This window comes from Lagopus leucura, unplaced genomic scaffold (assembly GCF_019238085.1).
Source record: "Lagopus leucura isolate 7727_CA_CO unplaced genomic scaffold, USGS_WTPT01 Super-Scaffold_100002, whole genome shotgun sequence".
NCBI lineage: Eukaryota > Metazoa > Chordata > Aves > Galliformes > Phasianidae > Lagopus > Lagopus leucura.
The window spans coordinates 1,414,485-1,546,074 of NW_024962263.1; the positions used below are offsets into that span (position 1 = coordinate 1,414,485).

At 43.7% G+C, this 131,590-nt stretch overlaps 2 protein-coding genes across 6 annotated transcripts in view; one reads left to right on the forward strand and one right to left on the reverse strand.

The window, feature by feature from the left end:
* SLC66A2 (solute carrier family 66 member 2) overlaps positions 1-51,909 on the forward strand; it is a 58,564-nt gene extending 6,655 nt beyond the window's left edge. Inside the window, exons 2-5 of one of the 2 annotated variants that reach the window (XM_042869522.1) lie at positions 7,447-7,580; positions 14,215-14,268; positions 31,885-32,101; positions 48,887-51,909. In XM_042869522.1, coding sequence (XP_042725456.1) covers positions 7,447-7,580; positions 14,215-14,268; positions 31,885-32,101; positions 48,887-49,094 — 613 coding nt within the window. In that variant the 3' untranslated portion in view covers positions 49,095-51,909. The remainder of the gene's footprint in view (positions 1-7,446; positions 7,581-14,214; positions 14,269-31,884; positions 32,102-48,886) is intronic. The other variant, XM_042869523.1, reaches the window with a different exon arrangement.
* A 5,191-nt stretch (positions 51,910-57,100) lies between these two features.
* On the reverse strand, positions 57,101-120,923 carry KCNG2 (potassium voltage-gated channel modifier subfamily G member 2). 4 transcript variants are annotated; one of them, XM_042869469.1, is made up of 3 exons: positions 120,860-120,923; positions 83,110-83,927; positions 57,101-58,526 (listed from the first exon to the last, which is right to left on the reverse strand). In XM_042869469.1, the coding sequence occupies exons 2-3, from the start codon at positions 83,851-83,853 to the stop codon at positions 57,717-57,719; spliced, it is 1,554 nt and encodes a 517-aa protein (XP_042725403.1). In that variant the 5' UTR covers positions 83,854-83,927; positions 120,860-120,923; the 3' UTR covers positions 57,101-57,716. The 4 variants fall into 4 exon arrangements, with proteins under 4 accessions (XP_042725403.1, XP_042725401.1, XP_042725400.1 ...); XM_042869467.1 differs by lacking the exon at positions 120,860-120,923 and adding an exon at positions 120,447-120,470; XM_042869466.1 differs by lacking the exon at positions 120,860-120,923 and adding an exon at positions 120,253-120,328.
* Between the last annotated feature and the right edge of the window lie 10,667 nt (positions 120,924-131,590).

Below are 131,590 nucleotides of genomic sequence, written 5' to 3' on the forward strand. Positions count from 1 at the left end.
CCCTCCTGTTCTGGGGGCCCCAGGCTCGCACACAGTACTCCAGGTGGGGCCTTACAAAGGCAAAGCAGAGGGGAATAATCACTTCCCTCACACTGCTGGTCACCCTTCTTTTAACACAATGCAGGATACTACTGGTCATCTGAGCTGCAGGAGCACACTGCTGGCTCATTGAGTCTGCTACACGCCGCCCAACCGGGATGAAGAGGTAGACAAGGCACTTTATAGACAGGTGAAGTCTCGAGGTCTCTCCCCCTTGTTCTCATGGGAGACTTCAACTTCCCAGACATCTGCTGCATTTATAATACAGCAGAAAGAGAACAGTTCCAGAGGTTCCTGGAGTGTGGGAGATAACTTCCTGACACAGCTGGTGAAGGAGCCCACAAGGGGAAGCAAGACCCTGGACTTGCTGTTTGTTAACAGAGAAGGTCTTGTGGGGGGTGTAAAGCTTGGAGGCTGTCTGGAGCGTAGTGATCATGAGATGTCAGATCTCTCAGTCCTTGTGGAATCACGGAGGGGAGTCAGCAGAGCTGCCTACATGGGCTTCCGGAGGGTAGACTTTAGCATCTTTAGGGCCATGGATGAATGGCTCCCTTGGGAGGTAAGTTTCGGAGGGCATGGGAGCCTAGGAAGGCAGGGAATACTTTAAGAAGTTGTTTTAAAGGTGCAGGAACTGACCATCCCCAAGTCATGGAAGATGAGCCGATGGGCAGGGAGGCCGGACTGGCTGAACAGAGACCTTTGGCTGGAACTCAGGAACAGAAGGCAAGTTTATGGTCTCTGGAAGAGTGGGCAAGTGACTTATGGCAACTGCAATTGTGTAATGAAGCTGTGCAGGGAGAAAATTAGAAAAGCCAGAGCCCAGGTAGGACTGATCTTGTCCACTAAGGTAAGGGACAACAATAAACAGCAACAACAGGGCTAGGGAGAATCTCTGTCCCTTTTTGGATGCCAGAGGCAACTTGGTGACCAAGGATCAGAATAAAGCAGAGGTGCTTAATGCCTTCTTTGCCTCAGTCTTTAATAGAAGACTAGTTACTGCCTGGGTGCACGGCCCCCTGTGCTGGTAGATAGGGGTGGGGAACAGAGTAGGCCCTGCATAATCCGTGATGAGATCATTTTGGACCTGCTCTGAAAGCTGGATGGGTCTGGATGGATTGCACCCTAGAGTGCTGAGGGAGTTGGCAGACCTGGTTGCCAAGCCACTCTCCATCACCCTTCAGCAGTCCTGGCTAACCAGGGATGTCCTGGGGACTGGAGACTGGCAAATGTGACGCCCGTCTTCAAAAAGGCCAGAAAGATGATCCTGGAAGCTACAGACCTGTCAGTCTCACCTCGGTGCCAGGAAAGGTCATGGAATGGATAATCTTGGGAGCCATAATGAACCAGTTAAAGGTTAACCAGGGGATCAAGCCCAGTCAGCATGGGTTTACGAATGGTAGATCCTGTTTGACAAACCTGATCTCATTCTATGACAAGGTGACCTGCTTAGTGGATGACAGTAAGAGGCTGTTGAAGTGGTTGTTCTTCCTGGACTTCTGCCTGTCCAGGAATGGCCTTCCACCACATTCCTTATCCACCAAATCTGTCTCCCTCTTTTGGAGGGGATTTTGGATTTGGAGATAAGGATGTGGTGGGGAACTGTGTCAAAGGTCTTGTGCAAGTCTAGATTGCTGATGCTGTCACTCCATCATAGAAGGCCACCAGATTGGTGAGGCACAGTCTGCCCTTGGTGAAGCTGTGCTGGCTGCCCCTGATCACCTCTTATGTACCTTAACATCTTTTCCAGGAGGAACCACTCCAACATCTTCCCAGACACAGAGATGAGGCTCACTGGCCTGTAGTTCCCCAGGTCTTCCTTTCTCCCCTTCCTGAATATGGAATTGATGTTTCCCTTTTTCCAGGTACGGAGAACTTTGCCTGGCAGCTGTGATTTTTCAGATATGATGGAGTGTGGCTTCACAACTCAGTGAATGAGCTCAGGCACCTCCTGCACCAGAATTCTTTCCTCTCCTTTGACCTAAGTGGGCTTCATCAGGACAGATGCTGAGTAAACTCCCCATAGTTGAAAAAGCCAAAATTCTTGCCGTGACACCAGCCTCTCAGCCATATAGTTATCAGATAGGTTTTCCTGGTCCTCTTGGTATCCCTCCCTGCCACCTAAGGGATAGAGGAAAACATCATCTGTACCCCCATCAACTAACCATCGTGATCCCCTGAAGTCCTTTTTGATAGCCCTCAGGCTTCTCTGCCAGCTTGAACTGCCAGTAATGGTCAATAATCAGAGGGTTAAACCTGACTAGGGAGTCTTGTAGTAATGTTCCTGACCTTGGCCATAGAGAGGAGCATTCTTCCCTATGGGTAGGATGACTGATATTTGGAGCCCTTCATTCCCCTTGGAAAGGAGTGACCTAAGACAATTACTTCTCTTTCCCTCTTGGTGGAGGCAGTCTTGAGGTGTGGAGTCAATTTCCTTGAAAACCTCCTGGATGGACCTTCCTGTAATTGTCATTTACTTGTCCCTGGAGTTCTAGAGCCTCAAAGCAATTGCATAAGGCCATCTGGAAAGATGGGGTAGGTTGGGGAGGGGGTTACCTGCCAACCAAGTGGGGATCTGCTTCCAATCCTTCTCATCTCTTAGGTCCCCTCCCTTTGCCCAGTGGTGACAAGGCAGGGGGTCCAGCCCTGTTTGGGATGTATCACCATGGTGCCTTTCTCTTAGATATGACAGGGAGATTCTCTGCCAGCCTATCCCCCACTTAAATGCCTGAGGCTCCTTAAACTCTGCCACTGTGCTGTGTGGATAATCAACTTTCTCACACCTCACATAGATGGCATCTCTATCATCCTGCAAGGGCAGCAGCAGGCTTCGGCACTTCCTGCAGCCAAAGACCCAAATAGCTGCACTTTTGGGCAGGCACTTGGTCTGGGTAGCTGCATTCTTTTTTTTTTTTTTTTTTTTTGCAAGAGCTTTCTGCCATGTTTCCACGATCACGGAATCTTATGGACTGGAAGGCACCTGTGGTGGTCATCTAGTCCAACATTACTGCTAAAGCAAGATCCCTAGAGTAGGTTGCACAGAAAAGCATCCAGATGGGTTTGAATACCTCCAGAGAAGGAGGCTCTAGAACCTGCCTGGGAAGTTTGTTCCAGTGCTCTGTCACCCTCGCAGTGAGGAAGTTCTACCTCATATTTCTGTGGAACTTCCTGCGTTCCACTTTGTGCCCATTTCTCTTTGTCCTCTTGCTGGGCACTGCTGAAAAAATTGTGTCCCCATCCTTGTGATGCCTGAACTTCAGATATTTCCAAGTGTTGCCAAGATCCCTTCTCAGTCTGTTCTCCAGGCTGAGCAGTCTTGGGTCTCTCAGATTTTCCTTATAAAGAAAGTGCTCCAGGCCCCTGCTCATCTCTGTAGCCCTCCACTGGACGTTCTCCAGAAGTTCCCATCCTTGGACTGGGGAGCCAAGAACTGGAAACAGTACTCTGGTTGTGGCCTTACTGGGGCAGAATAGAGGAGAAGGATCACATCTCTTGATGTGCTGGCCATTCTCTTCTATTTAATGCACCCTAGGATACTGTTGGCCCTCTTGGTCATAGGCGCTCTACTGGCTCAATATCCACCAGGAGACTTGGGTCCTTTGCAGTACTCCTTTTGAGCAGGTCGTGCCCTAATATGTACTGATGCAAGTGTTGGTGAACCTGGTCAGGTTCTTCTCTGTCCAGGTCTTGCTGAATGGCAGCACAGCTGTCTAGTGTGTCAGCCACTCCTACTCTGTGTCATCAGGAAACTTGCTGAGGGTATGCTTCATCCTTTGGTGCAAGTCGCTAATGGGAAGGTTAAACAAGACCAGATACAGTAGCAATCTATGGGGAGCACTGCTAGCAACAGCCCTCCAAATAGACTGCACAGCTGATGGTGATTCTCTGAGCTCTTCGGTTTGCCTCACTGTCCACTCATCTATTCCACGCTTCCTTAGTTTACCTGTGAGGATTATATGGGAGACAGTGTCAGAAGCCTTGTTGAAGTCACGAATGTGATCCAGACATACAGAGTTGGCTCTGGAAAGCTAAGGTGCAGGTGGAACGTCATGGGGGATGTGAAAGATAGCAGGAAGGGATTCCACAGGTACGTTGATCAGAGAAGGGCCGAGGAGAGCACAACTCCTCTGATGTGTGAGGGGGGGAAAAACGTCAATGATGGACACAGAGAAGTTTGAGGTACTGAACAAGTTCTTTGCCTCAGTCTTCCCACACCTCTCAAGTCCCTGAACATCTTGGCTGAGGCTGTGGAAGTAAAAATCCCTCCTGCTGTAAGTGAAGAACAAGTTTGAGACCACCCAATTAGACTGAGCAGGTAAAGTGTGTGGGGAATGTTGCATGCATCCTGGGCTCCTGAAGGAGCTGGTTGATGTGATAGCCAGGATACTTGATCATATTTGCAAAGGCATGGCTGTCCAGTGAAGACCCTGGTGGGGAGTGGAGGGGGTAGGAAGGAAGGGGGTAAAAGAGAAACATCTCATATTTTTAAGAATGGTAGAAAGGAAGACTTAGGGAACTACAAGTGATGAACCTCACATCTGTGCCTGAGAAGGTCATTCATGGAATAGATCTTTGTGGAGGTTATGTTAAGGCATAGGCAAGATGAGCTGACAATCTCAGATGGCCTGCATGGCTTCACTAAGAGCAGATCATGCCTGACCAATCTGGTAACCTTCTATGATAGCGTGTTAGCAGCAGTGAACAAAGAAAGGTCATCTGCCTGGGTTTCTCCAAGGCCTCTGACGTAGTCCCACACCACATCCTTATCTCTAAACTTAAAAGAGATGGATTTGAAGGCCGGATTACTGGGTGCATAAAGAACTAGCCGGATTTTTGTGGCCAGAGAGCTGTGGTCAAAGGCTTAACATAGAGGTTGCTAGTGAGTAACATTTCCCAGGGATCCATCTAGAGACTGGGGCTCATCAACATTTTTATCAGTGACCTGAATAGTGGGATTGAGTGTGCATGCTCAGCATGCTTAGAGATGATACTAAGCTGAGTGTGCAGTCAGTACAATGAAAGGGATGCCATCCAAAGGGAGCTGAGCATCCTTGAAAAGAGGGCCTAATGATGTTTAACAAGGCCAAGTGGAAGTTGTTGCACTTGGGTCAAGACAGTCCCAGATATAAGTACAGACTGGGTGAAGAACTCATTGCCCTGTGGAGAAGGATTTGAGGGTCCTGATGGACAAAAAGTTGCAGCCCAGAACTGTATCTGGGCTGCATTAAAAGAAAGGTTGCCAAGAGGGTGACGAAAGTGTTCGTTCGTTTTTACTCTGCCCTTGTCAAGCCTCACCTGCAGTACTGTATCCAGGTCCAAGGATCCCAACACAAGAAAAACATGGAGCTGTTGCCTGAAGCACCTCTCCTATGATGACAGATCAAGAGAGCTGGGCTTATTCAGCCTGAAGAAGATTTAAAAAAAACAAACCAACAAAAAAAGCCTAGTGCAGTCTTTCCGTTCTTAAAGGAGAGCTTATAATCAGAAGGAGACCAGCTTTTTATGCGGGGAGATGGTGGTAGGAAAAAGGGAGATGGTTTTTAGCTAAAAGAGGGTAAATGCAGTTTGATGTTAGGAGGAAGTGTTTTACTCTGGGAGTGGTAGAGTACTGGTAGTCCAGAGGAGTTGCAAATGCCCCAGCCCTTAAGGTTTTCAACAGCAGGCTGCATGGAGCCCTAGGCAGCCTGATCTAGTAGGTGGAAACCTTGCCAACATCAGCGGGGTTGGAACTAGATGTTCTTTAAGGTCCCTTCCAACCTGGGCCATTCCAGAGTTCTGTGATACGTGCCTGTTACTCTTCCCAAAGCTAATGGCAGTGCTTACAGTGAGCAGTGTGGAGGCACAAGGCATCACGGTTTCCCTTAGCTGGGTGCCATGTGATAAGAAATAATGTTGGTAGTTTTTGTTGGTGTGGGCTGCTTGTGCTCTGCATGTGGAATTCTATGGAACATGGGTGAGGCTTTCTGATCTCTCTTGTCCCTTATTAGATGATCCTTAACGAGGAAGAATATCCCTGGTGAAATGGTGGTAGTGGAAATTGTGTAAGAGAATATGATGACAAACTTAGTTTTTACTAGCAGCTTTGTTATTGAAGTAGCATAAGAAGTTAGATTTTGCTAGGGTTCTGTAAAACAGGACCTGTCTAGAGGTAAGCCTTGAACATGGCTTCAGGTGGCAGCGCAGTTGAGGTCTCTTATAGCATGGTGTGCATAGAGAAAGGCTTTAGCAATGGTGCTGTGAGGGAATCAAGAAGGCTAGTGAGCTGTGTGGCACTGCCTGAAGGTGCTGGGGAGTGCAGCTGTGTATTTTTGCCACATGTTGTCCTCAGCATCTTTGTCTTCAAGGCAAAGAACAGTAATAAATGAGCAAAGAGAAGCTGTCCACTGGTGTGTCTGCAGGTTTCCCATTGTAAATCTGATATCCTTCAAGGACTCTTCAGGAAAAGCTTCCACCTGTTACTAAGCCATTCTAGTGAGTCCTGGTAGAGATGGCTAAAAATCCATCAAGTAATGTGGAAAGAGGAGTTTCAAAGGTCACCATTTTTCACTTGAATATCCCATTTTCATGTGGTAGAACCTGTTGCAATCATAAGAGAAAGCCCTTCAGCAGAGACTAGCCACAATCCAAGTTTCTTTTTCTGCAGTATTTGTGGGAGTGCTCAGTAGTCCCCACTGTACATCATCTGAGACTAAAGAGAAATTTTTTGCTTGGGGGGAAGGGGGGAGGGCAAGCATGCATGTTTGCTTCTAGTTTCTTTTGAGACTTCTTTCTGCTTCGAGCCTTGGTGCATACTGGAGACAAACTGATGACCTGTTTGCTATGTTCTGTTGACCTGGTCTTTCCTGCCGTATCTAGAAGCAGACAAGATATAAACCTTATCTTTGTCTCTTTCTTTCAGAAGATCTTATAGTAATCCTACAAAATCATTTTCATGACCTCACTTTAATTTTAAAATAAATAAATAAATAATAAAAAGAACAAAAAAAAAGGTAAGGTTTGCATGCGTGTCTTTGTAAGATCTACAGACTGTATGTGGAGAGAGCAGTAACCAGTGTAAAGCATGGCATAATTCTCTGGTATTGATTCAACTCCTCACTGAGCCTGCTTGTTTCAAAATAATACATTTGCCCCTGCCTTCAGAAACAGTTAAGATCTTGGCTTCAGAGTTTCTAGGGCCAGTCCATAGGGTTGTTTTATCTAATAATCATCTTACTCCAACAGGGGGATTGCAACTGCACTACGTGTGCATCTAGATTTAACTAGTGACTTTATCAGTCTTTCATAGCTGTTACAGAAGGGGTAGCTTAGGCTTTCCTTCTTTCAGGTGCTTAGGATGAAAGAATGAAAGTAATTGAATGCAACAATTGTTATCTTTGAGATGTTTTATATATTTTGTTTTTTGTTTTGTAGGTTTGGAAGGCGTTTTGAATCCCCTCTTTTGTGGCAAAGCATTATCATGATCATTACTATGTTACTGATGCTGAAACTGTGCACTGAAGTACGTGTGTCCAACGACCTGAACATAAAGCGCCGCTCTTTTTCAGGTTAGTGATGGGCTAGCTGTCACAGACTGAGTCTTTTGGAAAGCAAATGGCACTGTGTTTTGAATGAAAGCTCTGCCTGAACTGCAACCCAGCCTCCTTTCTTGATAAATCAGTGTTTTACTACTTTTTTGAAATCCCTCTCTTCCAGATGAATACTTAAAGCTGCAGTTTTATTTTAAATAGGTCTTGGTTTAATCTGGAAACTGAAGTTCTGATTAACATTTCATGTAATGCCCTAGGATATAGAGCTGAATTTAATATTGTTGCTAGCCTTGGATATCTTTTTAATTTTTTGAGATCCTGTTCTGTATAATAAACTACTTTTTCAACTGTACTTTCTGTCAAGTTCATAGGTTAGATCCTGATTGTGTGCTGTTACCTGAGATCTTATTTGGCAGTTACCAACACTTGGTTTTGCACAGGCTTTATTTTCTGCATATTAAATTACTGGCCATCAGCTGTCATGCTTGGCAAGGACCTGCTGGTCAGCCTGGAGGAAAAGAAGGGATTGTACTGGCTGTGGATACAAGGGCATGTAACCTAGGGAGAGTACAGGGATGCTGTCTGTACCTGCAGAGAGGGAATTAGGAAAGCCAAGGCACAGATGGAGCTGAATTTGGCAAGGGATGTTAAAAACAATGAGGAGGATTCTTGAGGTATGTTGGGCACAAGAGGCAGGCAAAAGAGAGCATACCTCCTTTGGTAAATGAGAAAGGAGAACTGACTACAGCAGATATGGGGAAGGCCAAAGTACTAAATGAGGTCTTTGTCTTGGTCTTCACTGGCAGCCAGGATTCTTTTATTTCTCATGTCCATAAAGCTCACATCCCTGAGTCCCTAGGTAGGAGCTGGGGGAGTGATTTCCCCCCCTCCCCCCTCCTCCTGTAAGGTCAGGGCAAATCTGAGACCTCCTCATGAGATTGAATGTATACAAGTCTATGGGGCGAGATGATGTGTGTCCCAGAGTCCTGAAAGAGCTGGCTGATGTGAGCTGTTGTCTGTCATATTTGAAGAGTCATGGCTGTCAGATGAAGTGCCCAGGGACTGGAAAAAAGAAAACGTCACTCCAATTTACAGAAAGGGAGGAAGGAGGACCTGGGGAACTACAGGTTGGTGAGCCTCACCTCTGTGCCTGGGAGGATGATGGAACAGATCCTTCTGGAAGACGTATTAAGGCACATGAGAGATGAGCAGGTGATCTGAGACAGCCAGCATGGCTTTACCAGGGGAAGGTCGTGTCTGACCAATCTGGTGGCCTTCTGTGATGGAGTGATGATGTCAGTAGGCAAAGGGAAGGCAAGCAGTGTCATCTATCGGGACTTGTGCAAGGCTTTTGGCACGGTCCCCCATCACATCCTTATCTCTTAATTGGAGATAGATGGATTTGAGAGATGGACTATTTGTTGGATAAGGAATTGGTTGGAAGGCCATAGACAGAGGGTTGTGGTGAATGGCACTGTGTCCAGGTGGAGGCTGGTGACAAGTGGTGTCCCCCGGAGTTCTGTCCTGGTACCAGTGCTTTTCAAAATCTTCATCAGTGACATCAGTGATGGGCTTGAATGCACCCTCAGCAAGTTTGCCAGTGACACCAAGCTGAGTGGTGTGGTTGCCATGTTAGAAGGAAGGGATGCCATCCAGAGGGATCTTGGCAGACTTGAAAGGTGGGCCCTTGTGAACCCAGTGAGGTTGAGCATAGCAAAGTGCAAGATTCTGCACTTGGGTCAGAGGAACCCCAGATATGCATACAGACTGGGAGAAGAACTCTTTGAGAGCAGCACTGTGGAGAAGGGCCTGGAGGTTCTGGTGGGTGGAAAACTGAACTTGAGCCAGCAGTGTGTTCTTGCTCAGAAGGCTGATGGTATCCTGGGCTCATCAGAAGGGGGGTGGCCAGCAGGGACTGCGGTGTGATTTCCCTTTCAGCTCTGCCCTTGTGAGGCCCCACCTGGAGTACTGTGTCCAGATCTGGGGCTCCCATTACAAGAAAGATGTGGAGCTGTTGGAGAGGGTCCAGAGGAGAGCCATAAACATGATCAGAAGGCTGGAGCACCTCCTCTATGAGGACAGGCTGAGGGAACTGAGATTGTTCAGCCTGGAGAAGAGAAGGCTGCAAGGAGATCTCATTGTACCCTTTCAGTATTTAAAAAGGGATTATAAAAAGGAGGGGAATTGACTTTTTACTATTAGGCAGTGATAGGACAAGGGGGAATGATTTTAAGTTCAAGGAAGGAAGGTTTAGATTAGATGTCAGGGGAAGAGAGGTTCCTCAGAGAGGTTGTGGATGCTCTGTCCCTGGAGGTGTTCAAGATCTGGTTGGATGGGGCCCTGGGCAAGCTGGTCTGCTATTAGATCTGGAGGTTGGTAGTGCTGCCTATGGCGAGGGGGTTGGAACTTCACAGTCCTTAAGATCCCTTCTAACCTGAGCCATTCTGTGGTCAAAACAGGAATTGCTGTCATACCATAGATAGAAGATTGTCCTGTTGTACACCATTTCCTTGCTTTTTTTTTTTAGTGTGGAATTTATAGGAATTGTCACTTTTCTGTATCTCATTGTATCCTCTACATCGTCAAGTATTCTTGCTCAGCAGAAGGCCTTTACTTTTTTTCCCTCCCAGATAAGAAACATCAGTAGTTTTTGTTTCTTACAGAAGGAAGATATGCAGTAGAACAGTATTTTGAGTTTGACTTACGGAATTTTGTATCACAGTTTATTACAAACAAGATCAGAATTATCAGTTTTTTGTTACTTGTTTTGCGATTATGAGTATATAACTTATTCTTGCCATCTTTTCTCTTTCCTTGCTCCCCAATAACTGAGGGTCTGATTGAGCTCCAGATATCCACAGCCTCTATTAGACTTCAGTAGATACTGGCTGTGCAGTAGAGCAATTTATCCAGTAGCTGAGGAAACTATTTCCATTCCTGCTTACTATGGAATATAGTGTGAAATTGTTAAGGTAAGTGAATTCATGTGGAACAGGGCCTGTAATACAGTTCTTGAACACCAGCTGCCATGTCTGCTAGCGTTAGTCAAGCAGGATGAATTACTTCACTTTTTTTTAGCCCAGATTTAGCAGCAATTAGAATTTAAAATCCAGAGAGCATTTAGGAGAGAGACATACGCTTTCTGCCTCTCAAAGCTAGCATTTCTTGAACTTGCTGCAGGGTTTCTCTGCCTTTTTATACACACACTTGCAGCTGCCATCAGTACCCTTTGGACATAAAGGGAGGCTATTCAGTTTTGCGTATAGCTCTCTTCAAACAACTCTCCCTCGAAGACTTACGGACTTCCAAAGGGTAATTAGTCTTTCCCTTACCTGCTAATAGAGACTCTTCAAGGTTGTGTTGTGTCATTTGATCCTTCCTGAAACTCAGCTTGTTACATTTAGTTTGCTAAAGTGAATACTTTTTGCCTGCTTGTGGACCTTAGTTGTTAGTCTTTAGAATGCTTGTGTCCTTTGAGACCAGCTAAAGTTGTTTTCCTAAGTGTAATTGATTTTGATGGAAAAATTATCTCAAGAATCATCAGGCGATGCAAAAGAGGCTCACTGAGGACTTTGACTCTGCCAGCTATGATGTGATGTCTCAAAGCAAACATTTGACTGGTTTCAACAATACGAAATTTCTTTCAAGAAGGGCAGAAAGTTGGGTTTGCATTTCAAACCCAGTGTAGGTAGGAGTGAGATCTGTGATTCTAATCCTACTCCTAATCTTATCTTGTGAGTTTTATGGTGGTTCAGACAAGCTGATAAATCTGTGTTCTTACTTTCTTTCCTCATAGTTTGCCAGGTCAGTGGGAAGCTTGAAGTTGGTGTTTGTCATGAACCTTACAGAATCCTGAGTGGAGGGAGGGTGCACAGTATCTCTGTGATAGTATCACTCTTCATGTGACTGAGCTGGAATTTAAATCTTCTTTGTTTCTGTCCTCTACCTTGATGTTTCTATTAGACAATCCAGGATATTTAGAAAGTGAAGTTTTTTCCCCTTTCTTGCATTACTAGTGAATGCTGTATTTCTTCCCTAGTCATGTTAGCATGTGTTTATCATTAATCTTGATTTATGTGGGACTTTTCCATGTTTTTCCATTTTTCTCACTTCATAATGGCTAGTTGAAGACATTTTAAGCACACTCTTTGTGAAGTGTTAGGGAGCAGGCTCCTTTCATCCTGACAAGCTTGTTCTGTGTTTTCTAGCCTGATTTGTGGTATCACTGTTTTAAAATATGTTTCAGTCATATTTCAGAACATAGACATAAAGCTGTTATTTACAGACTGACACAGCATGAAAAATACAATCTCCTGTGGACTCTTTTCTAGAACTGCTTGATTATTTCTTTTAACTACTTTATGAAGAGCTCATTAGGAAAACTCCTGTCAGCTATTGTTCTCTCAGTGAAGGAGACTGCTCTGAAAGTAATGCCTCCTATTTTATCGACTTGGCCCACAGTGTCAGAATTGGATGTTGGTGGTATGGCAGTACGTGTTGTACAGGCTTGCCAATATTCCATTATGCTGTTTCACTGTGTGATTTAATGGCAGCAGCAGGGCAGTCTGACAAAATGATGTCTGATGTGGAAGTGCGTGTGAGGTAGAGGTATAGAAATGAATTCCTCAGTGCTGAGAAGATTGTACCTATTGATGTTCATCTGTGCTTGCTCAATATTTCTGGAGACCAGACGATGGATATAAGCTCTGTGAGGTGCTGGGAGGTGTATTTCAGCAGTGGCAACAACAGCAGTAGCTCACCTTTGCTGTTGCAGATTTTTGAGCACTGAAAGCAGATCCTTGCATATTGCTGGCAAAAACTTGTAGCTAATAGTGACTGTTGAAAACTAGTGTTTTGTAACTGAGAATTTGCTCTATCATCTAGTGTTATTGTGCTCTTTGCATCTGTGGTAGTTTCCATGGAAATAAATAGAAGGCATTACTTTCAGAGTGACCTACCTACTTCTCAGTGACAAGATTCTCTTTTTTCACTTCTAGTCTTGCAAAGCAGGAGCAAGTTGTAAGTGTCAGAGCCCATCTTGTTCTGCTGCTGCCTTCTGTTTTTTTGCTTTGGTTGCGTAAACGTATGCTTCAATTACGTGACTTGCTCTCTCTTCAATCAGTGCCTCTTTATTTGTGCAACTGTTCTGTTACTTGTTAAACTTGACTGTGTAATCTGTTTTTAATTGTTCTGGTTTAGTTAGGGGAAAAAAAACACAATCCACAGCAAGAGAAGAATAAAATCTTTAAACCACCCCAGTGGAAGGACAGCATTGTCTTCTGTATAAGAATGCTGTGAAAGCTAGTGTTACCGTGAAGAAATCATCAGCTGAATTCAGTAGGCATGAATAATATCTTATTCTCTTTTATCCTTTATTTAACACCATTTTAATTCTAACTGGAATGTTGTACATGCAGATTTCCAGGCATTACCATTGTGATAACAGCTCTCCTTATTTGTTGCCTGTGTTGTATTAGTGTTGGTGCATTCGCACTGATGCTGTGTTGTTGACCCAGTACAGAAAGATGCAAGGTTCAGTGATGGTTTCTTCTGTTAAAATTGGTTTTGTTCAAAATTCTGTATTATTTCTGGGGCGTGATGGTTCTACCATGCTACGGCCACGTATTGAAAAACAAAATCTGTTAGTCTTGACTCCAGAACCAAGACCTTTTCAGGAGGCACAGTGCTCACAAATACAGATTGCTAAAAGCACCTAGTCACTCTCAAAAGCATTGGCAGACCAGGACAGAGACTTCACAGAGACTTTGAGTGAACCCAACCAAGTCTTTGTTTTCTTCCCCAAACTAAGCAAACCTTTGCTCTTTCTCTAACAAACATTCAATTCCAGTTATGTCCAAGGTGTTGTGGCAGGTATTTAGCACCGTGTGCTGAAAACCAGCAAACAGCTTTTATGAACAACAGGCTCTTCAACATCTTTTCACAGTGGAGCCAAGGCTCAAGTAGAACTGGTTTTCTGGTGTGGCATTAACATTTTTTTTTCTGATCACTTACCAGTTTTGCCTTCCTTCCAGCTGCTTGTTGTCCTAACCTGCTTTATAAATTGTATCTTATAATTGCATCTTGGATCTCCAGAAGACTGTTGATATTATCACAGAGAATCCCTCCTGCAGGATACATCGTTTTCCACTGAGGGAATTAAGGAGAGTGATAACATTTTAATATGGAGAATGATTGCAGTTGGGGTCTACTCCATCCTTGTTAACGTGATTAGCTTAAGCTGGGACTTTTTGAAATTAGAGCAGCATAACCCACAGGAAGTAATGCAACTGATACTGTCTCAACTAGTTAAATGGGTATTTATATACTTGATGTTACTGGGGTAACAACTTCTTTTCTCTGATAATGAAAAATAGATAAAGTAAGAGTTGACTGTTTCTCTCCCTAGGTGAATTGCTGTTGAGTTGTGCACAGAAACTCCTGAGCCTTCCTGCTCTTCAACCCTATCTTAATATCACTGAGTGAGAGAGCCTTACAGAAAGCATGGAGACTAAAACTTGTTTTGTTTTGGCTTTTATATAAGCAAAATGTATTGACTGTGCAAACTTGAACTAAAAGACTTGTTGCTTCATATAATCATACAAATCTATTTTGTCTTTCCTTTCTTTTTTTCCTCTCTCGACTTTTAATGTAGCTGCAGATAGTAAGGATGAAGAAATTAAAGCACCTCCCAAGAGATCTTACCTGGGTATGTACTGTACAAACCCACCTTGCATGAAGTCATCATTCCAACTGCATATTTTGTGCTTCACTACTTTTTTTTGTGACCGTTATTAGAAATGATTGTATGATCACTTCTATGGCAAATGTTTCTGTTTTTGTGACGTATTACAGCCTGGTGTGTGGTTTTGTTTTAATTTTCTCTTCCTCACTTCCAACTTTCATAGAGGAAAATATGCTTTTAGCTCTGTTTCATAAATCAGTTTTTGATGATCAGTTGAATTCATTCCATTGTCCATTTCTACAGTTATATCCTTCCCTTTCTCTCCAAATCATAAAGCAAAATTGATACAGGGATCGATGTCTTCAGGGTTGTATTTCTTCTCTTCCAGCCCTAACTCTTGAGGAAACAAAGAAAATCACAGGAATATCTTTCAGCATTGTTCAGAATGCTGGATGAGAAATTTCCTCTCTGATTTTTCAGCCTACATCGTTGTGATGATTTATGTAGTCTCTATTTCTGGTCTTATCAACAGACTGTTAAGGAATCTGGATCTCGTTCTGAGAAATTCAGAATAACCATTAATCTGTTTATAATCTGAGTACTTTCTTGAAAGCAAAAGACCAACCATGTGAAGATTAAATAGGCTGTCTTCTAATTTAGATTTTATTCATCTTCTTGATCTCTCCTTTCAGATTTAGTGCCAAAATGTACCATGGATTGGTTGGGTAGCAGTATTTTACAAGGCCTTTTTTTGTTTTCTGGACTTGGTATCGAACTTGTATTTTGCTGTTTGTCTTTGCTTGTAATAATTTTCACTGGCTTGCAACACTAACCAATGGAATGTAAGCTTTAAACAGTCCTGTCCTTTCTGTGTCTGTCTTGCTGTTGTCTTTTTACTAGTATTCAGCAGTTCTTTATTTACAGTAGCAGAGTTAGAAACAGCTGCCTATGATCCCAGATATGATTAAGCATTTTGAAACAATCCATTTGAAGTGGTTAAAATTAAACAGAGATTAAACTTAATGTGACCTTTTACTCATTTGTGTGGGTGTTTTTTTGTTTTTTTTAAGTTGTTTTAAAAAAAAAAAAAAAGAAGTACTTGGCGATTCAAATGCTTAAAAAGGTGAAGGAGAAGAAAACACCATAATTCTAACTAATTTAAATCTGAAGTGTTTGGTTAGTTTTATGCTCCTCAGTGAAGGGAAGGGATTGTTCTGTACTGGTGCAGCCTCACCTTGAGCACTGCGTTAAGTTTTGGGGCTGCAATGTGAGACACACAGAAGTGTTAGCGAGCATCCACAGGAGGGCAGTGAGGATGGTGAAGGGTCTAAAGGGCAGAGCTACATGAGGAGCAGCTGGCGTCCCTTCGTTTGTTCTGCCCGGAGAAGAAGAGACTGAGTGGAGGCCTCCTGGTGACCTACATCTTCCTCATGAGGAGAGCAGAGGGGCAGGTGCTGATCTCCTCTTCCTGGTGACCACTAATAGAGCTTCAGGGATGGCATGGAGGTGTGTTGGGGGGGGTCATATTGGATGTTAGGTAGAAGCTCTTCACTGAGGGGGTGTTGGGTACTGGAACAGGCTCCCTTTGGCAGTGGTCATGGAACCAAACCTGTCAGAGTTCAGTAATTATTTGGACTATATTCTCAGACATATGCTTGGATTTGTAGGTGGCCCATTGTGGATCCAGGAACTGAACTTGATAATCATTGTGGGTTTCTTCCTTCTCACAACAGTCAGTGATTTACTGCTTTGAGGATTAATGATGAGTTGGCAAATCTGTTCTCTATTTTAATGGGATAATTCTTACTGGAGCAAACAGTTGAGAAGTTTTGATATCTTTATATTTAATGTGCATTCAGGAGTATGTCCTGATGCTTTAACGAGTGCTTTACATCATAGTGCAAGTCATGCCTTTGGCTGAGGGTTTAACTGAGGGAGCGTTATCATAGAATTAGTACTGCACTGCCCTCTCCCTGTGTCCCAGTTTCAGCCCAGACAGTGCCAACTGCACGCTGGTATTTGTTTGTTCTGAGTGATGGGTGTGTGCACAGGGCTGGGCCAGGCCCCTGGGTGGGGAAAAGTCACTGCTGTGATGGTGCAGGGCAGGAAGCTGGCTGCAAGACGGTCTGGGCCGGGCCTCGTGTGGCCTACCAGCTGCAGGTTGGGTATGCTTGGACAAGAGGTATGGACAGATGTGTAGCTCAGCACCGTGTTCCTGGTGTCTTAACAGATCTGGCTGCCAATGCCTTTCATCTGGCCCTGCCGTAGTACCTGTGAAGTTTTGTGCAGCTCAGCTGTTTGTAGTCTTGTAGAAAGAAGACGACTTGAACAGATTCTGTTGAAAATACTGTGTGGCTATGAAAATACTGCTTCTGGCATGAGTACCGTGTCTAATCCTTGTTGTGGTGAAGAAGTTAAACCTGTGAATAAAGTCAGAATTTTGCTTGTGTTATGTGTATCTTAGCTTAGAGTAAGAAAAGCAACTTTTAGCCACATGAGGGTGCAGTTGGGTTTCTAAATCTTGAGCAAAGCCCCAAACTGGAACTTGTGAGAGAGACTATTCTTTCAGGGCTATTCTGCCATCTGTGAAAACAGTGAATAAACAAATTGTGAGAAATCGTTTTCCTCATGGTGGGAGCCAGACTAATTAGTTAAACACAGTGTCAGTGATCAAACATCTGAATGTTGAGATGCAATACTTGTCTCCTGATCATGCAGATCAGGGAATGTGTGCTGCAGAGGTCCTGCTTTGGAGTGTTAGAGAGACATGAAGTACTTCTCCAGTTGCTGAAGTTTTGAGCATGTCACTGCTCCTACATGCTTGATCAGATTTAGATCAGAGTGGTGAGATCTGCTCTTTAAACAGGATCAAGGGATAATTTGGCTTGAGAGGGATAGCTGTGGTTATGTGGTACAGCTCCTTACTTGAAGCAGGTCCAATTAGATGAGGTTGGTCAGAGTCTTGTCCAGGTGAATTAGGTCCAAAGAAATGGATTTCATAATCTCTCTGGCATCTGTGCCAGTGTCTGACTGTCCCTGTGGTGATCAAGCTTTTCATTGAATCATACAGTGCATTGAGTTGGAAAAGAAATAACAATAATAATTCTTAATGAATGAAACTACAAATTGTTGCACTCAGCCTAACTTTTTTCCATTACATTTTATATCCTATCTGTCTTATTAGCCTTCTGTCATTTAAAGTGTCCTTGGAATATGAAGTTACTAGTTTCTTCTAAGCAAGAAATAAGGAATGTATTTAGTAAGAAGACCTTAATTATAAATGAAGACTTTAATGTAGAATTTCCTCGTTGGATACTGAAAGGCATGTATTACTGAAGCACCAGTGCTTTGCTATTTTTATTACTCCATCAAGGGAAAATAAAATGTGATTTTTGACCTGAGTCATAGAATTGCTGGGATCGAAAGGGATTTCTAGAGATCATCAAGTCCAACCCCCTGCTAAAGCAGGTTCCCTACAATAGGTCACACAGGCAGGTGTCCAGGTGGATCTTGAATATTTCCAGAGAAGGAGACTGCACAGTCTCTGGGCAACCTGTTCCAATGCTCTGTCACACTTAACACAGAATCACAGATAATTACCTAGAGTTTATGCTGTGTTAGCATGAGAGTGGCTTCACCCACTATTTTAAATATTGTGCTTATACTTTTCATGGTCACAACTGTGCACATCAAAAGTAGTATGCTCCAGAAGTGTGCAATATTGTATAATCTGTGACTATGCAGATAATGAATAATTAGTTCATATCTGTTGAAAAGGATGGCTTCTGTGTGTAATGGATTTTACTGCAAAAGAAAGAGCATTTTAGATGTCGTGCTTTCAGCCTGTAATGCACTATACTGATGATTCCTGAATATAAACAATTAGGGATAGCTTTATTTTCTTGAAAGACTGTCACCTTCCACACTGTATGTTCCCAATTCGTAAACACTAATTCTCACCTAAGAGATACTTACTGGAAAAGGATTGTCAAGCTCCAGACTAATGTTTCAACTAAAAAATATATGTATACGTATCTACATTGCACTCCAAGTTAGCCAGTATCCTTGGGCTGTTGGCTTTTGCGACAAGATGAAGGAAATTGCATTTTCTGCCTGAGGTCTGTAACAGGAGAGCTAAGCAGCAGCTCATAGGTGGTGTGTATGCCATGTGAGTGGTAAGGAAGGATGAATTGGGGTAGGGGGCTGAGTTGCTTTGTCTTTCCTGTGTGTTTTTGACCTGTTGTTGGCATCAGAAAAATGTGTGCAGTCAGCTCTGTTTTGCTTTCAGCTTCATTTAGTCTGGGACTGCTTTTGTCACTCGGTGCTTTGGGCTCAACATGGAGAAATATCTTAAATTTCAGTTTTTCATGTGAAAGAAAAGGCTTTTGACTCCCATGTCATCTGCAGAAGGTGAAGACAGGCCTGTTTGTTTCTGCTGATTGCAAAGGGCCTGAATCGCTAGCTCAGACTCTTCAGTTGGACTTCATTCAGATTGTTCAGACTTGCTGGGATGAATACTGCAGGCTGTGGTGTTGAAGATCAGCTGTGCATCATGTAATGCTTCCCACTCTCCATTACAAAGTTTTGCTTGCTAATTTTCTGAGACCGTAAGTTCACAGTAGTCCTTATTAACATAGATTTTCTTTGAGTCTTTTTTTATGAACCTGCAGGCAGAAGGCATGCTGAAGGACAGAAGCCAAAAGAAACATCCCTCTGGTGCAATACCAAATTGTCACTTCTGATGTTGGTAAATTAACTGGTTGTCTGAAGAGCAATTTACAGATGCTGATGAGAATAAAATTGCCTATGAATTATTCCTAGGTACTATTCGTGAATATTGAAGAGAGAGGCATTGTGGAGAAAAGCATAGAGCTAGACATTCATTGCAAGGGCTCTTCTGTAAGGACGCTGCAATAGCAGAGGCTTGGTTATACTAATATATACTAATGACTAAACTCTTGGCTAGTTGTGCTTTCAGTAGTGTAAGAAATCTTTCTTCTGAATTTGGTCTTTTAAACATCTCTCTATGCCCACACTCTGTCTCACGCAACCTCTGAAGAAGTGCAGTACATCATCTCCCTTCCTTTCCTTTCTTCTTGGCATGGTACTTTGATAAATAAATTGCTGTAGAGGCGATGATTGCAGTAAATACTAGAACAAATAAATTTGTACCAATAAGAGGTGTGTTTAAAAGAAAAAAAGTCAAAGTTATTGTTAAAGCTGATCTATAGAAGCTAATAACAATGTAATTGTCTGGAAAGAAGAATGAGCCCATCTCTTTTATGATTAAATAGAAGGTTTTCCATCCCAGCCTGTGGTGTTCAGGTGACCATGCAGTGATGAGCAGTGCTGGCTTAAAAGCTGCTTGTTCCAGGTCACTGCCTGTACTCCTGTGGGACTGAGCAGGACATTGTGACAGTGGAGACAGGGGAGAAGGATTTCTTTGCAAGTTACGTATTGCTGAATACACCTTGGAGTCTTTATCCATTCAAACAGTTGTTTGTTTTTTAGTATGTTAGAAATACATTAGATGGTTGTACATTAGATTATTTTTATTTGCAGCTTTATCAAATTCCCTTTGTTTCAAAATCATTTCAAAGCAAAACATGGAATAACAAAAATAAAAACATAAACGAACTACAGCATACTGCACTTACATTTTGTAGAGATTTAAAAAAAAATAGTGGTTCTATTTTCAGATAACTTTTACTAAGCTTTACTTATTTTTCTGGCGATCTCACCCTTCTGTGCTCTGAGTCACTATTCAAAGACAGAGAGGAAAGTGGGTGTTCATTCACCTCCTGTTGTTTGAATAAATGAAACACTTATTCAGCTAAACTGAAAAAGTAAACAGTGGTTCTTGCAGAATGAAATGAAGCTTTCTAAGCTCTGCATCCAGTGAAGTAGCCAGTAAGCATTTGAATTTAGTATTTGACTCTTAAAGCCTATCAAAGTAGATGCAGAATGAGTTAATAGATTGGTGAACGTAGGCCTCAGTAAGTGTGCATAGTCATGTTTTAAATTTTTAACTAGTTCTGTTCTTCAGAGAAATGATTTTTAATGTTTAAATTTCATTTCATCTTGTTACTAAAATTATGTGTGTTGTGTGTAAGATGATAATACTGAGTGAGGTTGGAGGAGAAAAGGGTGTTCATGAAAAGGTGCTTCCTTGTATCCTCTTAAATCAGCAACAGATAAGGTTTGGGGTTTTTTTTTTTTTCTGCAAATCATGAATTTATAGCAAGGGTTAGAAGATATCCAGCCAGCTTCTTTGACTGCTTGTAATGAGCATGTTTCTTTCTTAAGAAAGAGAAACTATGTGACCAGCCTTCCTGATGTTCTGAATGCTTCCTTTCATATGCATTTATTACGTGCCGTGCTGTGCTCTGTGGTCAATATGTATTATACCTAATGCATCATCCTTCACAGGCAGGGGAAAAAATCCAAAACCCAGAATTTAGTTTTGACAGATTTGTTTTGACTTAAATGGCCTTGTTCAACTTACGTAATGCCATAGACATAGCTGGTGTTGAAAATCTTCAAGGGTTGGGGTAGATGATCTTTAAGGTCCCTACCCAACCCATTCTATAAATGATTCTCCACTCCCTCTCACCTGTTTGTTGTTTTTTTGGTTGTTGTTGTTGTTTTTTGTTTTTTTTCCTTAGTCTATTCATAATAACCACTGGAACTTGAAGTGACTCCTTGCTTATGTTGAAGTTTTATGTTGCTGCCTTTCTCTGATCTTTGCACTCTGTAGTTTGTTGTAATCAAAGGAGTTATTTTAAGGAAATTTCTTCTGCTTTAAAGAATTTAAAGCAAAATTTAATCGTGTCTACAGAGGCACTGTTTACTCCCTTAAACCGCTCTTCCTTCCCTGTTGGGAGTAGGATGCAGTAGAACATGCAACCATATACTCAGTGAACAGAGCAAAATGTCAGAATAATTTAAGATAGTCTTATACACAACTTTCTCATTCAATTTGCGTGCAGTAGATGTCAAAGATTGATGAGTTCCACTCTCAGCAAGTTTGCTGATGATACGAAGTTGGGAGGATTGGCTGACACACCTGAAGGCTATGCTGCCATTCAGCGAGACCTGGACAGGCTGGAGAGCTGGGTAGTAAGAAACCAGCTGAGGTTCAACAAAAGCAAGTGTAGAATCTTGCATCTGGGGAGGAATAATTGCATGCACCAGTACAGGTTGGGGGATGAGCTGCTGGAGGGGAGCTCTGCGGAGAGGGACCTGGGTGTCCTGGTGGACGACAGGTTGGCTGTCAAAGTAATAAGGACTTAATTATTGAGTCTCCTACTGTTACCTTTCTTTGCAGATCCTAAAGTGCCTTGAGTAATGGAGCATTAAACTGCAGACATAAGGTGTTCTGGTATTCAGAAATGCACCTGGCCAGTTCTCATATCAGAGTAGGGATTAACCTGTGGTCCAACAAGTGGGAGGTTGTAGGGGAAGTTCTGTTTCAGGGCAGCTCTGTTTCAGTTGGCTTCTCCACTTACAAGTGCTGTAATCAGTTAAACAGGCTGTAAGTACTCAAGTGAAACTGTGCAAGTCTCCTTCCCTACAAATTGTTCCTGCTAATGCATTGAAGTCATTTCTGGAAGTTCCTTTTTGGTCACTGTATGCAGTAATTTAGGTACATGCAGACATGATGTAAATAGAATATGTTTCAGCTTAAAGGTGTAAGAGAATACTGTAGACTGTGTAAGTTTTGGAAAACCTTCCACTATCAGTTGTCTTTTTTTTCCTTTCCTTAGAAAGCCATATGAAGGATAAGATTATTTCCTGCTTTATGTGTGTGGAAAACTTCTTTTTCTCCAAAGTGGACTGGTTCCACAGTCAGCTTTGCACATGTCAGGATGCTGACCTGGTGTTTATGCTAGCAAATAATAAATTGTATTTGAGATTTTTCTGCTAGTGTTGGCCAAAAATTGATGTATTTGATGTTGGAGATGAGCATCAGTGCTGATGGATGGTCATGTGTTAATGAATGCAGACATAGATGATTTCAATGAATGTTTGATCACAGTTGTTCATCTGTAAAGGGCAGGGTTTATGCTTAAGGGGACAGTGTTTCCTGACCTCATATGTCTTGTGGCTGGTCCAGGTGGTCCACTAGGTTGTAGAAAAACCATTGCTGAAGGTGCTTATTTTGAATCAGAGAAGGCAAAAAATTTGAGCCCATTTTCCAAGTCCCATGTGTATGTTTGCCTCTCTTCCTCCTCACCCAGGCTTTCCAAACTGTTGCTTTTGCTCCTGCGTAAACAAAAGTCCTGAAATATTCTTTTTTCAAAGTTGAATTCTTATTCACCAGTCTACCATTTTGTTCTTAATTACCATTGATACGTGAAAAGAAATCCTTGCGTGGTCATTTTGAGGTATGAGCACCTTTGTAAAGGAGTTTTGAGTATTAAAGAAAATGTCTGACGTTGTCATATATGAGTCAGGGTGTGAGAGAGGCAGATGAAAAAAGAGCAGAAAGCTCCCTGCGCTTCATGCATGCTTATGGTAATTGTAAACCAGAACTGTTAATATTGAAAACAGGTTGTCCTGAGGTTAACTTAAGCAATTGCTGAGACGTGTTTAGTAGGCCACGTGACATTTCAGTAAAGGAAGCAGCTGCACAGTGCATTACTGTTTGGATACTAAATTAGTAGGGTCCATTGGAGGGCTGGAATTTGTCTTGCCTTATGATGAGTTACCTAGGAAACAAGGAGGGATATTTGCTGTATTATCTGTGCAACCTGCTGTAATCCGTGGCATTGTGGTATCTGAGGCAGGCTATATCTGAACTAGTGCACGGCTTGGTTCTGTAGGATTTAGAATTATTTTTATTTATCTAATTGTAGTCTTTACATGGAGTATGATTGTGATGGGTGAACACTGTTTCCAGTATTATAATACTCTTGGTATCTTTGCAGACTTAGACTTCAAAGAATAAGCTGCAGTACTATTCAAAATGAACTGTTTTCATAGAGAGTTTGTAACCCCAGCTACAAGAATGTGGAGCCAGGGCAATCTGCTCTGCACTACTAGGTGATTCCTGTTTAAAAAAAAAGTCTTTTGTCTGGAGTCCATAGTGTACAGCCTGATAGGACTGTGGGTGATAGCTTAGATAAACCATGCTGAGGGGAGATAAAATACTGTTGGAATGATTGGAAAATTAGTATATTGCTGCTGTGTGTTCTTGCCATAGCATCCATATATCTCATCCCTGCTTAGCTTACTGTCTAAAAAAGGAGCTGGTTTATATAGTCAGTTAGTATCTATCCAAAAGAAGAGTGAGCATGGCAGTAATCTGCTGCCTTCATTGTTAGTGTAGTTGAGAGCAGGGGCCTGACCTCAGAGCGCCTGCAGGTGAAGGGTTGGGGGGAGGGTTAGTTTTTTTAGATTGAATTGCTGTGAATTTTTTGATGCTCTTGAGCAGGAGGTGGGCAGAATCAGGAATGTTTGCGGCCAGAGTTGTCAAAGCTCCTTCTGCTGAGGTGCTTCCTGTCTTCCTTCCCTTGCTGCTCCTTGAGACACTCTTTCTGAAGTCTGTGCTTTCACTCTCTGTGATTTATAAGGCTGTTCATGCCCCTTTCACTCCAACTTTCAAGTACATAGCTGGTTTTCCATAGCACTGATGGGTTCACTGCTACTGTATTTCAGTGGCTTTCCTAGCTATATGATTCATCTAATTGTTAAGCTGTCTTCCTCCATCAGTCATCTTGTAAGTCAGCTAATAGCTGCTTCTCCCAGCTTTTGAGGTGATTTCATGGAGACAGCGTGTGAAGGATGGTCAGTGCGTTGGAGTAGAAAGAGGAGAGTTGTCTTCTGTACTGAACGGAGCGCAGAAATAGCAGTGACACGGTAGGTAAATTCAGTACTGATGTGTTTGAGAAGGCTAATTTTTCTCACAGAGGAAATGCAGCCCTATACTTCGAGGTATGTTGTGCTGAGGAACAGTATGGAAAGGGAGTGAGAAGCTCTGAGGTGGGGCCAGTGCTGGAAGAAGATAAGGCAGATATTGCCCCACTCTCATGTAACTTTTTGAGGTGAGCTTGATACGACAAAATGGAGATCTGGTATAAGAGATGATAAAAGCTGGTGACACCACATAAAATGAGGTGAGGAGAAGTAAGTTGAGTAGGTGCTCTCAAAGGAATTAAAAAAGAGATTTCATCAAATGATTACGATTTGTTTTATGTAGGCTGGAATGTTATTTTCAGAAGATTTGAGACTCTGGGTTATTTCACTTCTGAAGAGGAAGAAGAGACAATGTTTGGGTACCAGTGTGAGGGCCAAATAAGAAGGGGATGTAGGACAGGAATGTTTTACGATTGACACGTGAAAAGATGCTTGAATACTGTGGTGTCAGGGCTGTGCACGTGCCAGGAAGTATGTAGGGATGCAGAAATTCCCAAATCACAGGCCTGAAGGAACGGAGACAAAAAGCGGTGATAGTAGTATCTTCATCTATGCAAGATGAAGGATTCCTTGATTTATTTATTTTTTTTTAAGAGGAGGGGTTTGAATTAGAGCCAGAGGTTCTTGGTGCTAAACTCTCATTTCCTCTCTTTTGAGGAGACACTTGGGTGAAAGATAGTAAGTTCCTCTTCAGTTCCAGTGAATGTAAAAGGCACGCTGTCTCCACACAGCATGTTGGAGATTTCTATCATTTCTTCAAAAAAATGAAGAAAGGAAATCTAAATGTATCAGTTTTAGCTCTCTAGTGCTAAATCTTTTTGTCTTTCTGAAAGAAAGGAAGAAAGTGCTAGCTGGATACAGAGCTGGTAGGAAGTTATGTATCACCCAGTAAGTCATTTGAAGCCTTCCAGTTCTTACAACACCAGTTATTTGCTGAGTGCCTTGTGAGGTATGCAGGAATTTCAGAAAGGAGGTGGGAGAAACTCACCAGCTGGCTGGGGGCTGTTGGGAATAGGCAAGGTGAGAGGTGCTAACCCATGGGCGTCCAACGTCTTGGCTTACCTGGACTGTATTGTGTGAAAAAGACTTGTTTAGAGCTGCATTTACAAAGATTGCTCTGAAAGTAATGTCTCCTAATTCCATGGAGGAAACTGCATCAGATACAAATATCACAGTAATGCTACTTAATAGAGCAAATTCTCAGCTACAAAGCATTCTTTTTCAACAGTCACCAATATTAGCTATGCATTTTCACCTGCCATGAACAAAGGCCTGCACGCCACGCTGGTGACAATCTGTTCCAGAAGAGAGAACCTGCTGTCACCACTGATGAAATGCACTGCCCACCACTGTACTGTGCTTACATCCACTGTTGGCCCTCCATAAGTGTTCAGTAAGCATCAGTGAATGTCAATGGGTGCAATTTTTTCAGCATAGAAGAATTCATTGCCATGCCTCTGCTTCATACACACCTCCATGTCAGATGCCATTTTGCCAGATCACCTCTCTGCTGCCATCTGTCACATAGGAACAAAATGTAATGGAATTTTGGCAGGAAGGTTGAACCTCTGTTGCCACACAGCTGACATCCATCTCTGACATCGTAGGCAAACATAATAAAGTAGGAGGCATTACTTTCAGATCAGTCCTTGTAAAATACATAAAATATAGCTAATGCATATACACAACAAAACTTATTTTAATTTTTAATGTTTTTTTTCATAAAACATATAAAAAAGAGAGCAACAAAAACATAAAACTAGTGGGATATGCGAACTTGTTTTAGTGCAACTAACGCATCAAGATGGTGCGATGGCAGTAGTTGCCATTCTTAGCTTTCAAGCTGTTCATCAGGTTTTTGATGCAATTTTATTCTTCCTGTTCTTCATCTTTGAAAACAGTTGTTCACAAATGTGCATACTTCCAAGAAGTGGTAACATGAGTGAGATGTGACAGTGAAGTGAGGGCGATTTCTCTCTGGTAAGATAAGCCTTGTAAAAGAACGATAAAGAGATCGGATCAAATTTTTGATTGCAAACCTATACATTCCATTTGAAATGTCATACATAATGTGTTTGTGTCAACTGAAAACTGAGTCTCAAATATACAAAAAAATGGATTTTTTTTGGCCGTCTTGAAACTTACTCTCAAATTCTTTTATCAAAAGGGAAAGCACAGCTGCATGTTTTTTTTCTGTTCACAGGACTGTGTTTAGCCAACGTATCAAAATGCATACAATTGTTTGCCATACTTGAGTGAGTACAGCACCCTCCCCGTACCCTGGTTTCAGCCCAGATAGGGGTAATAGCATACTGATGTTTGGCTGTCGGTGTGTGATGGGTGCATGCCCAGGGATGCACAGCGGAGCTGCCATGATGGTGTGGAGCAGGGGGCAGGCTGCACTGTGAGCAGTGCCAGGCAGTGTACAGCTCACAGGTTGGACATGCACTGCTAACCCACCTGCTTGTCTGCATCCTGCCGCAGCCCTGAAATTGGGATTGCTGGGAGGCGAGTGATGCTGGAGGCAGGAGGGATCTGGTACTGCTGTTGATTGCAGAGCATACCCTGGGGCAGTCAACCAACGTGTGTGGTCTGAGTTCGTTTCTCTTCTCAGCCAGGGATTGCAAGTCTGTTTTCCAGCTGGTCTGCCAGTTGGCCTTGTTGCTGAGCTGAGCTAAGGAGGGGCATCACATCTACCTGCTGCTCAGAGATGAACCCTTTCACAGTGGAGATCACAAGCTTCCCGAGGCAAAGAGCGTGTGAGAAGGAGCCTGTCTTATCATAGCCCAGTGGTTAAGATTGATAGAACAGCAAATTGTAAGTCTTAGCTCCTGCATCCTTGAACAGTGTGTGCATTTTACAGACCATGGATAATAACCTGAAATATTCCCTAGCTGCAATCTGTAACTGTTCCAGGTTGGCTGAATTAATGTCCCTTTCACAGTGCATAGGCCTTGAGGTCTTGTATTCCAGTGTTGTTAAGGTAGGGATTGGATATTTGACTGGAAACTCATCTACTTTGCAAGGATAGGCTATTTAAGGACCTAGGATAGATGTTGTTATAGGGTATTCAGCAATTAGGGTAAGGAATAAGGATTTTTAACTGAAACAAACTAGATTTAAATTACATTTTAGGATTAAACTTGCTACTGAGATAGAGGTGAGGTTCCATTTTTTGGATGTCAGTCTTTGCTTCGCTTTCCCAAAAGAACTAAAGTGGTAGCTGACATCATAAAATGCTTTTTAGCTAAATATGACTCAGCTGTTTGAGCCTCTGTGTCATCTTCAAGCGAGAGTCAACGTGCATCACTTAAGCATTAATTCTACACCAGAATCTTGAGTTTTCTACTTGCAGTTTGGCTTGATTAATGTTAACCACAACTGTTGGCAGTACTGTTTCTGTCTGCTTTATATTTTTCATATCTAACATGCAATATGCTTCTCAGAGGAGGTCTTTTAATTTCATCTTTCTTTACCCTCAATCTGTGTAGACTTTCCTCCACTTACTGCACAAAAGATCAGCTGAGCTGCTCCTTCCATGGCATCAATAGGATTTTCCAGCGTAAGTCTCTCATCTATAAATGGATCAAGATGTTTAAAATGCGGCTCCCTGTGTGGATTGAAGACCTCAAGCATGGGTAATAAGATTGTACCTTTCACTGCAGTAATGTCAGTTAGATCAATCCAGGGCCTTAGTGACTGGGAGTTACCATTTCAGCTGAATTGACTAGGTACGGCTACAAATTCATGTCATGGATTTTATTCTGGGCAGGACGAGGATCTTGTGAACAGTGGAGTGAACACTGCAAGCAGTGCCTGGCCATTTCAGAGAATAGAAAGAAATGCATCTGGTCTTGGTCAGATTTTGAGATGTTTGGTAGAAATATATGGTGGTGTGGTAGAGTTCCCTGTTTTACCTTTTTAGAGAAAAAGAGTGACATCTGCAGAGGAGACAAAACTGGGACCTACGTTAAAGGACAGATATGCTACTACTTTTTATTTTTTTTCCTTAGGTAAGCCATTCTTTTTTTTCCTGGAAGTAGTTGGTTATGTGCAGTGTCCTAAAATAGAATACAGCATGATTACATATTGGACTGTTTCTAATATAATTCAGATATTTTTCTGAAAGGCTAATACACATGTTCTGATTGTTCTTCTCTCTCTTTTTTCTGTTCTTTCAAGGAAAACATTATCAAGCAAGTTATAATAGAAACTAGAGTTGACTCAATCTAGTATAGTGAAAGAGACGCTGTAGCATCATTAGGGTTTTGAGCAAGAGACTGACTAAACAGAAGAGAATCTGTCTCTTTCCTTTTGGTAATTAACTATTGCTTCAGCTGGAGCCCTGTGTCACACACCAGTTCTCTCATCTAGGTATGTTATTATAACAGAACTAATGCTAAAGATTTTCAGGGCAAGGATGATGACTAAATGACCTAAACACCAGATTTCTTGTCTGCCCAGTACTAGGCTCAGAGATGTGAGTACTTAACATGAATGAACATGCACTTCAGTACAGCAGTACTGAATAAGCACATGTCAGTGTTCACACGGCTTCGGCGAGGTCAGCTACAAAATCCATGGCCTTATGCAAGTACTTAAACATGTGACTGCCTCCTGGATTTTGTAGCTGACTGCACAGAAGCCGTGCACTGAGCACTGACACAAACTTGTAATTTTGGCACCTGCATGTTGGTATGATTCATTCATTTCTGTTAATAAAATTAATTTGAGGAAATAAAGAATGGCTGTACTATGATAAATATCTTAAAAAGGATCCTTGAGCATGTGTAAAACAAAGGGAGAAACTCAATGTATGCAGGGCAACTCTGAGAGCTGCACTGAGGGTTTAGTAAGTGAGGGGCTGAGGGTCCTGCATGTAGAAGGTGCCACGCAAGCAAGTTTCAAGCTGAGCCTTAGGGTTATGATTCAAGATATAATGACTGTATAGGCAGCTTGAGAGCCAAGATGGTCTCTCCTACAGGTGGTACTGTCTGGAGCAGTAAGGTTTATGTGCCCTTGCCTATGGCTGCCGCTAGCTGCTGATTTTCTGATATTGGTCTGAATCAATGTTTTGAACACTACGTAATGTTGAATGACCCTTGCTGGAAAGTCAGTTCAGGTCTTCCTCCTAGTGTGCTTCAATGCAAGAGGCCTGAATTACAAAAAACGATTTTCTTTTTAAGGGCTAAATACCAGTGCTTGAAGTGTTTTTAAAAGGGCCTAAGATTCTTTGAGAAACAATCTGGTAAAAGTAAATATTGCATCTTACTTGAAAAGCATTAGTAGCTCTCCTCTTCTGGAGTGGACTTTGCTTTTCAAATGGCCAGATTTTTCTCTCACCTATTTTATTTCTGCTGTTAATTATTCTGTCCCCATAGTAAGCCCAAACACCTCTTTATCAGAGATTGTCTCTTGCTATTTTAAAGTTGGAATAGTGTCAAATCTGTTCTGTTAAGCCATTTGCTTGGTATTGCTCAAGAAACTGAGAATACTGTGGCAAAATTGAGTGAATTTCCTTTGTTCTCCCCCTCACTACTTTATGTTAGAATGAGGATAGAACAGAACAGTTCAGTTAGAATGGACCTTGCAAGATCACGAAGTCCAACTGCCTGACTTCTTCAGGGCTAACCAAAAGTTAAAACACATTTGTGAGGGTGTTGTTCAAACGTGTTTTGAACGCTGATAGGTTCGTGGAACATCAACCACCTCTCTAGGAATCCTCTCCCGTTGTCTGTCCGCCCTCATGGCACAAATACAGGTCAGCAAAGTGGAGAGAATAGAAAGTCTAGGCATTGTTTTCCGTGTCAGTTCTTGCTGACTCCTCCTATTCTCTCCAGAAAACGCATTAGGAATTAAGAAAAATAAGTAACATGCTTCCTGCTTTTGTTGTAGCATCTGTCTTATGTCTTACATTTTCTGCTTCGTTTTGTTTTGTTCTTCCTTTCCCTCCAGAAAGGAAAGCCTTCACAGAGCACGCAGTGCATGTGCGATGCTGTCATGCTGAAATGGCTATGCCAGCACTAGGTCTACTTTTTATTTAGTCATGCATCCCTGTCAGTGGATTCTGGGGCTGAGGAGCCACTGCCATAAGGTACTGGAGGTGTACATTACATTGACAGTGGCTCTGTCAGTGTGGTGATTGTTTTAGTTCTGGATAATGGCTGATACAATACTACAGAAAGTGCTATGCTATAGGTTGAATATGGCTTCTGGCTAGTTTTGCTTTCCTCTTGTATGGCAAAGTGAAATTATTTAACTGGATGCAGTAGTTGTCTTGAGGCGTGATTTTGCTGAGTACTGAAAAAGGGAAATTAAGTTCATAAAGAATGACTGCCACATACTGAAGTGTGAAAAGGTGCAGAAAATAAAGTGATTATTTGCAATATGTAAGTATCCTTAAGCACCTACCTGCCTGTGCAGATTCATTCTCATTTCACTGGGTTTGGTGTTAATGTAAGCCAGCAGATATCAGTATCTTTGTTGCCAGAATTAACAGCAGAAGTTCTTTTGTAGTGTTCTGTACTTCTGCTGAAGACGCAGTGACGTAAATTGGTGTGTATTATTATTTGCCAGTAAGATAGCTATGTATCTTCCAGTAGTATGTTAATGTAAGCAAGTGTCACCTTTGGTTTGTTCTTTGACTTATTCTCTATTGAGAGAAGTGTTGTGTTTAGTGAAATAGTGCTTTGTTTTGAGAGATGCAAAAAATGGATATAAACCCTGCACTTAGTTTTGCTGGCAAAGTGAAGTACAGATGTGAAAGTGCATTTTTGTCCCTAGAATGAAAAGTGTTGTCTGTGGGAAGTCTTGTTCCAGGCTGGATTCTCTTCACAGCCCCACACCTTCAGCAAAGCTGTGCTGCATGTGCACAGAAGCCTGCCCTTACCAAGGCAGCAGTAACACACCAGGAAGCAGACTTGTGGACTTGAGATGACCTTCTTCAGCGTGGACTGAAGCAGTTTGAAAGTGAAGACAATAGTCCTGAATAAGAGTGTGCTTGTACTGATGTGACTGGGACCTGTAGTTGGCAGTGTGAAGTTTTTTTGTGAGCCCTTCTTATGTCAGCTCTGTTAAATTCATGTCCAGACTTCTTTGTGTTTCATATCTGAAGACAAAAGCTTCATCTTTAAATCTCATTTTTGTAAATCATAGTATCATAGAATGGCCTGGGTTGAAAAGAACCACAATGCTTGTCTAGTTTCAGCCCCCTGCTACATGCAGGGTTGCCAGCCAGCAGACCAGGCTGCCCAGAGTGTGTCCAGTGTGCCCAGTGTGTTGCCAGTACCACATCCAGCCTGGCCTTCAATGCCTGCAGGGATGGGGCATCCACAGCCTCCTTGGGCAACCTGTGCCAGTGCCTCACTACCCTCTGGGTGAAAAACTTCCTCCTAATATCTAACCTAAACCTCCCTGACTTAGTTTAAAACCATTCCCCCTTGTCCTATCACTATCCACCCTAGTTTGTAATTCTTTGCATTATTGTTTCCATACTGAACACATCCCACAAAAAAATGTTTTCCAGATCAAGTCCTGTGGGGCTTTTTTGGTGGTGGTGAGCTGCCTGTTTTTTTTTTCCCCTGTAAATCCTTTTCCTCTTAATTTCTATTTTATCTGCTCCCAAAGACTGACTCTCATACTTACCAGTTCTCAATTCTACTCTGATAAGCTTTGAATCAGGTTGGGAAATTTTATTCTTCTTCCATTTCTATTCTGTTGCAGATTTTGACTTGAACTATTTTTGGCATTGGAGCAAGTTTACAGACTACGTGCAGTGTGTCCTGACCTTCACTGGTGTCACCGGTTACATCACTTACCTCTGGCTTGATTCATCTCTTTTTGTGGAAACCCTGGGCTTCCTTGCAGTTTTCACAGAGGCTATGTTAGGCGTTCCTCAGCTCTACCGTAACTACCAGAATAGGTCCACAGAAGGAATGAGGTATGGTGTTTGCCTTAAATAAAACAAGTACATGTGTGTGTGCTTAGGTAAATATTTTTGTAGTGTGAGAATGCTTTTCTGTCATCTTTCTACATTTTAATTGAAAATACAGCAGTTATTGGGGTAGAGCCTCTGTCAGCTTAAACTGGTGCAGCACTGCTGTAGGCAGTGGGAGCTCATTTATATCCCCAAGATCTGACCCATTGTTCAGACCTAGCTGGACAGTTTCAAGATGAAATATGTTTTATTACAATAATACGTAGAGCTGCTGCTGTTGCCATTAGAAATGGTCTGAAGAAGTCCTCTGTATCAAAAGTACTAAAGACAAAGTCTACAGCAGTAATTGTTGTAACTCACACTCACTGCTTGTTCTTACAGATTTACTTAGCTCTTTTCTGTAATATGTTACTAGTGTTAGTAGCAAATAACATCAGTGTTGTTGTGTAGAAACTTGTACCTGACATTTAAAAGAGCTCGAACCTAGGAAGAACACTCATGTAAACAGGTGTAGAACAGAAAACTTTAATCTTATGCTCACTGTTGAGACATTTGAACTGGATTATCGTTTCATACCATTTATTGTATTTGTCAGTATTAACACCAAGGTTTCCAAATTGCAAATACAACTTGTAGAGCTTCTGCAGAGAGAAAAACGTTCACCACACTGCATCAGTGCACCAGTTATAGAAAACAGTACAGCAACAAATTCAATTCAGGAAGTACTTTTGTCATTAGTGATTGTTTTCTTTCACTGCTTTGAAAGTTCCTCTTTCATTGACTTTAAACTTGCTGACATAATTTTTGCTTTGAAAACAAATAATCATCTCTACCTCCTTCACACCAAAGCAGTTACATCTGTTGACACTATTCCTTTTGCTTGTTTAGAAATCTGCTGTGATACTCAAAGCATTTTCTTATTGGAACACCCTTGATTAGAGTCAGGATTTCCTTCCAAAGTATTTGGGTATTTTGCCTGCACACACTGCTTTGGACAATTTTGTGTGATACCCAGTTTACCTACTAGATCTTACTTATACTCTGGTTTGACTTTACCTTTATGTTTTTTTATCTGTGGATTATAATGCCATATTAAGATAGCAGATCATTATCTGGAAGCAGCTTTTCCTTAGCTCCTGTCTGAAGATCTGAGCTGCTTTTTTTCTACTTTTTTGTATTTGCTACTTAGTAAAATGAGGACAGAAACTGTGTGCTTCGAATGAGTGGTTTAATTCTTTGCATGGAAACACAGAGTTGCATAATTCTTATGTAAAACTGCTTTGGTAAAGACCACTGTTCAGTTGACAGAAGATGCAGTAGAAGCTCTCATTCCCTTGCCATCAAACAGGGCTAGGTCTAAGGATAGCCACCCTCCTTGTCTGGTGTACCTACAGATTTTCCCCTTGGATTCCCAAAGCAGTACTTTGCATACTATTGGATACTGGGGGGTGTGAATACTGCTAAGATAGTACAGGGCTTGTACTGCTACTTTACTGCAGCTGGGGTGTGCTCATGTCTTTGTCCAGGTCACATTGTAGCTTTATATGTATTGCAAGAACCACATATACTTTCTAGCACTGTGTAGTCTTGAATTGATCTGATGGTCTATAAGCATTATCAAGCTCTTCCTGCTATGACAGTGATTTCTGCTAATGTTTTACTTTCTGTTGAAGGAGCTGTTGTTTCTTCTGATTTTCCCTTCCTGTGCCTGCTTCTCTATTTAAAAGCAGAGAGGAGACCTCAATCCTGGAAGTGCTGAAGTAAGCATCTAGCAGTCCAGCCATGCAGCTCATAGAATTGAATTAATGAACTTTGATAGGTATTTGCCAGGAGCTAGTTGATGCCCAGTGGGATATATTTACTACCCCATCGAGTTTGCGGATGATACCGAGCTGGTTGATGCATTGGAGGGAAGGGAAGCCATCCAGAGGGACCTGGGCAGGCTGGAGAAGTGGGCCCATGAAAACCTAATGAAGTTCAACAGGGCCAAGTGCAAGGTGCTGGGGCAACCCCAGGTATTGATACAGACTGGGGGCAGATCTCCTTGAGAGCAGCCCTGCGCAGAAGGACTTGGGGTCCTGGTGGACGAGAAGCTGGCCATGAGGCAGCAGTGTGCGCCTGCAGCCCGGAAGGCCAGCTGTGTTCTGGGCTGCATGAAAAAGGGGCGGCCAGCAGGGAGAGGGAGGTGATCGTCCCCCTCTGCTCGGCTCTTGTGAGGCCCCATCTGCAGCGCTGCGTCCAGGCCTGGGGCCCCCAGCACAGGAAGGACGTGGAGCTCTGGGAGCGGGGCCAGAGGAGGCACTGAGATGAGCAGAGGGCTGGAGCAGCTCTGCTGTGAGGAAAGGCTGAGGGAACTGGGCTTGTTGAGCTTGGAGAAGAGAAGGCTGTGGGAGACCTCATGGTGGCCTTCCAGTGCTTGGAGGGGGCGTAGAAACAGGAGGGGGAACAGTTTGTGAGGGTGGATGGTGATAGGACAAGGGGAATGGTTTTAAACTGAGACGGGAGGTTTAGGTTGGATATTAGGAGGAAGTTTTTCATCAGAGGGTGGTGAGGCACTGACACAGGTTGCCCAAGGAGGCTGTGGATGCCCCATCCCTGCAGGCATTCAAGGCCAGGCTGGATGTGGCTCTGGGCAGCCTGGTCTGCTGGTTGGTGACCTGCACACAGCAGGGGTTGGAACTGGGTGAGCATTGTAGTTCTTTCCAACCCAGGCCATTCTATGATTACATGCAGAAATGGTTTACACTGTTGGAAATGACTGAGCTGGTGATCCTTTGCCTGTCAACGGGGCCGTAATGGACAACTGCCAGATAGCCTCTTAGCTGGCCTCAGTGGCAAAGTGAAGTAATAAGTTTCAGGTATCTTTGTGACTTTAAGCTTAACAGGGAGAGAAGTAAGGATTAAGCTGCTTTAGCCTATTAAGCCTACTTAATGACCTTTTAGACTGTGGTAACTTCTTAAACCACAGTAGTGCATTCAGCTGTAGTGCATAACTGGAGCCCACGTATGATAAAAGCATCACAGTTTACTAGGGTCAGAGGAGAGGTTCTTTGAAGGTCCTCATTGCCTGACTAAGGAGAACATAAGCTATCTTCTGTCTCTGAAGTAGGACTGAATGGGATATAACGTCTCATATGTTAAGTCTGTTTCTGTTTTAGCAAAACAGTCAAAATAGGAATGGAAAGTAAAACTGCAGTATGTGGCCACATCTGAACAAGATGTCCTGCCAGACTTTGCAGATACGATCTTGTTTCTGAAAAAAAGGTGTCAGATAACCCTGTGGACTCCTCATCCCAATCACTTGTATCTGTTTAAAATAGAAGTTGAGGATATCTCATGCTTGGGGTAGTAATTGTTTTCAGATAAACGGACTTGGAGACAGAAAGCCAGAAGAGAGATGTAAATGGGACACATGGCTGTGGTGGACGGCAGAATACCCTTGGAACTGTTCTGAAAAGAGCCTGTGGTGGTTTAATATCCATGGATTAGCTCAGCACCACCACACCGCTCTGTCGCTCCTTCTCAGGACATGCAGAGAAACTAAGGTGAAAAGAGTTTGTGGGTTGTGATAAGGACAGGGAGATCTCTCGCCAGTTACCATCACCAGCAAAACAAGCTCAGCTTGAGGGAGATGAATGTGATGTACTGCCTATTACTGATGGACTAGACCAGTGAGAACTAAGAGCAAACTAAAGCCACCTTTACCCCATCTACCCATTTCTGCATCTTCTGGGTCTGCACAAAGGTAGGTTTGCTCTATGACAGTCTATTTTCCATTTCTGTCTGCTGCCCTGCCATACTCTGCTCTGGAACAATAATTGCCCTTCATTGAAAGATTTTCACAGAAGGTCATTGAAGTCATTTGTCAGTGCCCTCCTTTGACAGTCAACTGCTGCTCCATCTGTATGGAGCTGTTTCTTATCAGCCAGTGCTCAGAGTTTCACAGCCGCTGGATGGTAGAAACTCCCCAGGTCCAGGAAAGGGAGGACTGGCGGTAGGAGTGAACTGGACTGCATATCACAGAGTCCCAGGTACCACAGTACTGATGATAGCCAAATCTGTCCATCCATGGTTAGCTTGGAGGTTTGTGGTTCCAGTAAGGAAGGCCTTCTTTCAGTGGTTGATTAGTTCCTGGCTGTGCGCTTTTTGTCTCTTGCCAGCTGCTCCCCATGCAGGAGGCAGCATGTATGCCCATGGCTTAGGGCCATTCATGTAACTAGGGGGTTGGACAGGCAGAGCCAGCGGAGGGCTGTGGTCTCCCTCTTCTTGTTGTGATGTTTCAGTCTTCTTGAAAAGAACCTCCTCTCTTTGTATCCTTCATCAAGATTCGCTGATACTGGGTAGAAGGCTCAGCGCTTTGACACGCTGAGGCAGCCAACACAATCAATTAGACTGTCTTTCTGTTCATGTAAGTCTGTCTTGAGAAGACTGGCCTGGAAAGACTGAGTCAGATCATTGTGCTGTGTTGGTCACTGTGATTATCTTGTTTAAAAAAAAAAGTCACTAAAGGAGAAACAATTGGCCTTTATTGTCTCACAAGCAGATGGAGCCAAGAGTTGCAAATCTGAGTGCTTTTCCATTTGGAACTGTTGTATGAGACATGTTATGGCTGTAAGCTAGTTCCAAGCGTTTATCTGAAATGTGTCCAATAAAATAGATGCAGTGTGCAGGGAGATAAATTGTATGGAATGTATATCTTGTAATATTATTTCCTCTTCTCTGCTATTGATAATAAAAAATACTAGAAGACAATATTTCTTGGGGAGATAAGATTTTGTTGTAGGGTGCCTTCATTCAGTACTCCTCTATGACATAATTTTTCCTTTATGACATAATGCAGTTCTTTATATCATTTCTGTGAAGGAAGCTGTGAACTTCTGAGGACAGTGTTTGTCCCAGAAACAAATCCTTGCTTTATCCAAATTCTGCAAAGGTTAATGTCAGCCCATATTAGATTAGCAAGGTGCTGTGATGGACAGATGTTGAAAGCTGTACTCAGTACTGGCTAACCCAGTGTCTGGTCACTTGCTGTAATGAGATTTTGGATTTGAGCATACTGAGCAAGTGCTGTAAAAATGGCATTCTTGTGTTTTTTGTGGGGCTTTTTTTTTTTAGGTGGAAGGATTTTTTTGAATAGTGAGTAGATAACACAGCTCAAGTGTTAAACTACAAAGAATGAGCAAGAGTTCTGGGTGTTTCTGCTGGGGCACACACTTTTTATATTAGTCTCATAATGACTAATTTTAGTTTAATTGAAAAGAGATGATGGGTGCAATCAGCATCTGTTACAGCAATTTCGTTGCATACATGTACTTCGTGGAAGTTCAATAAAGGACAAAGGGGAAATAGCTGAAAATGACTTGTAAAAGTGCTAATAGGAAGGGAAGTGGAGGATATAAGCAATAGTGAAGACTGTATTTCTCTTAGCTCTTGTTTTTCCTTGTCAGAACTTGCATGGATCAAAATCAAAGAAATAAGAGTAGGAGTAAGAGATGCCTTCATGAGAATTTTGAAGTAGATGCTGTACAATGCAGAGGTGACCTGAGTTTAAGTGCTCTGTCCCATCCAGAACTTTTACAAAGGAAGGTGCTGAAGAGGGAACCATTCTAGAGAGTCTTTGGACCTGCAGCCCCCAGATGTCCATGTAGCATTGTGTCTACTCTTAAAGTAGTAATTTCATTATACGTTAAGTGGTCAAAACAAATAAGATGATGGAAGGGCTGCAAAAGGCTGCAGTCATTTACTTTAAAAAAAAAAAAAAAAAAAACCTCAGACAACTGCTAATTTTTTTCTAGGTGCTGTTACATCAGAAAAATAAACAGGCTTGGTCTCTCTTCAGCATGCTCAGAATGGAGACAGAGTCCTTTCCGCGTGCAAGCAGATGATTTGAAAACCATTTTGTTGTATCTCAGGAAGCAAACAGCTTGTCCTCTGTACTTCACCCATTCTTCTATTACAGGATCCTCTTCTCTGTACCATTAGTCCCATGTTCTTTTCCTTTCCCGTTCTGTACTCAATTTCTGCTGACTTTCTGTGGATGTACTGTTTGAAGTTGACTATACAGAGCTTCGCACCATGCTCACCTCCATGCTTGCCTGCCATGTTTCCTCAGCGTACTGTTCTCTCAAGATTTGCAGTAACACATTGTGGGGCTCCGAAGACTGTTCTGTGAGGCTTGTGTACTCAACACATGTAGGAATTTTAAGGAACTGAATGAAGAGAAGATGGGTTAAAAAAATCCCAGGAGGGAGTATGGAACCAACCTTCCCTTATGCTTCCGCCTCTTAACAACAGTGTGAGTGACAGCAAACACTTCCCTAGCATTGCCTAGTGTGTAGTATGGTGTGAATTGCTGAAGCTCTTGCACATATTCATGTGTCCCATCCTTTCTGCCTTCACACCTTTCTGCTTTCTCTTTCCCTTAGCACCTAATCCCATCAGTTCAAGAAGAAAATTAAAAGCAAAATACTTCAAACCAAATATGTTCTTTTACAGATAGTTCAAGGCTTCTTCATAGTGATAGGAATAAAACACTGCCAGTATGTTTAATCAGCACTCTCTTCAGTTGATGCTTTTCTTTTTACCCTGAAAATTTGAAATACAAGAGAAAATCAGTTGTACTTTTTTACTTATCTTTGTAAGTTTGCAGATGGCAACAAGTAGGGAGGAAGTGCTGATCTGGCTGAGGGTAGGAAGGCCCTACAGAGGGATCTGGACAGTCTGGATCGCTGGACTGAAGCCAATGGGATGAAGTTCAGCAAGACCAAGTGCCAGGACTTACGCTTTAGTGACAGCAATGCCATGCACAGGCTTGGGGCAGAATGGCTGGAAAACTGTGCAGAGGAAAAGGACTTGTGTTCTGGTTGATGCTCAGCTGTACATGATCCAGCAGTGTGTCCAGGTGGCCAAAAGGGTCAACAGCATCCTGGTTTGTATCAGAAATGGTGTTGCCAGCAGGAGCAGGGAGGTGGTTTTTCCCCGGAATCAGGGGGAAGCTCTTTACTGTGAGAGTGGTGAGGTGCTGGAACAGCTGCCCAGAGAGGCTGTGGATGCCCTGTCCGTGGAGGCGTTCAAGGCCAGGTTGAATGGGGCCCTGGGTTGGATGGGGCCCTGGGCAGCCTGGGCTGGTATTAAATGTGGAGGTTGGTGGCCCTGCATGTGGCAGGGGGGTTGGAGATTCATGATCCTTGAGGTCCCTTCCAAACCTGGCCATTCTGTGATCTGCTCTGGTAAATGCTACCCCTCAAGTACTGTGTTCACTTTCACTGCAAGAAAGACATTGGGGCCCTGAAGCATGTCCAGAGAAGGGCAACGAAGCTGCTGAGCAGTCTGGAAAACAAGATAGGGAGTGGCTGAGGGAACTGGGTTTGTTGGTCTGGAGAAGTGGAGGCTCAAGGGTGGTTTTATTGCTCTCTACAACTACCTGAAAGGACGTTGCAATGAGGTGGGGGGTCAGCCTCTTCTCCCTGGTAATCATCACTAAGATGAGAGGGAATGACCTCCAGTTGCACCAGAGCAGGTTGATGCTGGCTATTAGGAGAAACTTCACCCAAAGAATGGTCAGGCACTGGAATGGGCTGCTGTAGGAGGTGGTTGAGTCGCCATCCCTGAAGGTACTCAAGAAACGTAATGTTTCATGTGAGAACGTAGGTACTGACGTATTTTTGTGTACTTTTTGCAAGGGGTTACTTTCTTGTGACAGTGAAGCGTTTCTGAGAAGCATATACTGAATAGCTTATCTTAGTTCCAGTTATCATGCTGACTGGAAAGTAGCGACAGTCCTTTTTCCTAAGTAGTAACTCTTATTTGGGATTCCTATTTCTCCAGTGTTTTCTTAAAATTAGAGATACTGAAGAATTTGGTTATTTCGTAAAAAATGACTGTTACTAGGCTTTGTCCTTTTGGGTGTGCTGTCTTTGGAGACTGAATGCCAGGCATCTAGAACAGGGAGGGGAACTAGGCCTGATATTCTGTGTATGTTGAACCAAAGTAGGAACTGCAGCTTTAAATCACTGGAATGCTACAAGTATGCTTAGTCTGCATCCTTATGAAGATGGGGAAAGTGTGCTAAAAGTGCCTTAAGGTAAATGGGACTAGGAGTTTGATTATTTCTTCGTTGCCTAGGGCAGGAGGAAAGGAGGATTAAAGAGCTTTACGGTTTGAGCCTTGGGGTGTGCTGCTGTGCTGATGCAATACTCTTTTATCCCATCTTTTTATTCCTCTTTAAGTATGTTGGGACATAATCCACTTAAAGTTACAAAAAGAAGGACTCTGAATGGTGTCAGGCACAGGCACTATTTCCCTGTTTTGAGCGCTGGCCCTTGAGCAGCAGGGTCCCATGGCACAAGGCAGGCTGCAGCAGGCAGGTGCTGGGAAGGGAGGTGTGGGAGCACAGGCAGGCTCAGCTAGCTGTGCACAACTGCTGGAGGTGGGCATCAGGACAGTGTCTACAGCAGCATTAGCTAGCAGCTGGACTTGCAGCTCTGGTGATTAAAGTGCCTTGAGGGGAGGGAGAAGAGATTGAAGGGGAAAATGCTCAAGAAGAAATTAATGAGCGAGATCCTAAAGGATGGTGTGATTTAGGTGTGCTCTACACCATTTCCGTCCAACTGACACCACTGTGAAGGCATTATTCTGTTTTGGCAGCAGATGGTGCTGTGGACTGTACTATGAGCAGCACACGTGTGATTTGTTTCCCAAGCCTGTTTTCACCTGAGGAAAGCAGTTCCCCCTTGTGACAATTCTTGAAATTTCCAAATCCATCAGTAGCAGATCCCAGAGCCCTTCTGATATGTGCTTGTGTGGATGTATGGGTGGAATTAAGCTTAGGCATCTGGGCTGTGTCCATTTATCCATCTCCTGGAAAGACATTTGTGTGAATTGCAGTTCAAGTCTTTCCTTTGTTCTGCAGAAGAGATTTAACACCTGCTGTGCATAGCCTTAGGGTGTTCAAGGTTGTTAAGAGCTGCCACCCCCTCTTCATGCAGCACCATATGGTCTAACTTGCAGAGCTCTAGGAAATACTTTGTAGATGTCAAGTCTGTGGACACCTACAGACTAAACTTTGGGCGTAGTGCTTGAAATAGCTAGAGCAGTGATCATGAATAGTCTACCAGCCCCATCACCATGTCTTGTAGTTTTCTCTGTGACTCTCCTTTGGCAAGTATATCCTAGCAAATACTGGCTTCTGTGTGTAGATACTGAGCAGTGTCAAAATGCCTGAGATGCTCTTGCTCTTGGGAGTTTTGGAAACAGTTGTTCATGAGGAAAAGTAATTGATAAATATCTGTTTACCTTGTTTTTCCATAACGCTTTTTTGTGTTTCTGCACGAAATGCGAATATTAAAGACACTTCCAAGTCACATCAGACAGTGTTTTTATGAGTGTGTTTTTTTGTGCTCCAGAGTGAGATCCACGCATTTTATTTTTCCTCAGTGAAGTATACATACTTGCAAATTACAGGAACTTTCAGATAGCTCTTTAATGTAGACCTGTTGGTGTCCATTACCTACAGATGTGACTAGATCTCAGCTCCAGCAATCCAAAATAAATGCTGAATCTATCTGTATCCTGCCAGCAATGTGGGGCTGGACAACTGACTCTCTGGAGATTGTCAGTGCTGTTTCAGCCTTGAGGGAATTGTTGGAAAGTGAGGTAAGGGGCTCTCTCTGAGGGAGAGCATGTAGGATTGGTGGATAGTTTCATGCTTGAATTCCTAGCTGGCTGTGTGGTATTTAAAAACAAGATCTATGCTTGGTTGCTCAGGAGGTCCTGTCTTATGGTAGGCCTATTTAGTTCCCAGATTTTCAAACTTCAGACACTGGCCTTTGGGTATCTGATTTTTCTCACTTCCCCTCTTTTAAAAATAGCTTCTGGCATGCTTAACAATTTGTTCAACATTAGGAGAGCTCCTTTTATGTTAAGCCTTGTGGCTTTTTGCTAGGAATAAATGCTGTATTTTTGTTGTTCATTTGTGCAGTGTTAAAAATACAATGGCATCAGGGTTTTTGTGTTTTCTGGACTGCATTGCACTGGTGAAGGCATGCCACCCTGTGATTGAAGTGCAGTGTTAGGGATACTTGCTGTCTTATGAATTAACTTGTTTTGGAGCATCAAATGGGAGCTGAAAGTTCTCCAGAGTCAGGATATTTTAACTGAATTTGCTTTCTCTTCCATACATTCACATGGAAATATGCTGGGGGAGGTAGGTTGCTTTTCAAGAGGGATACTTTCCGTCCCTTCTTCCTCCTTTCCCAAAACCAAACACTTTTCAGAACATTCATTAAAAAGCTGTTTTGCTGTGGACCTTATTCCAGAAGGGGATGCTAGCTTCTCAGATCTTACATTGTTTTTCTGCTTTTATATCCCAAGACCTGTTGTCATTTTTTTAATGTATATGGAAGACATGTGCCAGTGTATGAATAAATGCCTGAAACTGTCAGTCTAAAAATCATACTGTGAATCCATCTTTGCCTTCGTCTTGGCCCTGATTTGGGGAAGCTGTGGTCACCTTTCACTGTACAAAAGGAATCCAAGCTGATTTTTTTTTCTTCCACTTGCCTAGGACAGAAGGAAAAAAGTAAACGAAACACTTGAAGTAGATGATTAATACATCACATTCATTTTTCTGTTATTGAAGATAATTGCTCAGATCTGCGTTCATTGACTGAGCACAAGCAGTACTAAGTTTATAGCTCTAGCAGGATGTAATTACATGAGGGCAACACGTAACTCCTGTTGCTATTTGTGCTGCTAGTATGTCTGGTCAGACCACTACAGAATTTCTCTGTAGAAGTCACTGTCTAACATCTGACTCTCTTTGTGTCTTCCAGCTTGCAGGATATTTTTGGGTTTGTGTATTAAGCTACAAACATGCAGAGTCATAACATTCATGGAAGAAAATCTACACAGCAAACAGGAAGCGAGTACTGCCATCTCTTCTTGTGTAGGCTGGTGCCAAGTATCAGCCCATGGTCTGCAAACTGCTACTCTCCAGCTCTGCTATGTGCTACTGTTATTTTGATGGATGGCTGCAACTAATCTTAAGACAGTGGTTTAGTGGGGAAGAGAGGAGGTGTATTCTTTCTGTCTTTTTTTTTTTCCAAGATCTCCTTTGTAGTTTTGCTCTTTCAGATGAAGGCAGAAAAAAAGATGTAGTGATCAGGAAATGGCTAATGTTGAGCAGTGCGTGCTCAATAATGCTCCAGCAGAAAATCAAAGATTTGTGATTGTGACAACCTTCTGCTTTTGAACAGAACAAACGAAGAAGCTGAAAAGCTTTGATTCCAGCAGAATTAGTCCTCTGTAATTTGTATATTGTGTATTTGAGCCTAAAAATCTTGCTAAGCTCATTGTTCTGTAAGTTGCACAGCCTTTAGAACAGTTAGAGGAGAAACACTTTTTTCTCTTGTTAGTGTACTTGGCTCTTTCTACACATGAATAATTTGATGAGCATTCTTTAAAAATCATCGTTCATTGTCTGACCATAGATACAATGTGCTCATAGAGATGATCTCTTTTGCTGTCTCCTCAGAATTGATGCACAAAATACAGAAAACCTAATTTAGACAAGTTGTTTCTTGAGAACAATGAATGCTATTTTTCAGCTTGCAATTTATTTAGTAAATGATGATTAGTACAGAGTCTTTATGAAATGTTCTGCCAGTGGCATAGAACAGCAGTGCTGTAGGACATTTTTATACTACTGTACTAAAAAACAGCATTTAGCAGCCCACCACTACTCAGTGTCTGATCAGAAATTATGGTGTTATTTTTGAGGTCTGATTCCACCAGCAGAACAATAAGTCCTTTTTCAGATTTCAAAAGCAGATGAAAAAGTGTGAGCTTTCCCTCTTTGTGGTCAGTTGTGGTTTACACAGACAGTGACTGTTGCCACATTAGCAACTCCTTGTAATGAGATTAACTGTGAGGAAGGTGCTTGTTTTCAGGAGATTTGTTGTCATTGGATACTGCAGTCTTGATTTACATTATTGGGAAGTGTTATTTTTCCTTCAAGTCTGTTTCAGCCTCTGGCAGTACCATCTATTTCTGCTCGGTTCCTGACTCTTGCCTCTCCCATTGGCATCGCTGTGATCACAGAACCAAACGCTGCTGTGTGTACTTTCTGACTCCCCAACTTGCTCGGTGGCACTGCTCACCCCACACCCAGTCACTCCTTTCTGCTAAGAGCAGAATGGCCACTGTGCTCTCCTAATGACTGTGTCCTTCATATCAAGAAGGTTAATCTTTCCTGCCAGCCATCTCTCTCCAGTGTGGCTTTGAGATATTACAGAAAGGGTGCCATTTTATTTGCTCTTGACTCCTGCTTTTTGCTCTGTAGGCCGTGTTGCACAGTGCACTGAAGCTGAGCTCACTCGCACAGCTTTGGAGATGTCAGGAAGATCAAGAATGAAGTTGGGCCCCGTGAGATAGGCTGGAAAGCCTTTGCTATGTGCAGCCTCTTCTGTGCACAGCCAGGCAGCGGTGATGGTGGGGCCTGCCTGCCCCTTGAAGCAATGCTCATCTGTGTTAGCAGCACAACAGCTCCTTGCACCATGGTGCTGAGGGTCAGATGAATGCAGATGAGCTGTTGTCTGGCAGCTGGTGGCACCCAGCATGGGCTGCTGCAGAGAAGCAGAGTCAAGCCATTGCTCACCATTGTTGGCAGCCTGCAGTAGGGCCACTGCTGCATAGTGCCTCCCTGGGAGAGGCTCTCGCTGTTGCTGTGATCCTGCATATCTTCTGTCATATTGCCTACAGAGTTCTGCAGGGAAAGGAATTTAAGAGACTCATCAGCTGCCTCAAATGGCATATCAATAGCTTGTTAAAAACGAGTCCCACACATCTTACAGAAAGGGATTGGAGCTCCGTTCAGCAAATGGAGGTTATAACAGAGCAGTGGAAGAAGGGCTGAGTTGTGCTCTCCTCTGTTTACTCTTTCTTCCATGCAACCAACTGGGGGAGGGAAAAAAAAAAACAAAAAAAAACAAACAAACTACTTCCTTGGGCAGTAAAACCCTCTGTTTATGCATAGGCACACTCTCCTTTCCTTCTCCAGTGCAGGTAGGATGACAGTTGCTCTGCCTAGGGTTGGTTGCTTTCTTTGTTTTCCATCAGAAAAGTAAGAATAAATGCAAGAATTGCCTCCATTTCCTAAGCAATTGGGCAGTGTTGAGAAGCTGCAGATAAAAAATAGCTGTGTGGCATCCTGAAGTGACAGGGTAGCTAGAAATATGTGAGCAGTGTATCTATTTGATCAGGCATGTGTAATCAGGCACGCACCACTGCATTACTGTGAGTTGTATCTGCATATGCAGCAAGAATAGCTGTGCACAGCCCAGATAGGGCGGGAGGAATGTTACTACTGCACTGTTCCTAAGGATCCTTATTCCAAGTTTGCATTTCTCTTCTATTTCCTGTCATTCCCTGCCCAGTTCCAGCCTCTATTTCACATTCTCTTTTCATCCAACCAAATTGTGGTGTTTCTTGACTTTCCTCCAAGGTTCTTCATCATCTCTTTTCCCTTCTTGTCTAGTGCAGTCCTTGTTTCCTTGCAAAGCCATTTTTGGTTACTCCACATACTTTCAGGTTTTTGCTCCTTTTGTCCAGCCCTGCTCTATCTTTAGAGAGGTGTAGAAGGGAGTAAGCAGCCAGCATTCCCAGTCACTGTTTTGCCTTCATCTTGGGTTCTGGTAGCTCCAATACTAAGCTTAAGCTCTTGTGGAGTACCTGGTGTTTCACGTTTTCATTGTTATGGTACTTCAATGATTTGCCTGTTTCCTCCAAACTGATAACACAGGAACAATACATGTATGTTTTGATGGCAATGTTAGATTTTTAAACTGAGTTACGTTTTTAAATTCATTTTTGCCGAGGACAAGTTGATGTTTTCCTGCATACAGAACACTGGGCCATGTCCTAGTAAGCACCCCAGGCATGTTGCTGCTTTCCACGAGTGTCTGATGGACCTACTGAAGAGGGGGGTGCTGGAACATGCAGAGGCATACACCATGTTACCCAGATGGGATTGCAAGCTGTAGAGATCCAGGGTGGCTTCCTAGCAAAACCCTGAGTTTGCTTTAGTAAGCTGTGGTGGTTTAACAGCAAGGGGTGACACAGCAGCACCATCTCTCACTTACCCTCCTCAAAGGGAGGGGGAGAAAGCACAACAAAAAAAAAAAGCTGGAGATAAGGGCAGGGAGATCATTGACCTACAGGCACCATCACAGGCAAAACAGACTCGGGTTGAAGCAGATTAATGCAATTTATTGCCTGTTAACGTATCTACAGTAGTGAGAAACTACAAATGCATCCTGCCATCCACACCGTCCTACCTCCCCCCATGCAGCACAGGGCAATGGGGGCAGCTGTCAGGCCATAGCACTTGTCTCTGCCACTGCTCTGCCCTGCTCCGTGTGGGGTCCCTCTCACAGGATGCTGTTCTTCCCAAACAGAGCCTGCATGGGCTTCCCACAGGCAGCAGCTCTCCTAAGAACTTCTCTGCTGTGGCTCTGTGCCACTGGGTCCATCTTTCAGGACTGCTGCTCCAACACAGAGCCCCACGGTTGGCAGCTCCCACAGCCTTCCTGCTCTACCACAGCCATGGGCTGCAGTGCTGGCCTGGACTGCACTACTGCAGGGGCTCTCTGTGAGCTGCATCTTTCTTCAGGCCTGCAGGGGGATGGCCTGCTCCTCTGTGGCCTCCCCGTGGGTTGGAGCTGGCTCTGATCTGATGTGGGGCAGCTTCTGGGCTCTGCTCACAGGGGCCACCCATGCAGCCCCTGGCTACCAAAACCTTGCCACATAAATCTAAATCAAACTCAGCACAACATGTGGTACTGCTAGAGGTTTGCATCTAGGGCTTGGTTCCTAAGGTGCTGTTGAACTACAGGTATCCATAAGGTTTCTCCTAGATGTTGTTCCTTATTTGGAATTTGAAACTGTTACATACTGTAAACCATCACACAGTGTGTATTTTGTCCACAGTTTCAGTGCCTGCTGGGGTCGTTTTAAAACCCCATTAGCTTTATATATATATATATATGGGATATGTGCTGAACACCCTGTGGGTAGTAAATCCTTGCTCAGGTCTTTCGTGGAGTGCATCAATTGCCCTTTTGGTGACAGCGTTTAATTTATCTGACCTGCCAAGGTTAGCATGTGCTGCTCTGTTAGTGCCCGTCCCCAACCACACTGGGGCAGGTTAACAATTAAATTGTGATTAGTTGCCCAGAAGCACTGATAAGCAAAAAATCAGAGGGGGAGGAACTTTGGCTGCCTGCAACAAAGTGTCAGTTTTACTACCCTCAGAGTTATCACCCTCCCTAATTGAAATCCTAATCAATCCCTTGTACCCCCTGCATGTGTGAGCCTCCTGTAAGTGGGACATAATGTTATCCATTGAGAGTCAGAATGTGTGCAGTGCAGGTGGTGCACAGGATTGTTGTGCAGAACAGCTGTTGTGGGTTCAGCAGTTGTTTTTCTTCTTTCCTGATTATTTAGTTGCATTTTTTGAATAACCTTGAGTGGGGAATGGTTGCTTACTCAACCCCATGCCCTTGCTTACACTTCCATGTGTAGCCTCTCTTTGGAGTGCTCATAACATCATGGACACCTTGTTTTATGTTGTCAGTGGTATAATGTGAGTTAAAAAGGCTTATGTTTCTATAGAGCTTTGGGTCAGTATAAACTGGTGCTCTTGGCCACCTTTCTTTTATGGAGGAGGAGTTGGCTGCAGCATCTGGCTTGCAGCAGCACTGTATACTTGTCTAAAATACAAATGTTGCTAGCTCCCTGCCTGAATATTTGGGAAATTAAGTCCTGCCCTGCTGCATATGCATGACTGTGTTTGATGAAGTCATTGCTGGCAAGATGTAATTATTCATAATTATGATAAATGATGCATAATGCTCATACTGTGAACTGCAAAGTTTTGTCCGCTGCAGCTTACCTGACTGCTTAGAAATCCCTTCAGTTAGAGTGCACAAAGATCAGAAACAGCCTTCAGGAATTGGCTGTTTGTGTCCTGTTGAAAATTGGTCTGTGTGAAGTCTGAGGAACTTGCTTCTGTTCCCCAGAGTTTCTCATGATGTGGAAGAGCAGGAGCTGGCTTGCAGGACAGGAGATGGCTTGGTGATACAGCAAATTAGAAGGAAGTCTGGGTGGGCAGCATTCTGTGTCCTTGAGGAAGATCCTTAGGGATACTCAGCCTTCTGGTAAACAAATGGAGACATGTCATTTTTCTTCCTTCTTTATTAGTGGACAACCTGACTTTCTAGACTCTTGGTCTTGTGTGTTCTACAATAAGAAAATACTTTCTGTACCTATCAGAGGTGTGTACTCGCATCTTGTGAGTAGAAAATGGCATGCATGAAGATGCAGCTATTGGTTTGTTTTTTTTCACATGTACTGGATTACCTTCTTTCCTGGTCATTGCTATCAGCATGTGGAAATCATGTTTACAGAGCACCCCTGAGTCAATTATCCTAGCTGGATAGTTTAAAATACTGGATGCCAACATAGCCGTGGGTATTTGTAGCTGTAATGGCTGAGGTCAGGTCTCTGGAGGCTGAGGGTGTGAATTTGACCCTGCCTTCCAAGCACTGTTTCCACACCTCGTGGCTATGCAAGTGTTCTGTCGTGGTGGAGAGGAGCCCTGACCCACTGCAGAGTATCAACCCTCGCTGGTGCAGGTGGATACTAGCACCCCCTGGAACAGCTCTAGTCACACACTATGCCGTACCAGCTTCCTTTCAATAAATGTTTTTCCCCTTCTGTTTTGTCTTTTAGTGTCAAGATGGTGCTGATGTGGACCAGTGGGGACACTTTCAAGACTGTTTACTTCATCTTGAATCAGGCCCCATTACAGTTCTCCATCTGTGGACTCCTGCAGGTTTTTGTGGACATGGCCATCCTGCTGCAGGTTTACCTGTACAGCTCCTACCCTCAGAAGCCCACATCCCACACCACACACCCTGCCAGCACCAAGGCTCTGTGAGACGTGCAGCAGGGTGGGCTGCAGGCCCATGGATGGCATTTGAGAGTCAGCCACGTACCTTCTTTTCCACTTCTAAGTACTTCTGCATTGCTGAGTTGAAGCAGAAATGAGAAGAGAATTGAAAATCTGGCTGCGCTTCCAGCTCTGGAGGTTTTATTTGAAATATCTTGCTCTCTCTGTTCTCAGACTTTGCTGTACAGAACTGTTTCCTGGTGGGAGGGGGGCACTATTTTTGCATATGTACCTATGAGCCTTATCAGTTCACATATGTTTGTATATTAATCACAAGGGCTAGGTGTTTTGTTTATAATGCTATTTAAAAAATGTTACCCCACAGAAGTTACAGGATATTTTGCCTGAATCCGTCACCTATTTATATAGTATAAAGTCTGTATACTGGTAGGAAGGTTGTGGCATATATTAGCATTCATTATCTCCACGATGTAGGAAGAAGTGTTGAAGAGCAAATGCAGCAGCTTTCTGTTTTTTTTTTCTTGAAGCAGGGTGTCGAGTAAGCAGAGAGGGGTAGGGAGAGAGGCACTGCAGAGAGGTGAGCAGCTGAGAACAAAGCTGTCGCATGGAGATCAGCATGCATTAAAGTGAGTGGTAGACACTGATGCTGCTCAGTGTGGCAGATACATGGGGGTGAGGAATGGGGTCTGCATGTGGATGATGCTGCACCACACGTAAAGCAGGCATGGCCAGTTGAGTGGTGAGCCATCAGGAGATGCGAACAGGAGATTGCAGGAGGGACTGTAACTCAGTTCTGCGTTGATGCAGCAAGATTTGCAGACAGGCCATGCTGTGCTCACAGTGCAGCACTGTCACAAACCCAGAGGCCAGTAGCCGTGCATTGCCAGTATTGCTAGGAGATAGCTCTAGTTGGCAAATGGGAGCCACCGAGTCTCTCCGCTTTCATTGCCTCAGGGCAGGCCGTGACAAAGTCTGAAAGAGTCCTATTCCTACGGTCTCTAGTGGAACAGGACTAGTATCTGACCACTTGATTTGTGGAGGCTGGAATTCACATTTGTGCTGCTTAGCACCAGTTTGTACGTTCGGTGTTCCTGGCATTGACCCATGGAAGGGGTCCGCATTTTCATTTTTCTGTTCTTAAGATCTTCCAATCTCTTAGCTTGGAAAACCCACAGTTAGAAAGAGGGACCGGGGCAGAGAGTTCATTTATAGTTCTTGTCTATGCTGGCTGTTTGCCAGCGTAGGTCACCATGCCCTTTCTGAGCACTGCATGCGTCTGGAAGCTGTGGGTGGTGTGTGACCTGCAGGGAACTGTGGCCAAGCCCCTGTGCTTCTGCCTATTGCTGTAAGGAAACTGCGGTCATTGGTGTGAGGCAGCTGCAGTGAGACCCCAGCCCAGCTGAGGTTTGCCTTCCTCCCAGCGAGACCCCCTCCCTGCTGCTGGCAAGCCCCGGGTGAGTGCAGGCACGGCAAGAGGGATGGGGCAGGTTCTTGACAATAGGTTTGTTTTTTTCTCTCCAAGATTAGTGTAAGAGCTTATGTTTTTTTTATCGATGGCACCAAGTCTGAGATTTAATACCTTCAGTGTATAAATTAGGTACTTTCCCTACACTATTTTATTTGGGACTCATGACCTGAGTCTGGACTGTCTTCAGGGGTGGCAAGCCATCCTCTGGGGCAGCAGTTTGACACTGGGTTGGAAATGCCCGTGGCGAGGCAGGGAGCAGTAGGCAGCCCTGCAGGCAGTGCCTCCTGGCAGAGCCGAGCCCGTCGCTCCCAGCTGCCCAGGCTGACGTCAGGGCTCCTGATGCGTGTGCCATCTTGGCATGGGCGCGCTGCTGGCAGAGAGCAGAGGTCGCGCTTGGAGGCTGAGCCACCCTTCCTTCAGTGGGGCGCTGTGGATGGGGGAGGAAAGGGGTCCCTCAGGAACCTGTTGTCCAACAGAAGTGGCTGAGCAGAGCTGTTCTGAGGGCTGGCCCAGCTGCTTTGCCTGGCTGCTGCCTCCGCACTCCCTGTTTGACACCCTACTCTTCTAGGCCTGAAGTGACCTTACAGTGACAATGTACCCTGGCATGGCAGACTATGAATGTTTTGTTTCCCCTTGCCCTCCAATGTTCTGATTGCATTTAAAGAACAGCTTGGCTTTTGTCTTTTTTAATCAAAAACATAATTAACAACTGGCGTCTCCGATATGCTGCTTTAATGACGATTGTATTTCTACTGTATGCAAACGAACACTTTCCTGTGTGTTTTAATGGTCTGGGTTTTGGTTGTTGGTTTTTTTTTTTTTTTTTTATTAAATGATTAAAATTTTTATATATCCTAGTCTTTTTCTAATCTATGAAATGGGGATATCAGAAATACGTTGGTATTAAGAAAAATGGTTCTGTATGTGATAGCTTCACTTGGGAGTGCATACTTTTGGCCACCTCTTTGAATTTGAACTGTAGGTATTACTGATAAAAGAACTTGTTCTTTTCTTATGGGACTCCTCCCTGGGCAGAGTCCTGAGTCTGTCGTCAGTACCCAGACCGGTCTCATTCACAGCAGAGCTGCAAATACTGGAAGAGAAGCCAGTGAAAACACATCTATCTTCTGTGTATGGCATTGAATAAGGTAGGACTTTTGGCCAGGAACTCCTGAGTATCACTTTGCAAGATACATTACAGGCAGAATGTTACAGAACTTTGTTCTTTGTTGGCTGGGAAGTATCTGTATCAGTGATCACCTCAGAGATTAAGAAATGAATTACTTTAAATACATCTCTTTGATTTTCACAGAGTTTGTTTGCTCTGTCAGTTACAATGTTTTTTTAAAATAAAAGTTATCTATTACACATAAATTGCAGTGTTGTTTTGTTTAGATATAAAATGCGTGCTTCTTAACTGTTACTGTAATTTATCTTGCATAAAGCATCCATAGGAATTAATTGGCATGCCCTGTTCCCCCTGGTGGGTAAGCACAAGGCGTAGTTTGTCCTAGGTCATGGTACAAGACATGGATTCTGGATTTCTGCCCCAAGCTCTTCATACATTTTGAAGTGAACTTAGCCTCATGATCTTTTTTCAAGTTACCTTCTCCTATGCCTGTAAAAACAAATTGCTAAGAGATGGTATATTTTGTGTAGCCTCAAAAAGTACTGTGCAAACTGTACAAGGAGATGGAATGTGGGACACAGTTGAGGTACGTGATTGTTCAGTCTCTACAAGGGAGATGAGGACAATGGGTGTAACCTCATGGCCGGGCAGTGCGTGGCTCCAGGCACTGTGGGGCTCCACTGGCTGCTCCAGAGGAGGGGAGGAGTTTGCTGCTGCTACCTATGGTGGCTGATGAGGCTGGAGAATGGGAATGAGTGAGGAGGGAGGGCTGGTGCAAAGGAAAGAGGCCCCCAGCACAGGAAGGACGTGGAGCTCTGGGAGCGGGTCCAGAGGAGGCACTGAGATGAGCAGAGGGCTGGAGCAGCTCTGCTGTGAGGAAAGGCTGAGGGAACTGGGCTTGTTGAGCTTGGAGAAGAGAAGGCTGTGGGAGACCTCATGGTGGCCTTCCAGTGCTTGGAGGGAGCGTAGAAACAGGAGGGGGAACGGCTGTGTGTGAGGGTGGACAGTGATAGGACAAGGGGAATGGTTTTAAACTGAGACAGGGGAGGTTTGGGTTGGATATGACGAGGAAGTTTTCCCCCCCAGAGGTGGTGAGGCACTGGCACAGGTTGCCCAAGGAGGCTGTGGATGCCCCATCCCTGCAGGCATTCAAGGCCAGGCTGGATGTGGCTCTGGGCAGCCTGGGCTGCTGGTTGGTGACCTGCACACAGCAGGGGTTGGAACTGGGTGAGCATTGTGCTCCTTTGCAACCCAGGCCATTCTGTGATTCTGTGACTCTTAGCTTAGGCCTAAGTTCCAAGGGTTGACAGCTTTAGCTTCATTGGTGGTTTCAGTGACAGAATCAAAATATATTGGTAAATAATTGTGCAGTCTGAATACCTGTAACAACAGTTGTTAATTAGATAAATTGATAAAATGTGAAGCACACCCAGAATCTGGACAGATATCGGCATATACAGCCTTGTAGAGCAGCCAGGGCCCAAGCTGCATCTGGAAATGTCCTGATGGAAAGCACAGGCTTGTGATTTCCCCATCTCTGTCCTTCCCCTTCTTTGGCCAGTAGAACCACACTGAATTTGTTTACCCACCAGCCTCTTCATCTGCCCCTTCCCTCTTCCGTGCCAATGCTTTGTACTCTTAAGGCTGTAGTTTGGAGGACCCTGATGCTGTGAGAGCAATAGGTATTCTTCCTCTGTAGGGCTACTGTGAGGCTGTCATAAACTCTGCTTATTCTGGCCCTGTTGATGTATGACAGTGAAAAATAGTCATTTTTCTCAGTTAAGGTTGCTAGGAAGTGGGAGTTGGCTGTGATGTGCCTTATGAGCAGCAGAAATTGTGCCACTCCAACGCTGTCCCTTTTCAAGTCTGTAACTGCATCTTAAGTCTTTCAAATGATTATTGTTGGAAGCTGCCAGAATTCACAGAATCACAGAATTGCAGGGATTGAAAGGAACTTCTAGAGATCAAGTTCACCCCTCTGCTAAAGCACAGGAAGGCATCCAGACGAGTCTGGAATATCTCCAGAGAAGGAGACTCTGCAGCCTCTCTGGGTGACCCGTTCCAATGCTCCGTCACCCTTACTGTAAAGAAGCTTTTCTGTATGTTTGTATAGAAGTTTCTGTGTTCAAGTTTTAGACCATTGCTCCTTGTCCTGTCACTGCACACCACTGAGAAGAGCCTGGCTCCCACCTCCCTTTAGATATTTATTAATGTTAACCAGATCCCCCCTCAATCCTTTTTTCCCCAGGCTGAACAGACCCAGTTTATTCAGCCTTTCCTCATGCTGGAGATACTCCCAGGCCCTTCATCACCCTTGTGGCCCTTTGCTGGACTTATTTTAGAAGATCCCTGTCTTTTTTGATCTGAGGAGCCAGAACTGGACACGGTGTTCTAAATATGGCCTCACCAGGGCAGAGTAGAGGGGGAGGATCACCTCCCTCAACCTGCTGGCCACACTCTTTTTAATGCACCCCAGGATTCTACTGGCCTTCTTGGCCACAGGGGCACACTGCTGGCTCATGGCCGACCTGTTGTCTACCGGAGCACCCAGGTCATTCTCTGCAGAGCTCCTCTCTAGGAAGCTATCTCCTTAATCTGTGCTGATGCATGCAGTTATTTCCCCAAGTGCAAGACCCTACGCTTGCTTTTATTAAACATCATCTGGTTTCTAGCTGCCCAGCTCTCCAGCCTGTCCAGGTCTTGCTGAGTGGCAGCACAGCCTTCAGGTGTGTCAGCCAATCCTCCCTGCTTTGTATCATCAGCAAACTTGCTGAAGCTGGACTCCATCCCTTCATTCAGGTAGTTAATGAAGATGCTGAACAAGACCAGACTCAGCATCAATGCCTGTGGAACATCACTAGTTAGAGGTCTCTAACCTGACTCCTGCTGACAGCTCTGAGCTCTGCCAGTCAGCCAGTTCTTAATCTACCTTGCCATCCACTCATCTATCCTACACTTCTGAAGTTTCGTAACAAGGATCTTGTGGGAGAATTCGTATACTAAATAAAGCACCTTCATGTAAGTATGCCTTTGCATTTTTGATCTGTCGTGACTTTGCATTCTGCGTTTCCATTCTTCAGACAGCATTTTACCCAGTCCTATTGGCCAGCACACGTGTAGCATTGCAGCTACTGTCTGATCTGGGAGCTCAGTCACAGTGCTCCATCCTACAGGACCATCCTTTCTGTTCCCCATGTCCCACCCCACGAGTACCATCACCAAGCGCTGGCTTTGCTCCGATGTGCAGTGAGTCCAGGTGCTGTACTAGACAGAGGACACTGATTTTCTTTGATGCAAAAAGAATGTGCGACACCATCAAGCACCACACTGTGCTTCACAAGAAACATGCAGCTACCTGGTGGCGCTGGCATGCGTTCAGACAACAGCACAGCATTTATTTTGCTTAGAGATAAATGGCCTTCAGCCATTTGTGTGCTGTGTCAAAGGAAAACCGACAGCCATGCACAAAGCCAACGATTCTCCAGCTGCTGATCAAAATAGTGAGCATCACTCGTGGTAGCAGCCATGCTGGAAGAACTCACGGTCCTCTGCTTATCTTTTATGCCTAGCAATGTCGTGCATGAGAACTTCATATGGCTTCCAAAAATAACTTGTTTAAACGGTTCCTGGTTTATATTTGTTTCCTCATCTGTCATCGATAAAATGAAACTTTATTAAAAGCCAGACCTGACTAACAGACATAATGCGTGGGTTCTGTCACTTTATTAAGACTCTGCGCATGCTGGAATTAATTATCTGCCTTTCAAAATTGCAAAGAACTCACTATTGTAGGGCTGTATCAACTTCATGAAGCACAGCAATAATATGATGTGTCATCTTCCACAAAGCTGCTGAGATGCAGTTAGGTGTCTCAGTGCAGGCTTTTTCATGCTGTAGGCTCAAAAAAGGCATTAATTAATTGTTATCTGTTAGCACTGCCTGCGTGAAACTCTTCATTCTGCAAGGATATCTGCTCTAAGATGGCTCTTTTAAGAGTAAGATAATACTGCTGTTGATTCATGGCCCTCACCAGCCCAAGGAGATGCATTCCGTGCCCTACAAAAGGCTCCTTGATCACTGCAGTCCATGAAATGCCTTCAGATGTGTGTTTGCCTGCTGAGTCTGTCAGGGCTCACCTGAAGATGGAGCATACAAATGCCCTCCCCACCACCATGCCATGCAATGCCCACACACACTCTTCACTTTGCTGGTGTGCACTTAGCCAGCCACAGTACTGTGTGTTGATGCCAAATCTTAATGCAAGAAATTCCTGTGTCAGGATTTAAAAAAATTAAAATCTGCAGTGAGTCACAGCAACGTAATTGCTGATTTTGATCTGCCAGGAGTCTGAGTCAGCCCCAGCAGCATCCTGCATCCCCTGGCCCTTCTGCTGGCACGAGCAGATGAGATCCCTGTGGGCAGGTCACAGATGGCAGCCCTGTGCAGGCAGCTGTGTTTGGTTTGCCGGAGGGGACTGGGGCTGAATGTTGGGTGCACGCCTTTACACCACCTCCCACGTCACCTGAATCGTAAGCACCACCAGATGCGCTTGTTCGACAACAAAGGTTCCAATTTGTATTAAAATAAAGTGTAACGTTTATTTTGCCTTGCTCCATTCCTATAAGGAATGGCTCAGTACAGAAGCCTGCTAGTGTAGGGTAGGCGTTATAATATAAGCTGATAAAACCCAACAAAACCCACCTTTAATACATCTCTTGCTCCCTTCCCTGGCAAGAGGCAAACAGGAAGGTGACACCATGGTTGGTTCCTACAGCTCTGCGAATACCAACAGAGGTGTAGGCACAGGAGGCAACTGTGCTCCACCTCCCGCTCCCTGAAAGTAGGAGTCCTCTGAAATGCACACAGTGTGCTGACATGCGTAGCTCAGCTGCACAGCTCCTCTGAGCATGAAACTGCACACTAGGGTACCTCAGAACCCTCGGGAACGGCAGCAGTAAGCAAACATGGGGGTGCTACCGTATGATTCATTTTCCCTTTCAAGTGACTGCATTTTTTTGGAAAATTGAGAGGAACAGCCAGAATAATGATTATAATTTTTAGACGAGAGGAATGTCTTTTTCTTAGTAGGAGGAAAGAACAACTACTGCAGGTCTCAGCTGCTGCACTGCAGCTCGGGCCGGAGCTCACTGGAGGAGTTACACTGACTTCTTGCAGCTTGGAGCAGCCCTGCTTGTACACGGCTGCAATCACTGACAGCACTGCCAGGGAAGATCATGCAGAGCTGGAAGCCACTGCTGACTTAATATTGCCCTCCCCTTCTTGGGCTGCATATATTTGAGGCTTATTCATCTGTTAAATATGTTTCTGAGATGGAAAGAATTAGAAGAAGGTGGAGAAACGTGATTTCTATTTGTTACATTCTACAGTGAGCAAAGAAAAAGAACCCAACAATTTAACATTCAGTGCCATAGTCAGGAAGATTGTCTATGTATATTTCTGTCATGGGCTAAGATACAAAGCTTACTGTGGTAAGTACGCGTATGTACTAAATAATGCACACTGAGCAGCAGCACGGGTTGGAGCTGGCGGCTGGCAGCCCAGACCATAGTGCTCATTTCTAAGACAGAGCAAACCAAGCCCCTTGGAAAGCTGAAGGGATCCTTCTGTCCTTCTCATCTCCTCATCCCTTTGGTTGTCTGAGCTTTGCGTTCCTCGGGTTCCATGGCAGGGCTGCTGGAACAGACTTTCATGGCACAGGGTGGTGGCACGCTCACTGCCCAGCAGCAGCACCCGGCCACACTGTGCCACTTCCTTATGGCCTCCTGGCTGGCTGCTCCCAGGGACTCACAAAAACAGGTGCTCAGGAGAAAAGAGCTTCCCTACAGTTAGCGATGGAGCAAAGCTGTACTTGATAGAGTTTCTAGGGACACTTTTCAGTGAGCCCCTAAGATTGAAAGTTGCTCTTAAGGGACAATCTCGTGTCTGTCTGTCCCTAATATATGCAGTTTGGGGGCTTCTGTTTGCAGATTGATCCTTCCCCTCACGTTCACTGCTTCTTGTGCTGCCAACTCACTTCTTTAGCCGTGGAGAGTCAACTTCTCTTGGCTTCCTGGTCCAGCACTGGCCGGCCGCCCTCCCTGGCAGCATCTGGAGGGGACGCAGCAGCGAGCCACTGGGAACGGCCGCCACCTGCGAGTTTCGTGCTTTCCTCCAGCTGGTGCATTTGCCTGCTTGCTGCTCGCTGCTGCTGCTCTTTCAGCTCACTGTAGGAACGGGAAAAGGTGTGGAAGATGGAAGTGACTGGGAAGGCCATCAATAAAATACCGCTCAAGATACTGCTCAGGGCTACCACCTGTCCGGGGATGCTACGAGGCACCATGTCCCCATAGCCAACGGTGGTCATGGAGATCACAGCCCACCAGTAGCTGGTAGGGATGCTTGTGAATTCTTGCTTGGCTCCCAGTTCGCTCTCAGCCAAATACACCAGCGGTGAGAAGAGGGCCATGGCAACGCAAAGGAAGAGCAGGAGGAGCCCAAACTCCCTGGTGCAGCGGCGCACAGTGAGCCCCAGAGTCTGCAGCCCCAGTGAGTGCCTGGCCAGTCTCATCACGTACAAGATGCGCAGCGCCCGCAGGAAGCGCAGCACCAGGCCCACTCGTTCCAGGTACTTGTTCCCTGCTCCCCCGCCAGGTTTGCTGCTGTTTTTTGTGGAAGCCACATCCACAATGAGAGAGATGTAGAAAGGCAAGATGGCCAGGATGTCGATGATGTTGAGCGGGGTTTTCAGGAAAGCACACTTGTTCTCTGCCTGGATGGACCGCAGGAGAAACTCAAATGAAAACCAAGCCACGCACACTGTCTCCAGCACAAAGATGTCATAGCACTTCTGTGAACATTCACCCTGGGGGGAAAAGGAGCAGGAGAAACAAAATAGGAAAAAAATTAGTTAGAGAACAAACCAAAGAAGCAGAGCTGTAGTTCTTAAAAGTACCAATACCAGGATACAAATTGCTAGCTACTAAGCTATAATCATCTCTACTAAGAGCAGTTGGAATTGATAACTGGAAAAACAGAGCAATTAGCCATGACTTTGGCTGCAGGACAGGTTAATGGAGGCTGCCATGAATTTGGTGTGATGGTTCAGCTGTCAGCCAGACAGCCTCCTGCTGAAAAGCTGGTGGCTCACACTTCATTTCCACATTTTTTAATGATTAGTACACAACTCAGAGATTTTGATAAATTTAAGATTCCACCTTTCCTTATCCAATAAATTGCATGCAAATGGCTCATAAACACCTACAGCATTTCTGTTGTGGCGCTCATAGAATATAGAATGTTTTTGAAACGACGGTGAGCAGTTATTAGCCCACTAGCCCTAAAGTAAAAAGCTTATACTGACAAATGTAGGTATTTCTCAAAGAACTTGACAGACCATTTTAATTTTGAAACCTGTAAGAAATAATAACAGAATCACAGAAGCATTTAAGTTGGAAAAGACTTCTCAGGTCATCCAGTCCAACCATTAACCTACCACTACACCACATCCTCAGCACCACCTCTACACATCTTTGCAATACTTCCAGAGATGGTGACTCAGCTGCTTCCCTGGACAACCTGTTCCAAAGCTTCACACCCCTTTCGGTGACGAAGTTTTTTCCTAATATCCTCTGGTGCAACTTCAGGTCATTCCCTCTTGTGTTGCTGTCACTTGCAACTTGCGAGAAAAGACCAACCTCTGACTTGGTATGACGTCCTTTAAGGCTCTCCTGAGCCTTCTTTTCTCTAGAGCAGATAACCCCAACTCCCAAAGCTGCTCCTCATTAAGACCTGCTCTCTACAGTCTTCTTTGGACCAAGATGACCTCTTCAAGCTTTCTGAGGTAGAAAAGTGTTGGAATAAAGTGCCACAAGCTCCGTTAGGGGAAAATAAACAGAGCCCCAGTTCTTTTGTTACAAACCCTGAAAGCAAGTTAGCTTTGGAGCATTTGAACAGTGATGATGGTGATGATGGCTGTTCTTTGACTGTTAATTCAGCAATGGAAATACTGTGGTAATTCTCTGCTACTTTGCTGCTAGTAACTCCCACCAAATAATAATCAGCTTCTCTAAATACATTTTTATATGCACAATTATAGGGCCAGTACCATTTTCTCTGTAAACGCTCACATGAAAGTGTTAATGTGCTGGTGGCTTTGAGAGGAAGGGAAGTGTGTACTTATCTAAGGGATGTGTGTATTTATTTGGTGAACTATTCTGACTTGGAACAGTTGATGAACACTCTTGTGACCCTGCAGGAGTTCATGCACAGGAGTGGGTATGTAACTCCCAGTGAATGCAGTGGGGATTAGATGCAAACATAAAACCTCATTCTGCCCGCTATGCTAAATTGCAGCAATGAAATCTTATTAAAGAGCAGTTAGGCTGCGTCAAGCTGTTCTCCAGTTCTCCACCAGACAATCCACGAATCTAGCAGAACTACAAACAGTTCTGCCCGCACACTGACCACAGGAGTCTTCTTTCTTGCTACACAGAGCTGAGGAAATTTGTACTGCACAGCAACACATCCTAATTTCAGTGCCCCTTAAGTGTTCATACACTGTTTTATCCTTGTTGTGAAACATAACAGCAAAGGAGAGGTGGGACTTTCTTCACTAGATACAGCATTTCTCCCAGCATGGGGGTGTGACTGGACGCCTGCTTCCAGGACTGTCAGCAGCAATAGTGCCATCACAAAGGTGTAACAGACTTGTTACCCCAAGACATATCCCAAAATGTTGAGGCGCTCTTCTCCGAGACAATGAATAGAGAGATGTCAATGTGAAAAGGAATCTTCAGAGCCTGCATGTACGGTCTTTGTAGTAAACACTATAAAGATTTACAAGCTAGAGGAAAGGGATGCCATCCAAAGGGACCTGGACAGGCTTATGAGATGGACCCATGCCAACCTCATGCAGTTCAACAAGGACAAGCGCAAGGTCCTGCACCTGGATTGCAGCAACCCAGTGAACACAGACACAAGTTGGGTGGAGAACAGCTTGAGAGCAGCTCTGAGGAGGAGGTGGGGGTGTCGGCTGACATCTCAATATACACCAGCAACGTGTCCTTACAGTCCAAAAAGCCAACCGTATCCCGGGATGCATCAAGAGAAGTGTGACCAGCAGGTTGAGGGATTCTGCCCCTCTGCTCTGCTCTTGTGAGACCCCACCTGGAGAACTGTGTCCAGTTCTAGGGCTCCCAACACAAGAAGGATGTCGAGTTGTTGGAGCAGGTCTAGAGAAGGGCCACTAAGATGATCAGAGGGCTGGAGTGCCTCCCCTGCAGGGTCAGGCTGAAAGAGCTGGGGCTCTTCAGGTAAGAGAAGGCTCCAGAGGACCTTACAGCAGCCTTCCAGTACCCGAAGGGGGCATACAGGAAACTGGGGAGAGACTTTTTATGAGGGCATGTAGTGACAGGACAAGGGGAAATGGCTTTAAGTTGGAAAAGGGTGGATTTATTAGACTAGATATTAGAAAGAAATTCTTTACTGTGAAGGTGGTGAGACACTGGGATGGGCTGCACAGACAGGTTGTGGATCCTCCCTCCCTGGAGGCACTCAAGGCCAGGCTGAATGGAGCTCTGAGCAACCTGGTCTAGAGGAGGTGTCCCTGCCTGTAGCAGGGGGTTGGAACTGGGTGAGCTTAAAGGTCCCTTCCAACCCAAACCTTTCTATGATTCCATGACTGTAGGGCTTTTTTAATTCCACTTTCTATTAGCATGATACACATTCCATTGTTTCCCAGGGGTCATGCTGTTATGGAAAGAAAAATTATTTGTCCCATTGAAAAAACTGCTGCCAAGATCTTCAGCATATTGCAGGCAGGAGAGAGAATCTTGTTGTACTAGAGTAGTAGCTCAGAGTTTTGAAGTTCCTCTCCAATTTTGATGGATGCAATGACTAGAATTTGTATCTGCCTCACTGAAAAAATCAAGAATCATAGAATTAGTTGATCCTATGTACTTTTCTTTTTAACAAATCTAACATATGGGACAAAACATGCTGCTCTTAGGGACTTCTCTGTCATCAATCATAACTATGCTGCAAGTCTTTCTCATTAGATAAGGAACTCAGATGCTTTCATACTGCTGCACAAATCTGGCTCTGTGGGCCAGAGCTAAAGCTTGCAAGGTCAGTGGAAGGGCTCCACCTGTTCTGTGGTAACACATTATCAGGAAACCAGACATTGCTGTCTCAGAGCCCTGCTGCCTAGGGATCCCTTATCAGAATATGCTTGATCTCACACCTGAGGGCAATGTTTGCAGCTGAATCACAGCTCCTGATACCATCCTTGCACTTGCAGAAAAGGATCAAGCTTAGACTTTCTGAAGAAAACCCACAGAATAATTTGGCTAGAGCAAAGCAGCAGAAGTGGCAAGAAGGAAAATCCGAAATGCACATCTACTTTCTCTGAAGGATACATCACTACCTGCACCACCAGGTACGGAGGCTAAAACGTAGCTTGCTTTAAGAGATCTAAGTGGTGCTCTTCATTCTGACGTGTGCAGCATACAGTTTTCTTGACATTCAACGATTAAGGTCAGAGAAGCCTATGTATAATTTAGGCATGGAATAGACCTACAAAGATGCAAAGATGTTTGATGGTTATTTCGGCATCTAGCTGGCCCCCACAGTCTCCACTTTGTGCAGAAAGAAAGGCAACCCTCTGGAGTCCTTCTGTATGAGTTTTGGTGGGGGAGCAAACAGGAGTGAAAATTGTTCCTCATTAATGGAATAACAGTGGAGACATCTTCCATAAGACTCTATCTGCCCTCCTACGTTGTGACACGTTTATCCTGGTCACAAACTGCAACTTTGTTATCCTCCTGTAGTCACTCACAGACACAAGCACAGGAGCAGCCTGGCAAGCTTCATCAGTGGAGCACGAAAGGCTTGGCTGCATCTGAGGTCTGGATCATCCAGCACAGTAGAACAAAACCAGTATCTTCACTCATCTCTGCAATAAAGAGCTGCAACATACTCCATCCAGAGCTGATGGTGGCCTATGGCTTTTTCCCACTCTCCCCACTTCCTGCAGCTGGCAGCAAACATTGTGGATGCTGTGATGTTCAGTCGCAGCAGAGCGGAGCGATACTGCTCTGCCACAGAGATGGTTTCAATCGATGGAACAATGCCCTCTTCTAGCTAATGTGCCAATACCTCCAGCAAAGTGCTACTCGCTCCCAATATCATTATTAACCTATTGCAATCTGAGCAGGGCAGGCTCTGTCTGATAGCTGTCCTGAGAATGAGAGGATCTCTGCAGGTCTTAGAAAGCAGACCTGTGTGTCAGTTAACTTGCCAGAGGCCTTTTTGTTTTTAATTAAACATCTCCTTCCCTGGACTGTGCTTCAATTGCATCTAGGTATGACTCAAACCAATCTTCACATGAAATCACAAACAGTAACAGCAAAAACACCTTTCATGCTTTTTGTGCTCTGCCACTTTTGCCTGAAGCTGCTTTTGCAGTTTTTTTTCCCTTCGATTACACCACTGGAAAAAAAGTAATTTTCCTTTCCAGAACTCCTATCTATGTATTCAGGAGTCCAGCCACTCTGCTTAGGTTTTTGAGTTCTTTTCCCACTCAAGAAAACAAAATTAAAAAGTGAAGAAACACACATACAGGAAGAACAGAAACCAATAATTAATTAGTGATGGGAACACAGAAAGAATGAGTCTGAAGAGAACTGGATAGCGCTCTGCCCAAAACAAATCTGTGTCAAAACTGCATGTTCTCAAAAAAATGTCAAGTCATACCACGGCAATAAGCATGCACATAAACCACAACATGCTGCTTTTTGCTTCTTCTGAGTGAAATTGCTTGCTCTCATTCCAACTGAGCAGATTTCTTTGCCTTGTCATCTGATACATTTTTTGGTTACACTTTTGTATCTAGCTTCATTAAAATGGGTCACAGAAAAAACTCATTTTCTTATAGTTTTTGTCCAGTTCTTTTTGTCTTTTAGATGTCTGAACAAGAAAACAAAAATCAACAACACACTGCAAGCACGGAAGATATTTCCATTACACCTTCCCCGCGTTAAGAGACCAACAATTTTTTACACATGTGTACAATATGTAATTCAACTGTGTTCTAGGTTTTTGATTACAAAACCCAATGGTATAGTAAAAACCTATCTGCAGTTGCACAGATTTTGGCACCATATGCTAACGTCAATTCAGGACACACACACAGAAAAAGAAAGGTTTTAGTGGGTAATTCTGTGCAGTTCAATTAAAGTGCCTCTTTCACAAGGATTTACAGAAATTTGCTGTCAGAAAGCCAACCACAGTCTTTCTTCTGGGGACACACTCTGTTTGCCAAAGGAACTACTGAGAAAATTACAAAAAGAAAGGCTGGTGTCACCAGAGTTCAAATCCAGCTGCACTCCTTGCTCTGCGTGGTGCTCATTGAAGCCTGTCTGCAGAAGTGCTGTGGTTTGGGTGCAGGGTCCCTGTCACTAGCACAGCCCTGGACTGTGCCTATGACAACTTCTGGACTTTGCTACATGACTTCTTGATCCTGGCTTTGTCCTCTGGTCTCTCCTGAGAACAAATGCTGACTTTTCTCTAGAATCTCCCCTGCTGTGACACCATCTCCCCCGCTCTGATATGAACAGATGTCAAATGTCAGATGACCTCTCTCCATCTCAGTTCTTGTGTAGTTTTGAACACATTTTTGTAGGGTCAGCAGCTCCATAGTACCTTCATGGAAGAAGTCTCAGTCCCATTCTCTTTGCCCCTATAGAGAGGGATTTCTCTCCTTATCAAACATATATACTAAGAAAGAATGCCAAAATCATGGGAAGAGTTGCATCCAAATATCCTTACATAAGCTTTAAAATAATGGCATTTCTGAAAGGTTATTTGGATTCTCTTCTCCTTGCCTTTCGAGTCATGTTTTTTCAATGCTGCTCTGTGCGTGCCAGATCAAACTGTTATTTAACAGAAACGTGGAACTTGAAGTTCTGATGTAACCAAGGTCTCAGCACGGGAGGGCAGCTTCACAGAGAGCTGCTGAGAAAGGCCCTTGTACACAGTGTGCCTGTAACCCGGCTGCAGTGTCACAAAGTGAGAGGCAGCCCCCAGCCCAGCCAAATGTGGGGGTGAAGGTGAAGTTCTTGTTTCACTGAATGCCTGCAGACAGAGGATGAATGCCCCTCTCCTCTCCACTCTCCCCAACACACTTCCAGCAATGCAGCAGTCCAATAGTTGGGGTGGCTGCCTGGCAGGTAAGCAAGCCAGCTCTGCTCTGAAGCAGACAGTGTGGAAACCTGCTATGGGCTCTGCCACAGCCTGGCACTGCCGCACTGCGTCATGGTCCTCTCTTGTCCCACGAATTATTCTGAAATGAAGACTCCTTTCCTGAGAAATGTTCCAGCAAAATCAACATCGTTACCAGCTGCACACACACGGAGAAAACCCAAAGATTTCACTCATGCTGGCATTTTCTGATGAGAAAAAAAATCTTGATGGAAAGTGACTTTCTGACCTAACTCTCCAGCCGATTTTCACAGTACGGATAAATGCCTGACTCACTAAGTTACCTGCTGCTGAAGTGCTGGAACGGTGCAGCCTCTGCCCTAAGGCACTGGCATGCTTCTCTCCCCTGCTGACCAGCTGCAGACTCCACTGTTGTCATTTGGTACACTGGCCATTAAAGCTGGGGTCAGTCTGAACTTGCAGCTTGCCTGCTGTGAGCAGTTTTTGTACTCCTGGGCTCAGATTCAGATGCTGCACAGTCTGTCCTCAAAGTTCTCTGGCTGTGAATTCAAAGTAACAGTTTCTGTTTGAGATGTCACCAAGGGGCCACGGAAGAGCTCTCTGCTTCCTGCTGTGGACACTTTGATCTGCAACCAAAGCTTAGCTTATGCTTCATCCAGCTGCTAGAAAAGGGAATGAAAGTCTTGCCTTTATAGGGGAGGGTTGTCAAGAACAGCTTTTAGTGGTATCACTGATATGAGATAGCTCTTGTACAACTGCTCCCAGATAGCATTACGGATAAGGAGGAGAAGGGCAAGACCTATACTGACTTCAGACTTCTTCTCTGGATTTCTTTTGACCCCGATACAACACAGCCCCAAATCACTACTTTTCAAAACCTTTCAGCCTGTAACTTTTATTCTGCTGGTGAAGCTGCAAATAAACATGAAACACCAACAGGAATAAGGGAGATGCTGAAAGGTGTGGCAAGTGCCAGAAAGTACTCAGGGTGTGCCAAAACCCAAAGCCAGACAAACCACTTTGTAAAATGGCATGTCGTGTTATTCAACTGGAGTCTGAATATAAAAGCTTACTGAGATGTGCCTACCTCCGCGTGCCTCAGTGTCTCAAACCACTCCTCGTACATGCAACTATGCAGCCAAATGGCTTTGCCAAAAGAAAACTCAGAAGAGGTCCAGCAGGTGGACCGGAGGGACGAGAATACCGTGTGCGTGAGTTTATCCCTATGTGGAGGTAGTCGGTGACCACCCTTGCAGACCAAACAGGCTAAAAATAAATAGACAAACACAGGTGGCCTTCATGACCCAGGAGACTGCACAGGCCCCAGAAGCGAAGCAGCGCTGAGTTACTGTGCTCCATCCACAGGCAGCCTGCTGCTTTGGGCCATGGAGGTGCCTCAGCTTTCATGCTTCATCTTAACAGCATTTACTGGCCATAAACCAGAACACAGGAAGTTCCATACTAATGCAAGGAAGAGCTTCTTCACTGTCAGAGTGACAGAGCTCTGGAACAGGTTCACCAGAGAGCTGTGGAGCCACCTTCTCTGGAAATATTCAGGACCTGTCTGGACAATTATTTGTGAGACCCGCTATAAGGGAACCTGCTTTAGCAGGGAGTTGGACTTGCTAATCTTAGTCCCTTCCAAACCCTGTGGTACAGTGATCACAGCTCTAAACTGCACAACCAAAGTCAGTGCTGGAGGTTTCTAAGCAATAAGAGCCAAGATACCCATTTAACCTTTTTCCCTGCCAATCTTGTAGTCCTCTTGAACATGGATTAGGCACATATATCTGAATATCAGAGGAAGATGAATTGCTGGGAAGAATGGAAGCAGGTAACTAGTACTGCAGGTGCACAAAACGTCTTCTCAACCAGCTTTTCTCACACCTGCACCCACTTTTAAAATCCACTTCTCAAAAAGCAACAGTATTTGTTGGAGGGCACTGTGTTATCTGGCTGTGCTTTATGGAAAGCAATCTAAGCCTAAGAAATGCAAAGAATACGCAGCATGCGAAGAATTAAAGAGACCATAAATACCCATGAACATCATCAACTTCCCAGCTCTTCAGATGCCTATCTAACAGAACAGTACCACACACACAGAGACCGGAGAGGAAGACATTCGAGACTGAGAACTCCTCAGACTCTGTGGCTATTGCTGGGAGCGACTTGTGGTTACGGTTTGTGCCCTGGCAGCCAGCTGATGCTATCTATCTCCTGGCCAGATCACACTGCACAGAAGGATGGAGGGGTTACGCTGGAACTTAGGGAGGAGCAATGCACCCGGGGAACAACCTCCTAGAGGATACTTCTGAAGGCTCTGATGCATTCTCACTGCCTAGTGACTTCATGCAGCTAGTATCCCCTCACTTTGTATTCCTTTGGTGTTCTAGTGTTTGAAATCTGCTTCACTATACTGAACACCCACAGCTTCTCACAACTGTCAGTCTTTGCCCTTGACACAAGTCCTGACACCAAGTTCTTGCCTATCAAATAAACACACATACACAAAACAACCAGTATCTTCATGTGGAGCTCACTGAGTCCCAACACATAAGCAAAGGATATTGTCTGTTCAAAAACCACTTGTGCAGAAGGATGATGTCTTAAGAACAGACAAATGCAATCATCAAATGAAGTCTGAGAAGAGGCATGGTTTCGGACTACATACACCAAGGCTATGAAGAGAAGCGCTGTTTAATGGTGTGGTCAAATGTTCTTTTTCAGATCTGTGTGGACTAGCTGAAAGTATCATCTTCATCAGCTACCTGGTTGCTTATAGTCCTCAGCTCAGATCACGGAACGGCATTTAATTCTTTTCATTCTCCCATTGCTTAATTGCTTAACCTTTAATTGCTTAATCCTTAATTATCATTCCTAAGTCCCCTTCAGCACAAAGTCAAACAGGATGGCTCAAGCTTCCCATGCAGGCTGGTTATGCTACAGCAGCCAATGTTATTCACGACTCACTGAATGGGCAGTGCTACCATGGAAGTAATGGCAACCAGCAGGTGAGGTAGGAGCTGGGAAGAGAAGGACTGCTCAGTTCACACGAGCTGCCGGCACAGAGAAGTCATTCAGAAGCCAACTGTACATGGTCCTGAGCAACCTGCTCTGGCTGTCCCTGTTTGAGCAGGGGTTTGGACTTTTTTGGCCTCCAGAAGTCCCATCCAACTTCAACAATTCTGTGTTTCTATGGTTATTATTAACCTAAAAGACAGTGTTAGCAGGAGAGGAAATAGCAACAGAACAGCTTTCAGAATCTGAACTATAGAAGACAAGGTTCCAAAATAGCCCTCCTGCTAGATCAGGAAAGCCTTGAGACATTTTACTATGAAGCTTCTCCATTTCTGGAAATGCGTGAGGGGGTAACCCATGACAACAAGGGACTGCACTCACTTTCACGTACATATATTCCTGTAACTTTCAACTAGCACAATAAATGATGCCCTTTGCTAAAGCTGCTAAAGCTGGGCCTCGGGATCTGATATCCCCATCTTACTTGCCCATAGGTGGCTATGTTTAAGATATAAGTAAGCTATTAATGATATCTAGTTACCTACAACCTCTGTGTTCAAGAACGTCTGTGGTGAGTGAACCAGTGAAACACAGAACTGTGACTGGGGGTTGGAAGGGACTTCTGCGGATCACCAAGTCTAACTGCTTGACAAAGCAGGTTCTCTAGGATAGGTTGCACAGGAATGTGCCCAGGTGGGTCTCGAATACCCACCCAGAGGTGACATCACAATCTATCTGGGCAGCCTGTTCCAGTTTTCCATTGCTCTTACAGTAAAAAGTTCTTTCTCATGTTTGTTCAGAACCTTCTGTGTTTGCATCCATTTCCCATTGTCCTGTCGCCAGGCACCACTGGTCCCATCATCTTGATACATGAACTTCAGATATTTTTAAGTGTTACTAAGATCTCCTTCAGTCTTTCCTTCTGCATGGTAAACAGCCACAGAACTCTCAGCCTTTCCTTATAAGAGAGATGCTCCAGGTCCCTAACATCTTTGTAGCCCTCTAATGGACTTTCTCTAGAAGTTCCCTGTCCTTCTTGAACTGAGGAGCCCAGAACTGGAAACAGTACTCAGATGTGGCCTCACCACAGCAGAACACATGGTGAGGATAATCTCCCTTGACGTGCAGGCTTGCTCTTTTTTTGATGCACCCCAGGATACCATTGGCCTTCTTGGCCACAAGTGCACACTGCAGGCTCGTGGTTGCCATACTTCCCACTGGGACACACAGATCCCTCTTGCAGAGTTTATTTCCAGCATGTCATCCCCTAACCTGTACTGATACATACAGTTATTCCTCCCCAGATGCAGCACCCTACTCTTGCTTTTGTAGAACCTCAAACCATTCCTTTCCACCTAATTTTTCAGCCTGTCTAGGTCACAATGAATGGCAGCAAAACGTAAGTAAATGCTTGATTGAAATTGCTGAGTTTTTATATGTAGAAGCCCAGTTACCTTGCAAATAAACTCATCTCCTGATTTCTGGAGAATCCTAGTTTGTAATTTCTATTCTAGCATTCTGAAAACAAGGCAGACACAGTTCTGTGGCCTTGCTTCAAAACACTTGAGCAATGACACTTAGCATTTAGAGCACGTTTGCTTCTCATAAACATGACAGGATTGCAGTGCTAAGATGGTAGATATCTCCTGTAACTGGCAGCATATATCAAAACACTGCAGAACCAGTGTGGGGCTGAGCACTTGCCAAGGACACTTACGTGCAGTTTGAACAGTTTATGCAGGAAGTAACAACATATAGACTTAATGCTTTCCTCTGAAAGGAAGAGTGTGAGAGAATCAGAGCTGCCTTACAAAGCAGTAGGATTATGAACTTTTCCCATTGACCTAACATCTGGGAAAAAACAGTACTATTGTCTCTAGCTGTACTCACAAACAGACAAGCAGTGTATACAGCTGGGAGCTTCCTAAGCCTAGCATTGTCCTCTTTTTTTTTTTTCAAGCCTGCCTCACACACTAAAAAATCTCAGTCTTGTTTTTCATCCTGGTTTCAGCCAATGTCTTGTTTGTTGCTGAGTGAGGGGAGCACATCCAGGGCTGCTGCCACAATGGTGCAGGGCAGGGGCAGGGCAGAGCCAGGACGGAGGCCTGAGTTGAACCAGGGGCTGCTCCACAGCACATGATGCCATACAGAGGGCAATATTGCTGTGGCAGTTGGCTGGGGGAGCTGCTATCAGGGGCTGCTGGCTTTGGTGGGTGGTGGTGAGACCTCACAGTGCTGGTGGCCTTCGTGTTGGTGCTGTTAATTGGTCAGCAAGTAATTGCATTGCGCCTACATTTGCTGTTATAACCACATTTCTGTTCCTGTTTTTCTCTTGTGTGTTAGTAAATTGGTTTTATCTCAACTCACGACTTCTATTTTGTTTCCAATTCTGTCCTCCACCCCATGGTGGGGAGTGATGGCTGTGTGGTGATGAGCTGCTGCCAAGTTACACACACCACATTTTCGCCCTCATACACAAACATTTTTACAACTTACGAATAGGATTAAAAACAATAACCGATTCTTCACAGCACTTTAAAGTTTATTTTCCCTCTTATTTTCCCCAGTATTTCCCTTTCTTCACCTTCTTTCAATTCGTTTTACAGGCTTTTCTCCTCCTGCCTCCCACTCATCGCTGGTTCTATTTCAGTGATCCACATTAGTTTTTACTGTTTTTTTGTAAGCTGCCACAGAGGTTGGGGGTGCCTGTTATTTCAACTTGGAGAAAAGGAGGGCAGAGTCAGGCTTGCTCTTTTCCTCCTACACTTTCTTTCAAGCCTGTTCTTTTCCCCTCTTTCCCTTTATCTTGTTAATTGAAAGCAAGTGAAGGATTTGCACATCTTGCCTCTGGCTGGGTTGGCTCTCCTGCTGGGGAGTGGCTCAGTCACAGCTGGCAATCTGCTCCTGCATTACCCTTGTGCTGAAACTCTGTAAGCTGCGCTCCTGAATTGGTGAAGTGGATGAATTTTTGCAGGATGGATCTGACCACCGTGAAAGCCTGTGCTTTTCCGTATTTCTTTCTTCTGCTCAAGACAACGGTAACAGATTTCTGTGACACTGAAGCAGAACATAAAAACTGCATGACTTACTTTAGGATTAGGCTGCACTGTGTGCAGAGGCAGCTGACTATGGATGGGAGAAAACATCCAGAGCTTCTGCCCATAGAAACTGTGTGCAGGCTTTTGAGAAAGGTGCTGGAATTTCTGCTCTGTCATCATCTCTGCATGGTGTGCTGAGTTCCAGTCACAACTTAGGATGCACTGGAGCACTGGGACCTTCACACTATTCTCTGTATTTCCTCTTTGTATCCAGGCTTAGCTGGAGCAGAGGGAGAAGGAGAATGCAGGTGTGCCTGCATGGGAATGCCAGAGCGGTCAGAGGGCTGGGATTTATCCAAGTGAACAGTCTGTTGTGGCTGAGGCATTCTGCTCGTGAATGAACCTGCAAGCCAAAGTATGAAGCCTGGACTTCAGTCTGCCCCAGGCCCTGCAGCACGCCCTGCAGGCACTGCCAGGGATGGACAGGGCTCCTCTGCCAGGATTCGGCTAGCAGAGGGCCAAACTCACCCCATGGCACCCATCCAATTCAGCTCAGTTTACAGTCAGGTACTTCTAGCACCTGCCTGATGGGTTGTTTCTATGCTTTGTGTAGATTTTGTTTGCAAACATTTTACATTTTCTCCCAAACCACTAACAAAACACCTAAGTAGCTCTAAGCCAACACCACAGGCAGCTGCATGTCTTTCCACGTACACCAGGTGACAATTTCTCATGTTATCTGCCTGCTATTTTAAGATCTAACAGAAATTTGCAAAGCATTTAACGTTGGAGATAAGTTTTTAAGAAATGCCATTTCAGTTGAGCAAGGACATTATGTAGCACTACTACTAGAACTAAAAGTACCTCCGTCAGAAGTTCTTTTTCAGGAAACTTCATAACCTTACAAAAACTGTGTCATTAACTTTGACTAATGAGTATTATTCTGAACTGACTAGAATTAATTATGCTGTTGTTCTCAAAAGTGTTGCTGATAGCACCCAGTATTTCATGGTTTATTTGGAACTAATGTAATGCTTACCTTTTTGAAGTTCACCTTTAGAGATTTTTTATAGTCCTTTCTTCAGCCTTTGTTATAAAAGCTACTGCAAAATGTCCCATTTGTATGCCACTCCAATCTTAATTTGTCTTGAATTTTAACGTCCCCATGGACGCTATACAAATTTCTCAACTTCAAGAACTTCTATGTTTCATCTCAATCACTACATTTCAAGCAATGAAAATGTAAGTATGATTTCGAATGCTTTAGTGCTGTGCACATCAATCAGTTCACTGCCCCAGCCTAGATACATGAGATCTAGCCAAACATCAATCTGGTTGCTTTCTTTCATTCCAAACCTCTGGGATGGATGGTGACATGCCCTGGGGTTCTGAGGTGAATATCGAGATGCTATTTTTATTACACATAAATAAAACATTCCTCTCTTTCAAAACACTAGGACTGTGTTCAGTATTACTACACAGCACACGCTGCTTTGCAAAAGGCAGTGGCACAATCTATGGAGAGTAGAAGATTTGCTGTACCCTGAGGATATTACAACACAGACTGTCGTGAGTTGCTGTATTAATTTTACAAACATGACTGCAGGCTAAGCAATTATTACCATGAAATTGCTCCAAAGACTCCCTGGTTGATTTAGCTGGAGATTTGGTAGGTACAGATACCTATGGCAGTAGAGCCACAGAAATTTAAAAGAAACTAAAACCCAGCACATTTTGCTCGGGGAGCCACACTGTACCAAACACAAACCAGTTAATACCTCGGCAGAGCTACCAGTGCTTTTACAGGTGAGTCTTAGATGTTTAATTATTTCTTACTAATGTCATAATGCAGCACACTTATACAGCATTTAAAAGAAAACCTGAGCCTGCTATTTATTCATGAGAAGATATTCTGTAGACAGAGAGAGTTCATTAGTGCATTGCAGTTACTAACAAGTCAATGGGAATTTTATCTTAACTCCTGCTCCATCCCAAGCTAACAGTGCAAAGAAATGCTCTCTCCATTTTTTTTACTTCTAAGCCTAAAACACTGTTTAGATTCTCAGGTGGTTCTCAAAGTCTATACAGTAACCTCCTGTTCTCAAAATCTTCCAAGGCAGCTCCTTATCCCATAAAAACATAAATCTCTTTACCCAGGAGAAGATATTCCAGACCCTGCTGTGGGACCCTAAATTACTAAGAGCTGTGAGACCCTAAATTAGTAAGGGCCATGGTATGAATAGATCAGGCTGTAATTTTGTTGTGATGGGAAATTTTGAGCAGAGTGTCCCACTGTGGGCCTCTGTGCAAAGCTATTCCACAGCATCATGCTCTACCTGCAGTCTAAAGGGAACTCTCAGGCTCTCCTAACACTCCTGCTACAACACAAAGATTTCAGCTCTTTTTTTTTTACTGTGACTGCTTCCTATACTTCATCTTGATGAGGCTGCCATGACAAAACAATTAGACATGTCTGCTGATGTTTAAATTAGCTGAATGAGGCAGGAAGGCTTGACGTTTTTTCGGGGGAAGGAACACTGTAGAAATCCTTATTCTAATCTCTTTTCTTCCATGAGAAGCAGCCAAGTCAAGCAGAAAGAGAAATGGAGAGAGCTCCCCAAAAGTAGCCATGACTAAATACCAGCTGCTTTGCAGCACTCTGCCCACACAAGCATTATCAGGAATAACTAATCATTCCTTAAACCATTTTCTGTTTGTTAGCATCCTAAGGTAGCCTTGCAAAAGGGGAAGGGTTATTTCAGACCAGTGCTGTCAAAGCTGGTGTGCTGTGTGCCACCTGACCAGGTGCCTTCCAGGCAGCTGGAGGCCTGGGTGGAGGAGGGCATAGCAGGTTCCATGGGAGCCAGATAAAAGATGCTGACAACACCAAAAAAAAACCCCACATAACTCAACATTTAAGGTTTAGATTGCACACTGCCAAGGTCCTTGACTACTTGATTTTAAAGCTAGGTGTGTGACCCACAAAAGCAAAATCCGTTTTATCTTTCAAACCTCATCAATTTCAGTTGCTGTCAGTCAAACTTAAGCTGTGTGAAAAGCGACGAGCACAGCAAATTTCTCTAACCATCAGCTAGGAGCTGGGAGACCACATCACGATGAGTCAGACTTGCACCGCAGAACCTTGCAGCTGCTCATCAGTCTCAGGTAGTAAGGATACCATAGACTAAGAAGTGCATCTTGTATGATCTAAGATGGCTTCTTCAGTGAAAATAATAATTAAAATATTCCTTGCTTAGAGCTCTAGTTCCCAGGCTAATGCATGAAATGCATTGAAATGCAATGAAAATGCATTCATAATCTGAGTACAGACAATACAAAACAAGAGATAAAAACTATATGAGGTAGATGGTGATGGTATGCTTTTCCTGCCTCACCTTCCCTCAACTCCTTCCTTTGGCCTGGCCTTGTACAGAAGGCCTTGCACAGGAGCAACAGTACTGATAACAACCACCAATCTGTCTCAAACTAAAGGGGGAAGGGGAGGAGGCAGACAGGGACAAAAGAACTGACAGCAGATACACGGCTCAACAGCTGAGGACCAATCAAGCAAACTATGACTATGAGTCAATCATCTAAACCCATTAACAGTGAGAAGCCCGAGAGCCCCTTGAGCTCTCCTGCATGGCAGCAGGCTGCATGCAGGATCTCCCTGCGCGCCGGTTACACCTGCACAGAGATCCCTCACACTGACATCAAGATTCCCTGCCAATACATATCTTTGGTAAGTGACTGATAGTTTGTCTTAGTTAGCTTTGCTAAATCATATCTTAGATTGATTTTACACATGTGATCCCTTTGACATAAACCATCAACCACGTCTGGGATGAGGGCTGGATCCAGTAGCACCCAAGGCTCCTCACCTCTGTGGTTCAAAGCGTTCAGAAAGCAAGGAGGTGCCCACTCTGGGATGCTCTCCTGTGAGAGCATGTCTGTGCTGTAGAAAGTGCATGCAGCCATCTCAAATCTTGTTAAGTCTGCCTTACTTACAATTAAGGTTTGCTAAATCACTATATTGTATCCATATCGTGAGGGCTGTTCCAAAAGTAATGCCTCCTATTTCATTACGTTACATTATTATGTTGGACCATAACATCAGAGGCAGATGTTGGTATGATGGCTGTGGAGGCTGAACTTTCCTGCCAATACTCTGTTATATTTTACTGCTGTGCAGCAGATGGCAGCAGAGGGGCAGTCTGACAAAATGGTGTCTGATGTGGAAATGAGCATGAAGCAAAGGTGTGTCACTGAATTCTTCCATCTGGTAAAAATGGCACCCACTGACATTCATCTGTGCTTGCTGAACATTTCTGGAAACCAAACAGTGGATGTTATCACAGTGAGGTGGTGCATTTCAGCAGTGGTGATAGAGAAAGACAAGCTCTTGCTACAGCTGGACTATTACAAGCATGGCATGCAGTTGTTCATCACTGGTTGAAATGCATAGCTAATGGTGACTATATTTATAAAGTGTTATGTAGCTGATAATTTGTTCTACCAAACAGTATTATTGTGGTCTTTTTATCTACAGAAGTCTTAATAGAAATAAACTAGAGGCATTACCTTTGGAGTGACCTCCATATGTCAGTAAATACAGTCTAGCTTCTCTTATGAGTGCAGTGCAGTGTAGTTTCCCTCCTTGACAAAGACTGAGTACGCAAACATCAAAACAAACTTCTGCTTATTCTGATGACTAAAGCTGTGGGTAAAGGATACTCGAAACCCATAATTTGGCCTTTTTTAAGTAAGCACCATCTGAGCAGAAAACTTAATTTAAGCTTATGAAAGAAAAAAGAACACATTTAGTTGAAATACAGCACTGCAATGCTACAAGTGCTACGTCCACTAAGTAAAGGCATGTGAATGTGAAAGCAAACATGAATCCTAGGAGTCCACAGGAACTTCACTGACTAGGATGTTGTAGAACAGCCAAGTCACAAATGTAACCAAATTACTGTGTCTTTTCTGGACTCCACCTAGTTGTGGCAAACTGTGCAGAGTGAATATAAAATGCAAACTAGCAATGTAGGGGACAAGTACAGATGCCATAAATGTGGAATCATAGAATCATAGAATCATAGAATCACCAAGGTTGGAAAAGACCTAAAAGATCATCCAGTCCAACCGTTCACCTATTCCAATAGCTGCCACTAAACCATGTCCCTCAACACAACATCCAGTCTTTCCTTGAACACCCCCAGGGTCGGTGACTCCCCCACCTCCCTGGGCAGTCCATTCCAGTGCCTGACCACCCTTTCTGAAAAGTAATACTTCCTCATGTCCAGCCTGAATCTCCCCTGCCGTAGCTTGAAACCATTCCCCCTGGTCCTATCACTAATGACACGAGAGAAGAGGCCGACCCCCAGCTCACTACAACCTCCCTTCAGGAAGTTATAGAGAGCAATGAGGTCTCCCCTGAGCTCCTCTTCTCCAGGCTGAACATTCCCAGCTCCTTCAGCCTCTCCTCATATGGCCTGTGTTCCAGACCCCTCACCAGCTTTGTTGCCCTCCTTTGAACACGTTCCAGGGCCTCAATATCTTTCTTGCAGTGAGGGGCCCAAAACTGGACACAGTACTCGAGGTGCGGCCTCACGAGTGCTGAATATAGGGGAACAATCACCTCTCTGCTCCTGCTTGCAACGCTGTTTTTGATGCAAGCCAGGATGCCATTGGCCTTCTTGGCCACCTGGGCACACTGTCAGCTCATGTTCAGCCGAGCATCAATCAATACCCCCAGGTCCACTTCCTCTACGCAGTCCTCCAGCCACACCGCCCCAAGCCTGTAGCGTCGCCTGGGGTTGTTGTGGCCGAAGTGCAGGACCCGGCATTTGGCCTTGTTGAAACTCATCCCATTGGCTCCAGCCCAGCTCTCCAGCCTGTCCAGATCCCTCTGTAGGGCCTCGCTACCCCCAGGCAGATCCACACTTCCAGCCAATTTGGTGTCATCTGCGAATTTACTGAGGGTGCACTCGATGCCCTCATCCAGGTCATCAATAAAGATATTGAAGAGGACAGGCCCCAGCACCGACCCCTGGGGAACACCACTCACAACCGGTCACCAGCTGGATTTCACTCCATTCACCACCACAATGCAGCAACAAAGCTCATTGCTTTTGCATTTAAACAGGAGAGCTGTGAAAATGGCATGAAGCATGATCCTTGGGGAAATAAGTTAGTCCAATTCCTTAAGATTCTATTTATAAAAAGTCACCCTCGGTGCCTATATACTATGAATAGTTATTCACAATTCCATAAGTGAGTTTTTTTTAAATACATGTTTTATATTCACTATGTGGCTATTCCTTTAAGAGTTTATTCCACAAAGAAAAGAAAAATGTAATTTATAATTTTATTACTTTCATTCATGGTAACAAATTATCTATGCAACACAAATTGGCTGAGTTAAAATTGAGAATACCTCAGTAGCACATGCAGAAAAGTAGCTGAATAGTCACAAAACAAAGTGCAAGATGAAGAACTGCACGGAAGTGGAAAGCTTCACTCCAGAGCCTCAGAGGGCAATCTTAGGACAGAAAGCATCACCGATAACAACTCCTCTCAAATCAACATTAGGGTTAAGGCTGGGAGGGAACCCTGGGTCCAGCTGGTACAATTCCCCCTGCTTAAGCCAGGCTGCCCAGGCCCATGTCCAGGTGGCATCTGACTGTCACACGGAGGAGAGACTCCACCACCTTTCTGGGATGCTTGTACCAGTGCTCAGGCACACGCACAGTGCAGAAGTGCTTCCTGGTGTTCAGACAGAACCTCCTTTGTTCCTGTTTATGCCCACTGCCTCTTGTCCTGTCACCAGGCACCACTGAAAAGAGCCCTCTACTCTTTGCACCTTCCTTTTAGGGTTCTATAGACATTGATAAGACTTCTCTAAGCCTTCTCCAGGCTGAACAGTCCCAGCTCTTTCATCTTTTCCTCCTAGGACAGATGCTCCACACCCTTCATCATTTTTATGGCCCTTCGTTGGACTCTTAGTAGCTTCACATCTCTCTTGTACTCTCTTGTAGAGCTGAGAGCTGGACATAGTGCTCTGGGGGTTGGCATCACCGACACTTAATTAGAAGGGAGGATCACTTGCCTCAACCTGTTGGCAATTTTTCAGGTAATGAAGCCCAGGATACCATTAGCAGAAAAGTCACATTGATGGCTCAAGTTCAACTTCATGTCCACAAGGCCCCCTATGCCCTTTTCTGTCAAACCGCCTTCCAGCTGCGCAGTCCTCAGTATGTCCTACCATCTGGGGTTGTTCCTCCCCAGCTGCAGGACTTTTTGCTTCCCCTTGCTGAACTTCATGAGGTTCCTGCCATCTCATTTCTCCAGCCTGTCTCCTCTAGATGACCCTCTGGAATGGGCTCATCTAGACTCTCTGGAACGACTCTCCAGAATATCACCCACGCCTCACAGTACTGTGTCAGCAGAACTTCTGCTTTTGTACAAGCAAACCTGATGAAAGTACAGTCTGACCTATCGTCTAGATCATTAATGAGGATGTTGAACAAGGCTGGACCAAGAATTGACCCCAAACACACACCACTTGTTTCTTGCCTCCAACCATACTTTGCAACACTGATCACCGTCTGGGCCCAAACTGTTCAACCAGTTTTCAACCCACCTCAGTGACTGCTTGTCCAGTCCACACATCAACAGCTTATCATGGCAATTCATTACACAACATTCTCTTAACCTTGTCTGAAATTAATTCTCTACCTTTGCAAAATGAAATCTTTTGTCACAAGTTTAAAATGAGTGTTCACAATTTATCTATTTCTCATGAATGTTGAAACACAGTGTGTAAATTAAGCTTAGAAGGTTAAGTAGCTTCAGGCTTCTTTATGAGATATTATTAACTTATTTATGAATCTCTCTCTTTGTTGTAATGTTCTTCAGCTTAAGGTTACTGAACTGTAACTTCCTATCAGAGCATCTCTAATTAGACTAGCATTTCCCAATACATTAGAAAGCACAGTGAAGGAGGAAGTACCATTACCATCTGATTTTCTTCTCCTGCTTTTACACAGTACCACTACAAATGATTAAGCTCAGTGCTTTTGTGAATTAGGATGAAATGGTTGATGTTAATTTCTGTGCTTATCACCTTTTTTTTTTTTTTTTTTTTTTGTGAGGAGGGAGCTTTCTTTTTCAAGTAGAAATGGATAAATTTCTGTTTTCATCAAGAGAACATGAAGAGTCTAACATGATGACTATCTTCCTTTCAGATTAATCTCTTAAAGTCATTGGGTTGTTCAGCTCTTAATGTGCTCTTAAAGCTTTTTCCACAATATATTTGCAACCTGGTTAAGCCACTTCTCTATCCTGATATTTTTGGAAGCATTGAATAATGCACATCACTGGGTTGGTGCTTTTTTGTTTAATCAGTAAATAAAAGCTAACAACCACAAAAAGCCCAAATGCATGTCTGTGTTTGGTAAGTCAAAAGTCGTTTAGCGTTTAATTCTGCCTTGAATCTGATGACTAACTGAAAAGAGTAACATTTGAGATGAACCAAGGCAGCCATTAATCGGAATGAAATGGCTACACTGCACAGAACACCACCCCTCCCACACTCTCACCATGAGGGATTGTCACTGTCATCCAGAACATCTGGAGCAGCTAATGAAATTAACAACATGTCTGACTGATTCTTCTTCTGTATTTTAAGAGAGAAGCACACACATAAAGTAACTTCCTCGTGCACTTGTTAACTACTTGAGTCTTTCAAGGTCTTACAACTGTGTGAGGTCACTTGCACCTCTGCAGAACATCACTGGGAGTTACAGCTGCTCCATTCACATCGTATTGAAAGATCAGGGTGTGAAAAATTGTACTTCAACATGTTTTGTTCATTATTGGTTCCTCTCTTTCCCTGTCGCAGTAACAGGGCATAGGGTGGCATATAAACCTCCTGCTTTCCAGAAAATGCCAGCTCAGGGAAAAGACCACTGCTTGTTAACCAGAGTGCCATCAGGACAGCTCTGACAGAACCATAACAATAACTCTAGCCAAACAGCTTGGAAAATGTACACACTGAGTACTGCGTGTCCTTGAAGCAATATTGACTGTTTGTTTGTTCCTTAGCAGGAAGGAATGCAGATACATTTTCTTCTAATTACGAGACTGCAAAATCAGACCAAATGGCTATCCCTGGGCACAGATTTTACACAGAGTACTTAGGACACCACTTAGGATGATTAGCATGACTTTGAATTCGTATGAGCTCTCTTCTCTCCAACTATTATTTGATGAGGTACTTTGGCTTGCTGAACCATGCACAGATGACATGCAGCCTCGGTCTGATTCTACAAGCCATTCCACATGGGAGATGCCTGACTTCTTGCCCAGCCTGCCAGAAGCTGAGAACATCTCCATAGAAATTTACATTCGTTTGTGTAGGACAAAAATCAGCCACCATGCTTGTCTCCTGGCACAACTGATTACAATTCAAATACAGAGCTGACCTGCACCGACCCAGTTAGCAGGCAAGGAACATTACATCAAATAAGCTATGTTAAAAGTGATCGTTCACCTACTCCTCGTGCTACACAAATACTTTTGTCTCAATAAAAAACAATTTCCACTCTGCCCACTGTTCTCCATGCAAAGGGGAGAACAAGGCTTATTTACAGGAGTTCTGCACTTTTGGAGTCTAAGGGCACAGAAAAACAGATCATTTACTCTGACCTCCTTTGTATCACAAGCATTTGACCTTTGCAACTTGAAGAGAAATTCGTAGTTTATTTCTGATTTAAGTAGAACGTGTTCTGCTGATGGCTAACAACCAGAAGGGCATCAAGCTTTGAACTGAAAACATAAAAACATACAAGATTCACTAATTCTCTTCCTCGTCTGCCCCAGTAATTAATCACTGTAATACTGAACATAGGCAACTATCATGTTACAGCTTTGAATCACACATCCCTTCTCTGCTTATTTTGAAGGTCTTCTAGTTGATATATTTTCACTCTCCCCCCAAAAACCTTTTTTTGCTTCATCAGGTCACCCTACGATCTTCCTTCTGATAACCCAGACAAACGAAAACGTTAAGCTCCTCACTGTATGGCATTTTCTCCAGATGTCTAACATGTAGTTTTTTTCACAGCTTCTCCTATCAATATATATACTTTTTTTTTGTTTTTTAAATGAAAAAGCTACCAGAAAATGAACGCAAGAACTGACTGCATTATTCTTGTGTCAGTCTCACCAGTGCCACATACAGCCACAGAATCTTCTGGCTTCTAATAACTGCTCCTTACTCAAGGGCTACATTAACCCTTCTGACTTCATACTGCAGTAGGAACTCACCTTCAGCTGCTTTTCCTCTAAATCCTTTTTAGACTTTCCACTTTCGTGAGAGCAAACTGGCGTTCATTTTCACTGTATAATTTTGTACTTGCTTGTATGAAAATGTGCTTTTAATGGCTCCAGCTTACCAAGAACTCCAGTAACATGTTTGCTTTATCCTTTTTATTACTGTACAAGACATTTTATTAGTGGATAGTCCCCACTCATGTTTAGATAACTTGTAAAAACGTAAGGCACCCATCCTCTAATTGATCGTTCTGGCAGCAACTGTTCAGTTCTCACGTAAACCCAGGGACATCTAAACACTGAATATACCCCACTTTTCAACAGTAGAACACCCCTTGTGCTTAAAAATCCAGCATACTGTAGCACTTCTAGTTAATTAGAGTAAAAGGCATGCATTTTGGAAATAATATTTTTAAAGATTACTTATTCACGAGGACAATATAACTTTTAACTTGTGCCTAGTTTAGCTATCCTCACATTTGAGATGATAAAAAGCCTTAAAAACAAAGACCTTATTATGACTCAATCGTTAAGCAACATGCCAAATGTGCTTTTTTTTCTTGGAGTGAACTGCTGCTATTGAGTAAGTCCGGTTCAAATCATGCAGCTCAGCTGATACCTAACCTGAGCATGCAAATGGAGAGTGGGGTTTAACTGCACATGAAGCACTCAGTCAAATGCAGCATGGGATTCTGTGGAATTGCTGGATCCATTCCATCAACATGCTCTTTACTTTCAACAGCACAAAACACTAAGTGTCTCCTGTCAGTTAATGACCACTCTCTTAACAGCAGTGAGCATCCAAGCGCTTGGATGACAGCACACAAGGAAAAATCGACTGTGAGGAGAGCTTAGCATTCAGTTAACAGACAGAACTCAACTGGATGAAGTACTGCGGTGGTAGGTCAATTTCACAACCACCTTAATGACCGTGGAGCTGGAAAAGATGCCCGAATATTCAGCATCTTTGACAGATTTGAATAATAACTAAAGAAAGACACCACCAACTCTTTCACCCCAAACTTATTTTAGCACATATTAATGAAAATGTAAACACCCTTCTCCATCAGTCTTCAGATGAGCTCTCATTGGCCTACATACAGCTAATCCTAGGAATGTGATCCACGACTAAAGCAATAAACCCTTAGGAAATTTGTTGAATCATAGACTTGATTTCCAAGGGCATGAAGCATCCACAGATCACATTTGAAAATACTACACACGTCTGAAAACTGGGACATTTACTGTTTCTGCTGTTACACTACTGCCCCAGCTTCCCTGCCCTTTACCTCGCCTATAGCATCAAAGTATTTTTAAATGTGTTCTACACAGTCAGGTGCTGAGAATTCATTAAAAGCAGTATGTTAAAGTACTTTTAAGGAAAATGGATCTGTTAGCTTTTAACACTTCAAAGTATTATGTCTCAAGCAAAGCTAGTTTTTATAACCACAGCAGCAAGTTTATCATCTTGTTAACAGTAACAGAAAATAAATCTGTTAGATAAAGCCATCTATGCAAACTGGTGAAGATTAAGAGGTATAAACATTTCTGTGCCTTCCACAGCATGAATCATGGAATGGCTTGGGCTGGAAGAGACCTCAAAGATCAAATAGTTCCACCCCATCTTCCATGGGCAGAGCTGCCAATCACTAAGTCAGTCTAAGGGCTCCATCCAACCTGGCCTTGAACACCTGCAGGAGCGGCGCAACCACAACTTCTCTGGGCAACCTGTGAAAATGAATATCAAATACCAAAACTCCTTGGTTGCTTTGCCTGTCACCTTCCCTGAGGAGACAACAAGGCAAAATACTTTACTCTGAGAAAAGCTGCACTCACCCGATCTTCTTCTTCTCTGACATCTGGCATGGTGCTGATACAGAGGCTGACTGCAGTGATGGCAACAAAAGAGATTGAAATACAAGCAAAGATCTTCCCTGGAATCCCTGAGTGGGGGTTCTCCACCATATCCCTGAGATTTCTCATGCACAAACTCAACCAGTTATTGTCCTGGAAGGCACATTGAGTAGTTTCACTAAACATCATCTCCCCTTCATACATCCTGGCTTCAGCTGCCTCCTCCTCTTTCTGTCGCAATCTCTTTTTACAGCACCACTCCAGGTGGTCCTCTTCTATCCCCCAGTACACAAGCTCCTCCTGAAAAGAAAGAGCACACATCTCCCTGAGAAGTCTCAGCTTCCCAGCTGTCAAGAAAGTCATGATTGTCCTGAAGGCACTAGGATTACGGTCAAAAAAAAATTCATTGCAGCTAACATCATAGTCATCACAGACGTTCATGATCTCATCGTAATTGTTGCAAGACTTTAGCTTCCCAAGCCTGGTCAAAGGGCAGTTCTCCAAGGTGGTCCAAGGAATTTTGTATTTAATACCACCTACATTGATGATCACAAACCTGGTCCGGTCATCCAGGCGTGCTAAGTAGCACAAGTCTTCATTGGGGTGCAAAAGTTTGGCCTTTCTGTAGAAAAATCCTTTCTCGGTTTGCACTTCACACAAATTTTCCAACTTATTGAAGGAGTAGGAGCTGAACGCAGGATCTGCATTCCCAGTGAGTAATGCCATTTCTTGGTACGTTTGCTGAGGTCATTGGGAGGCTACTCAAAGAAAGGCATCTGGACCTTGATTGGAGAGTCGGTCTGTGAAACAGAATTTTTAAACGGCAATAAAATGAGGGCTTTGCTAGAGGAAAAAACTATCCCAAGAAACTTTTCTCCATGACATTACTTTTTATCCTATTATCTTAGAACTATACTCGCTCTGTACCCAGTGGAAATTAAGACAAACTGCAGTAAGGTTGGGAGCCACGTCTACTTCTAGAGAGTTTAGTCAGTGAATGACTGGGAAAAAAAACAGTGTATTGTCATTTTCAGAAATGTCCTTTCCAGAGGTTTAAGCAATATCCCAGGTGCTAAGGGAAGAGAAACTGGGGCTTTTAGATAAATGGCAATTTTCATTTTAGCAACTTCAGTTTTTATTATTTTGGCCCATCTACTTTATTTATTAATTACAAAAACGCCTGAAGCATGAGGATAAAGTGTATGCCTACAGTACAATCAGAAATACGATTGCAGTAATGCTGGTAATTCCTATTTAAAATATACCAATCTTAGACATCAACTGCAGTGAATACGTTGGAGTTGAGAATCTGCAGGCAGCACTCAAACCAGGTTGGGTGCTTAAGTGCAGAGCATGTACTGCCAAGATTCATTTGCCACTGGCAGCCCAATAAAGTGGATTAAAAGCTGCATTGGGCTCATCTACCAGTAGAGTCCCACCCTCCAAAAAGAAGAAAAGCTGTGCTCTCAATGTTGAGGTAACAGACATAAAGTCTAATAACATCTCTTGCACAGAGGTGCAGACCCCAGCTGTGAGTGAGGTGGTGATCTGGAACAGAAATGCTCTGGATCACGGATGCTGCCTGAGATTCTGGTGTGTTTCTGTCTGATGGAGGTGGAAAGGGTGCCCTGCAGCCTGGCAGCAGCTCCAAAATGGGAGACTGAACCTCACAACGAAGCAGAGCTGGAAGCAACCCACCTGCTGCTTTTAGTTACAGATAATGCAGAATCCACATGATTGCATTAGGCTACAGGTTGGTGTAAGGTGTTGACTGTTCTGCCCTCTTCCTGACAGACACTTCTGAACAAACAATTGGGATGAAATAATCTGGATTTTTCCATTGGTCTCAGCAGGGGATAACATGCTGGAAAGGAGCTCTGAGGAGAAGGTCTTAGGTGTCACTGTGGATATCAGGTTGGCCATGAAAAACAACAATATTTTGGGTGCATGAAGAAGAGTGAGGCCAGCTGGTCAGAGAAGGTGATCCTCCCCATTTCCTCTGCCCTGGTGAGGCCACATCTGGAGTACTGTGTTTAGTTCTGGGCTCCTCAGTTCAAAAAAGACAGGGAACTTCTAGAGAGTCCAGTGAAGGGCCACTAAAATGATTGGGGGTCTGAAACATCTCCCACACAAGGAAAGGCTGAGAGATATGGGATTCTGCAGCTTGGAAAAGAGAAGACTGAGAGGGGATCTCATCACTAATTATAAATACCTAAAGTGCAGGAGTCAGTGGCTCCACGCTCTTATCAGTGGCATGCAGCAATAGAACAAGAGGCAGTGGGTAGAAACTGCTTCACAGGAAGTTCCATACAAACATATGGAGGAACTTCTAACTGTGAGAGTAGTGGAGCTCTGGAACTAGCTGCTCAGAGAGGTTGTGGAGTCTCCTTCTCTGGAGATACTCAGGATCCACCCATTCAGGGAACTTGCCTTAGCAGGGGGGCTGGACTTGATCCCCAGTGGCCACTGCCAACCCCTACAATTCTGTGTTTCTGTGTGACTGCAATCTCAAAAGGATGGCATAAAGAAGCTAGGAACATAACTTTACCATACCCTCCTACTCAGGCTGCAAGACAAAAGGGAAACTGGAAGCTTTTTAATGTAAGGCAAAAGATTCTCCTTGCAAGAAGCTTTGCTCAGGGGGCTAAGTAGTCTAAGCTACTGTTCCACTCTGCGTTATCAAATTAAGTGCTGTGTGTAACTCAAGGATTCAGTTTGTGCTTTCTGCCTACCCCTCCTTTACCACATCACAATCCACACATCTTCTGAACATTTTTTTTCACCTGCTTCCTCACCTTTAAAAGAGCTCTCCACCTAAGTTCCCCATACCTGTTTCTCCAAATCATCAGTAATAATAGGTCTTGAAATGCTACGGTGTAATAGCATGTAAAGTAAGTAGGAAACAAGAAACTGGTGTCAGTGTTAGGACTACATGAAAGACTGGACAAAGAATGGATGCAGTGATGGTGAACAATCTTAAGCATAGAATGTGGAAAACTTGCAAGCTGAAAAAAATAAAGAAGAAAAAGTGTAAAGGAAGTCCTCATTCTGATGGTTACCATAAGGCAGTAATTCCGTAATTTAGAAGCAACATTCTCTAATTCCCTTTGAGTCCCATATGTCAGGCTGCAGAGAATACTGAACAAGTGGGTGCTAGGAAAAGACAGAGCACACATTAGAACACACTGACAGAGAAGCATCTCCCTTAATCCATAATCAACTCATTACCTCTCAGCTCATTAGACTTAATCAAAACAATCCCCAACAAGTAGTGAGTGCTTGCTACTCAAGGCCATGAGTCCCCCTCTAAATATCACAGCCACGCAGCAATAGCAGTGGCATTCTTCCTTCTATGTTTCACTGAAGATAAGCATTCAATTTTCGTAAGGCATTTGTGTTGTATATTCGAAAAAGGTTAGAGAAAGGCTGGGTTACATACAAAGCAGTGTGCTGTAACACCAACCTATACTTCTTGTCAGGGTTACAATTCCAGAAGAGCCAATGATGCCAGAATGCCTCTAGCTTCATCTGGGTCCGAAAAATTTTGTTCCAATTTTGTCCAATGCCAAACAGACCAAAGCTCATTCCTCTGACTAAGGGCCAGTGAAGGACAAGTAGCAGCAACGTGTATTTTGAGAAATGGGTGCTTTTATAGCACCGGCTTGAGTGCAGCTGGGACTGCAAATACCGCTACTGTCATAGTGAGAGTGCATCGTCAGCACAGCATTTGCTTTAGGATTTAGCCTCTTGTTGCTCTTTGTCAGTAAGATGAAATATTCATCATCGCTACTCCAGGCAATGCTTTTGTTTCCATGCCTTGCCTGTTACACAAGTCAACATTTAAAAACTAATTTACATTGTTTTGACATCAAGGCCGGGATTTGCTTTTCTCCTCTACTCCACGTAGCAGGTTGTTGCATAAAGGAACCAGATACATTTCATAGAAATATTCTGAATGTAATCCCTCTTTCTTCCAAGCAGCAGCTAACTGAATGTGAAAATCTGGAAGCATATTTTTTATTACAAATTCTCTGACTTACAGACGGTTAACTTTTTATTTTGTGAATATAGGGCACTCCAAAAGTAATGCCTCCCATTTACTTCCATGGAAATTACAACAGACAGAAAGAGCACAACAGCACTATTTGACAAAGCAAATTCTCTGTGAAGTATCCTATTCAAGATTAACTTCAAAAGCCAATGCATCCAGAAGTGATGCTACATTATAACCTATCTGGCATTTATACTGTTTGATCAGACACATGGGTGCAGGAAGAACTATTAAAATACTAATAAAATGGAATAAGCTGCCCTGTGCAGTGACACACGACAGAATTTGACTTGATATTTGTTGTTCATCATTTTTAAATGCCATGGAAGAAATGCTATATAAATATTTCAGTTACATTATCTCATATAGGGTGGGTTATACAAACTGTGGATTCTTTTCTTTTTAAAGCAGAGTCAAACAATTTTTATACACTGAGAAATAATTTCTTTGGCCTCTATATGCATGCAAGTGTGTGCCTCCACACACACACAAGTTCAGACAAACTATGAACAGCATACAGATCATAGAGCATACAGATATTTTTCACTGAAGTATTTAAATGAATACACAAAGCCTCCCCCTCAATGGAGAGGGGACTATTTCCCCACTTTCGGCATTTTCACTTTGCCTGCCCTCATCAACTTTCATCTCACAAACATTCTTCAGCATCCTGTTTTATCAGCATTTTTGTATCTAAGTCATATCTGGCTTTGCATGTCTTCACTGGTCTCAAATGCTATCTCCAAGCAAGTGGAAGAAAAGATGGTTATCAGGAGTAGTCAGCATGGATATGCCAAGAGGAAATTATGCTCGACCAATCTGGCATCCTTCTCTGACATCACCAGCTGTGTAGACAAGGGGAGAGCTGTGGATGTTGTGTGCCTTGACTTTGGCAACGCTTATGACGCTGTCTTCAATATCATGCTCATAGGCAAGCTTAAGAAGAGTGGGATAGATGAGTGCACAATAAGCAGTATTGAGAACTGGCTGACTGTCAGAGCTCAGAGGGTTGTGATCAGTGGTGCAGAGTCCATTTGGAGACCCATAGTGAGCAGTGCTCCCCAGTGGTCAGTTCTGGGCCCAGTTGTATGGGAACTGCTGAGTCACGGCCTGAACCTCTGATTGATCACCTGAGGTGAGCCATGAGTCAGCCAGAGGAGCACAGGTGAAGGCAATTCACCTGTGCTGCCGGAAGGGGTGGAGCCAGGCTGCACCTCTCCTAGACCTATTTAAGAGCTGGCTACCAGAGGGGAAGGATCTCTTCTGGAGATTGCCTCTTTTGGTGTCTTCTGGTGAGCTCAACCCAAGGGTAATCTCTTCCACTTATTCTCTTTGTGATCCTTGTTTACTTTGCCTAATTCTCTTGATTATATTGAGATTATAACATCTTGATATCTGTTGATTATACAATTATATTGTGGTTATAACATCTTGATTATACACTTGGTGAGCCAGGCAGGCTGAATATACTAAAATTAACATCATGTCTTTTCTATGGAATTTCTATAAATGGGTCAAGGGGGAGAACAATACTCCTCTAGAGAAAATGATTCTAGGGCAGATCCCAGGATTTGAGGGACCTATAATGAGTTAGCTGCCATCATTGAAAAATGGGGTCCCTTACGCGTTATGGGCAATCTCTCCCCATATCGCATGGCGGACTATTTTCAAGGACTTGGCAAGGATGTCCTCACTACCAAAGAAAGACAACTGGCTGCCTCCATGGTGGCATGGCCATTATTAAGTGCCTTAAATCATGCAGATATAAGAAATAATACTTTAGAAACTGAAAATCAGCTTTTGAAAGACCGCATTGAGAAGCTGGAGCATGAACTTGGCGTTTTAACAGGGAAGAAGCCAATTCTACATCTTCCCGTAGGCCAAATTCGTAACATTTCAATACATGATGACCAGACTCCTGAATCAACAGACTTCAGGAGAACAAGAAATCCAAATCAGACCTTGAATGTCAATTCTGACTGATCCACTGGAAGTCTGTCCTGTTGTAACGCAGAAAACAAAAAAAGTACAGGACAGACTGCCAGGGGTGCCGCCTGATCAATGGCCCCCTGCCCAGACTCATTTACACGTAACGGCTCGGCCATACACGGCAACAGAATTAATGGACTTAGTACAACGATTTCGGCAGAAGCCTAGAGAAAGTGTGCCGGCTTGGTTATTGAGACTGTGGGATTCTGGGGCAGAAAGTGTCTTGGTGAATGGCCCAGAAATAGCTAAGTTGGCCACCATGACCATCCATCCTGCTCTCAGACAGAGGTTATACATAGGTAATCAATATCGTGATGAAAACCATTCCATACTAGAATGGTGTATGGAAACTGCTGAGTCACGGCCTGAACCTCTGATTGATCACCTGAGGTGAGCCATGTGTCAGCCAGAGAAGCACAGGTGAAGGCAATTCAGCTGTGCTGCCGGAAGGGGTGGAGCCTGGCTGCACCCCTCCTAGACCTATTTAAGAGCTGGCTACCAGAGGGGAAGGATTTCTTCTGGAGATCCCCTCTTTTGGTGTCTTCTGGTGAGCTCAACCGAAGGGTAAGCTCTTCCACTTATTCTCTTTTTGTTATCATTGTCTGCTTTGCCTTACTCTCTTGATTATATTGCGATTATAACATTTTGATATCTATTGATTATACACAATTATATTGTGATTATAACATCTTGGTTATACAAATGGTTAATGGCGGCCTGCCGTATGGTATGGCCGAATAAATCGGACATACCTTTACATACAGGTAGGTATGTGGTCCTCCACGGAGGACCTTCAAAACTATATCCGCAAACTGGGTGTAAGAGAGGCTATCTATGAAGACACATTTGATGGCCCTGATATGGTTAAATTTTCAGCAGGGATGAGAGATTTAATTTTACAGCAAGCTCCCTCCCATCTGTACGGCACCCTAGTCTCCATATTAAATCCCCTTGTAGCATCAGAAGCCGTAGTCCAGCAGGCTGCCCAGTTAGTTGCCGATTTGGGAGAAACAGAACGCCTGCGGACTAGGCGCAATATTCGGTTTTTGAAGGAAGCAGAGGTCCTGCCGGTAAATAAGACCAAAATGCCGGCTACTCAAGCTCCTCCGTTGGGACCCATAAGGGTATCCTGAAAACAAATGTTTAATGATTTAATTCGGGCTGGGGTCCAATTTGTTAAGATCGACTGCCAGCCCAACCATGTCCTTCTCCAGCTCTGGAGACAACTAAAGGACAATCAAAAATTCCAGAGCTACCCTAAGAAATCAAGGGTAAGAGCTATAGAGAGGGTACCAACAACAACATGGAACCTCGAAGATTTTATTATTCCAAACAGGAAAAAGAAGCCACCTCAGGTGTCTCGGGCCACAATGCCTGAGCCGTCAGAAGCAAAAGAACTGGCCCTAGCACAATTCATGGAGTGACAAGGGATGTTAGTCCCCGTAGGGCCTCCAGATGGGACCGGAGGCCCTATGTAGAATTAATGATTTATTGGTCCCGAAAAAATATTCAGAGTTATGGCACTAGTAGACACAGGAGCAGAAACATCAATTATCTATGGAGATCCGGGAAAATTTGATGGCGACAGAGTGATGATTGGTGGTTTTGGGGGACAGACTATTCCTGTCACCCAAACATGGTTAAAATTGGGGGTTGGGCGTCTCCCACCCCGGGAGTACAAGGTGTCTATTGCCCCAGTCCAAGAACACATCCTGGGCATAGACATTCTATGGGGTCTGGCTCTCCAAACAACTGTGGGAGAGTTCAGACTTTGACAAAGATGTATCAGTATCTGGGCGGTGCAGGCAATATTAAGAGGCCATGCGAAACATGAGCCTGTTTGCCTGCTGAAACCGCGCCGGATTACTAATGTTAGAAGGTATAGAATCCCGGGTGGGCAAGATGAAATATCGAGAACGGTGCAGGAATTAGAAAAAGTGGGCATTATAAGACCTGCACACAGCCCGTATAACTCCCCCATATGGCCAGTGCGAAAGTCGGATGGCACATGGAGGATGACAGTAGATTACAGAGAATTAAATAAGGTCACGCCGCCTATTCATGCGGCCGTACCCAATATTGCTTCCCTAATGGACACATTGAGTAGGGAGATAAAAACCTATCATTGTGTCCTAGATCTAGCAAATGCATTCTTCAGTATCCCAATTGCTGAGGAATTGCAAGATCAGTTTGCGTTTACGTGGGGAGGCAGGCAGTGGACCTTTCAGGTCCTGCCACAGGGGTACGTGCGTTCACCAACGTATTGTCACAATCTAGTGGCGCATGACCTGGCTGATTGGACAAAACCTGATGATGTTAACCTATATCATTATATTGATGATCTCTTGTTGACATCCGACTCACTGGAGGCATTAGGACAGGCAGCAGATTCATTAACTGCCTATTTACAACAGAGGGGATGGGCTATAAATCCTCAAAAGGTGCAAGGTCCAGGTCTGTCCGTAGAATTCCTGGGGGTGGTTTGGTCAGGAAAGACCAAAGTGCTACCCAGTGCTGTTATAGATAAGGTTCAGGCGTTCCCAGTCCCTACAACATCAAAGCAGCTGCAAGAGTTTCTAGGTATATTGGGTTATTGGCGTTCCTTTATACCTCACCTAGCGCAGCTGCTGAGGCCACTATACAGACTCACAAAAAAGGGGCAGCTATGGGACTGGGGGAAAACCGAACAGGATGCTTTCCAACAAGCAAAACTGGCAGTTAAACAAGCTCAGGCATTGGGTATATTCGATCCTACCCTCCCAGCCGAGTTGGATGTTCATGTTACTCAAGATGGCTTCGGTTGGGGCCTGTGGCAACGCCAGAGTTCTGTTCGGACCCCCATTGGTTTCTGGTCTCAGGTTTGGCACGGAGCAGAAGAAAGATACAGTATGACTGAAAAACAGTTATTGGCTGCCTATTCGGCATTACAGGCAGTAGAGCCAATAACTCAAACAGCTGCAGTTATAGTCAAGACCACTCTGCCAATTCAGGGGTGGGTGAAAGATCTGACCCACCTTCCTAAGACAGGGGTGGCCCAAGCACAAACAGTGGCACGATGGGTTGCCTATCTCAGCCAAAAGAGCAGTCTGTCTTCATCACCCTTGAAAGAAGAACTCCAGAAGATCCTAGGCCCAGTTACGTATCACAGTGATGCACCAAAAGAAATACTGGTCGCTCCACCGGAGAAGAGTCCCATTCAGGAGGGAAAATATCCTATCCCTGAAGATGCCTGGTACGCAGATGGGTCCAGCAAGGGCAACCCGAGTAAGTGGAGAGCAATAGCATACCATCCTTCCACCGAGACAATCTGGTTCGATGAGGGGGATGGTCAGAGCAGCCAATGGGCAGAACTGCGAGCCGTGTGGATGGTTATAACCAAGGAACCCGGTGATGGTATCCTGAACATCTGCACAGATAGTTGGGCTGTGTACCGGGGGCTCACTCTTTGGATTGCACAGTGGGCCACCCAGGAATGGACTGTCCACGCCTGACCGATCTGGAGCAAAGACATGTGGTTAGATATATGGAATACGATCAAACACAGGACTGTACGTGTCTACCATGTTTCTGGTCATCAGCCCCTACAGTCACCAGGAAACAACGAAGCCGACACACTGGCCCAAGTTCGATGGATTGAGAATTCACCATCTGAGAACATCGCCCTCTGGTTACATCAGAAGCTACGGCATGCTGGACAAAAGACAATGTGGGCAGCTGCTAAAGCATGGGGACTGCCCATACAACTATCTGATATCGTCCAGGCATGCCAGGATTGCGACGCTTGCTCCAAGATGAGACCGAGATCGTTGCCCGAAACAACAGCCCGTCTTGCTAGGGGACACAATCCTCTCCAGCGATGGCAGGTCGATTACATCGGGTCCCTTCCTCGTTCCGAAGGGGCAAGATACGCCCTGACCTGTGTCGACACTGCAAGTGGGCTGCTGCAGGCCTATCCAGGACCGAAAGCAAACCAGGCATATACCATCAAGGCACTCACTAAACTGATGTCTGCCTACGGGACACCTCAAGTCATCGAGAGCGACCAAGGGACTCATTTTACTGGTGCAACGATACAGCGCTGGGCAGAAGAAAATAACATCAAATGGCGATTCCACCTGCCATATAATCCAACGGGGGCAGGCCTCATCGAACGTTATAATGGTATTCTTAAGGCTGCCCTGAAGACAGACTCCCAGTCCTTGCAGGGGTGGACAAAAAGACTGTATGAAACCCTGCGGGACCTGAATGAAAGACCTCGAGATGGCAGACCCAGTGCCCTGAGAATGTTGCAGACGACATGGGCCACCCCGCTTAGGATCCAAATTACGGGCACTGATCATCAGGTAAGACCCCAGATTGGTAATGAAAACAATCTTCTGCTCCCTGCCCCTGAAAATTTAGAGCCAGGTACCCATAAAATAAAATGGCCCTGGAAGGTGCAGGTAGGACCCAAGTGGTGTGGCCTACTTGCACCTTGGGGGAGACTATTGGAGGTGGGAGGCTCAGTAGTCCCTCCAGTAACAGGTACATGGCCTACTGATATTGTGGTCAACACTCCGATCTTTATTGCTAAAGGGACCCCCATCATGTCCCTATGGCAGATCAGGACACCTCCTTTGGTGCCTGATATCGTTATGCAGCCGCAGATATCCGGCCAAAAGGTGTGGTACAGGCGGCCAGGACGTGCCCCAGTACAAGCGGAAGTGTTGACCCAGGATAGAAATACGGCCTGTATCTTGCCCTTGAGAGCAGACCTTCCCCTCCTGGTACCTGTAGAACATCTGTATTACTCCCCGTGAGTCTGTGAGCCTTCAGGACCACCGGAAGGAACAAAATGCCATCAAGCGTTCCAGTGTTGCTGTCAGATCACGTACAACACCCGGTGATGGTCTGCATGGGACTGATGGAACATAGAACGGACCTGCACCTCAGGACCTCATGCCTCCAGGCACATCATCGAGCACTGGCCCATAGAAGAGTATGGACATCCACTAATCATCACTTGTCTTGAACTGTACCAACATACGTCGCGATAAAATTGTATAAGCGTCGCAATATACCGGATCTCTGTATTAGGGAAAGCTTACCCTTTTGTTAACCTGATCATTGGTTCATGCCGTGAAGGGGTGGAGTGTATGGGAACTGCTGAGTCACGGCCTGAACCTCTGATTAATCACCTGAGGTGAGCCATGAGTCAGCCAGAGGAGCACAGGTGAAGGCAATCCACCTGTGCTGCTGGAAGGGGTGGAGCCAGGCTCCACCCCTCCTGGACCTATTTAAGAGCTGGCTACCAGTGGGGAAGGATCTCTTCTGGAGATCACTTCTCTTGGTGTCTTCTGGTGAGCTCAGCCGAAGGGTAATCTCTTCCACTTATTCTCTTTTGTGATCGTTGTTTACTTTGCCTAATTCTCTTGATTATATTGAGATTATAACATCTTGATATCTATTGATTATACAATTATATTGTGGTTATAACATCTTGATTATACACCAGTCTTGTTCAACGTTCTCATCAGCAACACAGCTGGAAGGACAGAGTCCACACTCAGTGAGTTTGCTGATGATACGAAGCTGGGAGAAGTAGCTGACACACCAGAACTGCTGCCATTCCACAAGACCTGGGCAAGCTGGAAAGTTGGGCAGAGAGGAATCCTATAAGGTTCAGCAAATAGAAGTGCAGCGTCTTACTCATGGGGAGGAATAACCGCATGCATCAGTACAGAATAGGAGGTGACCTGCAGGAAAGGAGCTCTGCAGAGAAGGATCTGGGTGTCCCAGTGGACAAACAGTTGACCAGGAGCCAGCAGTATGCCCCTGTAGCTAAGAGAGCCGATGGTATCCTGAGTGCACTATAAATTGTGTGGCCAGCAGGTCGAGGGAGGTGATCCTCCCCGTATCGTTTGCCTTGATGAGGCCATATTTGGCCATACCTAGTTCTGGGCTCCTCCGCTCAAAACAGACAGGGGATTACTGAAGAAGTCCAGCAGAGGATTACAGAGATGACTAGGGGTCTGCACCATCTGCCTTATGAGGAAAGGCTGAGAGATCTGGAGACCTGCCTGGAGAAGACTGAGAACAAATCACTGTTATAAATAGCTAAAGTGCAGGAGTCAAATGAATGGGGCCAAGCTCTTTTCAGTGATGTGCAGTGATGGGACAAGGGGCAATGGGCAAAAACTGCAACACAGGAAGATCCATACAAATAAGAGGAAGAACTTCTTTATTGTGGTAGCGACTGAACACTGGAACAGGCTGTCCAGAGGTAGTACAGTCCCCTTCTCTGGAGATACTCAAGACCCGCCTGGATGCTTAGCTATGCAATCTGTCTAGGGAACCTGCTTTGTCAAGGGAGTTGAACTTGATGATCTCTAGAGGTCCCTTCCAACTCCCAGAGTTCTGTGATTCTGTTTGTATCAGCTACAGAATAAAGATGAGAGAAAATACTGGCCTTTGACTGAATGGCACAGCAGACATAGTGGTAATAGAAATGGCCTAATCTAAATCCATCTACTTTAGTCTTTACTGTTAAGAAGTGCCCACAGAAATCCCAAGCTGTCAAGACCAAAGGGAAAGTACGAAACACAGAAAACTTACCCCTTGTGAAGAAATATCCAGCTAGGAAACATTGACTGTATTGGACATACTCATGCCTATGGAGCCTGACAGCATACAATCACAAATGCCAAGTGAGATGGTTGATGTCACTGTTAGGCCACCCTTGAAAATCTTTCAATGAGGAGACACTCCTGAGTACTGGAAGAAAGTAGATGTCACTCCTGTCTTCAAGAAGGGCAGGAAAAACTATGGGGGAAACTATGGGGGAAACTATGGGGGAGTCAGCCTCACCTTGATCCCCAGAAATGTGATGAAAATCTGATGAAATCTGCCTGACCAACCTAATAACCTTCTGTGACAAAATGACAGGCTTGTTGGACAAGGAGAGAGCAGCGAATACTCTTTATATTGACTTTAGCAATCCTTTTGACAGGGATGCCCACAGTATCCCCAGAGAGAAACTGACTAAACAGAAACTAGATTAAGTAGACAGTGAAGTGATCTGAAAACTGTTCAAACTGCTGAGCTCAGAGGGTAGTTATCAAATGGCACAAAGTGCAACTTGAATGCAGTCACTAGTAATATCCAATACTTTTTGATATCTTCATTAATGACCTTGTGTGATGAGACAGAGAACATACTCACCTATTTTGCAGACAAAATGAAATCAGAAGTAGCTGCTGAGGCATCAGTTGCACTTGGAGAGGCCTGGGCATGATGGAGAAATGGGCTGACAGTAACTTCTTGAAGTTCAACAAATGGGAAATGTAAAGTCCTGCTCCTGGGAAAGAATAACCCCATGCCCCTATGCAAGTAGAGTGCCAAGCAGCTAGAAAGCATAAAATGAAATGGAGGTCCCGGTGGAATACAAACTGGCCAAGACGCAACATACCCTTGCAGCACCCTCAGCTGTGTTAGGAAGACTGCTGCCAGCAGGTTGAGAGAGCTGAGATATTGGTGTGGAGTGACATTCAATTCTGGCCTCCCTAGTATAAGTGAGACTTGGATGTCCTGCAGCAAGACCATCAAAGAGCCATAAAATGATTAAAAGCTAAGAACATCCAACATATAAGGAAAGACTAAGAGAGCTGCAACTGCTCAGCTTGAAGAAGAGAAGGTTCAGGTTGATCTTATCTGTGTACAAGTACACAATGGGAGGCAGTAAAGACGATGGAGCGAGACTCTTTCAGTCATGTCTAGTGAAAGGACAAGAGGCACCAATAGAAATGTAGGAAATTGTTGTTATTTCCTGTATTTTTCTTAAGACTAAGAAACTGGTGCTGTGAGGGTTGCCAAAAGGGGTCGTGTAGTCTCCTTCCTTGGGAAGACTCAAAATCATCTGGATACAATCTCCAGCTGACCTGTCTTTGAGCACTGGGGGTCAAAGTAAATAAGCTCCAGAGGTCCCTCCCCATCTCAGACATTCTGTGATTTTGCAAATACTCTATTTTTAACCTCTGTTGTAAGTTACAAAGTTCTGAAGGTTTACACTCATACTATGGGAGCAAAAGGAAACCATGAAGCTTTTTAGTAATCAATGTTTTAAAATTTTCCACCTGAAATGAAACACGCTTTGACAGAGCATAGGTTATTGTGTCATAATTTAAAGTCATTTACATGAAATATAGATTAGGGTGAACACAAAATGTTTTCTCTCAAGTCCAAGGAGACTTGATGCAGTGAATCCATCCTGCAGCGCTCAGCCATTTTCAGTCAGGGACATATTGGAAGCTGACATTGCTGCCTACTTCCAAAGCAATTCCCACAGCTCACTGTGACATTATTCATAATTTACAATGTACACAATTATTTTAGTAGTAAAACTTAAACATGCAATTGACCTTACATTTGGTGCCGTTAGAGTTAACACAGAGTTAAACATTCAGGAGATCCACTTTACTTTTGTACTTACTACATTCTGGTAGAACCTGAAGTTCCTCCCAGGCACAGTGGAAACATAAAGAGACAACAGCACCTGCCCCAGAGGCTTAGAGAATACAGAACAGATGGGATGCAATACAGAAATTTTAAAAGGAAAAGAAAAGGAGACAACTACCATATGGAAACTATAAAACAGACACGCTTAGCAAAAAGTAGACTTCTAATTCAGTGGATTAGCTTCAGAGTCTGTCCTCATCAAGTAGCATTCATAAAAGCTGCATTAGACTACCTCGGGCAACAGTATTATGTCTATGTTCAAATTCCCTTGCTAAAGTAACTGTTCTACATGTGTTCAAGTAGATCACATAACATACCAAAACATATGCAGTAAGGAAGGTCAGTAAGAGACTGTGACTTGGACACAAAATTAGGAAGAAGTCAACTACAGCAGTACTGATCCAAGTCTTCCAAACTCAGCTCCCCACTCTATGCTAAAACATCATTATACAGTAAAGACGGTATTTGTCTCACATTTCTTTGCAAGTTTTTGTTTCAAGTTTTCTAAGCAAGAACAACCTTACTGCATGTTTGTACTCCTCCATGTACGATAGGGGTCTGAACTCTGCCTGTTGCTTTCCTACTTTTATGTCATGAAAAGTATTTCAGAAGGAACAAAAGTGGGATGGTAACATCAGAAGCAGCTAAAGCATTCTTTAGCAAAGTTGCTGAAATAGAGGCATCAGTGCAAAAAGGAGCATTTGAATAAACCTGGATTTCAAAAAACACAAAGACATTTACATTACCATAGATGTTGCCGGCTTTACTTTCAAAAAATTCGAGTAAAAAAAAAAAAAAAAAAAAACACAAATGAAAATTAGGACAGAGTAAAATTACTATAAACTACTAAAGGATATACCACATGGGGGGACAGGGTAATTTCACACAGGGTAATTTCCATGTAACTCAAATAGTTGAATTTGTCATATTTTTGTATGTATTGACAATGAACTTCGATATCTATAACTTCATAAACTCACCTAGAACAGGCCGTGGTCCAAGAAGTAGAACTTGGAACATTTTATTGGTTTATCGGAATTACAGACAGCAGGGGAACAGGGGGACTGTAAGACCTAGCTGAGATGTCCTCATCTTGATAAAGATAGGCTCCTTGTGTAGTACTGGAGCAGAATGGCTAAGGAGAGCTTCCCCAGAGTAATATGGGGCTATGGTGAAAGGCTGCATCTGGCAACCCAAAAAAAAAACAACAAAAAAAATGATAACAGGAAGTGTAACAGCAAAGTTCAGTATGAGACGGACACTGTTCCCATACTGTGAATGCACATTTTCTTTAATAGCTTCATTAACTTAGTAGAGGCAAAAAGGAAGTTTTCTTGTCTGAGCACCCTTGTCACATTTTTTCCACGCTATGTAATTAGCTGAAACAATTCAATTTGTAAAATGAACAAATTAAATTAACTTGACTCAACTCGAATGTGACGTGCACCCATAGCCATTTGTCTCTATTAGGCAGATTGTGAGTTATCTAGTGCTACTGCACTTGCCAGAGCTGTACACTGAAATTATTACTGCCGTGAGATCTTTAAGAAATCAGAGACTTGGTCTGTCTAGCTACCTGGAAGTATGAGATCCTCACCTTTTTCTCAGTAGCATAAAATAACATTTTGTGCACTTTCACACACTTTCAGCACCCTAAACCAGAATTTATTTATTGTTTCTGTGAAGCTATTTGCACCTTTCAACTGCACAGCAGTTGGCAGTGATAGAATCACACAATCATAGAATGATTTGGGATGAAAGGGATCTTAAAAATCATGTAGTTCCAACCCCCTTCCATGGGCCACCAATTAGATTTTGCTGGCCAGGGCCCCACACAACCTGGTCTTAAACATCTCTAGAGATGGGGCATCCACAACTTCCCAAAAGTCCCAAGAAGACCAAAATATACTTAGGCAGAAAGATAACATGATGTGAAACGGCAAGCCCTTCACTCCTCCAGGCTTTGTTCAAAAGAGGAGGAAGCTTCGTAATTCGTTTTACAAAGGGAGTAGAATCACACAACAGTTCAGGTTGAAAGAGATCTCAAAAGATCATGAAGTCCATCCTTTTGTGGGAAAAGGGACACTAGATGAGATCTAGTGCCTCTAGTTGGGCATCCTGAAAATCATCGGTGAAGGGGATTTCACCATGCCCCTCGAGAGGTTATTCTAGTGACTGACAGTTCTCACTGTAAAACCTCTTTCCTACATCTGCACAAAACCTCTCCCAGTGCAAACTGTACTCGCTGCCCGTTACCTTCTCTGTATGGCTCCTTGCAAAGACAGAGCCTTCGTCTTCTTTCAGGAGCTCTTTTTAACGCCTGTGATGACGTCCTTCTTAGGCCTTCTCCAGAGTGAAAAGACCTAGCCTGTTCAGTCTTTCCTCACAGGAGAGGTCTTCTAGCCCTTTGATCATCTTTGTGGCCCTTTTTCAAACAGGAGAAAGAGACACAAACTCTTCAGAAAGCATTTCTGCCATTTGTGGAGCTGGAAGCAAATTCAAATGACTCCAAGTAGACAGGATCTGTCAGATTACAGTCCATAAGGAAAAGAAGAAGCTAGAGTTGAGAAATGATCTCTTCTATTTGCCCCAGCACATCTCATCTTGGAGAAGGGAAGGCTCTGGGGAGACCTGATGGAGTCCTTTCAGTATCTAACGGGGGCTATAAGAAAGAAAGGGACTGACCATTTAGCAGGATCTGAGGTGGCAGGACAATGGGAAATGGTTTCAAACTTGAATGGGGGAGATTTAGATTGGATAGAAGGAACAAGATTTTCACAGTGAGGGTAGTGAAGCACTGGAACAGGTTGCACAGAGAGGTGTAGATGCCTTCTGTTTGGAGACATGGAAGGTCAGGCTGGACCAGGCTCCCATTAGACTCTTCTGTCTCTAGAACTTCTGCCTTGTTTGTCCCAATAAAACTACCCATATGCACGGGACACATATTTTAGCACAATACAAATGAGACTGCAGTTTTTAGAGCTGTTGGATGAGGTGACCTTTAAACAGAAGGAGTTTGTAACTCTGCTGCAGAGCTCCATTAAGGCTTGGTGCCACAAACTGAACACTCGGAATAATGACAAAATGCTAATATCTGCTGCATAATGCAGTGAGCATTCTCTGCCTATGCTAGATGGGCAGAATTAAGGAATCCTGTCTGCCAGACATGTTTTTAAATGAGATGACTCTCCAGATCCTACCCTGGATACAACTTTACATTTTCATAATTAATATGCATCTCTATCTGAAGAGGAAGATCCCACTGCCATCCTGTATTGCATAGTATTTGCTAAGGAACATATACATTTGCAGCTTTCAGGTGTGGTGAAACAGAAATTCTGCAACAACTTGAATTAAATTTAAAAAAATTTAAAAAAAAATTAAGAACAAAGTATCACTCATGTATTTATATTAATTTTCAAATGTCATCCAACTTCATGGCATCTTACATTCTTCTATTCTGAACTCCTCTTAGACCGATGCCTATACTGACAACACTAACCTTCCTAAAAAAGTTGACTGGATAAAGCCAGAGGTTCTGGGTGGAGGTGTTGATGCTTTCGGTTGCTGGGATGGCAGGAGATGTTTGGACTTTTTCCTCACACAGGTGCCAAGATAGGCCTTTTGCAGTTTGGGGTTATAGATGCATCCCTCACACTCTTGACCTAAAGAACAGGATGAAAATGAACTAAAACAGTCCAAGGTTTCCCTGTAATTCCAATCCTCAGCATCCAACTTCCTCCTGCCCTGTCCTGCCACTGCTGCACGCTGCAGAGAAACCCTTTAATTCAAAGACATGCTTTTTCATTTATCTGTGCAATTATTTCAGGCAACTGCTGAGCAATGCTGATAGCATTTTTAAAACCTTGTTTTGTACACATCTCTACTTTGATGGATTTACCTAAGCAAAACAGTGACATTTAGCAGATTTCACACTGAAGATGATGGCTTTAAAATCAAGTAAAATATTGCACGTAACTGGGATGGTTGTGTGTTCAATAGTCACCCTGAATCCTTCAATCATGTCCTCTTCTAAAAATACCAGAACAAACAGGTGCGACAGGTAGGGTAACAGGCTCAATAACTGCCTGTGCAACAGATGAAAACATTTCATTGGCATCTTGGTGCAAAACATTGGTGACCAGAAGTCATCACAACACATACAAAGGTCAACACATGCTCTGAAACAAAATTTTCAGAGAAATGCTCCAGCATTAGAAATACAAGAAGCTCAGCTCTAACAGGACCCCTTGTCCAGAGGTTTTTGACACAACACATTTCCTAGAAGCATTACTAAGGAGAGCTCTTGGGGCAATAAAAGCAGGTAAGAAAGTAGTATGTTAAGAAAACAATACGGGACTATGGGTGATGCTCAGAGGTTATTTACTCATGTTATTCACCTACTAATTGTTTTTGCAGATATTGTATTTGCCTAGCAAATGAACAATTTGTGCTCTCCGTAAGAAAGCACTCCACTGTTCAGAACACCTTTCACTTCTGCCAAATTCCTCACCGTTATTCTGCTGCAACTAGTCGCAGCTACGCAGAAACGTCAGGAGAAAATAAAGCTGTGGGGTTCATTTTACAGCATCACTGCTGCTGACAGGGTTTTGTTTCTGAGCAGTTATTTTCATGCTGTGAAAAGACATGTTGTTACTCACAAAGCATACTTATTCTGCAAGCGCTACAAACAATAAATCCCTCTGCCAGATCACAGAATGGTTTGGTTTGGAAGAGAACTTAAAGACCACCTAGTTCCAACCCCTCTGCCACAGGCAGGGACATCCACTAGGCCAGGTTGCCCAAAGCCCCATCCAGCCTGGCCCTGAACATCTCCAGGGATGGGGCATCCACAACTTCTCTGGGCAACTTGTTCTAGTGCCTCATCACCCTCTGAGCAGATAATCTTTTCCTAATGTTTAATCTAAGTCTACTCTCTTTTAGTCTAAAACCATTGCCCCTTGTCCTACATGCTTCTGTGGTCTCTCCCTGTTCTTCTTACAAACTCCCTTTAAGTACAGGAAGACCACTATAAGGTCTCCCTGGAGCCTTCCTTTCTTCAGGATGAACAAGCCCAGCTCCCTCAGCCTGTCTTCATAGGAGAGGTGCTCCAGCTCTTTGATCATCTTTGTGGCCATCCTCCGGACCTGTTCCAACATCTCCACATTGTTCTTCTGCTGAGGGCCCCAGACCTGAATGCAGTACTGCAGGTGGGCCTTCATGAGGGAGAAGTAGAAGGGAACATCTTGGTATCTCTAGCACACTCCAAGCCTGCAGGGTTTCTTCCTCTATGTTTCTCTTCCCAGTCCAGACACCAACGACCAGGCACAGAGCCCAGTACCTCTCTCTGCTTCCCCTCTTGGCCTCCTCAGCACAGGACAGCCCACGTGTCCTCAGCCTCTCCTCACAGGACAAATATCAAATATGGTAGAGAGTGGCTTTGCAACCACATCAGCCAATGCCTTCCGGACTCCAGGATGCATGTTGTCTGGCCCCATCGGCTTGTATACATCCAGTCTCATGAGGCAGTCTTGGCCTTGCTCCACTCTTAAAGTGGGAGGGATTTGCTCCCCCAGCCCCCAAGTAGATGTTCAGGGACACGTGAGGCACAGAAAGTCTGACTATCAGAGGCAAAGAACTCACTGAGTGCCTTAACTTCCATGCCTGGAGCCAGTTCTCCCTTCTCATTTATCAACGGGGATAACCCTCCTTTGCCTTTCTTTTCTGAACAATGTACCTTAGAATCCCTTTTTGTTATTTTTTACATCCGTTACCAAATTCAGTTCCATATGCACCTTTGTTTTCCTTATCTCATCTCTACATGACTTAACAGCATACCTACATTCTTCCCAGGCCACTCATCCCTGCTTCCACTGCCTATGCTTTTCCTTCTTATCCCTCTTTTTGATCAGCAAGGGCTTCATCAGTCATGCTGGTTTCTTGCCTCCTCTGCTTGATTTCTTATGCTGGTGGATGGAGAGCTCTTACTCTCTCAGAAAAGAGTCCTCAAAGGGCTGCCAGCTCTGTCCTGCTACTATACCCCTAAGGACAGTTTCTCAGGGATCTCTTCCAACAATTTCTTAAATATCCTGAAGTTCACAGTCCTGGCTCTGCTCTTTGCTAGGCTAATATTCCTCAAGTACATGAAGTCATCCAGGACATGGTCACTACAGCCCATGCTGCCACCAGTCTTAATCTCTTTAATGATCCACAGTAGTGAGCACCAGGTCCATTAACAATCCACCTCTGGATGGCTTGTCAGACACCTGTATCAAGAACTTATTCTCAGAGTCTACTGGGTTGCTTGCAGCTCACCCTGTTGCCTTCCCAGCAGATATTTGAGTAGTTGAAATCCTCTGTGACGATGAGAGCCTGCAAGCACGATGCTTTTTGTAGCTGAGGCAAGAAGGCCTGGTCAACAGCCCTCCCCCCCACTTCTTGATCAGATGGCCTGTAGTAGATCCCAACCATCAGACACCCTTTATTAGTCTGGTCCCCACTTTTAAACTACAAGCTCTCAACCTGATGACCATGGCTGTTTCTCAGTGGCAGCTCTCAGCAGTCTATCCACTTCTTAACATAGAGGGCAACCGCCCCATCCCTCAGCCTTTCCTCATAAACAAGATGCTCCAGTCCCTAACTAGCTTTGTATCAGCAGCAAACTCAGTGAGGGTAGACTCTTCTCTCTTCAGCTATGTCACTGCTGCTGATATTGAACAAGACCAGGCCCAGAACTGACCACTGGGGAACACTGCCAGATACCACCCTCCAAATGGACTCCACACCACTGATCACAACCCTCTGAGCTCTGACAGTCAGTGAGTTCTCAATACATATCACACCGTCCACCTATCTATCCCACTTTTCTGCAGCTTACCTACCAGGATGATACTGGAGACAGTGTCACAAGCCTTGCTGAAGTCAAGGTGCACAACATCCACAGCTCTCCCTGTGTCTACCCAGCCGATGATGTCAGAGAAGGCTACCGGATTTCCCCTACACAGTTTTGCCCGTTACAATTATAGCCACCTTATTCAGCAGTAGGCCCATGTTTTTCTGGTTTTCCTTTTGATTGTGATATACTTATTTAAAGAAGGCCTTCCTGGTGCCCTTGATATCCCTTGCCAGATTTAATTCCAAGTGGGTCTTAGTATGGCACTCATATCAGAAGTCAGCACTGTGTATCAGCTGATCTCTCTAAGGTCATAAAATACTGTCTGAAACAGCAAAAGTTTTGTTATAAATGAATAGATTTCTATGGTGTAGTGCACATAAAGCTGAAATTTTCTGCACTTAAGTACTATGCTTGAAGAAGCTTTTCATAAGATTTACATTGGGGAGGTATATTTATTATTAAGTGCTTCTTGTTCTACTGAAGGAGACCACGTTCCAACATTATCTATAAGTAAGTGTAAGTCCTTCCATTAAATGCAGTTACTGCAGATGCTGTTTTTTCAAGTACCCAGTGTGCATAGCTGAATCCAGTGTCTGGTCATACACAGGTATTTACTATAGCAGCTATAGCTATAGCTGGGCATTGGAAAAGCAGCTAGAAATATATACATGTGTATTTATGACAACATATGTGTTATCTAAGCTGAAAAAGGGAACACATTATTGATTTCTTTTGAAAGAATATACCTTGATCACATAATGGCTTTATGGAAAACATAACAGCCCTTATGTAACAGAAGTGCTCCGGATTTTCCTTTCAGACAGCACTCACATATTCCTTCTAAGGCACGTAGAAAGAAAGAACATGGAAGACTCAGCTGACAAAAGAAAAGCCGGTGAAAGGGTCAGCAGACATCAGGAGTTATCACCTCTTCTGCTGCTGGGTCAGTGTTGTCAGCTAAAAATAGGAGGTTCTCTTGTTGAACAGCATTCTCCAGGAATCACAGCAGAAAAAAAAGTCGGCTTCCTCAAGACCCGTGAAATCCTACTATTCATTGTATTCATATAAAAACAGCGTTCAGTCAAAAAATAAAAAAATTCAACTGAATATCCCGTTCTGTAATAATCCTGTGTAAGGATCTCATGTTTCTATCATTGCATCTGTTTAGTGCATGAAACATGCATTCACACTTAAGGCAATTTACAATTTGTTACAGCAAAAGAAAACTGGGGTCACAGAATTCCCCATTCCAGAGGAGTAAAACGATTTCTATAACGTATGTACAAACACCACATGAGCTCTAACTGGTTGCTATTTCAGAATATTCATATATTGTGCTGCTTGTCATATTGTCATAAAATACTATAAATATGCAGCTACTAAGGTGCCTAAAAACTGTAGATGTAGTCTCACAACAGTCTTCTGGAATCTAAGTTAGGAAGGCTTGTTTTAATTCTATATTCAGAACAATGTAGAACGTCCTCACTCTTTTTACATGTAAATCTGTTAAGATTTTCAGACTTCAGGTTTTTTGCACGCACAAAAAAAGACAACAGAGCAGTGCCTCCTCAGCTCCAGTGAGGTTCCTTTGAATGAGATGAGAAAGAAGAAAGCAAAGAATGAGAAACCATAACACAGGTCCATTCCTGAGTGCAATATCATAGCAACAAGATAAGGACAGGTGAAGGAAGAGGCAACACGTATTCTCACTTCCACCCCTACCTCACATTCCCAAATGGCTTTATTTCCATACTGAAAGACTGCAACAGCAAAAGCTCCACTACATCCAGCCATTCTAGATGGACAGTGGTGAGAAATGTTACAGCTGCCACAGACATTTCCATTCCAAATTCTCCTGGCTACATCATAATTTTTGCTAAGCACCTCATTTTTAGACATTCACTCTTACACCCTCACAAGTGAGTAATGCTTTCAACCAAATCTTGATCATTTTATTTTTTACTAGAACATGAATAAAACACCTTCTATTCTTCTCTTCATTTGTGCTGCTCTCCTAATAATAAAAAGGCAAAGAGATGCTTGCACTGTTTTGCTTCTCAACTGAGCAAATTCATTTTTAAACCATTTATTTACTGTCTAAGTTATTCCTTAGTACAGCATCATACTTCTTCTTTTTTTACAGATCCTTTCACCACAAACACCTCACAGTATCAACTCATCATGCATCAGTTCCAGCTCCTTGTTATCAGATCCATTTCCTCTTTCACAGAGACATTCATAGTTACATTTATACAGCACAGCACATAAAATACACATACCACTTGGTCATGTGTTGTAAGAAATAGTCCTGTAAGAAACAGTTTTCTATCACAGAACTTCATTCCAATTATCCCTTGCCATCAAATTTAAGCCACAAAGTCAAAAGCTCTTTACAATTTCTCTGACTGAATATGGAGTATTGAAGCTAGGTTTACTTTTTAATTTACCTAACACTTACCCTCAAAGCTTTTGTGGACTGATCCCCACAGGCCTTAAAACGTGATTTTTGCAACAGACAGAGCTCAAGCCAGTTTTTCAGATGACAAACTTTTCTTTAGCGCTCATCTCAGAAGTTAGTTTCACCCTGCATTTTCATGTAGTGCACTGTGCACTGATGTCATTTGCTCTTCATCATCACTTACAGCTGCATGCTCTAACACAACAGCATTTGTTGCATTGTTAACATGGAACACATGGGCAACAAATGAAAATTTCCTGACACCTTCAATAAGCAAGGGCTGACAGCTTTTAAATTATCCAAACAGTAACAAAAGTAAATTACATTTAAGGTCAATTTTTTACTGCCTCCTTGTCTGTATGCATAAAAGCATGCCCACATAGTGCCAACAGCTAATTAGCTATGCAGCTATTGAAATCACAGAATTGTTTAGTTGGAAAGGACCTTCAGAGATCATCGAGTCCAACTCCCCTGCAATGAGCAGACACATACAGCTAGATCACATTGCTGGGAGCCTGGTCCAGCCTGACCTTCCATGTCTCCAAACCGAAGGCATCTACATCTCTCTGTGCAAACTGTTCCCGTGCTTCACTACCCTCACTGTGAAAATCTTGTTCCTTCTATCCAATCTAAATCTCCCCCATTCAAGTTTGAAACCATTTCCCATTGCCCTGTCACCACAGACCCTGCTAAATGATCTGTCTCCATCTTTCTTACAGCTCCCATTAGATACTGAAAGACATACATACATCAGGTCTCCCCAGAATCTTCTCTTCTACAAGCTGAACAGCCTCAGGTCTTTCAGCCCCTCCTCACAGGGGATCACATTTGTGACCCGGTCACAGGGTCCAACAGGTTCATGTTTCTCCTATACTGAGGACTCCACATCTGGACACAGAGGTGAGGCCTCACCAGCGCAGAACAGAGAGGCAGGATCGCCCTGCTCAACCCCCTGGCCACAGTTCTTTCCAAGCAGCTCAGGACGTGGTTGGCACTCTAGGCTGTGATGGCAAGTTGCTGACTCATGTCCAACTTGCCATCTACCAGTACCCTCAAGATCTTTTCAACAGGGCTGCCCTCTGTCTTTTTGTCCCCCTGCTTGTATTGACAGTGGGGTTTGTCACGACTGTAGAGCAAAGGAAGGCAACAGCATTGGCTTCTACTGGGATACAAGCACTATGGAGCAAAGGAAGATGACAAGAAGAAAAAATAGCTCACCCTTTCTGATGACTGGTGACAGCTCAAGAAGAGCACTATCTCTATCCAGAGATGCTACTCAGCTGCTAACCCTTAAATGCAAGTAAGGAGGGGTGGGCCCAGGGTCACTCAGGTGCAATGCTTGCACTTGAGCTCCCTTGGTTAGGTGCTCAACCTTTGGTTCAGGCCATGAACTGGCAATTCCCATGCACATGACCCAGGTACAAGACCTTGCACTTGCTTTTCTTGAACTTCATGAAGTTCACCTAGGCTCGTTAGGTGTCTCTGAATAACATCCCATCTTTCAAGCATGTTAACCATACCACACAGCTTGGTGCCATCTGCAAACTTGCTGAGAGTGCACTTGATCTTAATGTTGATGTCACTGATGAAGATATTAAAGAGCAACAGTCCCAGTGCTGACCCTGAGGGACACCATTTGTCACTGATCTCCAGCTCCATATGCTCAAATGTAGATTTTTCATTCCACAGATGAATGGAAACACCCAAACCAGAAATTCAATATAGACTTGGCTATTCAAACCCAGAGGATATTGCATATTAAATAACAAATGCTAAACTTTAATATGAGTAAGTATTCCTATAGTACCTCTTTCAGCATTTGCAGTTTCTCCATAAAAAGAATCACAACTGTTTCAGCAAAACAAACTCAGTTAGAGGCTATTGTAAAATTCAGAGTGTGCAAAAGCAGATGTGTACAGACATTATTTCAGCGTCATTCTGTTTTACTGACTTATATTCCTTCTTCTCTTGGAACCTTTACTGTAAATAATCTTATGTTCTAATGAATGCTATTCCAAATCCATCCATTTCTTTCCATTTAATTTTGTAAATTCAATTTGCTCCTTTTTCTCATATAATCTTTTACCTCCTAGGACAAGGTCTAGTATCAGTTTTCCTTTCTTCTCACTACTTTTCTTTCTTCCTGTTTGATATGTGACCCTAGTTTACTAAGTTAATTAACTGCCAGCACTTTTCATCATTTATCTCAATTCATTACACCTGGCACTTCTAAAAAGCTTGGTCTGCTGAAATTCAATACCGGTGTGAGATTGTAAGAGCACAGTCTATACTCCCGACAAGAGAGTATGACAAACTTTGAGCACCCATCTCAACTTAGGCTTGACTAGTCTTATTTCAACTGCCATTCAATGCTGAGAAGTATTCCTGAGGCACACTATATGAACAAAAAAAAAAAAAACCAAACCCAAAAGTATATGCTATCCTTAGCACAAATGTCTTTCCTTCCTTTCCTTAGTCAATGAATAAACAAGCAAGTTTTTCCTTCTAGACCCTGCTTTTACAGTACACCAATACCCTGACTAAAATAGTACCATCTGACTGTGGTCCCTGAGGCAGATGGATACAAATAGTTTTAGTATCTGTTTCTTGATTTTATTTTTTTTTTTTTTGAGCATAGTGAGGCCAACAAATTGCATAGTGGATTACCAACTGTAATTGAGGAAATACTCCGTACATCTAATTTTTGATCTGTAAATGAGCATTTCTCATTTGAAAATAGAAAGGCTATGTATAAAAGAAACAAACTCTTGGTTGGTTAAATTGAGCTGTTTTCCTTCCATCTGCTCCTTCTGCCTCTACTCAAACCACATTACTCTACTTTATGTCCATGGCATAAATTGCTCAGCTCCACAGCTGCAAGTTGATTCATGGCACATGAGATAAGGGAAAATTTTCCTTTGAATCTGTCCAACTCATAAGCAGCTCTGAATTAAGTCTTCTACAAAATCAAAGTTAGTGATCTTACACCCACAGAGGAAACTGACCTGACCTGCTAAATAAGGAGGTGCTGTTTTGCACAGTGCTTTTTCAGAAATGAAATGCCATGTGCTGTCCTCCAGAAAGGATGTGAGTGAAGGACATCTGTGCACATTAGTCCATTCAGTCTTCCTAAAGATAACGTGTACTTTACAGTTGGTATCCAGTTGCAGTCTAAGGCATCTTCTTCCCCTGCCTCAAGGTGCCAAAGTACGTTTTCAGTATTTTAGGTACCCCTGAAAGAAGCAGATGCATCTTCTCCAAATTACATCAGGTGATGGAACAGAGACAGAGACTTGTGTGAAGGTCCTCAACAGCCTAAGTCAAAGACACAACCCTCTGTCTACGGCCTTCCAACTAATTCCTTACCCACCTCTCAAATCCATCTCCCTCCAATTTAGAGAAAAGGACGTGGTGGGGGACCAGATCAAAGTCCTTGCACAAGTCCAGATAGATGACACTGCTTGCCTTCCCTTTGCCTACTGACATCATCACTCCATCACAGAAGGCCACCAGATTGGTCAGACACGACCTTCCCCTGGTAAAGCCATGCTGGCTGTCTCAGATCACCTGCTCATCTCTCATGTGCCTTAATACGTCTTCCAGAAGGATCTGTTCCATGATCTCCCCAGGCACAGAGATGAAGCTCACCAGCCATACATATGGCTAAAGAGCCTGAACACTACCGTTCTGCTCTGAGCTGGGACCATTTTAGATAGAAAATACCAGACTGTGCATTTTTACACCTTATGGATATGCTTACACGATGCCTATTTTAATGTGCTTGATGGTCATCTGTAATTCCAGCTGTAAATGGCTGCAATTTGTACCTCCCCTACTAACTTTCATTAATAATGAAAGGAAATAAGACATAAAAACCTCATAATGCACAATAATGGCTGTCTTGCTCACACAGGCAGCTTGCCCCTACAAAGGCAAACCCAAACACTGCATTTTCATTTACATTCTGAAAATAAACAGTTTGATTTCTTTTACACCTTTCTATCCCATTTAGTAATAATGTTCGCTCTTAAGAATAAAAAGAGTGGCATAATCTAACATACTCCAATGGATTCTTCAGAGTCATTAAAAATGACAATTAAGAAAACACTGCTCTCCATCAGGACTGCAAATTATTTCTGCGCACTCCTCTGAGATCTGTACACTGCCTCCTCAACAGTTCTGCCTGCAATTGAGGTTGATTGAGCTAGGGTACACAGGGAATATCTAGGTTATTGAGAAGTACTATAAAAATTCTTTAAATAGATCATTATGGGCCTCGTATAGCTTTTATGACAAAGAACAAGGCAAGAACTGTAGTGTACCATGCCAACACCCTGCAGAAATCTCTGAAGTAATAGTGGCGAAGAGTTAGAATCATAGAATATTCTAATTTGGAAGAAACCCACAAGGGTCACTGAGTCCAACTCCTGGTTCCACAACGGATCACTCCAAAATACATCTTTAGAGCAATGACCAAACACTTCTTAAACTCTGGCAGGCCTGGTGCCGTGACCAATCTTCTGGGGAGCCTGTTCCAGTGCCCAGCCACCCTTTGGCAAAGAACCTTCACCCAACAGTCAATGTGACAAGCCATACGAGGAACAGCTGAGGGACCTGGGATGATTTAGTCTAGAGAAGAGCAGGCTCGGGAGGGAACATATCACTCCCTACAACCACCCAAAGGGAGGCTGTGGTGAGGTGGGGTTGGCCCCTACTCCTGGCTAACTAACAATAGGACAAGAGGGAATGGACTGAAGTTGAACAAAGGGAGATTCAGGTTGGACTTTAGGAAAACTTTCTTCTCCAAAAGAGTGGTCAGGCACTGGGATGGGCTGCCCAGGGAGGTGGTGCAGTCACTGTCCCCAGAGGCGTTCAAGGAACGTTTGGACGTTGTGCTGAGGGATGTGGTTAAGTGGGGAAAGACTGGTGATAGGTGGACAGTTGGACTGGATGATCTTGGAGGTCTTTTCCAACCTTGGTATAACCATTTCCTTTCCTGATGAAGGATTATTATTTATATTATTTATATTAAGACAGACTCTTTGCTCTGTCTGTCAAAATCTATCTTGTCTAAGCTACTGCTAGTCTCATGTCACCTCTTTAATTTTTAGGTCACAGTTGGAAAATCTTCTGAACCAAGAAGGAAATGAGAAAAGTTCAAGGAAATGCTGACTCCACAGGCTTAAGAGAAGAATCAGGCTGCTGTCACTATACACGACCAATTCCCATTTGACTTTGGGTTTTCAGACTAGAATACATGTATCCAGGAACATAACCTGTTTTCAGGACTTTTTTTTTTTAAAGTAGCTTCATTCATTCATTTCATGGAAGTATGGGTCTTAGATGCACACACTGGTCTTCTATCACTTTTAGTTGTAGGAAGATACCTTCAATTAGAGAACAAATTTTATTGTAGACAATCTTAAAAGACTATAACCCAACATTTAGAGTTACAGTAGGTTGTTGCATAGTGGCTATGTTTGATATAAAACTGAAAAGCTTATTTCTGAGAAGTATGCACATACTTAAAGTTGAACAGGTGTTACTTGTCAGTCCAATTCACTGCCAGAACCCATAGAGTAACAACACTGCTATTCCAAACAATTCACCATACTTCTTCACATGACAAGCTGTGATGTAGTAATTAGGATGTATGAGGTTTGATAAATGCAAGGTATTTAAAAGTTCTGTAAAAACCCACTCTTGAAACCCCTTACTTAAAGGAGTCCATGCTCACTTCAGGATACCTATGTACTCAGTAGGAACACTTGCATGCATCAGGGTAAAGACTGGCAGGATCAGGCATTAACTGAATGCAAGCTCTTTTCTCAGACACTTATTTCAAAGGTAGAAAAGAAATCAAATCAGAACTTCCACCATTGCTTAGACCAAGAATAACATATTATTAACCTATGACTGAAGGTTTTAATTCTATCCTACAGTACAAGTACAAAGAAATACTAGAACAAACATCTAGGACTCAGATGTGCTCTCATTTATACAAAGGTAAACCTGGACAGGAGCCTTTGATTTACATCAGCACAGCCAAGAACAATTCCCCAGGAACTGCTTCCATTGCTGAGCCCTTAACAGCAGTCTCCAGAACAAACTCAAGTCTTTCTGCAGTCAGAGGAAGCCTTCACAGCACGAAGCCTCATAAAACCACAAAGACAGGCTGAACTGAGAATAAGGGATTTTGGGAAATACTAACTGTAATACTGAAATGAGAATACTGCATGAGAATATGGTGATATTACATTAAGAATATGCACACAAAAGGGAAGATTATGAATCTACAGTTACCAAATGCTACAACTCTCCAAAATATGGAGGATATGCTGCTTGTTTATACTCTCTGATAAAGTTGTACATACCCCAAAGGACTCAATCTTTTGTTTCAAAGGCAGTAAGTACAAAATGGAGCCTTATACTAGCCTCAAGAACTCTTCTTGAACTTCTTCTTGTCACAAAGAACAATTCAAAAATTCCTTTTATTTCTCTCTTTCATATATAACACTAATCAGCTTCATTTATCCATGTATACTTTCAAAGGTTTTCACAGGTTTTTGAGTCAAGACTCAGGAAAGTCCTTTTTGAAACCTTTGATGATATAACAGACATCTAACAACATGAAAAATCACAGCTGAAAGGCAGCCCTGAATAAATGACCTTGACAAACATCAGGAAGAAGAAAGGAGCAAGAAAATGATTCTAGGTCCAGAACTTCTGGAAATCAACCATATCTGAACTAGAACTGGTATGCCTGGCACTGCTCCTCCCTTTATGCAGGGTGAAGAACGGAGAAGTCCAGATGTGCTGCTGTGGAACCATGACTTTCCCCTAATCAGCAAACACAAATTGTTCAGCTGAACATAAACGCTGTACATAAAATTAGCTTGGAAGTAAGACTGAAAATTAATGTGAGCACTTCCACACTGTGATTAAACATAATAGGGTCAAGACTGTAACGTGTACTTCTGAACATTAAACAACATCATATAAACGATGCCATTCAAGGTAAGTGCATGTATACAGCCATAAAAATCCCAAACAAGTTTCCCATGGCTTCACTGATTTCTTAGGTTTGAAATCTGCTGGAAGGTAAAATCATCCACTATTCTGAACAGCTGGGTAAGGTTAGAACTGGGTTAGCATTACTGTAAATAAATTTAACAGTTCAGCTGATTGACAACGTTGCACAGCCTGAAGAGATGGCAAAAGGTCCAGTAACAGTAATGTGTGGAGAAACACAGCGAGCTCCTCTCTCAAAACACAACTGAAAATTCACTACCAGGAAAAAAGAGAAGAGGAAAGGAAGCACAAAGCATGGAAGTATGGTGTCAATTCTGATGGTGCATCAAAATTTTCATGAACCAAAGCACTTTACAGCAATCATCATAAAGAGTTGTTTATTATGTCAGAATTACAAATTAAACTTCTGAGCCTGTGTTCTACACCCTGGGAAACAACTGCTTTTAATGCATTACCTCTTTAACTCAATCACACTATCAAAGAGAGTTTGTGAGAAAAATCATTCTTGAGAGCCACAGAGGAATTTCATTCTAGCAGGTCAGTTAGCAGAATCCTAACCTATACAGCCCTTAGCCTTGGAGTAACATTTGGAAAGCTCTGAACTGCAGAGATTGGGCTTCATTCCGACTTTTGTCTAACAGATTTATGTAATGACTGCAGAGCCTCCATGGAGGCTCCAGCTTCCTGCCTTTATCGGTTGAAAAAACTGCACTGAAAATCTGAAGGAAAACAACTGTTTCTCCTGCTGTTCACCAGCCAGCAGAGGGAATTAGGCAGGATTCTTCAGCCTGAAGTTCAAAGACCCTCCTTCCTATTCCTCAAGCCCAGCCTATCCCCTCCCCAAGTATTTTGACCTTTCCAGTGTTTATGATGCACTTTCTCTAGCAATTGTTTCTGTCTCATTTCCAAAACTGGACGGCTATCTTTTTAAAAATAAATAACACAACAATTCTTCTAATCAATACGTTCGATGATCCATTTTGAACAGCATGCCAACCTCGAGGCTGACATGCCTTCGCATCACCCACGCAAGGAACATGACCTCAGCTCACAGAAGGGAATCACACATCCCTCCCTTCATTAATTACATCGTTTCTGTGGTTAGACAGGCATGCTCCTGTTGCTGTTTTTGCTGCATTTATTGTTATATTATTACTCATCGAAGTCAGTCCAGCTGTAAGATTTTCAGTTCAGCTACAAACAAGATTGCTCCAGCTCAAGCCAATGACAGCCCATCATAGCAGTGATGTGAACAGACACGAGGGCTCACAACCCATGTGCTGATGAGCCATGGTGAGGGAGAGGCAGCGCCAAAGAAGGGGGTGAAAGAGAGAGAGACATCAAGATAACACAGATCCTCACAAGCTCAAACAATGAGCAGATTTACCCTAGGAGATGACCTGTTTTCAGTCAGATCAGTGGCAACCAGTTTTTTCATTGATTCAAAGCTGGTTTGATGTGCCAAAGATTTAAAGACAGTTACTTAAGTTCAGTTCTAGATGGGAAAAAGAAAATAATGTATGGAAATGTAAGATTCAGAATCCTGCTCTGTTCAATGCCCTGGACAAACAATCCCAAAGTCTTAGAACTCAGTGAGACTTGAAGACGTTAGGGATATTTTTCAGGGCTAAAGGTTTGCCACAAGAATTACTGGACGAGGCTGTGAGAACCTCCGCAGGATAGTTTAATTCTAAATCTGACTGTTTTACTTTTCCTCTTTTCTTTACCTGTCCTCCTCCTAAATATTCTGAAATTACAGATGTCTTGTAATTCAGATACAGTAAATACACATTAAATGTGAGGAATTTGCCTTGCAGCCAACACACAATGCATGCTTTTCTGTATATCTGAGAAGCCTCATTTTCAGCTGTTACCAATAAAGTCTCACTGGAAACACTAATATATATATATATGTATATATATTTGTATATACTGAATGGCTCTTCTCAGAAAACTGAATTTACTTACCATTCCAGGGGCCCCAAATCCCTGATGCACCCAGATTTGAGCTCCTACCTGTGCAGGCAGGGATGTGGACACTGGGTTCGAGATCCAGTTCAGAGTGAGAAGCGTGTAAGCAGCATAACACAGCTACTCACTTGAGCTCCTGGGCACAAAAACCTGAGCACAGACAGCACCAGAACTGGCTGATTTTTTATTTCTTGCCCAGCTGATACCAGTCTATTCATTCTGCTAATGGAGCCATCAATGGAGGGCTCAGGCAAATGGCTCTAACTCAACCCAACACCATTAATCTTTCAAAGAGCTCCTTGTGCAGATCATCTCAGTCCAAACAGTATTTGCTTCTTCAAAGCTCTGAAAAAAGATATAATAATCTCCATAATCACTGGCATGCATGGTTTTTCACCTAGGGTAGTGATGCCGAAAGGATACATTTTTAATGTATTTATTTTTGTTTAATTGTTGTTGCTTTAATATTCCTAGAATCTTCCTTACAATTCTTTTTCCTTTTAAACACTCATGTTCTTTTCCATGTGCCTAATATTGATTTACCCCCTGCCAGCTGTGTAGAACTCCAATTTAACACACCTTAGTTGGAACCTTTGTTATCAACAAACTTGAGTTCTGCCAAGATTGCTCAGAAAATGAAATGCACTGGCTGACCAAGTAAGCACAGAGAACCATTATTTGTGTGGATATCCTGTAAACAAAGCCACTTCGTGTTAATTTTTCTCAATAGCTGGCGCCACATTTAACAGTTTTAATGACCCCTACTACTTTTAATTTAGTTATCCGGAATCCTGAAAGACAAAGAGATTGTTTGGCACCTTTTCTAACTCAGAGTAGGAAGATGTTAAAACGACCTGATTCAATTACAGCCATTTAAACTCTCCCTTTTGTTTTCTGCCATTAGGAAAACGTACCACAAATGTCTGTTCCACTTTGAACTTTCAGATTTTATCATCATTACAGTTCTGAAACGGCACATCTGCTGGTATAACCTGAACATTTAACAGAGATGTCAGCTCATGTTAGGAAGCTGTGAGACTATCCTTTTTCTTTCCCCCCCCCCGAGGGTGAAAAAGATGCAGAGACTCTAAATATTTAATAGGAATAATGCTCCAGAAATCACTCTTCAGTGTATTCACACGCACCTAAGGTTAGTGGAAGCACTGAAAGTCTTTGAATGTAAAGCCCTCATCCTAAAGCACACTGCCTTTTAGCATGACGTTACAAATGAGTTTTGACTTGGTGAGGGCAGCAAGGCAGCATCAAGGAAGCAGAGGGACTCTGGCCCCTCTCTCATGGTGAGTCACAAAGCCGAGCATCAGCCTGTCCTTCTGGGAAGTCAGGTGAAAGCCAGACACAACCATCACTGCTTGTCCTGCATTAGCCAAGTCTTCAAACACTTTTTTTTTTTCAAATCTTGGTTCTGCTTAACATTCAACCGCGCCACACAGAACCTGAATTCACTTCGGTATCTTCACCCCACTGAAAAACAAAAGCAAGGAGCAGGAAAAAGGTCTTCCACACAACGAGACACCAGGCAAACAAATAGAAGCAAGAGTATGACTTGTGGCTAAACTGCCTCTTGAAATGGAATATGGGTTCAGCTGTGATGCAGAATAAGAACATAAATGATAACTCACCAGAAAAGAAGGAAAAGCATCTTGAAGTTATCAAGATTATTATGAATACTTAAAGATACCTGACTGATTAAAAAAAGCAATGAAGGTTCATTGAATATAAATGGTTTAACGATCACTGTGATGAAGACATTAATCTGAGCAGGGAAATGTGCAAGTCAAATAACTCAAAATGGATGCCTTAATTAAGCAAATAAGCTACTCAACTCAATGCAGTGTACGTGTTGCACTGAGTCAGAGTCTCTCAGTTTCTCTTGTTTCAACTTTTTTGGAGATTTTTTAAAAAACAATCTTGATCCTCACCATCTGTATACACCTGACAAAGTTTCTAAACCCTAATGAGACTTATCTGTAAGAAAAATTCAATAATTCTGGTCCCAGAGCACCTACATAGTTTTTAAAATACGATACAGCTTCCTCGACCATTTATAGCTTTAGAAAACATTCGGAGTTTTTACTGCTCCTGTTTTCTGTTTCTTCCTTTAATAACACAAATTGAAAATGTATTTTATCTTCTGTTCAGTCTCAAGATGCTTCCCCACCTTTCTGCCCTGCAAAGGCAGGACACAGCAATCACATCCAATTCTTTTGTGCTCCCGATTGCTCAAGATAAGCAAATCATTGCCAGGAGCAAGTTAACAAGGTAACAGCTGTACTCAGACTTCAAAAGACAGCATGCGTGTGCAGGACACTAGGGTAGGTCAGCTACTATACAGGCAGTTCCCACCAGCTATTCTTGCACAGGATTCCAAAGCGAAGCAGATCTTCCACTACAGAAGTACAACTTTTTTACAGAGGGTTTCCACAGTACATCAAAAGCTGTCCAGCATTTGCTTGACTCACAGTTCCCTTCCAGACAGTACTGCGTTTAGTGCCTGATACAGGACAGATTACTTAGCAGCAACCTCAGAATGTCCTGAAATTATTCTCGGAATCAAACGTGACAGCAAAGAAAAAGGGAAAAGCATCCAACTGCTATTTCAACCCTGCCTGAATCTTCTTTTAAGAAGAAATGCACCTGTTTTACAAGCAAAGACCTGCTAAAGGAGGGAAAAAAAAAAAACAACAAAAAACCCACACCCAACTACCATACTGAAAACTGCACATATTTTAGGGCTTTGAAACTGAAGCCCCAGAAACAAATCAGGGCTTTATTAATGGATACAGTGCCGATAGATGTGGGGCACTGTGGTATTCATACACAGGGCTCTACCACATTTATGTACTGAGCTGAAAGTTTCCTTTGCGTGCCGTTTTAAAACCATTTTATAATTAAGACCTAAGAGATGACAGACATTTATTGACAGCTAACACACTGCTCCCACTATGTATTATTAGGCACAAGACCAGAGGCACATGGCCAAGTGCTGTTCATCTCCTAACAAATGCAGTAATATCTCAGATCCACACTGCCTGAAAACATCAGGCAATATTCTGTTAAAGGCAGAAGTCTTGAGATTTCAGAGAAATGGACACACTGATTAAACAGCTAAAAGTGACCCGGAAAAAAAAAACACACATGCCCAATTTTTAACCTTTCTTCACATAAAGAATGAGGAACAAAAAAGGAATACTATCCCTTCCCCCACCTTACATTTTCCTGTAGCAGTACCAAATCTGATCTTCCATGCTTGGCTAGAAACCTTTCCAGGACCCACAGCAAGGCCAAATGTCTACTGGCTTATCCATAAGGGAGAGGAAGTGCTGAGTGTTCACTCGTAGTTTCCTTCCATACCCTCTACTTATTGCTCTAGGGAAGACTTAAAAAGAGCAAATAAAAGAGGTATGTGATCCTCTGAGCAAAGCTGAGTTCTTTCTCTGAAGGTCATCCTCAAGGAATTCCAGCGTGGTGGATAAGGAGACCTGAAAGAAGCCTCTCCTGCTGAACAACTTTGGCACTGCGGGCTGCACCAAGTATAAGTCCTCAGCTGAAGTCCGCCAATTTTATGGACTCAGCCAACCCTCCTCAGGAATAAAAGATGCGCCATAAAGCTCCTACTTGTAAAAGTAACTCCTGAACTGACGCTGCACAGGAAAGAGAGCTCATCTCTTAGGGAACGGCACTGGGAAAGGTGACCACGGCCATCGGGAGTCTTACAACAATCTCGTTTGGGACAAACCTCAACCCCTGCGTTGAGGGCATGTCATCACGGCTCAGTGCGTTCACAGCCAACGCAGAGCCTCGACCTTGCTTCACAATTTACAATTCATTATTACTGATAACGTGTCAACACCCAAACTTTTAGTAACACGCCTAACAAACATCACTACAACTGACACGCGCACTCGGAGCTTAAGATCCGAACTGAAATCCGCAGTCAATCACACTGGCCGTACGCGGCACTTCGTAGATACAGCAACCCGACCGAATGTCGACCAGACCTCGAGAGAGATCCCGGAGCCCGGCCGGAGCTGGCTCAGCTCGAACTCCTGGAGCGTGGCTCGTCTGCGCTCGCATGTCAGAGTACGTTACCCCACGCCAGTGACAGCCCAGGAAACCCCATTTCTAGGACTAAAGAGAAACACCCTAAAAGGACGAGGGGAGAAGTGCTCCGCCCGGCAGTCCCCGAGCCCCCCAAATGACGCCGAGCTCCGTTACCTTCAGCGCTGTGGAGCCGCGCCACTGAGCCGGCAGCGCGAGGGTCCCGGCTTGCGGGGGTCCCGGCTGCGCCCCGCCGGCCGCCTTTCCGTAAAAGACGCGCAGGACCCGCGCGGTCGGCGGCCCGGCCACCTCAGCTCGTCCCCTCGCACTCACGCTCCCCTCCGCCGCCGCCAGCCGCAGCCCTCTCTCACCGCGGGCGCTGCCTCCCCGTCGCCGGCCGCCCTCCGCTCCATCGCGGCGCCCCTCCGCCCACCGCCAGCCGACCGCGCAGCGCCGCCTGCCGCCGGGGGGCACGCTTGGGGAGGCGGCCATTTCGCGGCGGCGGCGGGGCAGGTGCCGTGCCCGGCCCTTCGCCGGGGCCGTTTTCCTCGGAGGGACGGCGGGACGCCGGTAACCGCCAGGCTGGGAACGGGCCGCCCCAGGGCGTCCCGACGGCGCGGGGCTGTCCCGGCAGGGAGGTGCCCCTGCGGGCGGCACCGATGTTGTTACCGATCCGCGAGCGCGGCAGGGAAAGGCGCCCCGGGTGGTCCCGGTTTGAAGCTGCCGCCTGCGAGCTTAAACCTAACGCGGTCCCGCGGGTGCCGCTCCTCCCAGGTACGTTTACCCCTTCGAAATCCTGCCCTGGGCTCGGCGCCCCGGAGAGCTGCGCGCTGAGTTCCTGCATCGCTCCGCCGCCCCTGCCCTGTCACCGCGACCGGGAATCCCAACGTGGAAACGCGTTGTGAAGAAGCGCCCGACCGCCCCGGCGAGGCAGGGCTGCCGAGCGGAGCTTCTCCGGGGGCCCCTCGGGCGGAGTCAGCGGGGCGAGGCGCCCGCAGGGACCGCGACCGCCGTGCCCGGAGCCGCGAGCGGGACTCGGGGAGCCGTAAAGCCTCGCGCTGCCCGCGTGTGTGCAGGGACGGGCCGCGCACCCACAGGAGGCAAACAGCGAGCGGAGAGTGACGCCTGCCGTGTCTGTGGCTGTAACCACGCGGGCATCGTCCTGCGCTTCCAGCCGCTCCTGCAAATAGCTGCTGCTCCAGGCTGCCCTGGGTCACAGCGCCTCGCTTACGAAAAGGCTGAAGGGCGTTGAAGTGTATTTCCCGCCCCTGCATCTTTGCCCGTTTCTTCAGAACGTCTCTCCTGATGGTTTCTGGGTCCTGATTTTTGTCAGTCCTAACAGTCTGTAATTTATGTACTGTTTATGCTGGCATTCGTTCCAATTTCTTTCAGTATTTCTTCTGCCCCTTCCCCCGGGGAAAACTTCTGTCTAGCTCTGCTCTTTATTATGCTTTTTGCCTCTTAAGACTGAAGCAAAGATTACATGTAGATTTACCAGTGCCTTTTCTGAGCAAATCTGATAGGAGACTATAGGAACTTGATAAAGGTGCTAATCTCGGGCTGCTCCTTGCTTGGACATCAGCTAGCTCCACATGTCTCAAACAAAACAGTAAACCCTTACCTTCAGTAAGCAGCTGTGAGGATGCCTGTTACAGAAGCATGGTGAAAGAAGCCAGTGAGTTGCACACCTTCTGCTGTGTGATGCTTTCTGTGCCCAAGTGTTTGTTCGTCTAGCTGTGGGCATTGGGAAGGCTCTTTGTACATACATACAGATGTCATCCTTTTACTAATTGCTGCTTACACTGAGTACAAAAATCTATCAACTCCCAAGGGAATATTTCATTATTTTTAACTATTTGGTTTTCACTAAAAGTTATCACTAAAGAAGTAATTGTCAATTTAATTATGATGCCTTCAGCGTTTATTTCATACTGTTCCTGTGTTACAAACAAACAGGACCACCATTCTACCCTCCCCACGTCCTTCTCTGCTCTTCCTTTGCTCTGCCTGTTGTGGGCTATTCATTAATCATACCCTCAGCTCTCCCACTGGGTCTGTGTAAGGGACACAGGCATCTCAGGCTCTGACCTTGTTGTTACCAATACTGAGGAACTATTCTAAACCACTTGCCTTTCTCTCACAGCAAGATCTTGTTATTTTGCTTGCTGCCTGACATTACACACAGCCCAGGATGTTTGCACTGGCACAAGATTTTAACCCATGTTCTTTTCAGTATTTTTCTGTATATTTATCCACGTAGCTTTGCCTGTGTATAACATTCTGTCGAGATGTTCTGAGTCAAAAAATGCTGAAGTGTATCTTGATTATTTCTCTAATTCCTAACCACTAATTGGACAAGGCTGTGAACATTAGGAGCTCAACTGTTCACGCGCTGGTTTGGTACTGTTACATTACATACTGTTAGCCTTCAGTTTGTGCTGGGTCAAGCTGTTGTGCGTGCAGGTTTGATACATGTCCCAGAATTGAACAGCGAGCATGACTGCATAGCTGCAGTTTCATTTTTTGGAGCAGCAAAAATAAGTCAAAAGGTAGAAGGACAGTTTCATTTAATGCCCATGAAGTGTGAGAACTGCTGACCCTTCTTACTCTTGTTCCTGTGTTTACCTGGAGTAAATCTATTCAGTTTTGTTTACCATCAAGCCTTCCCACTGCAGTTAACAGGACATTTCTGTGTTGAGCTCTCCTTGCACAGGTGTGTGAGCATGGCCTTATCATTCTTCAGTCTGAAAATGCTGGTTTCTAGTTGAGCCCAATCCTGCTCCAAATGAAATCACCACCTCAAGTCCCAGTCATAGGGAAGGGAGTATGATTCAATGCTTTGCAGTTGTGTTTACTCATTTCTTCCTGATCCATCCTATTAGCGTTACCATTGATCTGTTTCACAGACTGTAGCAATGAGAATAGTGACAGCGCATACACTGAAGCCACGACACACATCAGTTTAACTTATTTAGTTAGTTTCAAATGTACTAAATATCCTTTTAGGCTTGTAAACATAAAAACACACTTTACATGCTTGCAGTGCTCGCTGTGACCTGTTCTGCTCACAAAGCAGCAGAATTGTTTCTGACAGGTCCTGTGCAACACTTGGCAGAGTATTTGCAGGTAATGAAGTGGTCATATACACAAAGAAGAGTCCAAACTGGTGAAGGGGATCTCTGGCTATACCAGACTTCTTCAGAAGAAGCAGCCTAGGTCCAACAGATGCTCTCCCTTCTGTGGCTGCCCTTTACTTGAGCACAGGGTGCCTCCACCCCCTCTGGTCACACCAGGAGCACAGGTACAACCAGTTTGCCTGTGCTCCCTGGCTTAGACAGACCCTTTCACCAGGTGCTCAATCACCATGATCTGACAGTTCCCCTACAGACCCGCTTTCTTAAAGCAGAAAGAGCAGCTTGAAGTGCAATATTTAAAGGTTTATTATCTGAAAACAGAAAAGCGGGAATATTATCCAGGAGTTATGATGTGAGAAAAACTGCCACACTCTGAATTTACTGTAGGGTTATTCTTGTTGCTTGTTGATTTCTTTGGATTAATTTATCACCATGGTTGTTAGTACTGCCATGATGAATTTCATTTAGTATCTGCGTTATCTGGAAAAGCTTTTACAGGTCAGTGAGATGTTTCAGTTGGGTATTAAACACTTGTCAAATGCATTCAACTTTTTGGGACTCTTATTATTAGGGTTTGCATATGTATCAGTGCACTCGTTTCACGGATGGAGAAATGGAGTCACCATGATAAAATTATTTCTGTGGTGGCCAAGGAAATGGGATGTAGCTTTAGGCTGTAAGAACTTGTACTAAAGCTACAGGGTAATTTTGCAGTTTCTGCCTGGTACCCAGCCAGCTGGGTTGTGTTGTTAGCTGCAAACTGGGTTATAAGGGCCAGAGAGGTAAACTGGGAGCCTTTGCAGGGGACACACCTCGAAATGCTGGTATCAGGCAGAAGCTGAGCTTCAGGTACTATTCTCATATAAAAAGATGAATCTTCAAAAGAGAGGGAAGGTGATGGGTGACCTTGGATTTTGGATGCCTGGGGTGTGTGTAGACTGCAGATAAGTGTAGAAACTACTCAGAATCGGGGGAGAGATCAAAGGAAGCCCCATGAAGCCTGACTCCTACTCCTCAACTTGAATAGCAAATAGATGAGTAAGTGAAAGTGTCTGTGAAGACTGTGCTGAAAATTAATATTGGACTAATTTTGATCGATTGTCAAAAAGCATTGCTGAATGTTGTTGAAGGGAGAGAGAGGCATGTCGCAAAATTTTGGTACCTGTCATGGAGATAATTGCTTTTGTAGCGGTAGGTAGAGAATGAGAAAAACAAGGAAATGAAACGTTGCTTGCTTCAGGTTAAGAATGATTTTTCAAACTGGAAAATAATTAAGATGAAGTTCTGTTTATATGACTTAGATATGGAATCACCAAGGTTGGAAAAGACCTCCAAGATCATCCAGTCCAACTGTCCCCCTATCACCAGTCTTTCCCCACTTAACCACATCCCTCAGCACAATGTCCAAACGTTCCTTGAACGCCTCTGGGGACAGTGACTGCACCACCTCCCTGGGCAGCCCATCCCAGTGCCTGACCACTCTTTTGGAGAAGAAAGTTTTCCTGAAGTCCAACCTGAATCTCCCCCGGCACAACTTGTGTCTGCTCCTTATGCTGTCACTACGTACCAGGGAGAAGAGACCGACCTCCACGTCAGCACAGCCTCCCTTCAGGTACTTTCACAGAGTGGTGAGGTCTCCCCTCACTTCCCTGACTTCAGCCAGCTCTCTTCAGTGCAGCTGAATGCAAACTAAGTTCTTAGTGCTGATAGGAATGCAGTGGGGAAGAACAATGTAAGCACATTGGTAACAGCAGTGAAATGAGTACAGTAATTTTCCCTGTAAGTGAAGTGCTCTTGTGCATGTGCAAAATATTAATAATTTGTTCTAAGTGGCCAGCCATACATATTACTTAAATATAACCATTTTTTTCTGTGTATGTATGCTGTTTTGTTAAAAAAGAAGGGTATAGAGTTTCCTGCAAAATATATATAGGAATTATACAACCAGCTGCACCAGGGTGTACTTTTATATTAAAGCATATTTTTCAATTTATTTCAGGGAAAATTACTTAGATTGGGAAGTCTCGATGATCTTTTCTTTATGTTTGTAATCTCCAATTCCAAGAACAGTTGTAACAAACAGAATTCAACCCACCTTGCAATTAAAGTTTTACTCAGTTTTAAAGGCAGTGTACGCAAATCTACCCTGAAACAGAAACTTCATTAAGCTGGTTATGTATGAAGGTGTTTATTTTCTTCTTGTGTTTATCTCCAGAGTAATGGTAGGTGGAGTGTAGGGGTGTGTAGCTCTGCCAAAAAAGAATCTGTAAGCTATTTGGCTCTTAGATTTGAAAGTGCTAAGCAGGTATACATATTAACAGCATTTATCAAGCCAGCAAACTCATAAGAAAAGTATGTACCATTATGTTTCCACTACTTTTTCTGGTATGGATGAAAACTTGCACTGTAAACTGTTCCCATGTGCAGATCTGACCAAGATGCCAAACCCAGGTGGATGGCGTTATGCCTCCCAGCCAGACAGCAATGCTGCTCTGATTGCAGGCTGTGCCATCTGTCCAGAAGTTGATTCTCTACAAAGAGTTTGGATGTAAAAATCAAAACAAGTTACCAACTCTGAGTTGGTACAGCAAATCCTACCAGCTAAGCTCAGGATGAAAAGATATTTTGCTAGCATCTGGATTTTCCCACTTAAAATACCAAGACAGAAAACATTCTGTAAGGGAGAAGAAATGCAGCGCCTAAAATGCAAGTAGTTTGGAAATTAGTTTTTATATTTCGTAGCAAATGTAGGTACATGAGGCTCTGAGATGAAATAATACCTCTTGAATAGCGACATGTCAGGCAGCCAAACGTGGAAAAATCCAACGGTGTTGATCCTGTCTAGCTTCTCACCTCAAAGGTTAATGCCTCTTTAATACAATTCATTGTGCAAATTCAACATCACACCTGGAAGTTTTATATTTGCTGCATGGCAGGCTTTGCAGTCCGAAGGATTCTCTCAAGCCATTTAGCTAAAAATCAATGAGGGAGTAATAATAACACTATCACTATGATCTCTACTGAGTTTATCTGCACTGTGGTACTAAAAAGAAAAAAAATAATCCAAACAAACTAGTTTCAGATATTTAAAATGGATCATTGAATCAAACTAATCTCTTGTCTTGATTCTCTTAATAAGAACTCGAGTTTTCTCAATGAATTGTAGTTCACTGTTTCATTTTGAATGTCAATACAGAGAAATTTATACAATTTACCAAAACCATTTTCAGTGTTGGTTCAGATTAATATTTAAGGATTCCAGCATTGATGACACTGGAGGTTTATGAGCATAGGAAATGAAATGGGCTGTAAGATAGCTTTTAAATTCTCATTAAAGGAGATTTTATTTTCATGCAGGATCTGCTGAAGGACCCAAGGCACAGCATGTTTGCAGTGCTACTCTAACTTCATGGCAACTTCCTACACAGACACATCCAAACAGATGGAATATATATGACTTGATTTGCTCTGTGCATATTGCTGTGCTTCAGGTACAAAATGGATCAGAGAACAAACAATAAATGATGTCTCTCTCTCTCTACATTAGGAGCAAAATGGTGTGGAGGACCAACATCTGCACTCTGTGTCTCAGGAGATTTTAGTTTGGCTAGCTGCAGTGTGCCCCCAGTGACGGCTTTCAGTTCAGCTCCTGCAGAAGTGCTCCAGGTCAGGCAGTATGAACCCGAGCACAGCGAACAGGGAGCATCAGGAAAGTGTTTTAAAAGTGCACTGTTCAGCTGAACAGCAGTGCTAACGTGGACATACCCAAGCAGAGCCTGGCTTCCACAGAAGGACTAGTCTGATGTCAGCCTGGGCACTGGGAGTCTGGAGGCACCAACAGCCTGCATACCTGCTGAAGGATGGCTGGGGCCCCCTGAGTTAGCATAGATTGGTATTTTCCGTGCTGTGGGACGAGGATGCAGAAAAGCACTCTTCATTTTCGTGCCTGTGGCACCATTCAAGCTGTCACAGCACTTGATGCGGAAGTAAGAGAGGCTTTGTTCCCAACATCCACAGCACGCTGCTACAAAAACGTGCTGTACAGACTGCGTTGAGAGCTGGCCCTGAGGCTATTCCTGCCCCAGCCTGTTTGCCACCAGTAGCTAATAGCAACTCTATAGTGCAGCCTGTAGCACTGGAAGCACGGGACTCCTGTACATCATAAACATGCAGGATTCACTAGGCAAGAGGTCAGTCAGATAAGGAATTTGACTGTGTTTTTAATAATCGTTTTAATAATATTTTCAGCTTCTTTGTGCTGAGCTGAAGTTACTGCGGAGCTTTTGAAACAAATTTGATGGTCAGGAAGGGATTTACTACCAATGACTTTAGTGTTGCATTCGTTAACTATGTATATGGGTCCCTCCAAAAGTAGTGCTTCCTGTTTATGTTCATGGAAACTACAACAGAGAAAAAGAGCACAATAACTCTATTTGATTGAGCAAATTCTCAGCTACAGAACACTATTTTTCAGCACAGTCACCACCATGAGCTATGCATGTTCTCCAGCAATGAACAAGAGCCTGCATGCCACGATCATAAAAATCTGCACCAGCAGAGGTGACCTGCTGTTGCCATGGCTGAAATACATCACCCAGCACCTCACTGTGCTCACATCCACTCTTTGGTCTCCATAAACTCAGCAAGCAGCAGTGCATGCCAGTGGGTGCCATTTTTTCCACATTGAGGAATTCAATGACACCTTTGCTTCGTACATGCTTCCATGTCAGAGGTCATTTTGTCATACTGCCCCTCTGCTGCCATCTGTCACACAACAATAAAATATAGCAGAACATTGGCAGGAAGGTTCAGCCTCTATTGCCATGCTACCAACATTTGTCTCTAATATCGTGGGCAAACGTAATAAAATAGGAGGCATTACTTTTGGAACCCCCCTCATATATTGCTGTATCACCTCTCAGCCTTGAATCCTCTTGCCTCTGAGCAGAAAAGAAACAGGTAAATCCTTTTCTCTTGTTGCGATTAAACCTCAATTTAATGCTGAGAAGTGTGGCTTTTTGGGGTTAGGAAAACAGACCTGCTCTTCCAGAAGCTCGCAACATAAATTAGAGAAAACTACAAGGTTTGCAAGTGTGCTTTTGGTCTTTTGCACCACAATTAAGAGAGCCAAATGAATGGCCACAAGTGGGTCCAGAATAGCTGTAGTTTTGAGCTGTGCATAAACCTTAAAAACCCACCTGTGACACAGATACTTTTCTGGATTCAGCATACAAAGGAGAAGTGGGAAGGGCTACCTTAAAAGGAAGGTTAAGCCAGCAAGATGCACTTTGTGTTACCTGTATATGTAACCCATATGCAGCTATGGGTTTAAAAATACAAGCTGTATGTTTAAAAAAAAAAAAGAACTTGTGGATGTGGACATCTAGAGGAGGAAGTTAATGCTGTTACACCATTAATTCTGGCATGGTTCACATTACTGGTGTGTCTTTAAAGCAGAATAAAATGCTCCTAAAACTTGTAAAGGAAGGGCTGATGTATGTTGCATCAGTTAAGTTGAATGATGTTTAAAAATTGATCTGGAAATGACAGTGGTTCAGCCATAGCATGAAACAGGAAAAGGCCACTGCAGTTAAGAACGTGAGTAATTTCAGTGGTGGTACCTGCAGAATTATTTAAGTACATTTGTGTGGTAACTGAGGCTTTTCTCACAGTGTCTTGATGAAAATGGGATTGATGTTCCATCTATGCTGCTTTTCGTGTTTACTGCTTAATAGCAGTGGAGCTGCTCAAATTAATAATAAAAAAAAAAGTTGTCAGGAAAGTTGAGATTGCATTACCAGGTAATGAATGCTCCGAGTCACCAGCAGTGCTTTTGGCAAAAGAAACTATACAAACAAAACCTTCAGAATTCCCAGAGACTGAGACAAACGCTCAGAAGCACTGGTGGCATTATTCCAGTGGGAAGTATTACAAAAGAGCTGACTGCATCTGGCCCGTTCTCCCTCTTTGTAACGAGGGGACTTTTTCCATTTCCATAGTGCAGGAGCTGCTGTGGATCAGAAGGAATGACAGGGAAGGAGATGGAATAATGCTGTTTGTCAAGGAACAGCAGCCATTTGGCTGTCTTTAACTTGTTTTTTGAAGCACAGCCAGATTCAGATGGAAGGTCGCTTGGGAAAAGGTAGGTGTTGGGCTGCATGTTAGCTGGCACAGTGCCTCTCCTTGACCAGTAATGAACTAGAAGATGAGGCTGCTCTGAGAAAAGCTTATTATCATGGAATGGTCACGACAGAGACAAAACTGTTGGAAATGGCAAAATTGATTCACTTATATAAGTTCTAATGCAATCAACAGCATTTGCAGCAGCTGGATCAAACTGTGCTTTGTGCTCAGCGGTTCTTGAATTGAACCACAGAAGGCAAAAGATTTCTCTCATTTTCTGTTGTGCTCTCTCAGCTGCTTTAGAGATGTGGTTTTGTTAATTCAATTAGAGCCCAGTAATCCTCTTTATATCGTTTTTGAGCTGATTTAAGATGCACTCTAGCAGTCCATAGACCTGATTTTGATTTTTTGTATGTGTGACACCTCATTTAGAGCCCAAGAGTGGAGCTGAAAAATTCAGATGAGGTTCTGCTGGAACTGCCCTGGTTATGGTGTGAAAACAAGATGCTGGTTGGCTGAAGAAGGTCATTTTATAGCTATATATAGGAAAGGTGTCCTGCTGTCTGTCCTCAGTAAAACTGAGGAGACAGGTGAAAGATCACCAGCAAACTTTGCACTTTTAACTAAGACTCTTAAAATCAACAGACACCTAAGATTTATATTGTGAGTAATTTGCTACTAAAACTTATTTTGTCATTTTAGTTCAGTGTTTCTGTTACTTCCTTACAGTGTACATTTGCAGACACCCTTTCAAAATCCAAAAATCAAGTTGATTAAACACACAGTATGCTGCTAAAAACTACATGGAGATTGGGCGTGTGTATCTTCAGCAGCTAGAGATGCTGATGTGTTTTGTTGTTTCCTTCTAATGACAGGTTTTCTACCCCTGGAGAATCCAGAGAAGGATGTAATCTTGTTCAAAGTTGCTAAATAGGAAGACTAAGATTCAGCTCCACATTATGCAGATTAGTGAAATTGGACAGCTGGATCTCTCAACTACGACGACAGATGAAAGGCCAGGATAGAGTCAGCACCCAGTTGGTGGGCTGCAGGCTCCTTTGGGGTGGCAGTCCAGTCACTGGTGGTTTTGGATAAGCGTTAGTCTGGTCCCAGTGCAGAAGGAAACCCATCTCAAACGTTTACAACTTCTATGCTGCTAATGAAGCTGATACTGCAGGAAAAGGACAGTATGTTTCCTTCTTCATCCATCCTCCAAACACTTGTGATTTCTGTAGCCACCCTATGGGAGAGCATTCCTCATTAGCCTTTTTGCAGAAGATAATATTTTCTACATAACAATAACACTTCTGAAAATGTGCAATAATACCATTATTTTCAAGGAAATTCAAACAAGGAAACAACCTTTAACTTACCTATTTCAGTCTTCATGGGGGTCCTATGCTGTTAGCAAAGCAGGTGGTAGTTCAGCTAGATGCATCTTCTTTTTCACGCCTATTCTACTTCTTTTGTGGGCTTATTTTTTGTAGCAAACAACAGCATGTTGACTTCTCATGCCCACTGCCTTTGAAGCAAAATACAGAGAAACAAGTCATTTAAGCTTTACTATGAGAAAAAAGCTACCGTAATGCAGTAGAGAATAAAAAGGTACTTTCTGCTCATCTTATACCCCACCAAGTGCTAGGGCTGCAGAGTAGGTGGATGTGCTCCAGAAATTACTACAAAGCTCTGAGGGTCAGACTTTGTTGCCTAGAAAGCCTGGAAACGGCTACAGGAGTTTGATCTTCCACAGGCTATCAGGTACCAACCTCAACACTCCTACTTTCCAGGGTTATAATTTTTCCTCTTGCTGATCTTTCATAGGTTTATTCCAAGAAGACACATCATAAGTTATAAGGACTTTTAAAAAGAAATATATTTACACCAAGGAGGTTATTTTTTCCTTTAATTTTCTGTTTTGGGAAAAGTACTACACCTTGCAATTACCCCATTAAAGTCAATGGGTTTATCTGACCATACTCCAAAAAACTGTGCCAGTCCTGGGCACGCTTTTCATTATGCTGCTCCCCTTGCTCATAAAACCCTCATCTTTAAAACACCAAGTTAATTATTCCACATGACCAGCTTGTCTCCCTCATCCCATAATTATAGACTTATAGATTGTTCCATCTGGCAAACTCCTGGGGTGAAGGGGAAGGGGGGTCAGAGAGGGGTGGGATGGGATGGGATGGGATGGGATGGGATGGGATGGGATAGGGTAGGGTAGGGTAGGGTAGGGTAGGGTAGGGTAGGGTAGGGTA

Excerpts from the sequence above, each read along its gene's own strand:
- KCNG2 (XM_042869469.1), bottom strand. The coding sequence starts at position 83,853 with ATGGCATTACTCACTGGGAATGCAGATCCTGCGTTCAGCTCCTACTCC. Across the intron at positions 58,527-83,109 it reads TCAGAGAAGAAGAAGATCGG|GGTGAATGTTCACAGAAGTG; the intron begins GTGAGTGCAGCT and ends TTTTCCCCCCAG.